Below are 144,179 nucleotides of genomic sequence, written 5' to 3' on the forward strand. Positions count from 1 at the left end.
GCACGCACAGAGCAGCTATTTCCGCTATTTCGTCGCTGAAATCACCTTAATAATCTGGTCGGCAGTAAGGACGCTTTCGACTTCCACGATACGCCTCGATTCGACGCCACAAAACAGAAATGTGACCACAGCACCAAGCGAAAGAGAACCTGGATGCCGTAGCCATCTTTGTTTATTTGTACAGTGTTAACAGCACAAGTAGTGGATTCTGGAGTTGCCAATAAAGCAGAATTTCCAGCGCCTGTAGGCGGCCGCCATGCTTTTGTCATGATGATGGTGAGGGGACTGCCGAAACGGCGTGTGCGGCAGTGGGCCACAGAACGCTAGTGGTTGTCAGTCGCCTGTGATGGCTTGTTCCGAAAGTGATACAGGCGTCTTGAAGCCTCTGAACGATGCTAACTGTGTCTTCAACGCGACCACATTTCAGATGACAGAAATATACCACGGAGATAATTTAGTGAGAGCACCCTGAGGCACCATCTGCTTCAATGGAGCTGCAGCGTCGTTTGCTTCACTGCTGTTGCAGCATCGTACAGTTGGCCCAAGTTTTTTTCTGCAAGACCTGTGTAACTATACACGTATTTCTGGGGGGCTTGAGGCACTGTGTGAAAGCTCTTAGACGATATCTAGTACCCGATACACTTATTTTTGAAAGACGAGTATCGCATTTCGCGCCCTACCACCATACATTCTGCTGCATTTTTACCTTGCTTTATAATCTTGATCGTCGTGTGCTTTTAGCATACGACGATTGAGATGAGTACAATAATGTTATTTTCTATGTTGGGCACGCAGTCGCAGGGAAAGCTCTAGCTCATACGTGTTTACGTAAGACTTTCACACGAAGCAACTATGAGGAGCATTTCACACCGACAACGCGACACACTCGGTAACCTAACGAATTAGTGGGCATCTGCAGTGCGCGCGAGATGGAAGCATTATATTTTATAACGCGTGTGCAGCCTGTTACAGGTGCTTTATTATGTTCTAAAGCACGGTAGCTAACTGCGCGAGTCGGTATAACTACATTTTTACTTACAGCACGAACGAGCCGACAGAGACAAAGAAGAAAGACGTAACACGGGCGCTCGTGTTACGTTTTTCTTCTTTGTCCCTGTTGGTTTGTTCGCGCTGTAAGTTATTATGTTCTTCTTCGCTGTCAATAAAACAACAGACAATAATTTGCGTATACATGTAAGACATCGCTGAAGGGGGCATCGACTCTGTTAGGAATCACTGAAGATGCTTCTCGTGTAGCTGAGTGTGAGCATCGCACAAGTATAGCAATTCAGGCACACACGCATTGCACGAAAGAAAGAAATGCGGTGAGGCATCCACGCGTGCACAGCTGTTTTTGTGCACGCTAGTCATATGCTGCTTTCTATATTCGTGGTCACGAGAACTCGAATGCGGCACATTCACGAGAATGAAAAAAAAAAGAAAAAAAAGCATGGGACATGAATACTGCCAAGTTCCGTGCAGTCATGCTTACTTGCTGTAACGAAACAATCGCTGCGCAAGTTACGAAGTCGACACGCGCACCTGAACACTTTCCGCTTACCTTTCTCTCATATCCAAAACACAGTATGGGTACGGGTTGACCTCCGTGGGCTTTCCGTTCGGAAAGTGAACCGAGAAGACCCACAATAATGACACCGAAAAGTCTTAAAAAGCACTGTTGTACTTTTATCACATGCCCAGAGCGTGGGAAAGCAAGACGCACAATATCGCGCAGTTCACGACAACAAAACGAATACCTACTAGCGCAAGCTTGCTGGACAGCAAGTTTTTTCTATTTAAAGCCACTATTCTACAGCAGTGTCGTTACTCAGGCGCCGCAGGAACCTTGTGTGTACAGCGAATGCACTGCGCACAAACATAAACGTCTTGTGTCTCCGTGAACGTCGATCGCAGGACTCTTGCATGAACAGCTTCCTCGTTCGCTGGTGGTTGGTGCAGCCAACGGCGGCACAGTGCCTCCTGGACGAATAACCTTTGTACATCCTGCTCAGCAGACGTGGTAAGAACATGTCTAAAGAAAACAAGTCAGAATATGCAACAAGAACACGTCTGAAAATACAACATGTGAACAATCACCGCAAGTACAGCCATTTTCTCTCACCTCCGCAGTCCTCGCAGCCCTCACCAGAAGGCAGCATTTGGTCTCGAGGGTAGCAGCGCTGCTGACACTCGCGCTATGAGGCTATAAAGATTTCGTCTACATACAGTGGAATCTCGTTGAAACGAGCGTCACGGGAACCGGATCATAAAACCGAAATTGTATAATCCAAAGTAAGCTCCAAATGCTATCAAAATAGATGTATCTGTGGCAAACTCAATAACAAGTGATACTGTTCCGCATTACACGTTATGCGGAACAGCATCACTTGATGCCATACGAACCGCAGTCAACGCACTTTTATTCAGCAACGTTGAAATAGCTTGTGAGTTTGCGCTGAACATTCTTCTTTTCAATGTCTATAAAAAGGTTTTCTGATAGTTAAAAAGAAAATGAAGAACCCACCGTTTCCTCACTCAACTGAGCAGCGGCGCATCGCCAGTCGGTGTGGCCGCACTGCCGCAACTGTGTTTTACCGCCGGCGTTGCGCCGCATGAGTTTATCCTCCAGTGTGGCTGGGGCTGAACACATTGTTCTTGGGTCGTTGGAATGTTATTTCAGCTAGTGCACTCGAATATAATGCTATGAATTTTAGAAATACCAGTAAAAGCCCACTTCTTCCAGTCGTATTATCCGATTTCAGGTGAAAACGCGATCGCAATAACCACATGAAAATACATTGCACCTATGAGATGTTGGCCAAGAAAAGAAAAAAGAAACGTATCACACCTGAAAAACGTATTATGCAGAATAGTATCAACGAGATTCCACTGTACCCGTAAACTCTTCCGAATTTTTCGTTTAGTCTGCACATTATTGCGTCAAGCTTTATGAAAAAAAAGTTGCACTTTCGCCGCAAGCACTGATAAAATTAAAACATTAAATTATGAGGTTTTACGTGCCAAAAACGATCTGATTACGAGGCACGCCGTAGTGGGAGACTCGGGAAATTTGGACCACCTGGGGTTCTTTAACGTGCACTTAAATATAAGCACACGGGTGTTTTCCCATTTCGCCCGCATCGAAATGCGGCCGCCATTACCGGGATTCGATCCCGCGACCTCGTGCTTAGCAGCCCAACACCATAGCCACTAAGCAACCACGGCGGGTGAGAAAGTTAACAAGAAACCACGAATTTGCGAATACATACACAATTCTTCACAGGTCTGCTCCGTTCATTGTCATTGTACACTAGGGCAGGAACATGGTCAGAACGTGTACAACGATCAAGTGGATCGAAATGCAGACGCTAAAATTCTGCACCAGAAACCCCACCTGATACCCTCTCTTCAAGCACCAACTCTATCATTTTAGCCCAAAAATCACTTCTTCATCGGGACACACGCGCCTTTGTCTCTCCGCTTGTCTTCGGCTGCCTTTCCCGCAATTTTTCTCAGGTGAAAGAAGAGTTCACGGACTGCAGACTCGGGCAGCCCTAACACCTTCCGTCACCTGAGCCTGGGGTCGAACATCTGGAGACCCCGCGAATTGTCCAAAATGTGGTGCACCAGCATCAATAGCGGACATTAACCAACTCTTTTAGAGCTACTCAAGAACGAGAGCTACTCGAGAAAGGATATTCGTAGCTGCCAAGCTACGAACAGATCAGGCAGACAGTTATAGGCGTTGGCTCATGGACGACACTCTCGCCAATCCACCACTGCAATGTCTACGTGAGGAAGGCCTCCACGCCATTATATAAATACACATCTACGCTGCAGGGCAAGGTTGAAAAAAAAGCTTTCTCAAGCAACAAAGCTCTGCAACTAGATAACCTGTCGCTGCCAATTACTGCATTTTAGCGCGTATTTGCACCATCCAATGCAATTATTGGGGATAAAATGTGTATAATCCTGCTAAATAACCGCCCACAACGTTCACTTTCATAAAAGCAGTCCATCATGACCGCAGGCCGCTTGTTTGTTCAGTGACTAGGCACTACTGCTGTCACTGTTGCTCTTTGTCGAAATGCAGTGCGGCCTCATGGAAATTTGATGCGCATCCGTACGCGTTTGCCTGCTCTTACGGTTCATTTTGTGCGGAAGTGAATGCAACGGATACAAAACGCCTGAGACACGACGTGCCTAATCGGCACGCTCGTCAACGTGAAAATACTTGTCCTTCGGGTGTGTGCGAACGGGATTATGCAGCAGTGCAAATCCTACTCTCCTCTGTCCTACGTTCAACGTTTCTGCACCAAAGAGTGGTTTCTCTCCCTTTTCCTTTGTGTGGGTTGACCTGACGTGCCCTGACAAGGCCCTCTACCAGGGAGCAAGAGAGAATGAGGTTTCCCGGATGGTGGAAGGTATCGTAAAACCGGCGAGCCGCCGCGTAAAAACTTTTCTCTAACCTTGAGTGCATGTGCAGGCACGCTGAACGTTTCTGTATTTTTTTGTCTTGGAGCGCATCGCTAACTCGTAGTGATGTATTAAACTCATGTTCTTTGTTTTCACATCACCTCGTCTTCCCTGCCGAACATTCTCCGATGGTCAACCTGGTTCGAGCTCCAAGCAAACGCTCTTGAAGGTCGCAAAACCCCGTCCCCGTAACACTGCCTTCAAATGCGACTTCAATGCAAAGCGGAAGACACTATACCGTGAAGTATTTACCTGCAAAGCATAGCTTGACTGCAGGCAAATGTTGCCTTTAGGTTCAGCTTCATGGCAATAAGTTTGTTTGTGTGTAACCGCACCTCACGGCAATGTAAATCACTATGCAGCTGCCGTAAAGCGTCGGACGACATAGATACGACGTCTTCTGCTGAGGTATTATTTATTATTTATTTATTTGTTATTACTGTTAGGGCATTTAAACATTAAAAAATGGGTCGTCCGCGCCTGGGGTTTGCTTCTGAAAGAGGAATCTGCTAGGAAAGACCTTTTAATTGCGAGAATGGCACTCTCCGTCCCCGTTATTTTTAATTTCAGTGGTGGCAACATGGGCCGTGATGGAAGGAAGGATGTGTGTAATCGAACAACTATATACATTCTTACTACTCTAAGGATTGGGGGCTCAATCCCACCGTTCGTAACCAGTTGTCAAGATTGGAGTCGGGCATGAATTAGATGGTAGCTGGCCCATGCCGTCGTCCAAATTATCCACGCTGAGGACGTTGATGAAGGGAAGGACTGCTTCTCATCGAGAACGAGGAATATGGGTTTATTTATAGTATCTACATAAGGAAGTTGCAGTTCATCAGTCTAGCATGACTGCGAGAGAAAAGTACACTCGAGCAGCCGCACAACAGCGGTTTATAAACACTCGGTCCTCCTTCGATCCCAAGGTGAGGGAAACGTTCAAACAGTCATCGTAAACGAGTTGCCTCTCTGCACGAGGGATTACACACACACACACTTCCACACAGGTTCACGGTCCTCAACCGAGGTCAGGCGGTCTTCGCCGAACTCGGGGCTTACGTCACGAAAGGTGCCTTTTATTCCCCGAGCTGACCCCCGCAGCGCGGCCGGTTGCCCACTGTCTTGCGTCTCGAACGGCGCGTGGGAAGGGGCCTTGGACTACACTCCCTCGGGGACTCCCTCGTTCACAGCAGACCAGGTTGGCCGTGGCGGGTTCAGGCACAAAGCCTGCTTCGTCGCACTCATCTTGGCTCCAGCGACGGAGAGTCGAGGACGCGCGTATTGTTGTCCACACACAGTCGACTTAGTCACGCCGTGGCTAGAGGTTTGCGGTGGCGTTTTAGGAAAAGTTGACGCCCGCTGTCGCAACTGGCTGGCAAAACTTGCACGTCAGCGGGCCGTTCTTAACACTACCAGGAGGCGTGCCCTAAATCACTTTTTAAAAAAAGTACACGGGCTATATGAGAGACGTTGTAGTGGGGGGCTGCGGATTAATTTTGACCAGCAGGGGTTCTTTATCGTGCACAATAGTTTTTTTGTTTTTTTTGCAGGAATGCGGCCGCTGCTACAGGGAAACGAACTCGCGACCTCGTACTCAGTAGCACCACGCTACAGTCACTCTGCCATCGCGGCGGTTATGGGAAACAAGCGCTGGTCGGAAGGCGCTATACAGCAGTGAGTTTTTCGTGAATACACGAAAAATTACCGCGCGACTGGCTGCTCGAGGCACTTTGGGTGTATTCGCGGGCTTTTCTCATGCTTGGAAAAACACCTTTATGTATAGCACGTATTGAGCAACAGAAAGCTGTGTCTGGAGTTCTTCGTGTTTCTCTGCAGTATTCTCATTGACATTTTTCATCTGATTGTGATCTGTGAGAGGTGCATAATTAATTAATACTAATTGTGTAATTAGACGGAATGCAAAACTAATCTGAGTATCTTCAAGCGACGGCAAACAACATTACCTTGGTTCGGTCCAGCTACGTGGCATTTGCATATTTTTAAAGTTTGGCTCAAGTTACGCTGCGACGCCGCGGCTCATCAGATGAGCTCGAAAGGGAAATGGCGTCTTTTTCACACTCTCATCGACCCGCCTCTAACTAGACACAAAAGGAGCTGCGGCGGGCTCTACGTGGGTACCAGGGTACGACGGCGCAGCTTGCGGACACCCTGTGCGATCGATATCTCGGTCGTACAGAGGACCCGACTGGGCCCGAGTACACGTACTCTGGCAAGCCTAATAAACAACTCGATATGTCCCTTTTGAATTTCATGACCTTAAGGCAGACTTAGCTAAAATGCGCCAGGGTACGGCTCCGGGACGGGACTGCATAGCAGTGAAACTGTTGGCGAACATCTCGGACTCAGCCTACCTCCATTTGTTACAATACATGAACCAGATCTGGTACGGGCGTCCATTCCCTCCCGAATTGAAAACATCAGTTGTGACGTTCATCCCCAAAGCAGGTAAGGCCGTGAATACGGACAATCTGAGGCCCATATCACTGACCTCGTGTGTGGGTATGCTTATGGAGACGATGGTACGGGATCGCCTCTCCCCATGCCTGGAAGGCAATGGCTTCTTTGCAGCCAGCATGTTCCGGTTTCGCCCGCACATGTCTGCACAGGACGTCCTCCGCCAGCTGCGCAGGGTCGTAATACGGCCCACATCTATGCAACACAATGACAAAGCCATCCTCGCCCTTTATCTGAAGGGGCATTTCGACAATGTTAAGCACGGTAGCATCCTGACGAACTTGAGTTCCACCGATTGCGGGGCTTGGGCCTGCGCGTATGTAAGACATTTCTCTACAGTTCTCTAAGCGCCAGGCCCTTCTTCGGATCTAGGACGAAGAATATGCCGTTTACACGATGGGAACACGAGGTACCCCTCAGGCTGCGGTGCTATTACCGCTCCTGTTCAACATAGCTGTGATGCGCCCCCCAAGTCAATTGGCCCGGGTGTACGGCATCCAACGCGCGTTATATGCAGATGACATTACAATCTGGACCACCGAGGGGAGCCTTGGGAAAATGGAGGACCGCCTTCAGCGGGCCACTTCCATAGCCGAGGCGTATGCTATCGACTGTGAGCTCCAATGTGCTCCAGCCAAATCAGAGCTTCTGTATGTCAGAACGAACCCAAAGGATAAGTCGGCAATACACACCTCTCTGCCGGGAGGTCCTATCAGAGAGGTGGAGGAGCTCCAGATTCTGGGCCTGTTCGTTCACCACAGACTCAAACCGAACTCTTCTATTGCCAAACTCAAGAGAGTAGGTGAACAGATAGGGCGAATGATCCACCGCGTTTCCAACAAACGGGGCGGTCTGCGGGGCAGGGATGCGCTTCGGCTCGCCCATGCCTTTGTTACTAGCCGGATCCTCTACGTCGTGCCATACCTTCGCACTATTAAGCAAGAAGGCGAGCGAATAGACGCCGTCATCTGCAAGGCAACTAAGCGAGCCCTGGATGTCCCAGTGCAGCAGAACTGATAGTGGGGCGAGTTGGTAAGTATTTATGGCGAAATTAGTAGCGCGCACAATAGACAAGGACGCAGAGAAGGTGAACACACGAGCGCTTACTCACAATTGTTTATTATTGGAAAGAGACAGAACATGTAAACACCGGCTATCTGCACTGAGCATGTGCTAAACGAGTCATCAATCTTTATAAAAGCAGATTACAAAGGTTCAAGCAGTATTTAAGAATACAAATTATTTGTCAGTGATAGCAACCGATTGTTGACTGATGCATTTTTCAGCACATTTTCTTATATGAAACGCTTCTGTAATTTGTCGTGTTTGTCTATTTTTATCTGAAAACAAAATATAAGTGCAAAAAAATACCCGTTCACAATGACATAGGTTACAATGGTTGGACAAGTGCGAATGATTTTCTTTTCCGGGAGAACGTTGATGTTCTTTTAGATGAGTGTTTGTGCACCAACCGGTTTGTCCTATGTACATGTTGCCACGTGTTAACGCAATGTGGCACACAACACTTATTCTGCATTTTGTGATTTTTTGATCTTCTTAAAAACCGCAGCTGGATTTTTTTTATAATGTCCAAACTATTTTGAAACAACCTTGTGCAGTTTTTGCACCTTGTTAGGAGCTCTGAAAACCACTTCAACGCCATACCGGCTGGCAACATTCATTAGCCTATGCGAAAAATAATGGACATGGGGTACGACCGCAAGGCGTTTTCTCTGTTCCTTGAATCTATTGTTTGTACATCCTTTACTATCGTAATTACAGAGAATTGACACTATATCGTGCTACCTATGCCGATCCCGCAGAGGGCGGGATCGCCATCGCCAAATCGCCAGATCGCCAGATCCCGCAGAGGGCGGACAAATCAGCGGATCTCTTAGGCATGTAGGGCCCTCTGGGCTGTACTTTTCGGCGATAAGGTAGCCTCGCCGCCTGCGGGATTATCTGACTGAGCTATGTCGAATGCTCGGTTGCGATAGTCGGAAGTTCGAATCCCCCCCTCCTCCCTGTGTTTTCTTTTTAATCTGACGATGGTGTGTCTGAATTTGACATCCTCCAATGCACTACATCTGCAGCGCAGTCTTGGAGTGACGCTTGACACCGGCAAAAGATGCCGACAGCGAGTGGGGCTATACTAATCCAGGTACAACCAACTTAGGAAGGCCCACTAAGCTTGAACAAAGACACTCCCTCACTAGAACAGAAAATGGCCTCCCTGGTGTAGTATTAGGCCACTACCTCCTTGATGATTCCTACAATTAATCTATGGCCCTCAGTCCCCAGCAGCTGCGGAGCACCTGAACAAGGCGGCGGTCAGACCTGTAACGCAGCAGAGGGTGCTAAAAATCTCTGGCTCCGGACAGGCCGCCAATGGAAACTGACCCTATCAACCTCAACAGCCGAACTTTGTCGAGTGAGGCTAGCTTAACAGGACTGTTTGAGGAACTATCAGACATTGTTTGGGATATCATCGGCCTTAGTGAGATCAGAACTGGTGAGGCTTATACATTGCTGAATAACGGCCATGTCCTCTGCTATAGAGGTCTCCGAGATAAAAAGCAATACGGGGTAGGATTTCTAATCCATAAAGACATAGCGGGCAACATTGACGAATTCCACAGCATCAACGAGAGGGTAGCAGTAGTCGTAATCAAACTTAATAAGAGGTATAGATTAAAGGTAGTACAAGCCTACGCTCCAACATCCAGTCACGATGATGCGGAAGTAGATCAGTTTTATGAAGATGTTGAATTAGCGATGAGTAAAGTGCAAACTCAGTATACTGTAGTAACTGGTGACTTCAATGCAAAAGTGGGGAAAAAGCAGGCGGGTGAACAAGCAATTGGCAACTACGGCGTCGATTCTAGAAACGCTAGAGGAGAGATGCTGGTAGAATTCGCAGAAAGGAATAAGCTGAGAATAATAGACACCTTTTTCAGGAAGCGTAGCAACAGAAAGTGGACCAGGAAAAGCCCTAATGGTGAAACAAGAAAATAAACTTATTTCATACTTTCTGCCGATCCCAGCATAGTGCAAGATGTAGAAGTGATAGGGTAGGGTAAAGTGTAGTGATCATAGGTTAGTGGGGGCTAGGATTCACCTCAATTTGAACAGATAAAGAGTAAAATTGGTCAAGAAGAAACAGGTCAACTTAGAGACAGTAAGGGCAAAAGCAGACAAATTTAGGCTGGTACTTGCAAAGAAATACACAGCCGTAGAACAGAGAGATGATGACATAGAGGTAATGAATGAAACCGTAACGAGGCAGGCTTCAGAGGCAGCAATTGAAGTGGAAGGGAAGGCACCAAGGCAACCAGTAGGCAAGCTTTCCCAAATAACAAATGACCTATTAAAGAAACGACGAATTATGAAAGTGTCCAACTCAAGAGTTAAAATAGAATTCGCGAAACTGTCAAAACTGATCAACAAGGCGAAAATAAGGGATATTCGAAATTATAACGTGAGAAAGATTGAAGTAGCCGTAAAAAATGGACGCAGCCTGAAATCAGTGAGAAGGAAACTTCGCATAGGACAAACCAAGATGTATGCACTGAAAGATAAGCCGGGTAATATCATCAGCAATGTCGAAGGTATAGTAAAAGCAGCGGAAGAATTCTATACTGACCTGTACAGTACCCAGAGGACTCAGGACTGCCTGTTCCCTTGGTTGACTTTAGTCAACCAAGGGAACAGGCAGGTTTCAGAAAGGGATGCTCTACAGTGGATCACATCCATGTCGTCAATCAGGTAATCGAGAAATCCGCAGAGTGCAATCAGCCTCTCTATATGGTTTTCATTGATTACGAAAAGGCATTTGATTCAGTAGAGATACCAGCAGTCATAGAGGCAATGCGTAATCAAGGAATACAGACCGCTTACGTAAATACCTTGGAAAATATCTACAGAGTTTCCACAGCCACCTTATTTCTACACAAAAAAAGTAGGAAGCTACCTATAAAGAAAGGGGTCAGACAAGGAGACACGGTCTCTCCAATGCTATTGACTGTGTGCTTGCAAGAAGTGTTGAAGCTATTAAACTGTGAAGGCTTAGGAGTAAGGATCGACGGCGAATACCTAAGCAACCTTCGGTTTGCCGATTACATTGTTCTATTCAGCAACACTGCAGACGAGTTACAACAAATGATTGAGGACCTTAACAGAGAGAGTGTAAGGGTGGGGTTGGAGATTAATATGCAGAAGACAAAGATAATGATGAATAACCGGGCAAGTGAACAAGAGTTGAGGATCGCCAATCAGCCTCTAGAGTCTGTGAAGGGGTACGTTTACCTAGGTCAAGTAATCACAGGGAACCCTGATCATCAGAAGTAAATTCATAGAAGAATAAAAATGGGTTGAATCGCATACGGCAGACATTGTCAGCTCCTGACTGGAAGCTTACCGTTATCATTGGAAAGGAAGGTATACAATCAGTGCATTTTGCCGGTGCTGATATATGGGGCGGAGACTTGAAGACTGACAAAGAAGCTTGAGAACAAGTTAAGGACCGCGCAAAGAGCGATGGAACGAAGAATGTTAGGCATGACATTAAGGGATGGAAAGAGAGCGGTTTGGATCAGAGAACAAACGGGCATAGACGATATTCTAATTGACATTAAGAGAAAAAAATGGCGCTGGGCAGGTCATGTAATGCGCAGATTAGATAACTGTTGGACCATTAGAGTGACAGAATGGGTACCAAGAGAAGGGAAGCGCAGTAGAGGACGGCAAAAAACTAGGTGGTGCGACGAAATTAGGAAATTTGCGGGTGCTAGTTGGAATCGGTTGGCGCAGGACAGGGGTAATTGGAGATCGCAGGGAGAGGCCTGCGTCCTGCAATGGACATAAAATAGGATGATGATGATGATAATGATAATGATGATGTAGTAAAATGAATCGGTCAACCATCGGTTGCTATCACTGACAAAGAATTTCTATGCCTAAATACTGCTTAAACCTGTGTAATCTATTTTTATAAATATTGATGACTCGTTTAGCACATGCTCAGTGCAGATAGGTGATGCTTTTATGTTCTGTGTCTTAAAAAAACAGTTGTGAGTAAGCACTCGTGTCTCTACCTTCTTTGCGTCCTTGTCTATAGTGCGCGCTGCACTACAAATTTTGCCATGAATCTCCCGGTGGTTACCTCTAACGCCAAACTACGCGTTGGGAGTGCTCAACTGCTACCAGGAGTTGCCTCGTGAGCCAATACACGCGGCTCATGCAGGTGGCCCCGGGCGCCGCCTGTTCAACCGCTTACACATCCAACACGCTTGCACTCCAAAGGAGGCGGAGCGTATCGCAGAACTGTGGCGCCATATACTCTGTGTCTCTCCGCTCCCCCTTAACATGGACACCGACACACAGGAAAGCAGACAAGCGCGGACTCGGGCGCTTGAGACAGCACGGCTGCCGACCCGGTGTATAATATGAAGGTAGCAGGGCCGTCGCCCACGGGATATTACACGGTCGCTGTTTTTCACCGGGAAACACACGTTGATGGGCTCTCCTTCCGAGCCCGAAATTCAGCGCGAGCTGAGGAAGTAGTGATGGCGCTTGCTGCCACGGACCCCAATTCGACGATGATTATCACCGATTCCCGTAAAGAATGTGATCATTATCTGGGAGGAGAAGTCACCCCCTTAGCCAGTCAAATTCTAAGACGGGCAGCCACTGATCCAACACCGATACGTATCGTTTGGGCTCTTGTCCACCACATTCAAATAGAACCAATAAAGTTTTATCCATCCATCCATCCATCCACCAGGGCTTATGAGATAATCAGGCTGCTGACACGGCTGCCCGAGCGCTTATCCACCGCGCTCCTCACCCCATGCTCTTCTGGCTCGGAGGCAAACCAACCGCTGCAGCGGTTCAGGGAAATCGTAACACATTATAGCGACAACCACCACCTATTCCTAGCTCCTGCAAAGGGGCTGAGTAAGGCAGAGAAGCGTACTTTAAGGCGCCTTCATATCGGTACTCTACTCTGTCCTGCAATCATTAAACATTTGGATCTTAACACGGATGGGCGATGCCCGCACTGTGGGGAGACCCGTGATATCTTCCACAGGGTGTGGGCGTGTACTAAAAATCCCCACCTCTTTCCTCCCCTACCCCTTCCCGAGAAGCATGGGAGACTGCCTTCCTCAACTGCTCCTCGCTGGAGTCCCAACGGGCTCTGGTGAAGCGGGCGCGAGACGGGGCCTCATCATACAATGTCTCGGACTGGGAACGGTGACCATGCAGCAGGGCCACTTTGGCCCCCAAAATCTCTTTATTTGACCAATAAAAGTTTTCACCACCGCCGCAGACCTTCGCAATGTGGTGAATGTGGTTTAAATGCTGGATGCGAGACCTCTAAGAGGTGCGACGTAATTTTAACGCATTTCTCTCAGATTTACCACATGCTGCTGCTGCTTCTGTTGCTGATGATGGTGTTTTGCTGGCATCCCCTTTAAAACAGGGCAGTGACAAGTCGTCACCTTGCCTGCTTGAGTTAATCAGGTATGCTAGACATGCTTTTCATTCTAGCATTTTTGTATACATCTCCTTAATCTTTTTCTCTTCCTCAAAACTTCTTTATCTACCTTGTACCGTTACTTATGCCTGTAGAGGATCCGGTCGTATCAATCTCATCCCTGTTTTTTTTACATTAATACTCACCATAAACCTTTCATGCGTGCCACCTGGCGGGCTACAGAAACATGTCAGAAAGAAACTAAAAGAAAACTAAACAACGCACATGTAAAGCAAAAGAAGCACGTTCACATAGTCACATGCCTTGAAGATAGGGCGCCGCATGAATGAGGAAGGTATTCTATTTCTTCATTTGGTAGTGCAGTGGACGATTGACTTATGCAGCCATCTGGCAGGCGATATATGTGAAACGCTTCAATAATCTCACAGTTGATTATGATTTCAGGCGAGAATGCTATAGCGCGTTCCATTGGCAGAACAAGAGCGAAGACAAAGAGCAGAGAGGAGCAGAGCTGTAGCGCAGCGAAAGTGCAACTGCTTGTTCCCCCATTGAAACGTTCCATGAACTCCACGAGCAGGTGCGAGGGCGAAGGTGTATCACGTGACCAGATTGTTTACTTTCCCGCGGTGATTATCACGTGAACTTCACTTCTCAGCCGCCATTGCTGCCGCACACTGAACCAAAACGACGGAAACACAAACAAAATAAAAGGATACGACGCGTTTGGGTCATGTGACTTCCTTCGAACTCCGCCTTTCGCGCGGGAGCAGTTCTAACAGCTCTCGACTTCTCTCCGCGTCGCCATAATACTCCTGTCCTGACATTGGATCACAGTGCCCCTGTTCGCCCATTGGAAGGCAGCTACTCTTGGGAGAGAACTTTGGGGACGCTTTTGAGTGTACCTATTCGCCCGATCGAATGTGTCATTAGTGTAACAGAAAAGAGTACAACCACACTTTATGCAGTGCTCCGCTAAGTGGGAGAACGGTGAGCTGTACAGGGCATACTTATTAGCACAATTCTCAAGGGAGAGAATCGATACTAGTGAGGGTTGTTCAGAATGAATCCGTTGAAGGAGAACCGCGGTTTCTGCGCATAGGCATCGCATATTGTCATGGTGCACCAGATAACTGAAAGCAGTCATTTCTAATTTACAAGCTTCCCCAGCTAAATAGCCGTCTTATTTTAGCCAACGGACTTCACGCAACGTTTTCTTTTAATGAGAAATCATTATATGCCCCATTACACGAAGATCTGGCGTCGTCAACGTCGCCACCGAGCGATGGTATAAAAAATGGCCGACGGCGCAAAGATTAAAAACACGTCAAAAATGCTCGGATTGACGTCAAATTTATCAGGGTGGTTCCTGTAAACAAAGTAAATCAACGTCTTTCTATAGAAATTTTGGTACATTTTGATTTAGGCAGAAATTGAACCTGGGCCTCCGGGATGCGAGACGAGCACGCTTTGCCGACGCCACGGTGGCACCACAGTTCTGGTTGAATGAAGGTGTGCCTAGTGCGTGCGTCATTGCACACGTCACGTCAAAAGGTGTGGCCTAGTGCGGGCGTCATGGCCACGGGACGGCGCAGCCAATGGAGAGCAGGTGGCACCACGTCATGAGTGTGTAAAATGAATGTATAAAATAAAAAGCAATAATGTCCGATTGAACGCCGCTGAGCGGTCCTTCGAGATATCAACTCCCCGCGGGCAAGCGAGCTCGCTGAGACGCCTGGCGCGTTTTCATTTGGCCTAACCGAGGCGCTTTTAGAACGCAGGCGATAGCTTGCGCGGACAAGGAACGCATGAAAAAAAAAAACATTTCCCCAAAGCGACCATAATCATTTAGCATTCCCATACGTAAGCAGTCTTAAGTGCATCTGTTGATTTTTTTTCTTTTTTTCAAGAAAAGCTTTTGGCTGAATTCAAGCGGTTTTGGCGTATCCTGGATTTGAGTATCTTGTGCCCACTTGCAGAAATAAACGGCTCTTTCTCAACTCCAGAGCGTCGTTGTGAGTACCAAGATGCATGAAAATGCAGGCCTCAACGAGAGGCAGTAAGCCAGAATTCATTTCAGAGTAGGTGAAATCAACGGTATGGGCATAATTAGCGCCAATATAGTCGAAAAATAACCAAATTGCACTATACCCTTGTAAAGGGTGCACCACTTTAGATATAGACGTGTTGAGACAAAGCCGCCGTACGGCACACTTTTAGGAAATGGAGTGAGTTCGTTTGGACTAAGGAGGGCTCACGTGAGACAATTATGTCTGGAAGGCGGCTTCGGTGGAGCTCACAAGAAAAAAGATATCAGAAAAGAGATATGATAAACACTTCTTTGGCCACACCTAACTCTTGTGCCATTAGACATTAGATATCATTACCATAATCAACATTAAAACATCGAATCATTTGAACCCCCATGTACGCCGACCTTGTCTTCTTTACCGCCAGTACATGGGGACCATTTCTTTCTTTCTTTCTTTCTTTCTTCACTACGTGAGAAAATATTCGGCATTCGATTTGATCCAGAAATTTCACTACCCGCCGGGGGTAGCGTAGTGGCCTTGGCGTTGAACTGCTAAGTCTGAGGGCGCGGGATGGAATTCCGGCCGCGGCGGCCGCGTTTAGGTGGTGGCAAAACGCAAAATCGACCGCGTACCGTGCATTGGGTGCACCGTAAAGGGACACTAAAGGCAAATATTAAGTTAAGCTAAATTGATAGATTAGTGTTCAAGAATCTCTAAGGCGTCAATATTATCGCGAACAGAGCCTTAATAACCGAGAAATTGATATATATGCAGAACGTGGTTAGAGACTTCCCTGGGACATTCAAGTACTTGCCCGATGACGAAAGCCCTCCTCAGTTTAATTCTGGCACTAGTACTCAACCACACATTGCAAAAAACATCCTTGTATTGTATTTTAACATGAAATAAAATGCTACTTGTCCAGTTCTATTTCATTTTTAGAAAACAGAACTAATTGCAATTACCGTTGACAACGACGCGGGCGGTCGAAAGGTTTCGTTTTCACTCGACTATGCGCCGCCCACGCTTTCACGTTTCAGTGTTTTCGTTATCGCGTAGTGCTGCGCTGGTTTTGCTGCCTCGTGAAACTAGCACAAACTGCAAGTAGCATAGAATTCAACGTCCAGGTGACGTCGCGAGATGCCCAAACGGTCTAAGCCACTTGACCAAAAAGCAGCTGCAGCGGCTAATCCACCGCTCAGTCTTGGCTCGGTATCGCTCTCTGTCGGACGCCGTTTTACTCACCGACGGCAGCAAAGAGCGGTGATGGCGTATGCAAGTTACCACTCCCCGGTTGGATGGCGCGCGATTTGAATTTGGAAAAGGTATTCGCACCCTTCACATGCAATTTTCTCGGAAACTAAGTCTTTTCTTGGCACGAAACAAGCGTTGCGAGTTTTCTGGAATGGTATTTAAACAGTCCACACCGACTTAGTATTCACCTTTAGTGTCCCTTTAAAGAATCCCAGGTGGTCAAAATAAATTCGGAGCCCCCACTACGTCGTGCCTCATAATCAGATGGTGGTTTTTGGCACGTAAAACCCCAGAATTTAATTTTAAATTTTGCAAGGTTTTACGGATGCTGAATACATACCAGTTAGCGTGTGGGCGCCCTCTGAGATGCTGGTTGGAGATGTTTGGCGTAAGTATGCCTACATCCTCTCTTTCTTCGGCAGAACGAAGTGCCTTTCCTGGTTTCTTGACACCACACCCTCCTTACAAAGTCTGGCCATTTCTAAGACATGGTATAGAGAGCGCGATTTCTTTTTCCTCTTTCCTTCTTTCTCTCGATAATACTTTGACCATGTGTAAAGAGCTGTAATGGTCACCTGTAGTTACTATCATACCAGGTGTTCTTTTATTAGGTGCACCCAATTTTCAAACATTCCCTGAGGCAGATAGCACAATTTTCACCTTCAGCTATATTACTTGGATAATTTACGAATTGTAGCGGGTCAGTTCCCAAGGCATATCCACTTGGAATGAATTCTCAGGACTTCATCATTTTCGAGAGATTAATTTTCAATTTGTGCTTCAATGCATAAAACATGGCAAATCAGTCCGGTGGAAGCCCGCAATATGCAGGCAAGTACATGAAAGGAACAAATGGTTATCCACCTGAATTGTAGCACAAAGCTTCTAAGGAAACCCATGCGGGTTTCTCAGAAAGAAAACCTCGAAGCCGAAAAAAATTCGCCCTTCCCGGACCAGGACGAATTTTTCTTCAGCTTCGAGGTTTTCTTTCTGAGAAACCCGCATGGGTTTCCTTTGAAGCTTTGTGCTACGATTCAGGTGGACGAGAATTTTTCCCGTTTAAATGCATAAAAAAAGCGCTGTCTTAAAAGAGTGAGCATAGCAACAGCAAATTTTTACCGCCGTAGAGTAATTGATTAAATATTAGTTAGTCTACTTGTAATAATTACCCAATTAAGCATTTTGATTTCTCGTAGAAGTAATGGCCGGCTCATCGAATAAACTAGTTCAAGGGTTAAAATTGTCTTAATCTACCACAGGCAATTTTATTTAAAATTTGGTGTAGCTAAAAAAATAAAACCCTTTATACTGCCGTCAAGGACCCTGAGGCACTCTAATGTGCTCAGTGCTCCGTGTTGTCTAAAATATCTTCTTTCTATGTAGGCAGTGTGGCACCAAAGCAATATTTATCTTGCTCAACGGCACCTTCTCGTTTTTTTTTTTTATTCTTTCTTTTCTTTCTTTAACGCCATGAACGAAAATCCATTCAAATATTTAGTTCATAAGTATCTTTATTCGATTGGTCAGTCGGTACAAAATCCTGGAGTAGTGGGATAGTGAAAGCGTTCACTAGGAAAACAAATATAATAATATTACGATGAACAGAGATCAAATTTTTATGCATACATGTGCTTCTATTATACAAGCGAAGAGATGACATAGTTGTAATGCATGGCCCTGTTAGCGCTCTCGACGTGGTATTCGCTTAAGAGAACTACTGATATCAAGAATTGTCCATGTGACAGAGCAACAATTAGTCGTTTTCCTGCCAAGAAGTGTTGAGACACAGCATCTTGTTACCCTTGTCTTAGTGCAAAAAAATGCATCGCCTCGATCAATCTGTTATTATGTGCATGACGTCTGCGACAAAAGAAAAAAAAGTTATTGCTCCGCGCGAAAGCACTTGCACGTGCGCTCCGTGGTACCGGCCTCTAAACGCAGTGAGATATCGCCTGAAGTATTTGGAGGTGGTGTCCTCGCAAAACCCGGTCGTTTAATCACAGGACGCTACTGTAACGGACGTGATACTTCACAGTTTACAATAAATGCGTGCAGTGAAGTTTCGGTACTAGTTTTCTCGTAGCGCTCTTCCCCAGAGAAGTATTAAACAGAGCGCTTTCAGGGGGCTGTTGTAGAATGCAATCGCGCATGTACTGCATGCAATAAGGAGTTATAATGAGTGACCGTGCGTGGGCGATGCCGCCACACAAACAAAAGCACAATAATGCTACTGGGTTTTCACTCCAGAGGAGCCGGAATGGAGCGCAGCGTTATGTTTACTTTTGTCCCGGACGATCATGTTAAGAAAAAATTGAACATTATAATTTTTTACGTAATAACAACAAAGAAAATTATATTAAGAGTACATAATGTGTGATTCGGTGCCTGTAATGCAGTGGTCGCAGTACGGAAGGGAAGGCTAACATGCTTCGAACGCAGAACACGTGGACTTGGCAGTAAACTTCAGTAACCCGTTGGTCTACATTCCCGGAACAATATGCTTAGCTCTGACGGTATTGTAGACCCTTAACCTGTACCACCAAGCTGCTGCACTTTCACTACACTTGCACATGAAACGACAGGATGAGATGGGGAGGAGTGGAACACAGATTCCGCTAATAAGGAGCGGACGCTATAGTAGCACGGCAACGATCTGCGACTTCCTATAACATGCATGGCGGTGGGCGAATGCTCTCGCACAACTTCAAAAGGCGTCCGGCAGATGCATCGCGAGATGCCTTTGGGAGCCTCGTGGATGCCGGATGGCCAGCGAATGCCTTCCCGTCCCCGCATGTAAGCCTTCTCGGGGTAAAGCAGAAAGGCGGAGAGTGGCGTTTCTGAAACTCCTTTTTTTTTTTTTTTGCAGGCAAATGATTAGAGATTGGGAAAACCATACACTTGGTCCTTTGTGTAGCTGTTATACTTGGCACAAAATCGCAAAACGCCCTTTTGTGCGCGTTGTTTCTCACATGCAGTTTTTTGCCTGGATTATCCTGCGATAGCTTGTTTCGCTGTCTAAGTACTGTAGCACAGTAAGGGCGCTAGAATTTTAAAAATAAATCTGACCGTTCTAGAAAAAAAAGATTGTAAGGCTGAATGCGTCAAAACTAGAAGAAATGTGGTCCCTCTGGGGCACTTCTTTTATTTTCTTCCTTTTCTTCTATTTCTTTCTCATTTACTTCGAGGCAGTAATGTTAGTTAATATCGGTCTCCCAGGCGCATAAACATTCAACCTCTGCTCGGTGAACATTTACACGTGACGAACGCTCCACCTTTCAAGCAACGTGATCACAAATCAAACAAAATTAGTATTTGTACAGATGGGTGAAATTGCTGAGACATTTGTCAATATTGATGTCGCATTAAGCACAAGCGTCACTGTAGCCTTTGAACGCAGTAAAGTGTAGTGGTACTCACGATGGGATGTGGTCATTTACAATTAGACCCATTCCTAACACACTGTCGTCGGAACAATTGCCGATTAGCAAGCCAGGCTAACCAGGCCTGCTGCCACACCACCACCATCGCCGTAGTGAGTCCAATTCTTCATGTTTATTTCACATTGATCAGAACATCATAACAGTGGAAATTAAGTGAAAACCTTCAAGGCAGGAACAGTGCTTGATACACGGACACAGATGAAGTCACAATGATGCAAGCGCATTCGCCAAGCCTACGCACCAATGTGTAAAGATGACCATCCCATACTTTTCCTTCATTTATGTTTTCCTCCTCTTTTGTGGCTTTGACGATGCGCTCAGGTGCATTGAAATGTTCGTCCATTGTGTAAATAAATAAGTTAGTCGGCGCAACGTGTCGGTTGCCATGAGCCTTCACTTTGTCCGTGTATCCATCGCTTATCCTTCATTGAAGATGAACAAAAAAGAACGTACGTGTTTCAATGTAAGAAAGAAATAACGGCCATGTCGTAAAAACAACATTTAGGACAAGGTATGTGAAATATTGCACTCAACCGTTTGCGCAACGAGACGACAAACATTCTTTTTTATTAGTTGAAAGCGTACTTGAAAAAAACAAGACACCAGAAAATCGGCATTTATGTGAACGCCTGCTCGTTTGGTATGTCTGCTGACCCAACACACATTGATGGTTGACGCAGATTCGAAAAGCTTTTTCTAGATCGGAAACAAGTTTAATATGTTGACTCATTTGTGACAGAAGACCTTGCATCGCACAGATACTACATAATATCAGCCATTTAGACGACCTTAGAAAGTCCGATACCTTCTCGCCCGCAACGATCGACCTTTCTTTGAAAGCACAACATTCATTAGAGGTTTTGAGGCTACTTACTGCGACTAAATTTCCTATCAAGCCATTTATTAGCTTAGCCAAATTTGTTTCTCTCTCACACACGAACACACACGCACAGACGGACGGATGCACGCACACACGCTTTGTCTAGTCAGTCAAGTGCTTCTGCGAACATGTACCAGTTCATGCATACATTACGTATAGTGAAAGTCATCAAGTGCTCGTTGTAAAGAAAATAACTGCATTCAAACAAAGTAGTTCGATATACATTTCAGCACTGTCAGAGAAGACGCCCTCCAGCGAGTGCTGTATTAGGCTCCTTTTCAGAAATGTTTTCTTACACTATAGATAGAAGGCCACTGTGGTACTGAATCATCTACCGTCGGAGAGCAGGCGGGTGAAAAAGGCGTTTCTTTACTTTCCTTTTCTTTCTTCCCTTTGCATTGACGTGGTGCTAGAGCCCGCAGGCTGGCAGTGATAAAAAAGGGTAAAAGTATTTTTATTAAGTGGATCCGGCAACAAACCTAGTTTCAATGAAATAATCTGAAACGCAATTTCGCTAATAAAGAAAGAAAAGTCGAGCGGCGAATAGAACGGTGAGATTATGTTTCGACATTATGGGACAGTGAAAACGTGCATCGTTGCAAAATGCATAGCGTAGCCTTTCGATTAGAAAGTCTTAAATTAGCAATTATCTCGATTTTTCGGTCAAGTGGTTTTGGTTTTTGGTTGAAACGTGCGAGTTCAAGAATTTAACGACCTGAAATTTTCTGCCTAATTTCTTCAATACACTGAGGACTACCACAGCGATGCTCCGTGGCTGCTGCTGCTTTAAAAAGTAGTTCCAATCTGCAAACATACATTTTTTTTTTCACTATCAAGATCAAAAGCAATCAAACGTTAGGCAAGATGATGCATTCATTTCAAACGCATGCGAATGTACTAAAAATTTACTCTGAGTAATTTTCACTCATTACCATATGTAAATCCCAGGTATCCTAGTGCGCGGTGCATTTGAAACACTGTAGGCGTAGGCACACGGGGCGTCATATTTCTTAAGTTCTGGGAAGCTCTGTCTGATTGATAAAAAAATTAATGCCCATTGCACAGTGCTAAGACTGACACTGAGGTTAATGCTGTGTATTGAAACGCAAAGCTGTGGTCAACAAATTTAAGTGTTGCATATTGCTTGTCAGGTGATGTTATTTTTAACATTTAAATAGCGATTAAGGTCAATATTAGCAATCAAGGCCAATAACCTGGTTTTAACGTGTCATTTTGTGCCTCCGGTAGAGATAAGTAATGTTTGTACTTTTCAGTGATTTCAAGTGAATTGAATGTTCGAGAGGTATGTTCTTGAAGGATGCATTAGCAGATATGGGGAAAAAACAGTCTTTCGCGTGATAACCACGAAAGCTGTGGCTAACAGTGAACGTAGGGTCAGCTATTGCCATGATTTGCAGAAAACAGGTTCTTGTGCCTTCGAAACTTTTGCAGTCACAAGCGCGCAGGCAGAGCTTCGGTGCTTCTTTTAACCAGCACTCTGGTGCGTAGGGATATGCATCTTGCATTCTCCAGTTTTGCACGGCGAGAACTTCACGTGCACCGTAGGTATCAATGCAATAGCACCAAATTACCATATTCGAGTTCTTATAACTAAGCAACAAGCTTCCAATATACCTGCTCGCGTGCCGGAACTGCTCAGACACATCTTTAGCTTAACTGCGCCCTGTTAGCAAATGGTACTTTAAGCAATAACTTGAACTTATGTTCAGAGCGTTAGCCTAATGGCAGAGCTATCTACTCAGAAGAATCAATCTTCTATACACTTAATAACTTGAACAGATACACTTGATAAGCTCCTGCCCTGATGACCAGTTAAGAAACTAGATTCGCACTCCAGGAGGGCTCACGTCACCAGACATGGGATGTCCCGTATGCGCAGAAGCGTTATTTTTTTTCTTCAACAATAGCTCGTTCACCTTTCATAACCTAGTTATTTTGACTGCTCAGTAAATGGAGGAGAAAATGGTTAGGGGCAGGTCTAAGTTCAAATAAACCCTGCACAAATACTGTACGAAGTAACATCAATGCTTAGTAAGCACAATTTCTTTCCTGGAAGTGCCATGTCGATTTGTGTTTGGCACACGTACGTATGGCGCATACGGACTTCTTTTCCATCGTGTCAGTAGTGATCTTGCGCCGTGCAAGATTCACGCGATGTTTTCACCAAATTCGCGCGCCCAGAGCGTGAATTTGGTAAAAACCTCGAACGCATTATTTCAGAATTGTGATATTCCAACCCACGATGACGAAGCACTTACGTCAGTTAAATAAACGTGTTATAGTTGTATGTCGTACACCCGCGACCAAAATATTGAGAAACCAGACATCGACGGAAGAGTTAAATTTTCCACCGCCTTTGCCGCGCAGCCTGAAATTGAAAAGCGTAGCCTGTACTCGAGTAGTACAAAGCTTTCAGCTACACTCACTGTGATTCTAGGCTATTCGTGTAACTTGTGAATATAATTTTTTCGCCGCTTTCACATTCCAGAACATCTTGACCAACAATACACATTCTCCATCGTATATCGAAGAAAGGGCCCCCGACTCCGACTATATTGTGCGCTTCCTGGTTATATCGAATCACGAATTTACTCGACACGGTTCTGACGCAAGTCTCTGACGTGAATACAGCACAGGAAAAACAATCTTACAATTTCCACTTACTTTTGACGGTCAGTTCCGTAGCATGGCGTTTGTCTATCGCGAACAACTGTCATTCCATCGCAAAGTGTGTTCGGCCCTTTCGCTAAATTGACCGCGCGAGGATGATTCCCAAACCCCTGATTGGGCTAAAAATGCGAAGAGAATGTCGCTTGCCCTTATCCTTATCATTGTTTTTTTTTTATCTTTTATCTTGCTCGCTATACCGCAGGTATTTACGAATTCCCCCTGCAAGGTTCTATGCTAGAAAGGCGCCGGGGCACGTCGCCACGCGTGAATTACGTTACGCGATGTGGTGCGCAGACAAAGCTTGTTTTGTCAAAAGCCGGGGCGGTGTAGTGCAGTCACCGGTAGTCAGCTCACTCGCTCACAATTGCCCCGTCATCGCATATATCTTCCGTTGGGGTCACGTGCAATCCGCATACCTGACAAGCGCACCTCAAAACAATGGCAGCAGCTACAGGTCTCCCCGACGCAATTGTTTCCTGCCGTTTCTCCGAGCCTTGGCTGCCAGTCAAGCGCGAAAACTGTATTCTTTTTCTCCGAGCGCGCTAGCGCGTAGGGAGTTTTGTGCGCTTGATATCGCGTCTGCGCCCGGTAGTGTTGTGTGTTGTTCGAGAATGCGAAGCCTGCTACATGGCGAATCGCGAGCACGGCCGTCAAGTCTAGAGGCTTTCGAAGATTGGTTGCGCACAATGGCGACTCTCATGGCCTTATCTGACCCGCAGGACTGCAATTTGACCATGTGACCACATTTAATGTCGTTTCACGTAACTATCACTGCACGTAACACCTTCCGTTCTTCAACACAGCGAGTCGGCTTTGGAAAACAACCTAGGGGGATATTTTCATGACACGTATAATTCAAGAAAGGTGGTCATTTGAGTTTAGCACGTATACGTGCGACTGTGGCGATTTTCGAGCGCAGATCGCTTACTCATAGCCACTTGAAAACAAAGACAGGCTTCTTCCATCGGTATCCAGCCAGAACTGTACGTAGAAATAGCTATCGAAAAAAGAAAGTCTATGAAATGCGCACATTGGACGCACTTTGAGAAAAAAAAAGAAAGAAAAGGAAAGGAAGAAAACAATCTACGCTTGATCAACATTTCGCTACAATATGCAAATAAACATACGTCAATAATTCGAACCTGAACTAGTTTTGGTCTTATAGTTCAACCAACATTTTCAAGGCATGTTGTCACAGGCCTTTTTTTTTCGCAGTTCAGCAGCGCTAGTTGTCTGCTACTAGGTTTCATCTTCAAGTTATGTTCACGCGCTGCCGGCAACAAAATGTCAGCACTTTCTATAACAGGGGCGAGGGCTTCCCAGCTCTCCGCCGCTCATACTCTCGTCATTCAGCACCCATTGACTCAAGGATACCAGCTGGTGGTTCGAGTCCATACGCTCGAGTTCGAGTGAAAATGGGTCAGATGGGAGATAGGAAACGCAAACAAAATTGAATACGCGCAACAACTTCTTATGGACGTGTGTTGTGTAACAAAGGTCATGTGCCTTGGTACCATGGTGCTTGTGGCTTCTCCTCCACCGACGTCCCTTCGATGTCCCAAGATGCAGCTTCACTTACTGCCAGGCTTTCATCTCAGAGATCTTGACTAGGTGCTCGGTCTACAAATGAAATCCAAGCAAGAACATGCACATCTCATGCATATTTCAAATTGAGGCACAGAGAAGGGAAGCGAGTCTTTGAACTCAAGAGGAAAAGAAAATTGATTGAGCGTTGTGGCAGCACTAGCGTGAGGTGGTAACACGATGTGCGTACAACGACTATCGATTCCGCACCCGAAGTCGCCTTCTGATACCTTCCCAATTTGTTCATTCTTTCTACTACCCGTCTGTATAAGTAATATCGTAGTCCTCGCTAACAAAGAAGATCAAGAAAAAAAAAGAAGAACGACGCCGTAGTGGCGGGCGTCAAGGAAATTTTGACTACCTGTGTTCGTTGGCATGCAATCGTACAACGAACACGAGCGTTTCTGAATCCCGCCCTCATCGGAATGCGGGTGCTGGGGCTAGGAATGGAACCTGAGACATTGAAGAACGCAGTAGTCGCCGATCCACCGCTGCAGGCTCGATAGTACTGAGGTGCTCACGAAATTTTTGGGTAGCTTCCTTCCACGCACTCGTGCTCTCTAACTGACATCCCGCAATAGCGGACACGCTCAGCACCGTGTTGCAAGTCGGCGGAGCTGGACTTGAAGGGCATCTCCACGTCTCCGCTCTGTTTGTGTGCTTGTGCTATGTACTTGCTGACGTCATAAATTCAAACGCCAAGGATTAGAAAACAACCGGAATGTTTTGTTACGTTTTGCGGTTCGACAGTGTTTTCGATCGTGGCTTAATTTAGGCCCCAAAGCATACGTCTGCGACTACACCATGTTTAAAAACCGTCTACAGAGTTATTGCTCATCGCACTACATGCGTTCTGATTACCTTTTATTTTTGTTCGGGTTTTCAATTTATGCCGATGGCTTTAAGCTCTGCTAATACTGTATACTTCCAAATGATGCACATAAAGCGGGAAAAGACAGTATAAAAAGCAGAGGGATGGAAAATGGTGCTGTATAAAAGACAGCATAGAAAGTGCAGGGAAGTATACAAAGCACATATCACGAGCGGGATGCTGTGAAAAAAAGCAACAAGCGAGGTCGACTTTGCTTCCGACGATGACAATCTTATTTTAGGTGCGATTACGAACACGCTGCTTGCGCCAGCGAGCCGCGTGTTTGTGACACCCGGAACATGCTGTATACCGCTAATGAGACTCGTCATTACAAAAATAACTTTTATTGCACACTGACACACCAAAGGCGATCGTTATCCACTTATGCCAAATGCATTTATGGATGGTTAGTACATATTGTCGAGTTACATGCTATGCGGCGACAACATCCCTTGTGGCATTGGCCCATAGTCGAAAAAAATCACGTGTCGAAGAATAATAAGGGACGCTCTGAGGATGGGCATGGGTCGACCAGCACTCTAACTTACGCTATACGCCATGTCTAGATTGCTAGAAGTTTCCGCCTTACAGGGTCAGATCGTAATAGTTGAACCGGGGTCGCAAATGATAGCTTGCTAATGTCGAACATTTTGTAGTGTTAAGAGTTATGACCTTTATTTCTTTTCACCTCAATAAAAAATGACTAAGATGTGGCGCTAGGCTATTTGTGAGATCGCTGATTAAAGACCTAAGAAGGGTTTGTGTCGTGTCGTATTTCCTACAATGCACCGCAACACGATACGCTGTTACGTCCAATGACATCACAATATTTTTTTCTCGCTCTCTTCCTTTGCTAAAGTATTTGTCCCGGCTTGGTGCGTGTGATGTCGCAGTATCTCTATTGCCCCTGCAGTTTCGTCTCACGCTTTATTTTTATAACGTTTCAATTATCGCTCTCCGCGACGCTGTCCATGCAGACATGTGCAAGATTGTGCATCTCTTCCCATCGCTGTTTCTGGAAATCAGGCGAACTGTGCATAGTCACAATGAAAACGAACTGATAGGTTAAAAAAGCACCGTGTGTTAACAAAAACAGGGTTGTTCAACTGCTACAAGGTATAAAAGTGAAATATACAACGTCTGTACAAAAGTGCCAGATAAAGCAGCTTTGGGCTTGTTCACCGAAGATATAAAAAAAAATGAAGAAGAAGAAAGAAGGAGGACGGGGGGTCCGGGGTTATCTAGGCATAATCGCCTACCCAGTCGATCCATGAGTATGCATCCAAAGCGGAGCACCCCATCCGAAGAAGCACAAGAATTAGCATGAGCGATCGTTTCTGCACGCCCGGGGGTCGATATAAGTATACAAACTAGCAAAGGCGTATTTTATATCTATCTATCTATATATATATATATATGCAACAGAGCATTATATGTTATAGGAAAAATGCCACAACAAAATGTCATCGGCCAACTGTCATCAAATAAATTTTCATTCATCCTGCTACGTGACAATTCACCCGATATACTATGCTAAACTATTAAAGTTGCCGGATTTCCGGCGTTTATGTATAGTAGAAAGAAACGCACAAGACAGGCCACTTTCCGATGCAACGAAATAAACTCAACATGACTGCAACAAATGCGTCCACAATTTGAAAAATGGACATAGGACACTTATATGCGGATACGCATTATATGGCACGGCTCAAATATAAAAAAACAGGTCAAGTTTGTAGAGTCTTACACACAGAAGGGGTAAAGCTGTCGTCTTGGTAGGCACCGCTTTGTCTTGAACAGCTCTCTCGCTGACGGCACGGACAGGAGCAATATAAAACTATTTTTGTCTCTTTGCATCGCTCCTGATTACGATAATCAGAAGGACACGCGTTTGTAACGCATAGCTGCAAACGAACTGAACGATCATAATTTCGGCAACTTTTTCATAATATCCTCGTAAATAGTTCATTCGCGAATATAGCAACTACCTTCTTAGCTGTCAGCTTATTTACTTCCACTTCTCTTCCGCCGTTAACTTATATGCCTTCGTCTTCTTCATCTCTTTTTTATTGCGTTTGACAAATATCTATTTTGATTTAATATTTAGATACGTTTTCAAAGTTCAATGTTCTCCGAATGACACCGTTACCTCTGCATGGGCGTAAGACTATAAACAGCAAGGAACAAAGCCATCTACTGAGTGGCAACAAGCAACAAGAAAAGTCGCAGTGATTCGAGCGCAGGCTACCTATGTGCTCACAACAGCGTGTATGCGGTGACCATAAACGATGTCGCTACCTCAAACCCTCCACATCACGGAACGCAGAGTAAAACTTCAGAGCGCAGTCGTCTTTTACCATTAAATTTGACAACGATGGGCAGACAGTGAAATGCGCTGCGTCAGCGAAGACAGCTGCTTCCGAAAGAACGAGTCATCGAGAAACATATGCGATAATGCAGCATAGTTCGAGAAAACACATGACCTTGGCGATACTGCTCCATGAAAAGAACCTGAGCTACCAAATTCACATAGAAAATTAGTAAGGTGAACATTAAAGGGATTGTCCTTACAGAATGGGCAGTGAATGGAGAAAGGTAATTAGGCTGCACGTCTAGTAAAAGAAATTCCAGGTCCGCATTTATAATATTTAAAAGATTCATAGCTGTGCAGTAAAGCTTCCGAAGAACGATAGTTTCTTCAGAGCAGGCAGCTGTTCAGACGACTCTGTTTCACATAACAGAGGTCATCTATGTGAAAGCCAATCACACGCACACACAGAAAACACAGGCACATAGACACACACACACACACAAACGTGCTAGCATGTGCATACACAGAAACTAAACTAATTAACACTAATCGACACTCAGGAACGCGCGTCCATGGCTCACACTTTTACTCTCGAGTCTTTCGCGCAGTTTTACTGACCACGCGATTCTTGTATATAGGCAGTGTTTATCATTTCAGTTTCGCAGGTAAATTTTATTCGAAAGGATTTTCATAGAGGTGTTTCGCTTACACGACCTGCCAGCAGCAAAACGGTTAATCCTGCTAAATACGACAGACGAGCTCATTAAATCCGGCTAATTAAAGAGGACTCGAAAGTATCATGACTGCCAATGTGCTGGCATTATTCCCAACTATTTTGCCATAAATATTGTAGAACAAAAAAGCGGACTTCTCAGTCCAGTTCAAACGTTCCCACTGGAGCACTTGTATCACTCAAGGCCAAGCAACGGTCATCATTGACAGTGTTTAAAAAGGCTCCTCTGCCCAAAGTGGACGCTGAAAAGGCATTATCTAAACATTGTACTGATTGGTTTGGGATCTTCCATATTAATTTCGAGGTAATGTAACGGAACGAAATAAATCAAAGCCGGATTCTTAAGTTCTCTTCAGAACTGCGATGCTTATTTCTTCACCAGGGCTTGGACAAAGACCTGTCCGCGCGTGGAGATCGACATACTCCTCGTCGACCTCGTGTCCTGTTCTAAACTTATACACCTCGTATGGAATGATTATCTCCAGCCGTTTTCTACTGTGTCCCTCACAGAGCAGTAAAGAGCGTTAGCTATGGACGACTTAACACCTCTAGTCGGTGTTAACTCTCTCACAAACACAGCAGCAATGCTGCCAGGGAATATCCAGGCCGCGCGAGAGGCGGCGGCCAAGGCACGTGCAGGCAGACAGGTAGGCAGGCGGGTAGTGAGACATCAAAGCTGTGCTCCCAGGTTCTCAGGATGGGCGGTTGGCTGTGCAGGTAGGGCGAGATAGAAGAGCGGATTAAAGAAAAATAAAAGCAAATTTGCCTTTTTATCTACTGCTGGGTTAAGAGTCCCTTTCTCGCATGCTCTCGATACAATAAAACCCCATGTCAGAAATATTCACATCACAATACATAGGAGTAGCGGCTCGTAGTGAGGAAATCATTGGAACGGTAAATTTTGTAGCATTTATAAACTCAGCCGGACCTCACTATTCCTGCAGTACGCTTGGCGAAGCAATTCATCGACATCCGTCACTCTATAGCGACTATAGTGATGCGAAGAGAATAGAATTTTGCGCTGTAGGACTCCCGTTCGTGCTGCCTGACGCACCCCTTTCGAAAGACTTCAGGGTATCTTGTGCTTAAGGTACGATTGTACAATGACATTGCGGATATATTTAAACCGGCATCTCTACGGCGCACTGTCCAAAGAACGAGCTTACAGAAAATTGTGAGAGAAACTTGTTTACAGAAAGAGCTTTCAGTTCCTGAGTGCAGTTCTTGATTGCAATTCACTGGAGTAGAGTACGCATTATGCACCTATACTTTTTTTCCGCTATGAAACCAGTTGCTGTAGTACAGTCCACGTTACATGAAACAGCTCACCAATTGTGAGAGGTCCGGTCCGGCTGTTTCCAACATGAAGGTCAATGAGTACTGTACTACGCACGCACTTTCATGTGAACGATGGGCACTGGTGGGTCTGTGCACCATGTGTGCCTAAATATCCACCTATATCGCTTTCTGATAGGTGGCATTTACTTTTGTGAAGTTTTACGGTATCGGGGTTGCAGGATCGAACCTTCATATCTATATATATATAGATATATATATATGACGTCGAGGTATAGGTATCTATGGTTGCCACACGGTTATAACTGAAAAGTTGATGCACTTCTTAAACAATTGTTTATTGTGTTGACATTTCAGCCGGAGACCGACCTGTTTGAGATTGGTATGTTGCAGTTCGTTATAAACGTACTTGACCTTACGTTACACGCAGTTATCAGCATTTTGCAGACTTCAGAGTAGCATGTCGCTTTTTGCGCGGTGTTAGCAAAACTGGGCCAGTGATCTTGAAGTGCCGGCCATGCATGGGTAAAGCTTCCGACGTTTTTGGACGTCGTTTACTTACGTAATTAAACATGAGAAAAATTGCGATAAGCATCGTATGTGGCACTCGAAGGTTGCCAGGAATACTTCGTAACGATTTTCAAATGCTCAGCTGGAGTTTAACACTGCATATGCCACGGGCACCTTCGTCCTATTTTTTCACAGCCAGGCTTTTCAGAAAAAGCTGAATTGTCTTTTAGTGCCGCAACAACGCTCTGGGAAAGCCTATAATGTATAACGGCAGCCATTTTATACAGTTATCACTTTCTGCTCTAGTCGCAGCTACCGCTCACATGCGAGTTCTGTGGTTTCATTGTAGCAAAAAAGTGTACAATTAGGAATGCATTAACATGTTTTTACATCAAACCTATGGCTGCTAGTTGTATTATCCTTCTCATTAGCGGTAGATAATGCCAGATGTTAACATTGGTGCTTCAAGAGAAGCCACTTCTGAGGAGGAGGCTCGCGCAAGTCAGCCATCTTCTTCAACTCCTTGACTCACGAGTTCCTCGTCAGATGGTATACATTTGACCTGCAGCATGTCCACTGCGTTATGTACATCGGATGAAGCCGCGCTACACTGGCTTCCCAAAGCAATATAGCTATCGTGACATTGACAACAGAAATTCAACTATAGTGGCAGTATAGCGACACAGCAATGCAAGGACAGCAATGCAACGATAGCGACATCTACGCAACCACTATGTAACCACCGTTACAGTGATTTTGGAAACGTCACTACGCCACACTCGCTCTTTGAATAGAATGGTACGCGCTTGGCTTACAGATTAGTCCCCTTAGGAGTTCCATGGGCAGCGGGAAGACGATGGTGGAGTTCTTCTCGGCCGCGATAGAGGTGAGCGTCTGCAGATAACGCAGCTGCAGCGCCGGCCCAGACTCTGAGATGACGTCGGCCGCCTCCTTGAGAGAGCGCGCCGCGCGCTGCTCGCCCTCGGCCGCGATCACCTGTGGAGGCACGTTGACGAGAATCGGTTTGGCTCGAACCCCGCAAGAGCCGGGTCAAAGCTTGTGAGCATGAGCAAACTACGGTGGACAGCCAGTCGAGTGTTTCGCATTTCACAACTGACGCAGTTCAGAGCGGTTGTTACGCCACATTCTTGGTGATTTCGTTGGGGTCCTTTTGCCTACTTTTCCTTTGAATCTGCTTGAGCTGACATTAGGGGCGAATTTAGCTACGGTTGTGTTATTCCCCGGAGAAGCATGTTGAGAAAGCGTCGCCGCCGCGCGGCATTTCGGCAAATTGTGATCGCGCAGGGTGAACAAGGTTACAGGCAGCTGCTCTCTGCTTCTACAGCGATTAAGTCAGCAATCACTAATTTCTAGCAGTTTTATGTGCAGTCGCTAAACCAAGAGTGCTGCGACGGACAGAATCGCGGACGAGCGTCACGTTGCTCAGTGGCACGGAACCATGCCGCGCGTAAAGGCGTAGTAGCTTATACTGCTCGCGGCACGATTCGGTGCAGCTTATGTACGCCACGCTTGTTCGCAGCCAATTAGCGAATTTTCACGTCGTGCGCATCCATATTAAGAAACAGCTCGCCTTAAACGTCGGGTAAAAGACTATAAATAGACTAGGGGGAATTTCGGAACGGAAATATGGCGCTTGTCCTCGATTGCACTCCTCGATTGCATAGTTGGGAACACCGCACGTGACGACGCGCGAAGGGCGTGGGCATACTGGTAGATATATCTGAACCTTTCTCACTCTCTGACTCGCCTTTACTTTTCTCAATCTCGCTCCAAGGACTCGGAGTTATAACGTATTACACGGCGTCACTTGCAGCAAACCAAAGCTGTATATCATCGGAATAAATATGCTGTTCCAACTACGTACAATTTCGGTTGAGTGAGAAGCTTCAATCCGGGCCACGGATAGCTGACTGATATACGCTGGTACAGGAATGAAAGGTAAAGGTATTTATAATATGCTTGTATGATACCGTGCCGTGTTCAAGTTATTTTCGTTAAGCGCAGGAAAAAGAACACCTTTGACTGTATGTAGTCAGGGCAAGACAATCTCCATTACATGTCGCATAACAAATCCCTGCAGATCATACGCATGCACATGAGCACATTCATTGCAACCCACCGTGGTTGCTTACTGGCTATGGTGTTGAGCTGCTAAGCACGGGGTGGCGGGGTCGAATCCCGGCCACGGCGGCCGCATTTCGATGGAGGCGAAATGCGAAAACACCAGTGTGCTTAGGTTAAGGTGCACGTTAAAGAATCCCAGGAGGTCCAAATTTCCGGAGCCCCCCCCCCCCCCCTACGGCGTGCCTCATAATCAAATCGTGGTTTTGGCACGTAAAACCCTGGAACTTGAGCACATACATTCCAAGTTGCGATGCAGTACGTCTGGATTGATGTCATCTCGACATGAATACTAATAGTAATACTGCACGGGAATAGATTCTGAAATTTTTAAGTTTTCCGGAATTTCAAAAAATTGCCTGTTGCAGGTAACATAATCTAGCCCTTGAGCTGGATTATTCAAAGAGGCGGACATTACTCGCACGAAAAATCGAAACACATATTCTACTAACGTACTTATCAATTACTTCACAGCACATACTACAATTTACTAATCGTAGCCGGCGAGTTTGGAATAATTTTAAAGAATGATACCATCTGAAGATATGTGCCATTGAAATTGCTGAAAATTACACTGTTTATCCACTTAATATTTCGTAAGAACGCTCTTTTATGCAGTGAAGCAGTAAAGTAACTGGAATTCTCATATATTTCGTCCCACAATTTGGGAAATGATACATCGAAACTGTTGTCGTCCTGGAGATTCCATTGGATACGTATTGGAAGCTCACGGGCCACAATTCGTAAATTGCCATATGTGCGGTAATGTAACTACTTAAAAAGTTATTTAGTGAAGTTTGGTTAATTAGTTGAATATGCGTTCCAATTTCTCGTGCTAGTAAAGTCCGCCTCTTCAAGTAATCCAGCTCAAGGACAAGAATTAAGTCATCTGCCACAGGCCTATTTCTAAAAATTCCAGAAAACTTAAAAATATCGATCGCATATCAGTGGAACTGTATTTATTGTGTTTTACGCCCAGGAGCTTCCTCTGGGATACGATGAATGCCGTATTGGACTGTATTGTATTGTATTGTATTGTATTGTATTGTATTGCATTGTATTGTATTGTATTGTATTGTATTGTATTGTATTGTATTGTATTGTATTGTATTGTATTGTATTGTATTGAGTTTAGTGGCGCATAAGCAACTCAGGCTATTATGCGCCAAACACAGGGTATGATACTTTTAAAAACGCTGGGTCCCCTGGGCGAGTCCTTCTCTGTGCAAGGCTTCCAAGGATCCCAACAAATTAAGTAAAGACCTCAGCCTTCTTCTCAGTCATGAGAAGTTGGCTGAGGTGTTCCACTATGTAGCAAGGCCCAGCGTAAGAATTTAAAGTTTTTCTAAGATACCTGCTTCCCTTAAAAAGCTAAAAACACGACTTATATACAAATGAATATTCACCCAAAAGCGATGTCGGATGCAAGGGAATGTTTTTATTGTAAAAAGGGGTCAAATATTTTTTTCGCAGTTGAAGTTTTGTGCGCGAGAATTAAATGTGATTTACTGTGAGCTTACTTCCACATGTTTCACACAAAGATTTATCTTGTTTTGTCAACAAGAAGATATGTGTAAGATGTGTGTGTCCGATGCGTAGACGACGTAAAATTACTTCACTGAAACATTGCTGGTGTCTGCATGACTCCCATTCTCCTAAGATGGGCTTTACCAAGTGTAGCTTGCTGTTCAGTTCACTTTCCCCTGTCTTCTGTCCTTCAATTTACTGTATATTAACTTCATGCAGTCTTTATGAGTAATGTTCACTATCTTTATTTGACTACTCTGAGCTTGTGCGGCACATGTGTCTGGTCTCTCATTGCCACTTATCCCTGTGTGACTCGGTACCAAGCAGAATATTAGTGTGTGTCCTTGCGTAGTGACTTTTTCTATGTTGTGTATGATTCTTCCAACTAAGGGCGCAGTGGCATTTTTGGAATGCAGTGCCGTGAGTAGACTGAGAGAATCAGTATAGACTATCTTGTTCTTGATATTCTGAGTTATTATTTTCCTTACAGCTACACATACAGCATAGCATTCTGCAGTAAAAATAGACGCGCTAGTCGGCAGCCTTACTATTTTTTTCCCAATTACCCTGTACTGCACCACTTCCTACGTGGCTTTCTGTTTTTGAGCCGTCTGTGTAGAATTCCGTGTAGTTTGCGTATTTTTCTTTTAGTGAAAGGTATTCTTGTATTATGTGTTCGTGTGGTGTTTGCGTTTTCCGAAAGTGTGTTAATGTCAAGTCACAAACAACAGGAAGACTGTACCACGGTGGCAATGGATCATGTTGTGGAGCAATTTCAGGTAGGGCGCCCAGTATTCCTAATTCTTGACATATGTCCTCAAAGTGTAGTATAGCAACGGTCTGATTGATTGAGGTTTATTGCTAAACAGTGTTCTGGATGTGCACTTGGTAACTATGGAGTAACAGAAGTGTTTGGTAGAGAGAGAGAGAGAGCGAAGGGAAGAAGGAAAGGCAGGGAGGTTAATTAGACTGAGTCCAATTTACGTGCTTTTCAACGCGTAAGAACACATAAGCATTGTTCGTCTGTCTGCGAGGGACTGTTCATTTGCTTCTGCATAAAGACTGCTTACAGGGGATGTTCTGTACGCGCCAATTGAGAGATGCAGGCCTATGTTTTGTATTGGATCCAGTTTTTTAACCTACGATGGTCTCACGGATCCATACACTGTGCAACCATAATCTAAGTAAGAGCGTACAACGGAGAGGCAAATATGTAATTAAGCAGGAGCGTACAGCGGAGCGGTAAATATGTAATAGACATGTCCTATCAGACCCCCAATGTTTTCGTGAGAGCACTTTGAGCATATTTAACGATTGGGAAGCTTTTTTCTTGAGTGCGTTTATGTGAGGTAGGAAAGTGAGCTTTCGATCAAAACGTTATGCCTGAAAATTTATGTTCCTGTTTTACTTGAAGTGCTGTTTCCTTTAAGTGCAGGGTGGAATCAACCTGTAAACCTCTTTTTTGAGAGAAAAGGAGAGCAACTGTTTTCTGCGGTGAAAACTTGAACCCATTTCTGTCCGCCCAAACCGCTAGTTTGTTTGATGTTAGTTGTGTCTGATGTTAGTTTGGAGAAAATGAGTTTAAAATATCTTTTATGTCCCTGTAGTCTTTTGTTAGTCCTCGGCAGTTCCAATGTATTAGAAATGCCATGTCTCATTATTCTGGGGGATGTGTTTAAAAGTTAGTCTGCTCGACTTTGAGGAACCGTGATTGGGGTATGTTATTATTTTTTTTTTTTTCAAAGGAGTTGTGCCTCCGCGGCAGCGGGGGCGAACTTGAAGTTGTGTCCATCGCCTCCCTTGAGGCGCTGGAAATCCGCGAAGCCGCGGGTGTGCGTGTTTCGGGCCTTTCGTGTTGGGGAGATGTATTGTGGGCTGCGGACTGCTGCGCCGGGGGGCCCTGTTTCTGGCATGACAGGGCAGCTTTCGCTGCGTCTGCCGGGGAGGCGCATGGCCTTGCTTCAGGTGTTGCCTAGGCAGTGGCGGGATTCCGGTGTGGTGGGCCGCCCCCGCGCACCACATCGGCAAAGTTTGTTTCAGCAGAGAAAGAGGAAGTGTGCCTATCCGCGTGAAATCACTTCCGTGCTTCTTTGAAGCTGATGTTTTCTTAGTTTGTATGCTTATGATTTCTTTTTCGTTTTTCCAGGCCTGACATGACCTGGAATATGCTGCATGGCCCCCTTCGCAGTTCGCGCAATGGGGTGCAGCTTCACAGCCATCGGATGGGTGGTCGGCCGAGGCACACCTTGCACATGATTGACGGCCAAGGCAACTCTGCGAGTCATGACCGTATCGTTGGCATTTAAAGCATTTAAAACAGTTACCTTAATATAGCCTACTTCGATGCTGTCGGGGAGCTTGTGGGAAGTCAATGTCAGAACCAGATGTATAGTGGGCACTCCTTTGTCTTTCTTTCTGATTTTTATCCTCTATAGATTTCTCACATTTTGTTCTTTTAACCCTTCAAGTATTTCTGTCAAGTTCAGGAAGTTGTTTTTGGATATTACTCCGCGTACAGTGTTGAGGGAGCGATGTGCTGAGACTGTAACGGGGATGTCCCCAAATGACACAAGCTTTGGAATTCTGAGGTCTTGTGCCTTGTCTCGGACTTCTAGAAGAAGGTTTCCGCTCGACAGCTTTGATACTTTGTACCCTGGCCCTAGGGCTTCTGTGAGGGATTTATTTATTTAAGGGGTTTATTGTACGTGCAGGGTTTTCCGTTTGTTCGCTATGAACAACGTGAAATTTTGGGAACACTTCTTGGATTTTTGCGAAAAATTCAACTGCTACATCGGTCTGCCCTCGTTTCCGAGTGTGATCACGTATTGAAAGAGGGGGAGCCATAAAAAAAAATTGTATTTCTGCCACGGTGGCAGCAGCCCACCACGGAGCCCAACAAGGGGACGGGGCAGAAGATTGCAAACAATTCCTGCCCACGCCAGCTGTACACCATAACTATAAACGAATATGACAGAATTCAGGGCGGTTCGCCAAACAAGGTTAACCCTAACCGGCAGGAAGGGGGGGGGGGGAAGCAAAGAAGATAGGAGGAGACAGGAGAGTGGTGGCAAAGAGGATAGGAAAGTAAAAGGTGGAGGGGAGGACAGGAAAAGGCGACTGCCGATTCCTGCCGGTCGGGTCAGTCCGAGGGTGCCGTCTACGTGAAGCGGAGGCCAAAGAGGTGTGTTGCCTCTGCCGAGGGGCCGTAAAGGTCCAAACACTCGGCACTGCCTCAACCCCCAGGATCCCCTTTTTTCCCTTACACAGCTAAGCCACGCACGCTTAAACGCGGGAGAGTCTAACCCTCGTTCGCACGGGTGCGTGGTATCGCAACACACCAAACACCTGTAGGGACAGACGCCCCTGCGGGGTAATGCCGTACTGAAAGACCATGGATGAAGTTTAGTATTTTTTGGGGCGTCACGATGTTAGCACGTGGATTTTTGTGCGTTCCGCCCTCATCGGAATGCGGCAGCCGCGGCTGGTAATCGAACCCACTATATACCCCTTGTTCAGCGGCACAACAACGTCTTCAGGTCACGGGATAATGTCCGCACTCACACACGTGCGTGCTCCACACGACTGGCGGTTTCATGAACTCTGTAAGTTATACCTTTTTATCCTGAGTGCTAATAATTTCTTCTTGCACTTTTCACATTGGTGATGTCTTTCACGTACACAAGAGCATAAAAGCCTGTTTTCGGAGCTGTACCTTTGTACACCTCTGGTTACAAAGTCCATGGCAATAAGGTCCGGTTAAGCGTGCTATTTTAGTTTATATGGGCACGGCGTGCAATATTTCGACTCGCATGGCTGAAATCGCCGCCTCTGGGTGGTACGTACACCGCGCGAGTAGCCGCGTGTGTAGACTGCTTGTGTCGTCCCTCGTCTTTCGGTGCTGCTACATGTTCACCGTGAACCGGAAACTCATATTTGGCGGGAAAACGACCGATGTTTATAACAAAGAGCGCGCCGGCCACCGCTTCCTCTTCATCTTAAGGTCTATTTGGATTCTGTGTCTTCACGGTCGCACAAACCTGTTGTTTTCTTTTCTTTTCTCTTTTTGTTTTTTGCCCGCTTAAACAGGAACGCTATGCCACCTAGTGCGCGGAAACGCGTCACGTTCGCGCGTGTATGTGTGCATGCGTTAATTCAGTCCAACTTGCTTGATATGACTTTTACAGTTGCGATATACTGCACTTACCTTGGCGCGAGCCTCTCTGGATGCTTCAGCTTCCGCTGCCATGGCCCTCTGCATCTGTACTGGAAGCCGAACGTCTTTTCTGTGGTGTAGTAGAAGAAATAAAAAAAGTTGAGAGGGCGGGTTAGGAGATGACGCCGAGACATCTTGCGCTCCTGCTTTCACTTGTATAAGCCTCCTTCGTACCCTTTTATGTGTATATATTGATACATCCTTTATGTAACTATCCCTTTTTCCGTGAAAAGTGCGAAGGCGATTTTCTTCAGTTCGTTTGCTGCGAACCATCAAAGTTTGCACATTGTACCGTTAATAACCTGTACATGGTGCTATGTGTATCGCATGATAAAGCTGTCCACGTGTATGCATGCACTATCTGTCGCAAAAGTGCCAAGGCCGCAGCGGTCGCTGCCTCACCAGACATAAAGTCGCGTGGTCGCGCTGCGATCGCTGGCTCTGGGGTTACCTAACCGTAAATACAGGATTCTAGCAACAACGCGCAGAAAAAGGAGATTAGTGACGGCGAGCATAGAGCGTCACACCAATTCATGTAGAAGTTCGACTGTGAGTGCTTTGTCCTGAAAGTTTTTTTGCGACACACAGTACGTGTGCGCCTGCGGGAACAGCTCCCTCCAGTTAGAACCGTAGTTGTGAAAACTCGTCAGAACTGGCTTTCTTTTTATTTATTGATATGTAACTAAATGAGAAGTTGGCGCCTTTATTGGCGCCGGCTATTCCACCTTCGCAGGGCAAGGAAAATTAAAGCACGAAAACATTGAGACAGTCAAATATCACAAAAATTTGCAAAGTTTCACGCAAGAGTAGAGGACTGGTCAAAGAAAAAAAGCAAAAGGACACAAAGAGACACACAGTTCCGTAAAAAGTTGACATTTTTTTGCTGATGATTTTTTTGCTGATGATTTTTTTGCTGACGAATCTACACATATCTGCATAAAAGGACTCAAGCAACAGATGACAAAATCAGACGTGCCTTACAGCTGTACAGACGTGAGATACACATATACGATCTATGGTATTAAAAAATAATAGTGGCTTCATTCACGAACATTTAGCGTGAACCTAATATTTTTGTATTTTCTACGACGATTTCAAAAGCCATAAGTGCTATTTTTTGTAGCTCCATTGTTTGCCATTGACCAAGTACATTTTTCAAAGTGAATAGTCAACGGCCTAGTAACATTAAATCAGCTTTTTAATCTTCACCTTGCAAAATCATGTCATGGGCACTCAAGAAGGAGATGCTGTACGTCTTTGTCATCGTGACCACGATGACAGTGCGGACTAACAACGCAATGAATTCTGTGCAAAAAGTGACGCGTGTAGCAGCGCCAAGCCGCAGGCGGTGTAATAAAGTTAAAAAAAAAACTTGGATCCTCGCTCAACTTTCAGGGAATGGATCATTTAATGTTGGCGGCTAGGAGAATAACTCTGAGCACTTTGATGTCTGATCAAACCAGGTGTTTGTGCTAAGTCGCCAGGACATCTGTCTCAGTAAGAGGCGGATATCATTACTGGTAAGAGCGAGATTTGATGTATTGTCATTTTCGCGCGCGTGTTTCAGAGGAGTCCGCTGCAGTGTTTCCAGGAATATTGCAGTATCCCAGTATCCACTGATATGCTATAATGTGGTTTCTAGAGCTGAATCTTGTATGTTCATTAAGGCTTTCCTTTACTAAATGTGTATTCAACGCATTTCCGTCGGTGCTCTTTAGTTACGTGAGGGCGGCTCGTGAATCTCTAAAAATAACCACTTTCTGTGAGATCTATACTGATGCTGTGAAGCGCAAAGCTGGCTTCTTTACATCAAAATTACGTGTAGGGAGAATCGCTCCTCCGTGATTCTCCTTCGTTTTGCAGGCCTGTTTATTATAAGTGTTGTGCGACAGACAACATTAGCTCGGTACAAAAAAGTGCTTGTGAAATCAAGAGTTCGACGAAAACTCGTCTGGTCGGGATTGCTCACAGTCAAGGGTATTCACTTTCATTGTGAACAAGGCTCCCGTATGGGAGCGGAAACGTCTTTGTTTCTTTTCTTTTAATGTTCTTGGCCGGCGTCCGTTTTACCCTAGACTAAAAGTGCCTGCATAAATAAATTAACGCTCACTGCGTCTAGGTTATTTAAGTAGTGCTCAACCGACTGCACTATTAGACACTTGCATGCACTGAGAGTATAGAACGCCTCGTGACGTGGCATGCACTGCACGCGCCCAATGGTGAGCGCTGATGTTTATCGCAGCGTTCTCTAGCATCTTAGCCAGTGGCCTACCGAGTAGTGAACACTGGAGTTGGTGAACGAGTCGACACGCGAAAGCACACGCAGCTCTCGTCCGTAACACTTCAGTTGGATGACTATAAAATTAATCCCGTAATATTGGTGTCGAAAGACTTCAAGTGTCACTTGCACTCATGACAGTCGTGGCAACATGTTATTCTGTTGAACTCGCAGCTTGGATTTCGCGCGTATATTAAAGCTGAATTTTTTTTTACCTGAAAAGGCGCTTTTTCGTCAGAAATTGAGTTCCTCGGTCGAAGCACGAGTGATTTTCTAGTTGCTGTTTACAGAGTCATTATGCTGGAAATTAAAGTTTGTAGCAAAAGAAAAAAGAAACTACGAGAAACTAAAAAAAAAAATTGTTAAAAAAACGAGGCCTAAATGAGCTCGGAATTGGCGCAAATGTCGCGGTGTAGTCATAATCGAAACGTTTTATCTCTCTATCTCTTGAACGACGGCGGATTCATGGTGCTGCCAGCAAGACGAACACCGCCACGTTCCGGCACAACCGACTTTAAGGCGCCTACGCTATTTATTGACTTGGGCTTGGGTCTGAGCCAGAAAAGAAGCACTACGGTTTGTGTACTGAGAATGGTGACCCGCTATTCCTACCCGCTATTTATGTACATCTCCTGGGCGATTATCTTCTAAATCGCTTCATTCCTGTGGGTTCCTTGAGCGATTGTTCGAAAGCTGGCTAATTCGTGATTTTACTCCTGTTTAGTATCGGAGGCGAAAATAGTGATCTTGATAAGATGGGTAAAGTGTGGGGGATAGTATATGTGATGATGGCGATAAGGGTATGGAATAGTTCATCGAAGACAGTTTTATTATAGTTGCCCTTTAATCGCAGACCGCTTCTTTGGAGGTTATTGGACAGTGATCGAACATTGCTCTTCGGACAACTTTAAGGCAATTAAATTACAAGCCTTTACAGAAAAGATCCTGAAATTGTGTATACTTTGTGTACTCTATGTCTCTGATAGTTGATTGAAATAATTAATTTCTTTCACTTTCTAATTTTGTTTGTTCGCTACACGAACGTGTTTCTACAGTCCAAATATATTAATTAAGGAAAAATGAGACATTCACCCAATCGTAACAAATTGTTACAAAGGAAACCCATACGGGTTCCTCGAAAGAAAAGCCTCGCAGTTGAAGAAAAATTCGTCCTGGTCCGGGACTCGAACCTGGGACCACCGCCTTTCCGGGGCACCCACTCTACCATCTGAGCTAACCAGGCGGCTAGCAGATAGCAGGGCGAAGTCGAATTTGTCCAGAACTCGAAGCAAAGTTAAGGTTTTCACGTAATAGTAGTGGAGTGGTAGTGGAGTAATAGTGGCAATAGCAAGGTGGAGAGAAGTAATTCATTAAGGGAAAACGAGACATCCCTTAATTAATTACTTCTCTCCACCTTGCGGGTTTCCGCAGAACTATTACGTCAGTTGAAATATATATATATATATATATATATATATATATATATATATATATATATATATATATATATATATATACATATGAGGCTGTTCACGTTTGCAATCAACCATTCAAATATTAAGAAAAAAAGGGGGGAGCAGTTTCTATCGGCCCGTTCGGCTGAAAAATAGGTACTATACATAATAATACTAATACTACTACTACTACTACTACTACTACTACTACTACTACTACTACTACTACTAATAATAATAATAATAATAATAATAATAATAATAATAGTAATAATAATAATCCTATTCATGTCCACTGCAGGACGAAGGCCTCTCCCTGCGATCTCCAATCCCCCCTGTCCTGCGCCAACCGATTCCAAATAGCACCCGCAAATTTCCTAATTTCGTAGTCTTCTGCCGTCCTCTACTGCGCTTCCCCTCTCTTGGCACCCATTCTGTTACCCTAATGGTCCAACGGTTATCTAGTCTGCGCATTACATGACCTGCCCAGCGCCATTTTTTCTCTTAATGTCTATTAGAATATCGTCTATGCCCGTTTGCTCTCTGATCCAAACTGATCTCTTTCTGTCTCTTAAAGCTATTGATTGATTGATGTTTGATGTTTAATGGCGCAAGGGCCAGGTGTGGCCAAAGAGCGCCATGCTAATGTTAATGAGTTCGCAGTGGGCTGATGGGTTCTGTAGTCTTAATGTGCCGTGGCTGTAAAGGGGCCTAAAATTGTTGATGCAAATTCAATAAAATGTGCGAGTAAAAAAATTATGGGAATGACTATTGACGTGTACTATGAACATTAGAATGCATTGAGAAAGAATGATGCAATATATAAGATACGTGAGATGCTAAAATTGTCTAGAGCACTTCTGCCTCACCAGAGCCCTTGAAAGCCAAGGACCTAGAGGCATGTGCTATGCAAAGAAAACTGTCGTAGAGGTATCCTCTTGAAAGAGGATGCACTACGTAATTAATGGGCTTGTCACGAGTAGCACAACATCTTTCAAGTAAGCGAGGACTGCTTTGGTCTTAAAAAACGGTTCTACACCAAGAAACATGGCCGGATGCAGAGGGACGTGATGGCTGTATGCAAAAGGAAAATGTTTGCTCCTGTCTCTTTCGGCTTCCCGGCCCTCCAGGAAGACGTGGAGGACGGAAAGCCTGTCGCCGAATCTACCACAGGTTGGAGGCTCGTTACCGGTCATGAGAAAGTTATGAGTGCCGAATGTGTGTCCTATTCTTAGTCTAGTGAACTGGACGTCTGTTCTTCGTGTTTTCGTTGTTGGGTGCCAGAAACCTAACTTAGGCTTAATTACGTGAAGCTTATTATTCGTTTCTGCGTCCCACAAGCGTTGCCAGTGGCTTCGCAGTTTGTTTCTGAGGAAAGGCTTCATGTCTGTGGCAGGGACTGCAGCAGAACGAATACCCTGCGATGCTATTGATTTGGCCATCTCGTCAGCAAGCACATTTCCCTCGATTCCTCTATGGCCAGGAACCCAGCATATTACTACATGTCTATGTGATAAGTAGATGTTACATAAGTGTGTGTAGAGTTCATTGAAGACAGGATTTGTATGCTTTTGTAAAGAAATGAGTGCTTTTACAAGACTTAACGAGTCTGTGAATATGATTGCTCTGTCAAGTTTCAGTGTCTTTATATGTTTTACTGCAGACAGTACTGCATAGGCTTCTGCAGTGAAGGTACTTGTTACGGGGTACAACACGTCAGATTCAGAAAGAGAGGGACCAACAGCAGCGTAGGATACGCCAGCATGGGATTTGGACGCGTCTGTGTAAAATTCGTAGCAGGAGTACTTCGATTGAAGCTCACGGAAATGCATAGCAATTTCAAGCTCAGAAGCGTGCTTCGAGACCTCTACAAAGGATATGTCACATTCTATCACCTGCCACTGCCAGGGCTGTAATAGATTAGCTGGAGCCATTAGGCGATGTTCGAGTATCAGGACATCCATTTCTTCACTAAGTTAAACGCAGTGACAAAGGAAGTCTCATAGATCTCTTAAAGTTATGCCTAGAATTCTTCGTTCCATCGCTCTTTGCGCGGTCCTTAACTTGTTCTCAAGCTTCTTTGTCAGCCGCCAAATCTCTGCGCCGTATGTCAGCACCGTTAAAATGCACTGATTGTATACTTTCCTTTTCAATAATAACGGTAAGCTCCCATTCAGGAGCTCACGATGTCTGCCGTACGCGATCCAACCCATTTTTATTCTTTTGTGAATTTTCTTCTCATGGTCCGGGTTCCCTGTGATTAGTTGACCTAGGTAAACGTACTCCTCCACAGACTCTAGAGGCTGACTTGCGATCTTAAACTCTTGTTCCCTTGCCGGGTTATTTATCATTATCTTTGTCTTCTGCATATTAATCTTCAGTCCCACTCTTACACTCTCCCTGTTAAGGTCCTGAACCATTTGTTGTAACTCGTCTGCATTGTTGCTGAATAGAACAATGTCATCGGCAAACCAAAGGTTGTTGAGGTATTCGCCGTCGATCTTTACTCCTAAGCCTTCCCAGTTTAATAGCTTGAATACTTCTTCTAAGCACGCATTGGAGAGATTGTGACTCCTTGTCTAACCCCTTTCTTTATAGTTATCTTTCTACTTTTCTTGTGTAGAATTAAGATGGCTGTGGAATCTCTGTAGATATTTTCTAGGGTATTTAACGTAAGCGGTCTGTACTCCTTGATTACGCAATGCCTCTATGACTGCTGGTATCTCTACTGAATCAAATGCTTTTTCGTAATCTACGAAAGCCATATAGAGAGGTTTATTGTACTCTGCGGATTTCTCGATAACCTGGTTAATGACATGGATGTGATCCATTGTAGAGTGACCTTTCCTGAAGCCATCCTGCTCCCTTGATTGGCTAAAGTCCAGTGTTGTCCTTATTCTATTGGAGATTATTTTGGTAAATATTTTATATAGTACTGGGAGTAAGCTAAAGGGCCTATAATTTTTTAGTTCTTTAACGTCGCCCTTTTTGTGGATTAGTATAATGTTTGCATTCTTCCAGTTTTCTGGGACCCTTGTAGTCGATAGACACTTCGTATAGAGAGCCGCCAGTTTTCCTAGCCTTATGTCTCCTCCATCTTTGATTAAATTGACTGTTATTCCATCCTCTCCTGCCGCTTTTCCCCGTTTCATGCCTTACAAGGCCTTTCTGACCTCATCTTTAGTTATAAGAGGAGTTTCTGTATACTGTTCATTATTGTTTTGAATAGAGCGCTCCTGAGTCATCTGGGTACTGTAAAGGTCAGTATAGAATTCTTCCGCTGCATTTACTATATCTTCGAGATTGCTGATGATATTACCCTGCTTATCTTTTAGTGCATACATCTTGGTTTGTCCGATGCCAAGTTTCCTTCTCACTGATTTCAGGCTGCGTCCATTTTTTGCGGCTTCTTCAGTCTTTCTCACGTTATAGTTTCGAATATCACTTATTTTCGCCTTGTTGACCAGTTTTGACAGTTCCGCGAATTCTATCTGATCTCTTAAGTTGGACACTTTCATTCTTTGTCGTTTCTTTATTAGGTCCTTTGTTACTTGGGAGAGCTTGCCTAGTGGTTGCCTTGGTGCCTTGCCTCTCACTTCAATTGCTGCCTCTAAAGACAGCCTTGTTACGGTTTCATTCATTACCTCTATGTCATCATCATCATCTCTCTGTTGTAAGGCTGCATATTTGTTTGCAAGTACCAGCCTAAATTTGTCTGCTTTTACCCTTACTGTCTCTAAGTTGACCTGTTCTTTCTTGAACAATTTTACTCTTTCTCTGTTTATAATTGAGGTGGATCCTGGCCCTCACTAACCTATGATCACTACATTTTACCCTACCTATTACTTGAACATCTTGCACTATGCTGAGATCGGCAGAAAGTATGAAATAAGAAAGTATACATAAGAATCCTGTCACACCGAGAAACATGTTGGACAACGTTATCGGGGGCCCTTTTATGTCCCGCATGAAGCGGCGTTCTTTTATCGTTGCTGTCATATATTTTAATATATTTCGAGATGAAAACGTAGGCGCCCTCAGAGCAATCACAAATGCAGCGGCACAGCTCACCACCTTAGCATAAGCTGTGCTATGTGCTCTCTCTCTCCCTTCCCCATCTTTCATCGCCCCATCCCTCTCCCATGTGTAGGGTAGCAAACCGGTTAAGCTAAACTGTTTAACCTCCCTGCCTTTCCTTCTCAACTTTTTCCTTCCTTCCTTCGAATGCGACGCGATTCAGCAGGCGCCCGCGTACTCAACGGCATTTGTGACTTCACATCACGCAGAACAAGTAGCAGAGTCGAAGAAATTAAAACAAATAATGCTGCGTACACATTACGCATTTTACAGCGAGCATTTTTAGCCCACTATACAGCCAAGTTACATCTATACCATTTGTCATTGACCGCACAATCGACTACCTCCTACCATTTCTTGGCAATCCTTGGCCATTATTGCCCCTTGCGCCATAAAACCCCATACATCATCAAAGCAAATAATGCAATTGCGTCTATATGGTTTGCGGCACGAAGGACCCACACAAACTAAAGCAAGAAATTATATTTTACCAAGGCATCATCACGCCGCAAGGTGTGCGATGGAAAATATACGTATACTAAAAATGAGGCCACACGCCTTGGCCAAAGCTGTCCCTCGTTTTTGTCGCCGATACTGTCACACTGGGCAACGCAATTCTCGTTGCCAATGCTGTTGCGTAGCCGTGAAAGGACTTTTGGCGAAACATCAGATAACCAACACGTTGTCCACCTGTTCGGAATATGTTGGCTGGCCTTTGTATTTTAGTTTAGCCATACGACATCTAACTATGGTAAAGCTTTATCAATGTTCGTGGGAATGAGCTGAACAAGCCGCACTTTCTCTGCTTACGTGTGCGCACATGTTTCAATCAAACAAATACATTTTCTCTAGGACACTAAATAGAAGCGGAAGCGCTCTTTTCATGTATTTTTATTTATTCAGCAATACTCCTAAAGGCCCACAGATGAGGGTATTACATAGAGAGACAGAGAGAACAGGGGGGGGGGGGGGGGGGGGGGGGGGACTGATACAACTTATTACTTAACGACACTTACACAATTAGTTGCATTATATTGACTACAAAAGTTTGAACAGGACACGTGAGCATAAAATTAAAACAAGAACAAATTAGAAAAAGATAACGTTAACAAAAAATTTACAAAGTGTCAGGAGCACTTCGCAATTATATAGCAATATAGTTACACTGCAACATACATTTACGCACTGGTTCTGATACGAATGAAACCCTGGTTGCGAAAACACTAGTGCATAAAAAGGCACTGATTGTCATGTAATGAGACATGCAAAACTATAATAACAAAGCATGTCAGCAATACGTCATGCCATATCAAGGGCATTTCCGTCGTTTGTACGAATACTCACATTTCGACTCGCTCGACTTTTACTCCCCAGGCATCGGTGGCTTCGTCCAGGTTCGCCTGCGCAGGTCATGATCGTGCCCGTAGGCAGATATTACAACTGCAAACATATTCAATATTTGCGCTTTTGAATTTTGTAAAGCTGATCGGCTTGCAACCGTTCACTCGCTCTTGGCCTGTTATAGCGCGCGCTCGCGCGCGCGCGCGCGCGCGCACGCACGCACGCACGCACGCACGCACGCACGCACGCACGCACGCACGCACGCACGCACGCACGCACGCACGCACGCACGCACGCACGCACGCACGCACGCACGCACGCACGCACGCACGCACGCACACGCACGCACGCACGCACGCACGCACGCACGAACGCACGCACGCACACACACACACACACACACACAGCAGTAGTGTAAGGCGGCTTAGCTGCTGAGCAGTATAGAAAGCCGTTTCCCGGGGTTCTATTCTTGACACTGTCAAATTTTGCCAAATTGTTGAATTCGACGTATTGTCATCCCTGATTGGCCCAGACGGCTGCTACGACTTCTCTGAGTGGGTGATAACGTCAACATGGCGGAATTTAAAGGTGTCCAAAATAGCACTCCTGTTGATCCAGCTAAACAAAGATGTCCTCCTAGATGGCGGTGCACAAGTTTTCCGCCACGAGCGACCTGGAACGACAGGAAGAGTCCGCATCAGTTGACTGGAGCGGCGAATTTAGCGGAAACGCCGCCAATGGTCCGGCCGCGGCTTTCTGTCGAATTCGAGCCCGTCGGGCCTGAATGGCTCACCGTTTGTTTTGAAGGATCCCACTCCCCCAACTCTTAAACGCCCGCCGTCTCTGCTCGAGAAATAGACAAGCAAAAGGAAAAGAAATAATAGAGAATGCAATTCGATAGAGAGAGAGAGGGAGAGAGAAACACGCGGTAGGAGGACGAATAAAAAGAAGTCACGTGAAAGAAAATATCGCCGACCAAAACAAACAGGGAGAACGGTGTGAGCGCTCGCACACTGGTCAATAAACAAACAGCGCAAGACGCGAGCAAGAATAACAAAGCCTCGCCGGCGCCTCGTATTTTCGAGCTCTCCCAGCAGTTGTGCGCAGCGCCAGCTGAATCTGTTCCAGTCCGTTTCAACCTAAGGACTTGAGGTATAGGAGTGTGTGTATACAAGCGCTCGCGGCTTAACGCACCAACACTTTTCGCGAGCCGTGGAAGGCCGCACTCGAAGCGCCGTGGCCCGCACGCTGGTTGTACATTCAAGATCTGCGTTAGGCGCCATGTGTGGTGCGAGGCGATACATTTAGCAGTGCAAAAGGTGGAATGCTAAAACCTCCCTTCAAGTTTCAGAGATGACCCCGCGTGACGTCTGGAACGTCTCATGCATTGCTCGATCTAAATTAGGCCTGAAAAGCGCTGCCAGCAAAACGAAACAATGGAAAGCAACGAGAACGAAATAAAAGAAAGGAAGGGGAGAGGGTGATGGTGTTGTAATAATACATTTACTATGATCGTATGCCTCTAAACAAGTATGCAGATCCCCTGCGCTGAGGGAATCGGTTTAGGCGAAGCTGTCATTGATGTCTGCGAGGAATGCTGCTCTTCTTTAGTGACTATCCGCAAATACAAAGTGTTCGACCAAATTGAACGCATTTTCACCGGGAAACGCCTAACTCAACGTATACTTCTGGCGCTCCAACATACCGATCCCATGCATGACCACGAAATGATGAGGATGGCATGAAGATGACGGTATGATGAGGATGGCGTGACGACGACGGCATGACACCTGTAGGACGACGATAAGATAGCAATTACTGCATGGCGACGTCCTCACTAACGACGACGAAATAATGTAGACTGCATGACCACGACGCCATGATGTCTACGATGATGGGTTTCCTTTGTAGCAATTGCTACGAACGGGTGGATGTCTGATTTTCCCTTTATTCATGTCTACGACATGATGACGACAGGATTAAGTCGATTGCACAATGATGACGGCGGGACTACGGCGGCATGGAGGCGACGGAATGAGGATCGCTGCTTGGCAAAGAAAGACAAAGAAAGCTTCGCTTTAAAATGTATAGTACCTGTATGCATATGGCATGCTGACGTGTAGTCCTGGTCGCACCGCAGACAACCGATCGTAACTGCACCCGGTCGCACAAGCTTTCACACGCCGTCGAACGAGTATGTATAAGTTGAAGTTTTAGTCAATCGCTGCCGCCGTACCATGCAATCGCAAACGGAATTCTGCTTGTTCTCCGCCTTGGTAGCTTCGATGGACTCCGCAGTGCCCTTCCCAGTGCCGAGGAGCTGGCCAGAAGTTCAATTCAGGCCGACCGCTCAGCTTTTCCCTCGTCACATAGATCTTTCTCTCTCCTGCACTAAGGTGACTCACAACATCCTGACCATTTATTGATAGCACATAGCGAGCAAGTGACCAAACGTGTGCGCTCGGACACGCTGCAGCACGCACCAGCCACTCTGCCATCTTTTTCTTTCTTTCGAGAAAGATATTTGAAAAATCATACGGAACATTATAGCGCCATTCACCCTGTTCAGGTAGAGGGGCATACATTAATCGCACTACAAATCGCTACAGTGTCGAGATTACAATTTTAAGATTCTGACTAATTAACCTATCCTTATTCTTGAAGACACAGGTCGCAATTGTGAAACTGAAGCCGAACAGTATAGGGAAGTCATGCCTGCTACTAAAGGTTGTGGCACGTTGCACCTCGTTGATCACCTGTTAATCCCTTTCCTTAAACGGAAGGTTTGTGGCGCAAAGTAAATGGCGGGAAACACAGGAGGGTCAGGATCGATAAGACGCCAGACTATTAACTACTTTATTTTCAGCAGACCCCCCCACATACATATATTTTTCAGAGATGCGCAGCACGTGCAAACGACCTATGTTGCAGCACTATCTAAGTATAGTTGAAAGTCTGGCGTCGTATCCTTTTCCACTTTTGTTTCCTGTCGCGTACTTTGCGCCACAGATATTTCGTTAAAGCTATGCACCAACTTGCCCAACATTATACTCTGCTATTCTCTTGCCCCCTTTCACCAAGACAGGGTAGCCAGCCGGCATATACACTGGCTAACCTCCCTGTCTTTCCCTCTCTTCTTGCTCCCCCTTCTGCTTGGTAGAAATTCCAAGACTAGCACCATTTTAAAGATAACCGGCTTTATTAAACTGACCGCTTATCCAAAGCCTCCCTCTGGCAGTTCGGAACGATATCAATTGCAACGCCACTGTATTCTTGTAGCGGAATTTGGAGACAGATGCATCTCGAAAGTAGTACTATATAGTCTTAGGGTGCTTCCTAAGCAGACAATCACTTCACTACTGCTCGGCTTCAGTCTCGCAATTTTGATGCATGTCCTCAAGTAAATAAGTTAGAAGCTGATTAGCGAACTTTTTAACTATCTACCAGAACATAGCGATTTGTCATGTCTCTTCCAGAAATGCACCTGAAAAGACGCAACAGTGCTACCTTTGACACGGGATTTCTTTAATGTATTCTAACGTAAAGAAAGAAAGAAAGAAAGAAAATATCGGAGGCCGTGATCGGACACTACGCAGCGCCAAAAGCCTACGGCTTGCTCGGGCGCGACAACGCGGGGCGGACCCCACTCGTCTATAGTGTTACGGCGCAACCATGAGTTACGCTAGTCAGAAGGAGACGATTTGACGTGTGGAGGTGGAATCGGTCTCGATAGTCATCTTGTTTATGCATCGTTGTCTCTCTTGTAAACATTGTAAATACATCTTTATATGTGACTTCTGCAACGTGACGAGTTGGTGAGAGGTGCGGAGTACTCACGAGAAACAACAACAGAGCTGCGCAGTGGTCTGGACAACATGGATACCTTGGACTGGACAACATGACGGACGAAACAGGACCCGACATGGCGCGGCCCACATCGACGCCTACAATCATGACGGTTGTGCACCGGCTCAGCCGCGGGCTCCAGGAACGTTCTGCGGCACCGACCGCCTCGACGTGGAATACTGGATCGCCTAGTATGAGCGTGTAAGTGCCCACAACAAATGGGATCCGGCGATTATGTTGGCTAACTTGGTCTTCAACCTACAAGGCACGGCGAAGGTGTGGTATGACAATCACGAGGAAGAGCTTAACGACAGGGATACGTGCAAACAGAAGCTGAAGGACTTGTTCGGCCCTCCCGCCGGGCGGAAAAGCACCACTAAAAAAGAACTAGCGGGTCGCGCCCAAACATCCACAGCATCATACATCTCTTACTTCCAGGACGTGCTGGCTCTGTGCCGTGAAGCCGACAGCAATATGGCTGAGTCAGACAAGTTTGGGCGTATACTGAAGGGGATCGCTGACGATGGTTTCAACCTGCTCATGCGCAAAAACTGTGAAACAGTACAATACATCAAAAGAGCGCGTCAACATTTTGAGCAGGCAAAGAGCCGCCGCATTGCAACGCCGCTCGCACGTCTGCCGAACACAGCTGCTACCGAAACCCAGCCGAGTGGCGAACCGCAGACGATCGACCAATCTTTTTGCCTGCCGGTGTATCGGTCACGTTGCTCGCCATTGTAACAACCCTACTGTCTCCTCCCCTCTGGGACCGCCGTTCATCAATTATTGCCCCGGACAGAGCGAGCGTCGTTACCAGCCTCCATTGGCACCGCAACAGCCAAACAATGACGCTCGAGCTCCTTGGAACAGTCTCTCGTCGTCATTCCGACGTCATCAGTCCGGTTCACCACCTGCTCGTCGCCCACCGTCCCCGACGCAGCCCCGACGCCCGTCTCCGGAAAACTAAGCGATGCAGGTCCCCGAGGTGACGCTGCATTGACGACTCGATCGCAAAACCCTCTGATCACTTTGCCGACCAAACAGAACTTGATGGACATTTTAGTCGATCGCGTCAGTGTCCCAGTACTCATTGACACTGACGCGCACATATCCGTGACCAGTGCCCAATTGCGCCGACGCCTGAACAAAGTTCTCACACCTGTTGCATCACGCACCCTCCGGATGGCCGACGGAGGAACGCCTACCGTGCTTGGTATGTGCACCGCTCGCATTGCCATCGTGTGACACCTAACGACTGTTCTGTTTACCGTTACAGTCCTGTTGTATGTGTTCCTTCGATTTCGTCTTCGTCTTTAGCGCTTTTTTATGAAAACTGTCAGGAACAATGCCCTTACGACGTTATATATACTCGGCTTAGACTTTTTATCGTCCCATTCAGCCCTCTTTTATTGCGCGTCTAGTGTCATTCAGCTTGAACTGCCCCACGCCTGCCATAGTTCACCAGTAATACAACCACGGTTATGCTCTCCCGAAGACACCCGCCTGTCGCCTCAAGCCACTAGGTACGTCACTCTACGGTCGTTCCCATCTGTTCCTGACGGCGTCTATGTACAATGTCCCACCGCTGACATACTGCTTGAAAGAAATTTGGCCGTTCCCCATATCGTGCTCACTGTTACAGGCAATCAGACTTCGCACCCTCTCCTTAATTTTAACTGCTCAACTCAAATTGTTCCCAGAGGCATGCCATTGAGCGACATTTCGCCTGTGAAAGATTGCGAGATATCGGCTCTTGACGCTGAAATTCCGTCGCCCTCTGCAGGAACCTCCGATTCATCGACTCTCACAGACGAACTTGGCAAGATGATTGCACCTGATCTTCTTCAGACACAAGCTGCTGACCTCCGCCGTCTCTTGGAAACTTACCGCGACATTTTTTGACATTGACGCCCGCCCTTTAGCCTATACATCGGTGGTCACCCATCGTATTTACACCAGAGACGCTAATCCGATACGCCGCCGGCCGTACCGTGTTTCACGTGCTGAACGGCAAGTGATACAACGAGAAGCGATAAGATGTTGACTAAAGGCGTTATCGAGCCATCTTGCAGTCCGTGGTCGTCCCCTGTTGTCCGTCACAAGAAGAAGGACGGCAGTTTGCGCTTTTGTTCGGATTAGACACCTCAACAAAATCACGCGCAAGGATGTCTACCCCTTGCCGCGTACACTGTAAAAATGTTTGCACCCTTAAGAGTGTTTTCTTGTCGCACTGGTAACACCCTTACCATTAGGGGCTTACAAAAAATTATAGAGGCCGACAACGGATCTCTAACTAGACGGGCGATGACAAAATACTTAGTTGAAAACTATGTAACCATTCTGACAGCCTTGGGCGCACAGAAATGCCCGACAAGAGACTTTCATAGGGAGAGATACGAAACTGTCCTAACGTGACATAAACCTCGCCTGTAATGGCGCCGAGACGGCGCCTTTACAGGCGCGGGTTATGTTACGCCGCAACCAAGAGTGGCGCCAGTCAGAAGAAGACGATTTGACGTGTAGAGGTGGAATCGGTCTCGACAGCCATCTTGTTTATGCATCGTTGTCTCTCTTGTAAATGTTGTAAATACATCTTTATATGTGACTTCCGCAAGGTAACAATATCTTCACCCGTCTACAGGACGCGTGAGATATAGGGTACATTCGATTGACCCAGCACTTCGTTAATTAGTTCCCACCAGTTCAGTGCGAGTTCTTACTCATCCGGAACAGGCACGGCACCTGCTCCACGAATGCTGCGCTAGTAGATCTCTGACGAGTGCAGAGAATGCTGTGAACTAGTCCTACGCGAAGCCTGCACTGAGTGAAACGAATAGCGAAGTGCAGTCGCCGCCACGCTGAACTGCTAAAACGAATAGTGAAGTGCAGCTCCTCGAGAACTAGTTCAGAAAGTGCAGGAGATTCGAATGGACATATGGATGAGTGTCACGAGTGGAACATAAAAACGAGTGAACCTACGCCTGCTTCCTTTATAAGCCGCCTGAAAATTTACCTTTCTCAATGACGCATTTTAGTTCATTTAAAATCTATTAACAAGAGCAGAGAGAGCTAACAAAAATACTAATTAATGTTTCTTTAACAACCATTGATTTACTCGTGTATTTTAATGAGAAAGGTGTATTTGCTTTCTATAGATACAACCATATCTGCTGAACCAAGTTTTGGTGAGAAAAACTGGCTGCGGTTGGGAGGCCGTGTTTGGTAAAGTCTTCTCTGTGGCGGCCGAAGGTTTAGATCGCCGTTTGTCTTGCCGTTTCACCGCACATGTTGTTGGCAAAACTAATATTACACTATGCATAATAAACATTTCAAGGACGATATATGTGGGCGCGTTCGTGCGTGCGTGCGTATATAACTCCTAAAGGAAACGGCGTCAAGAGAATATGGGCGCCGAGACTGAACGTTCATCTCTCTTCCGGCGAGCAGAATGTAAATATATTTGGAAGCTCTGTGACCGCCAGAAAAAGGCTCATGACTCCCGAAATAAAGCCAAATACGGTGTAATGAAACCCAGCCATAATTAAAACGATTAAGTTGAACCAGCCTGCGGCAACAAAATTGATTGCCTATAATTTATACAAGTAGCAAGCTTGCGTTGTATTGCTTAATCATCATTAGTATGCACTGATGAACTGTTTTTATGTAAGACGATGAGCAAAGCGAGAACAAGGTGAAAGCAGGCGCCAACGACAAGCCCACTTGTCGAAACGTTGGCTCCAGCTTTCACCTTGTTCTCGTTTTGCTCATCGTCTTGAGTTTCCATCTCCCGCATTCCCCGTGTTTTCCCTGTTTTTATGTAAGTAACACGCGCACGCAAGCACCTATGATTCGATTATCTGCTTGTGTGCGCGGCGTTTATTCGCCCTTTCGATGGTGTCGTCAAGGGGTCGCTCGAAATGGGCAACATTTTGCGAATTTTTAAATAAGTAATTCATTTGCGGTGTTCCTCGTCGCCAAAAAGGATGCGAGCTGCACGCGAGCTGCACGCGACTGTTAGTCTGTCAGAAGTGCAAGGTCCGGTTTGCGGCGGGTATCGCTTTGAGGTGCCGTCAACGTAACCCTGAGTAACCCTGAAAGATACCCAGGTAATCCGTCACCTGAATTCTTCAGTGTTCCGTCTTCCCTGCTGTCCTATAGCTAGTACATGTGAAAGTCACTACGAGGCGATTGTGCAGCCTTTCTCGTTGCTTTGTCTTCTTTTTTTTCTTCGTTTCTTCAGCCTTTTCCTCACGTTCAGCGCGTCCGACATACCTTTGTTTGCTGCTTAGTGGAAATCCAGCCAGTATTTCTATAGCAAGGCAAGCCGCGGGTGAGGTTCTAACAGAGATGGGGAAGTTTAAAGGCTGTGTGAAATCGCTTGACGGTTGTTGTAGAAGTTTTTACCGAGCGCAAGTAATAATATGCCGGCGATCGTTAATGATACGATAGAAAATGAAATGAGACAAAACAAATCACGATCCAGCATTATGTAGGGTATGACATGCCAGCGCAAGATCGTAACAACGACGTAGCGACCGATTCTGGGGCTGTAACTCCGCTTTCTTAAAAGGAAAAGGAAGCACGCCTGCTTAGAAGCGGTGCTATCAAATAAATAAATAAATAAATAAATAAATAAATAAATAACATAACGCGGAAACATATTCAGCTTCATTAACTCATTCGTTGAATGTACAGCGTTGTTTCTCTTGTATACGCTTAGTTCGAATTTCCCGCGTTATCGCGATACTACATACGTTGCTGCCTTTCGTCGCAGTCAACCGCTTATTGTTACCCTCTTGCTCTTAATGGGTGCATTTTGCCTTATTTTGACCAAAAGTGAGCATTGCGAATACCATCAGCCTTATTAGATATTCTCTATCAAAATATAACGTATAATGAAGGGACTTCGGCTCGTGTCGCAGGTCATCGCAGCTCGACTAGTAGTGCACGCAATTTGGGCGCGCATTCAGACGTTCAAGAAGACGTGACGCGCGGTGTTTACCAAACGACAGGAGCAAGAGTTAGGAACCAGAACGAAAGGCGAAGGAGGCCGCGCAGAGTGCAGGCGGCGGATATCCCCGTGGAGCGTCTGCGGGCTCGCGTCGCGTGGAGCTGTATTACGATGTTAAGAGGGCGCCGAGTGATTTACACAGGCCGAGCGAGACGCCTGCAGTCTGCGGGCTCTCCGCCGACGCCGGAATCACGGAGGTGTGGAAAGCACGCCCGCTGTACGCTGTCAGCGAGCTCGTTTATTCTTCGCGTGGGCAATGCTTCCCGCCTCGGCGAACGCCGCGAGCCTCTGTCAATATACCATGCGCTACACACGCCGGCGAGTTTGACGGATTGCGCTCGCATTTGCTTCGTTGGACGGTCTGTCTATTCATCGACGCTTGAATGCAAACGAACGAAAACGCTCTCTCTCTCTATTTCACCACACACACACACACACACACACACACACACACACACACACACACACACACACACACACACACACACACACACACACACACACACACACACACACACACACACACACACACACACACACACACACACACACACACACACACACACACACACACACACACACACACACACACACACACACACACACGCACGCACGCACGCACACACACACACACACACACACACACACGCACGCACGCACGCACGCACGCACGCACGCACACGCGCGCACACACACACACGCACACACGCACACGCACACGCGCACACGCGCACACGCGCACACACGCACGGCGCACACGCACGCACACGCACACACACACACACACACACACGCACACACGGACCAGCGCCGTTCCGGGGCGCGCGCGCCCCGGAACGGCGGTGGTCCCTGGTTCGAGTCCCGGACAAGGACGAATTTTTCTTCAACTCTGAGGCTTTTCTTTCGAGGAACCCGGTGGGTTTCCTTTGTAGCAATTGCTACGAACGGGTGGATCTCTGATTTCCCCTTTATTAATTAGTTCTCTCCACCTTGCGGGTTTCCGCAGAACTACTACGTCAAAGGTTAAAAGTGTTACGCGAGATGTACAGGCAGCGTTAGTCCGTGAGTGACGTTAGAGAAATGGGGGAAGATGAAGGAGGGGCGGAGGGTTATAGGAGAAGGTTTGTCGCAGAATCTCTGCGCATGACACGGGGCCCCATCTGAAACATTCATCACAGCCCGTAAACCCCTTCAGAACTGATTTTTAAGGTTGAAGGCATTCTATACGAATTGAATAAAAAAAGAAAGAAAATGGAAAAAGGAGAAAGAACAGAGAAAAATGAAAACTCTGCCTCATCGGAATAGTGATCGAGCTATAAAAATACGTAATTCACCAGTGGCACCAAAACAGAATGGCAGAACAAGATTCGTAGTCTGTGTTGTCTGCGTTCCCAAGATGCACGGAGTCGCAAAATAACAAGCGACTTTCGCACTAGAACAATCGAGGAATGTTTTCCTCGTCGTTGAACGATAAGCGACTGTGCCCCTTATCATGGAGGCCAAAAGGACACTCTCGCTTATCAGTACCCACGCTTAGTAGCACAGTCTATCCCCCCCCCTCCCCCCTCCTTTCGGTCCGTGAACCTGACTGTGTCAACAACTGAATCAGCCGCGCCAACTCTCCACAATTAGATACTAGCTTCCTGCTAGAGTGCAGCTGACGCAGCAGCAAGAGATAATAAGACAACCGCATTCCTTATGACTAGATCTGAAATGCGTTGCATCTTTAAGAGGCACATATTCCCGTAACAGTTGAAGAAAATGGTTTTATCGAATTTTAATTACTTCTAATCTTTATTCGATATACTGATAGAGCTCAGCAGGAGCCTAGAAACGCTTATCCACACCGCCTGCGATTGGGTGAGAACCAAGAACGTCTCTCTCTGTTCTAATACCGCGAATACTTGAAACCATGAAGGTGAGTGGTGTACAACTTGACATTGCATGATTGGAGACAAATGAGTCTAAATAAGCTGTTGTGATCGCGGCCAACAGCTACTCTCCAAAAACGTGCACTTGTCGCTCTTTGAGTTTTTTGAAGTCAGTGGTATAGTGTCGTAAGAAGTGCGTGCACATTTTCACCCGGTGAAAGTTACATTGTACGAAGGTTGTTCAATAAAGACTGGGACTGATCCTCTGAAATTTTTATTTCAGAAAATTATTCATCGGCACTTTCATTCCTTTCTACAGGGTTTCCCAGCAAACTTTAGCTAGAGTTTAAAAATATACGAATGCCCCGTAGCTGGACAGAACCAAGGAAATGTTTACCGTCACTTGGAGATACTTAAATTATTTTTTTTTAATTCCGCCTAACTATAGAATGTATTAATGAATAATCAACTTCTCAAGTATTATGATTGGTTGAAAAGTGTCAATAAGAAAATTGCAGAGCGACATGAATAACTCCCAATGCAGCTGTCTGTTACTCAATACGCACTACGTAAAAGTGTTATTCCGAGCGTGAGAGGAGCCCGCAAATGCACGCAAAATTGCCGCGCGCCTGGCCGCTCGAGGCACTTTGCATGTATTTGGGGGCTTCTTTCACGCTCGGAAAAAACACTTTTATGTAGCGCGTATTGAGCAACAGAAAGCTGTGTAGGGAGTTTTTCATGTCGCACTGCAATTTTATCATTAGCACTTTTCATCTAATTATAATAATTAGGAAGTTGATGCTAAGAAGTTAAGAAGTCGCCGATGCTGAGCGGAACCGAACCCGCGTCACAAGAATCCCTCAAGGACAGAGATGAGGACAGATATGATACACATTTGAGGCTGCGCCACAAATGCACTAAGTGCCGCTTTTCAATGAACGTCTTTCAGGTCAACGCTTTAGCGAGCTGCGCCATGAATGCACTGGGTATGTGCCGCCCTTGAATCAGTTTCTCGCCAACTTGGGTAACAGAGTGTATGCCACTGGGCGTGCCGCAAGCGGGGGAACAATTCTCAGCGTTCGCAGGCGCCGGAGCGCCACGCTTCTCGTCTCGGAGGCCACGCGCAGACTTCTCGCCAGCGCCGCTAGATCGCGCAGCGTGTCCGGAAGAAGCACGCGAGAGGAGCCTGGTTGCCGCATGGCGCGTCTCTCAGCCTTCGCACGCACCGGCACGCCATGCATTTCAGCAGCCACGCACAGACTTCGCGGCAGCGGCGCTAGATGGCGCCGAGTGTCCTTGCGAACGGCTGAGGAGTATGGAAGAAAGTAAATGGGCTGGGAGAGTGTACAGGTATATGTACAGGAAAAACATTGATTCACAGTGGAGGAAAAGAACTAGGAAGCTTACCAGCAAGCATGCGGCCTGTAGGGTGGGCAACACAGCAACAAAGAAGGTCAAGCGGAAAGTCAGAGAGGCTGAAATAATCTCATGGGTAGCGGCAACGGAAAAGAAACCTGCCATGAGTAACTACGTAAGAGGAAAAAACGAAATCAGGAAAGAAACCATTTATGATAACTCAAAGGGAAGCTCATTACTTTTCGAAGCGAGATCGGCATGCCTCAGAAGGCGCACCTATAAGCGAGATATAACACGGAAGAAGCATGTGCTTGCTGCGGTAAAGCTAGGGAGACTATGGAGCATGTTTTATTAGAATGTGAAGACGTCTACCCAGCGGTCGATTTAGGCACCACTGGCCTCCTTGAAGCCCTTGGGTTCAGCGAGAGCAGTGGAAAAGTAAACATGTCCGCAATATGGATTAGTAAGAGGCGATTGGAGGATTGGTGGAAGAAAAGTAGGGAAACGACAAAAAACGGAGACGTACAAAAGCACAGTTCGCAATAGGGGATCAGAAAATTTGGTTGTGGGATTTCGTAGTGTGTTCTTTTTCTTTTTTTATTGTTTAACCTAGGTAGGACATTAGGCAGTATAATAGCAAGAGCTTGGTGGCGCAACCCACCGCCCCGTTCCAAAGGGGACGCTCATAACATCCATCCATCCAAGCGCGAAAGAGGAGTCTCGCCGCAGTACACGCCTCATACATGACTCGTTTCGACGGTGGGAATACGTTGTGTCGCTATATTGATTCGATGCCAACACATTACCGTCGACAGTCGAGAGTAGAGGGGTTACGCCAGAATATTTTTTTCTCTCTTGTTATATTTTGGACATATTTAATGTATCTATAGCGTTCGCGGCATTTTAACCTGTATTTCTCTGCTGTGATATTTTGTGATCTGAGTATGTGTCATGTTTATGTAATTTTATAAAGTGTTTCTCTTGCTTTCTGAATACTGTGCAATATCTGATATATTTCTATGCTTCGCATGTGAAAAGAATCTCCATCTCATTCTTCACGTTAAAAAAGTACAGTAGCCACCTGCAGCACAAGACTATACCTTAGCCAGGTTTTAGTGATATGCACATTTTAGTTTTGTTGCTCATCATGGAAAAAGAAGGAAATGGGGCGTTAAACAAAATCAGTAACATTACGTGTTCATCGTTTACGTACGGCAGTCAGACTTTGGTGCGGACGAAGCGATTAACGTATAAACATGTTTTTTTTATAATTGAACTGAAAATAACGAAAACCTTGCAGCTCTTATTACACCAGTTTGAATCCTGTGACAGACCATAGGCTGTGGCTACAGTAGGGCGGCTAGAACTGGGAGGTGTGAAAACCGGCCGCACCAAGCTTGCCGGGATGTGCGATCCCGCCGCAGTGACGCTGTCGTCCGGGGGTGCGGGGCGCGGCAGCTGCTCGCGGCGTCTGAGGCATCGGATTCGCGCCGCGTGTTGCTTGCTTTTTGCAGGTACAAGTTATGCTGCCATTCAACAACACTATCGCCCTTTCACGATATATGCTTATAGCACTGGACAACCTCCAACCGCGGAGAGCTGACGCAGCCGCTCTCCATCTTCACAGAACAGTGGCGATTACGTCGCTATCCCAATGCCAAGAACAGACACAGCGGGAAAGCTCCGTTCCCCCTCTCGCGAGCTCACGCTGGCCCAACGGAATTCGGCAGACTCTAAAGACCAGCGTCCTTGTTCCCTGGACCCTCATATGAAGCTCCGTCTTCCACATGGTTTACCAAGGCGGGAGGTAACTCTCATTTGCTGTCTGTGGCTTAGAGTAGCCTTTACTAACGCGTACTCCTACCTTATCGGAATGGCCACTAGTCCAGAATGTGAAGCTTGCGGGTGCAAAGAGACGATAGCACACCTTCTGTGTGAATGTCGTCATTTCAATGCAGAAAGAAAAGTCCTCAGCACCACGCTCGACTAGACTGACAACCGTCCCTTTACGGAAGCCAGGATTATTGGACTCTGGTCCCAGCCGACGTCGGCCCGAACTACTTTAAAAGCGCTAATGTGCTTTTTAAAAGAAACTGGACTCATTGAAAAGCTATCGAAAGTGCGAACTGTTGCATTCCTTTTCTTTTTAATCTTGTCTTCTTTCCTTATCTTTTCTGGGCCTTACCCCATCCCCATGCGCAGAGTAGCGAACCAGAGACTTAATCTGGTTAACCTCTCGGCCTTTCACCTCTTGTTTTCCCTCCTCCAACCGCGGCATCAATACCAACCTTACGCAAGCAAAATAATCCAGCCATAATGCAACCATTCTTCGATAAATCAAATTTTGAAGGTACTGTATTTTTATTACAATTGTTGCGAATGCAAAATGATGTCTACAAATTTTTATATGAATTATCGACATACTTAAGGAGAGTAGCCCGAGGTTATTCCAGTGGGAGGCTGGTATCTTTAGCCAATATTTCATTGTTTCATTGCTCTGAAATTAGCACGCGCTAGCGTGCGAGACATTATAATGACTCTTACTGCGGAAGTCCCTGATATTTATTGCGAATCATCGTGTCCATTTATGTATTCTGTCTTTCTCAATGCACCCTTTGAGTGGCGCCTAAGGTCGTGCAATCGCTGAGCCAGTATACTATATACTTAATGCTGTAGAGAAATTGACGTTGAACCTTGTTTATGTACTTATAACACATATCTTTATCAGTAACAGTATCCGTGGCTCTGTGGTGGGTGGTGCCTTAAGCTGCGAAAGACTTCAGCATCTTTATTTTATATTTCTTTCACTTGCTGCTTGGTTGAGCCCCTTTAAAAGGAAATTAATCCTTGTGATAAAAAAAATTTCAACAACTAATCAGGTTAGTTCTGTGCAATGCTTGGTAGCCAGTTTGTGGAGCGCTGGTGCCTCGCGTAGTACGTAAGCTGCTTACAATCTCTGAACGCATGTACACTGTGCTAAACATACGTTAGCCTGCTTAATTCGACAGCATGAAACAAGTTGTACGGTGACTCTCACGGCTACAGAAAATAGAAACCCTCCAAAATACCATTCCTGAATTGGATACGTCAATAGGCGTTCCCGCTATAGTACTGTCTGTCCCTTGGTACATCGCAGGTATATCTGCATATGGGAGAACCCGCTTTCTTGTCACGTTGCCTGCAATATAGTACACAAAGCGAGCATCGCTGCGCTACTCTGTGTAGTCAACACACGTTCCACGGCCACTTCTGCTGCCTCCTTGAACACTGCAGCATTATATACCTCTTTGTTGAGCCTCACTTTGCTATAGAAACTCCTCTATGGTGCACACATAGCGGAATTCTCCTGTAGAGCTCTGTAAGCCCAGGATAGCCCGCTCGCAACTCCCAAAGTGTCCTTTGCATGCCGCCGCACAGAAAAAGAAGGCGGAAGAGCAAAGGCCACAGGGGCACCTGCTGTAGCAACAACTGGAAGTTTAGTAAATAAGGCAAACACGCAAAAATACTTCTTAACCATCCGCACGCGTGAGCAAGATATACGAAAGGCACGTGAGAGGTCACACGCCAGTTGCTGTTATGCCCCGTCTGGGCTCACGGAAATGTCTTATCACACTCTATTCAGCGCTCCTGTGGCGGCGTCTGTGACCTGAAATCTTGGTAATGAGGCCCCTGCAGCGCTGGAAAGTAGTTGCTTCGCCTCAGTTATACACACAGAGGTAAGAAAAAAAAGCAGCTATGCAAAACGCAAAGTGAGTACCACATGAAATCCATTTCAAGCTTACTTTCGGCGTCTGGCGCCGCCTGGTGCCGCCTGGTGCCGCCTGGTGCCGGCGCGTCCGTTGTAAGCTTCGCGACGACTGTGGTTATACCCCAGCCGAAATGCGCTCTGTGGTTACCAGTAAGAACGGCTGCTTCATGATACGCATTTTGACCGTGAAAATTATTGATTATAATTATTTCACCGACCGACCGAACGACAGACCGAGTCATTCACTTCTACGGTCCAGCGCAACACATGGGTTACGAGAGGCGTCGTTGTGGATGTTATTTTCCTGGGTTAATTTTGACGACAAGGGGTGCTTTAACGACCGCTTTTACATTCCGCCCGCATCAGCATACGGCCGAGGATCGAAACCGTTATCTTGTACTCAGCAGCAGCAGGGTGGCCATAGCCACTGAGAGCCACCGCATTCCGTGTTGACCTTGTTGCCGCTTAGCGGAATTCCGCTGTGTTAATCTACACCACAAGTGTGGGCTTCGTTATACACTTGGCACACTGGCATTTGTGTAATGCCTCCAAATGCACACAGAGTGCAGAGATGGTTCTCTCTAGACTGATATCAGTGACAGTGTGCGTTGCTTTCTAGCGATTACAGCAGGCCGAGTTTCCCAAAAGAGAAGCACACGCCACAATGACTCGGTGACTTACGACGTTTTCCTGCTCAGCGGGTTCAATACCCGGCCGGGGTGGACGCATTGCGATTGGGGGGAGGCGGCATGCAAGAATGCTCGTGTGCTGAGATTTTCGTGTACGTTAAAGAACCGCAGGAAGACGAAATTGATCCGGAGCTCCCCCTCCAACTACACATCGTTCCTTACAGCCAAACTCTGGCTTTGGCACGTAAAACCCGCAAATTATTATCAGAAATTCGCACGAGTCGGGATTTACCTGCATGGTGTGGCTGATGGTCTCGCGCTCGGACAGGATCTCCGAGAGGCTCTTCGTACCGAGCACGTTGCGCAGAGTAGTGGCCGCCAAGAGGCGCGTCGAGCGCCCGTAGTCCTCCACGTTGGTCACGGCCACCGTGGCATTTTGAATGCGGTAATACACCACAGCGTCCACCGCGACGGTCACCGAGTCCTTGGTCAGGATCTGTACGAGCCAGCGTGAAACGCCCTTGTGTACGTGGGCTTGGGTGAGACGCGCCATGGGTACACTAAATGGCCGTCGCGGTCATTTTGCCGGTTAGACTGGACGAAGAAACGTTTCAGCAATAGAACCATGGCTTGATGACAAAAAAGAAAGAAAGGTGAAGCTGCTAGAATCCAAATGTAATTTCATACAAGCTTGGCAGTCGGCACAAGCTAACAGTGTGTCCGTGCAGTTTATATGCACGATGGTTTTTTTTTTTTTACGAATCCTTTTAAGCGGATGAAACCAATGGTATCTTGTTAGGAACTTCCCAGAGAAACCTCCGGTATTTTTATGCTTTCATTAATGGAGTAATTAGTGCTGATTAATTAACAAACTATTTAATCACTACGCTAATGGCCACAATGCTTGTAGAGCACATTTGAATATATACCTTTCATTTGTTTGCGATGTGTTAGCGTTTGCGCAGGTCTTCTTTCTGTACGTAAAGTAATTAAGCCGCTGTGACACGCAAGCCGCGGCGCGCGACGGTGAAGGTTTCGTGGGCTTTCTTGTAAACGGCAACGCGTCGAAAAGAAATGAAAAAGTTGCTTTCACAACACTTACAGAGAAGAGACGTGATTATTTTAGGCGTGTAGTGAGAGCCCGTTAAAAAAGCTTGCTGTAGTGTTCAGCCTAAATTTACTAACAGGACAACGACGAGGCACCACGACAAACAGGTGTCGTGTTGCCTCCTTTATGCGATGTCTATAAGTTTAGGCCGAACTCTACAGCAATCATGAACCAAATATAGCTCAGACAAAGCCTTTTTTGCGCTTAAAGCTTCTCTAACACGAATGCCGTCCGTGACAGACCATCCCCGTTGTGGTCGTGCCATTCTCTCGCCATTTTCACCGTCATGATTGACGGGCACCCAAGCGGCCTTTGAAGAAACGCTCTGACGTATAAGTTGCGACAGTACGAGGCGAGGTATACGCATGGCTTGATAGATAGATTGAGCTGGGGGATCAGATAGATAGGTTGGAAGCACGTGCCTCCTGCTACTCCATTTCGCTCATATCTGGGGTATGAGTGATCAAAATGACTCGAAAATATCCTGAGTAACGCAGAAAAATGATAAAGAAACAAATGGAAGGTGGTGTGAGTTCACACTTAAGCGCGAAATTTAAAAAGAACGAACAATGTAATCAAATTAACGTTTAACGCATGCACACTCAATACAAAGTAAAAAGAACTAAATACTTCCTGTTCAAGCGCATATACACTATTAGTACTTAGAACCAATATTGCACTTAACAAAAGAAATCCGCACAGCGCATAATGACCTCATCTCAACAACGTTACTGGAGTTCTAGCAGCGTTGCTTTGGAATGCTTGGAGAAGGCCACGGTACTTGAAAAGTCTCTAAAGAGAGCGCAGGACTCCCCATTGTTCTGAAGGGTATGGGAAGCGCTGTCTTGAGGTTACAATGTAATTAACGGACTTAAAGGATAGCCTCGTACGCTGCAAGAACGATACATCTCTCCTCGGCTTAAATACCTATAAAATTTGGGGTCACCCTTACGATAAATGACACAGAATCGTAACACTGTTTTTCTTTTTTTTTTTTTTTTTTTTTTTTTTTTTTTGCTGGAGGCTGCAGAATTGTGCAGAAAGTGAAACAAAAACACTGCCGAGCGCTAATGGGCACTGATTTTTGGCTCTTTGCCTTCGCAGGACTCCGCTTACGCGCTTCACAGGTGGATGCCGAGTCCGAGGAGTTCACAACTCAACGTCTTTGCCAACAATGCGTGCCTTATAGAATTAGTGTCGGTTGAGTTACGTTATGTATTTTTAAACGAGCCATTGAACATACAAGAACTAATGAGCCGCCTTCGCAGCATCAAACCTTGAAATGGCAAGCTGCGCTATCATCACCAGTATCATTTTTCGTGAAAAGGATTAAGAGACGAACATTGCCAATTTTAGAGAAAAAATAATGGTGTCCTTCCCGATTATTTAAGGGGTCTCAAATGCTATAACGTACCCTCTGTTATCGTGCAGGTGGCACAGTGACTGTAAAGTGTTGTTTAGCGCCACTCCCGTATCATACGTTGTTAGAGAACAGTCTATACAGTGTACTTACCTCTTGGGGTGGAACATCGAAGGACACCGTTCTCAAGTCGACTTTGGTATAGTTGTCAATGCAGGGAATGATGAAGAAAAGACCTGCAGGAAACCACGTTCATACAAAATTGGCGCTCTCAATTCATCCGCTTATTCAATGGGAACATCCTGTATATCTGCCAAATTGAGCAGTCAGTCCTTTTAGATCACGCACCTTCAAGCTAAACAAGGTGTCAGGATTTAAGCATGCCTGTGTTCGTGTTTTTATTTTTTACTGAAAGGGACAAAAAAAGGAGCGAGGAAAAAATAGTAGTTTCAGAAGACGAGGGCTGCAAGTGTCTGGATGCTCATAAGCATGGACATCTTCCTAATTAATGCAGTATAGGCTCTCTATTAGTTTTAGCAAGACGACTCGTGGTTTTGTGAACGCTGCAAAGAAAGAAAAAAGGGGGGGGGGGGAAATCCGCAAGTGTTCGTCGCAGGAAACCCTCACCTGGTCCCCTTGCTCCTCCTTTGACAAGGCGACCGAGTCTGAAGATGACGGCTCTCTCATATTCCTGCACGATCTGGAAACGCAGCGGTAATTTAAGCAAGCATTACTTGACGAGTCCTATCACTTTCAGCAGCTCGGCGTCGCTCCTACGACGCCGTTACATTAAACAAGAAAGCCGGGCTAATTGGTTACAAGTATTATAATCATGACTTACCGGCGCCCAATTCCCACGGGACAGACGAAGACACACGCATGCAGTACGAACGTCGAGGCAGTGTTTGTGCATCACTTATCTGTACAGGGTGTCCTAGCTAACTTGGACCAAGATTATGAAGAAACCTATGCGTTCTTCAGAACAGAAATCGCGTGGATGTTAGCGTTTATTTAAACTTACAGTACCATTTTACAGCTCGTCATTTTTGAGTAATTAGCCGAGATAAATTAACTTTTTAAATATAGCTTGAAACGTTCAGGCGTCGATAGGAAAGTTGTGGATCTTCACAAATATTGTCCAACCCAAGTACTTCCAACGAGATAGACAGCGTGGCCGTTTTTATTCGGGAGAAACGAATGCCCACGAAGTTTAAAAAACACCACCTGACAGCGCGCTCTGTGCGCCCGAATGCGCCGCGATTACAGCGCTCTTATGAGTGATTTGTAAAAACATAGCGCCGCGCTTTCCCTTCACCTACGAGAAAGGGCTTCAACCTTTGCCCGGCTCTGACATTACCGGCAGCGGCTGCCGACGGCGCTCCGAAAAAGCGCTTCGCCAGCAGCCGCTCGCGCCTGTCGCCGAAGAAGGCGCCGTCATCAGCCGTTTACTTCGATATGACGAGAAGAGCAATTTTTTTCCAGCGTTCGTGTCGATGCGGAATAGAAAAAAATACACACAAAACATGCATCATACACCTGGAACATATGCGAGAGAGAGCATCATTTGTTACAACGCCGCTTTTCTTCCAAGCTGTGCCAGCGGCTAGATGCATGTGAGCTCGACTATCGATTATTATCGTGCGGCGCAACCGTCTCGAAGAATTCGTTCGCAGTGCCTAAAGCATGCCGTACTCAAGCGAGCAGAAGGTGAACATGGTCTTAGCCTTGGGAGCGGCACGGGGCGACAAGAGGAAAGCTGCCAAGGTATATCGAAATTGGCAATGTGGGGGAAGACCTAGCTCGAACACAATTATGAGGAGTTACTTGACGCTGAAAGAAACAGGTATACATAGCTTCTTGAAGACGCGGCACAGAAAGGGGACCATCAGTAAAGAGGCTGAAGGAGACATTTTGGTTTTCAGTGTCAAGAATTCTTAGGAAGGCTGAAATGCAACCGTATCACCTCCAACTGCATCAAATGCTGCAAGAAAGATACTTTCAATGGCGGCTTGATTTCTCAAACTGGATCCTTGTGAACAGTGACGAAATACCGGATTTTGTTGACAATGTGCTCTGGAAAGATGAGGCAACCTTCTCCAGAAATTCTCAAGTCAACATCCATAATGCGCATTACTAGAGCGATACAAACCCGGATTAGGTGGCGCAGACCAGACACCAGTACCAATGGTCATTCAGTGTGTGGTGCGGTATCTTTGACTGAAGAATAATTGGCCTCATATTTTTGACCACATGCTCACTGCTCAGCGGTACGTGAACGACATCGTGGAAGGCCCAGTCGAATATTTTCGCTGTGATCTTCCTCTTGCGTTTTTAAAGCGAGCTTGGTATCAGCACGACGGTGCACCAGCTCACAGCAGCAGGCTTGCCCGAGCCTGGCTTGACGAAGCCTTCAAACGCCAGTGGGTCGGGCGGCATGGACCAGTGGCATGGCCATGCAAGGTCACCGGACTTTACACCTGTTGACTTCTTCTTGTGGGGACATCTGAAAGATCCAGTGTACCGCAAACCTGCAACTACACCATAAGCGCTAAAGGCAGAGATTGCTGAGGCCTGCGGCGAGATACCGTCTTGTGTCATCAAAAAAGCTACATCGGACGTGCTGAAAAGGTGCCAATACTGCATTATGGCAGAGGGCGACTTGTTTGAACACATTCTTTAGACAGACATCACAGCGAATAAATCTCTACAACCGTTATTCATGAAAAGAGTCATTTGTGTAGAACTTTTGTACGACGTGGGAAAGGCACCTAAGTAATATGAAATTACAAATTCTCTGCCGACAAAGAATGGACAGGAAGCTAAAAAGCAACCTTCCATGTCAGTTTACAATTCTTCATTTGTGACAACTTGCGTAATTCACACGACGTTATCAAGCTTGTTATCAAGCGTGTTTGCTTGTTGTGGTCTTGCTCCCAAATTCGAAATCATGAGCTTGTCACTTTTCCTCCGCATGCATTCTGCTAGCCTGAGAGTGCAATTATCTGTATTTCAACTGCCGCCCGAACCCACTGACGTTTATCTCGGAACCAAGCACAAGGCGAAGCGCTGTTGTGGGCAGCACTAAAGGCGCGAAGCGAGCGATGTTTTTTACAAAGCACGGTTAAGAGCGCTGTAATCGTGGAGCATTCGGGTGCACAGAGCGCGTTGTCACGTGATATTTTTTAAACTCCACGGGCTTTCGTTTTTCCCGAAAAAAAAAAAAAAACGGCCACGCTAAGTCTATCTCGTTGGAAGTGCCTGGGTTGGGCAATATTTGTGGAGCTCCACAACTTTCCCATTGACGCATGAACGTTTCAAGTTATATTTAAAAAGTTAATTAATTTATCTCGGCTAATTGCTCAAAAAACGCGAGAAAAAATGGTACTGTAAGTTTAGATAAACGCTAAGAACATCCACGCGATTTCTGTTCTGAAGAACACATAGGTTTTTTTCAAAATATTGGACCAAGTTAGCTGGGACACCCTGTATAGTTCTTCGTCATTTGAATTTGACACTGGTAAGTCATGTCTCACAATGTTGTTACCTTAGCGCAGCTGAAGCAAATTATATTCACGGGATTTCCGTTCAACAGGCCGACGTAAACATCGCCTCGTAACATTGACAATTCATTCCGCAACCATGCACTGCTAAAGGAACAGCTGCACATATACGTGGCGCTCACTTAAAATTTGCAGCAGGTGCTCTAAACAAACAAAGTGCACAGTTCAAACAGGTCGCCTTTAGGCGCCTTTAATTAGCAGCGTCTGTTCGTCTTAGTGAAACAACTACGTGCACACTTATCTCGCCGACAGACGCCAAATTGACCTCAAGTTTGGCCTGCGTTTCGCGCAATCTGTGAAGATGTTGCATGCGGTGACGAGGAAACGATACATCGTGTTCTGTGCCAGTATACCCGCGGTATACAGTGCACATAGACAATCGCTCTCCGTCGTTCTCCACCACTTGGACGACCGGCCTCTGCCGGAATATCAACGGGACTTATCATCGCATCAGAAGGCCGTGCAAGCGCTATACTGCGCTTACGATCCACGGGTCTATGTGAACGCCATTAATGGAAACGCCCTTCTTGTTCTTTTCTCTCTGCCCTCTTTCCAATCCCTGTTTCTCCCACATTAATGCAGCGTGGCAAACCTGAAACTCGCATCGGGTTACCCTCCCGGCCTTTCCTATCTTTTTATATCTGGCATTGGCATGTAGCGTAATTTTATTGTATTTCCTCTTTAGTCTGATAAACTGGTAAGCGGCCATTTTTGCGACAGGTCAATTAGGGTGGGTCATTGTTGACCGTAATTTATTACATTTAACATCAAAGCTTTCTTTTACAGCGGAGCCGTCTTGGGCTAGTTTCCAGCGTTTCGTGATGTGCTTAGGCAAAAACGATGGCGGCGTCTATAGAGCTAAAACAGCTTAAGCATAAGGCAAAATCACATCAGCGGATGTGTCCCAGCTGCGTTTGAGGACACGTGTCTCAAAACAGGTGATGGATGATGGCTTGATGCGTTGCGATCTACGCAAAGAACGACAGCGCGGCCGTTGCCTCCTATGCCTTACCGACGGCGGGCGAGAGCCTCGCCGTGAAACGTGCCGACGCGTGCGCCGTTCAGAATGGGGGACGGAATCATCCCCACCGTATACGTTCATCCCGGAACGTCAAAGAGGGACCTTGAATACTTAATGATCGACACATATGGGTGGGTCCGCCCGGTGGATCCAATCCCATCGTCATTGTGGGTGACTTTAACGTCGATGTGTCTCGTCCAGACGGAAAGTGGTTCTTGTCGTTTGTCTTGGAAAAGTTCGGCCTTCAATGTTACACCTGAACCAATGTCTCCACGACGCGCCATCGAATGTGCATAGACCTAACGTTTGCTAAGAACATCTTCAGTGTCGCCAAACAGCCCATGGCCGTCTATCATAGCGACCACAAAGCCATAATTACTGTGGCCACGAGATAAACGCAAATACAAATAAACATAACAACGTGCATATTTGTGTTATATTGTTTTGTTCTTTTATTTTTTTAATTTATATACGGCTCCGCTGGCCATCCACCTTCGTAGAGTGGAATGGCTCTGATTTTTTTTCTAATATTACCTACATTTTATTTGCACGAGCCAGTTTTCTTGGAGCGCCACGCTGGAGTCAACACGTAATGTTTGCGGTTTTGTGAATGAAATGGAAATAAATTAAATTCTTCGGTTTTGAGTGCCAAAACCACGATACGATTATGAGACACGCCGTAGTGGGGGGCTCCGGATTAATTTCGACCCCCTGGGTTTCTTTCAACCTTCAACCAATGCGCGGTGCACGGAGGTTTTCGCATTTCGCCCTCATCGAAATGTGGGCGGCCGCCGCGGGATTCGCTCCCGCACCCTCGGGCTTAGCAGCGCTACGCCAAAGCCACTACGCCACCACGGCGGGTACCTTGGTGAATTAAATTTATGCAGATGTTATGACACTATAGTACACGAACTTTCGTGCGGCGGATATTATTAGCAGCCGGCTACAGCTCAGTAAGTTGCGCAGTACAAGAGGCTCTGTTGATCATTTATGTTGCGAACACACATAATAAAGAACGTCACACATCTGTTGCTTGCACATTTCGATTGACGATTAAGCGACACTCATCAATGTATATGAACTACTGCTTGCCCCGGAGATGCAAGGAATGTGTTGAGGGCAATTTATTACCGTCGCGTTATATATTTCTCAATCACTAGAAAATAGGGAGTTAAATTTGGCAGGCGAGAAATAGCCCTTTATTTTGGTCCTACTCAATCGAGAAAAAAAAAAAAATCTCCCTTTAGCCGATGTAGCTGAGGCACGTCGTACACCGCTATAATTTGCAGCACGCATTATAGAAGGCTTAGCTAAACGAAAAAAAAAAAACAAAAAAACTCTAGCGTGGAAGCCACCGCTCTTAGAACTGCGCCCGCATTAGCAAAAAAAGTTTACTACGTCACCGGTTAAAGCGCACTGCACTACATCAGCGAGCAAGACAGCCTCTTCAACAACCTATCTTTCCGTTACTTGAACGCCTCACGATGTTAAAGGCTTGCACAATGAGCTTCTAGCGAAAATCTGCTCAGCGAAACTTTTGCTGCCCTCATACTATATCTCAAAGCAACTTTGTAAGCGATTGCCTCCGCAGTAAGTTATCACAAGCAGGGTAAACTCTAAAATCACGCGGCAGCAGTTACTATCGACTTCGTTCGTCGTTCTGAAGGCGTGTTCCTCGCATGCGCTTGGAAAACGCCCGTCCTGCTCGTAACAAGCACAGCGCTCGCATATACAGTCGCTGAGTGCGAAATGCCGCATCTATAGAGTCGAAATCGTCTCTGCCCACTTCTAAGCGTGAAGAAACGATAGGACGGCACCTACCTTGATGCACATGAACAGCGACAGGGGAAACGTCAAGATGATAAAAAATATGGATATGGCTGTGAGGAGGAATGTGCAGACGCCATTGCTGCCTGTTTCCGTGTAGGCTGCGTGACAAGAGATAACAAGAACGGTTTGAGCAATAGCATTTTTATTTGCGTCGTAAAACTTGGAAAACACACTTGCATATCCGCGACTGACCTTGACATATCGGCCAGTTCGCAACACATACATAAGGTTTCACTTATGTAGGGGCAAACATTAAATAAATACGTGCTTTCAGAAAGCACGAAAGTAACATAGCACTTATAAATGACGCCTTATGTGCACAAGATCACTTTTATATAATAGTCGTATAACTGATACCTTAGTCAAGGTGAGAAGAAAGTTAAATTATGAAGTTGTACCGCGCAAAAGAATATGTGACTGAGTTCTGATTTGCAAAGTGAATTGCAGTTGTTGTGCTGTTTGGAATTTCTGTGAATTATGCGTGGTCGGGTTGCGAGTTTACTTTCTTTTATTTTATGAATGAGTCTTGCAATCCTTTACAGCAGACCCAGGTTACTATATTATTGTATTGGCTAAGCGAAAGGAGCATCGGGCATCATCCCCGAAGGCAACATCGTCTACACAAAGATTTATAATAATAATAATAATAATAATAATAATAATAATAATAATAATAATAATAATAATAATAATAATAATAAAGCTCCCCGTGGCAGGCCTTTAAAAGGGCCGCTTTCTTCTGGCCGTTTATTTCGAAACTCTTCAAAAAAAGAAAGGTAAATGAAGTACCCCATTTTCGTTGAATAATTTTATACAAATGGGAGGGCAGGCTACGCCTGAGCCGGCTATTGCAAAATACAGTTAAGCGTTCAAACGCTATTCATTTGCCTATATAACACACACGCCCACACACGCACACAAGCAAACAAAAATACAAAACAGGAAATAAAAAATAAAACGCACCGGAGAGGCGCCCTAGATGCACAAGTGTGAATTAATAAAGTTCATAAAACTGTGCAATAAATATAGTAGTATACATACAAATATCGAATATCATATTGTTGAAGTAATTCTGTAGCTTAAGCTATCGTCACGTCATAAAGAAACCGCAATCCTCCTTTGGTCGAAAGTTCTACGCGTTTTGTTCTGTACCTGAAAAAACAGTTCAGAAAAACACTTTTAACAACACTCCTTTTGCTTAACAGCTTGATATCACCAACTAAAGAGATACTGAAAAATGCATGCAAGTTGAAGTAAAGAAGCATGGAAATATGCGTCGTGTTAGATTAGCTCGTGTGTCTCAGCCTCTTCTTCGTCCTCGTCTTGTGCGCAAACAAAAAGCTGCATTCATGTCCTACCAACATGCCCAGTCACCTTAGTAGATTAGCTTGCTCTTTCTTTTTCTTCACATTCTTTACCTACTACCACATTCGGTGCATGTGCAGCTATAGCTTTGGAAATACAGTTAAACCTCGATATAACGAAGTAGGTAAAATTGGCAATTTGCTTCGTTACATCAAAATTTTGTTGTATTGAAACGCACATTTTATGCAAATAAGTACAGTTACCGATGGATTTTTCTTACAGGGAAAAGGGCCGCAGAATTTTCCCAATTATAGGGCAATTGACAAAAGCAAATTTGAATTAGAAAACAATTAATTTTGATGAATTTGGGAGTCGGCGACGAATGATACGGTTTCCCGCCGCGTCGACGATATCTTCACATCGGCAGTGCAAATTCAACGAAGCCAGCCACGCTTTCGCGTGCACTCCGCCCCGGCGCCTGATAGCGTTACCCGCACTGGGACGACGCTATCGTGAAAAGCGCCAGAAGCGGGGAGCGAATGCTTCGTCTGCCTCTCGCTCCAACGAGTCACCGAAACTCAAGGTTACGCGACCTCCAATACTAAACGCGCGGTAAGGCAGCTTACATAGTGCCACGCCGTCTCGGCATGCCCACTCTTTGCACACGCGGCAGGTTAGCTCTAAAGCAGGGTGCGCGGTTGCGTATGTGCTCAGAGAGAGAGAGAATCAACTTTTATACTGAGCCCTTAGTAAAGGTTGGTGCACGCTGGCACCAGATGGGGTGGAACCTTCTTCTCAGGTCCCATATGCGTGCAGCAGTTCCTGGCCCCTAGCCGCTAGCGCGAGCTACAGGGGTCGGTAGGTCGGCGATGGACAACAAGGTCTCCCATCGCTCGGGGGGGTTGGGGCTGGGGAGGGTGGGGGGTAGGGATGGTGGGGGGTTCTTGAGCTTAGTGCACTCTGCAAGGATGCGTGCTAGAGTGCCTTTTGATCGTCTGCAAAACGGGCATGAAGTGTCGTGCTCTGTTGGGAACATCTTGTTCAGCCGTGCCTACAGCCATGCGCAGCCACGGCGGAGATGCGTGCCGGAAATCGCGTCGGGAGGCGGTGGCTTGTAGACTTCGATGTAGTGCCACATCACTACTGAGACTGTGCATGGATGTGTAAGCGAATGAAAGCGGTGCTATTTGCGTTACTTTTAATCGACTTCATCACGAAAACGCATGTAGCGCACCAACAAAGCTTCATTTCGCATGGATTGCAAAGGCTTCTGTACCTCGAACCAGTTTCATCTAGGGTAGTACCGATTTAACTGGTAATTATTTACTTCAAGGCTAAAATGCCCCTATCCTATTCCGAAGTCATTTAGTCATAAAAAGGACTAGTTGGACTAGTCCTTGTTAGTTGTAGTGATACCACTGTTAGTTGTAGCTAGTTGTTATCGCTAGAGGACCGAATTCCTTGCCTTCTTATGGCGCGGCTGAATTTAACTACTTTTAGCGAGCGGTCCACAAACGCGCCTGGGTCGTCGCGATGTTTTACAGCTTTGCTGGCTTAGTACGTCGTTTCATCTGGAGTGGCCGAGAAATGCTCTGAAACTTGAAAGTAGCTGCTGTGTCGAACAACGGGGCACACAGAATATCTCAATGCTACGAAAATACCCATATCGAGGTGGTGCACATTAACACTGAAAAGAATATAATAACATACATAGTCACTATTTGAGCTTTAAAAGTAAATTATTGGTTACAAACTGTAGAGGTACACGTGCTGCGATGTCTCTGATACATATAGCAGAGCTGATAGTTGTGGGAATTGTCGAATATTCATCGTGGCAATCACAGCTATATTAAGGCAGCCCCTCTGTCTCTGCTTTTGAATACCTTTGCCTAAGCGTTGTGCTAGCTGCGATGGTCGCCTGACGAGCATCAAGAGGTGCGATCTGACGCGCAGCTGGTCGGAACGTACTCAAATTCCGCCTATTCTGCCGTGGGAGGTCGTGAGCGGAGTAGAATGCGTTTGGACATTGAAACTTCAAAACTGTCAGAATTCGAACAACTGTAAACCGCAGCGAATGATTAGAGAAAAGCTTCGATCTCATTAGAGCCGACCATTTTGAAAAATTGCACTGAATGTCTTATTGTAATTTCGAGTTTGAACTCGAGCTGTTAAACTGCAGCTAAACGACCGTCTGCTTAGCAGTGTCTCCGAGAACCACAAGTGCATCTTTCCATCCCAGTTGTTGTAAAGGAGAATGTTTTGCCCGGGGGTGCCATTAAACAAGCTGCACTGCATCTATTGTACGACGCGTACCCAGGATGAATGCAAATTTACACAGACAACTCTTCTAATCTGACCAGCTCCACTGGGGCGGTGGTCATTCCGTTTAGATATGCATGAAGTACATCATATCTCACGTCACTACACCGACAAGGTCTGGACTTGCCGTCCTCCATAGCGCAGTTGAATAAGTTAATTAAGTCAGCCGATCAGCGGGCTATATTCTGCGATAAAAAGGCGCCTCTACAATCTTTCTCGTCAGTTCTTTGTCACGCCCCCTAATTCATATGGGATATTATAGATTGTACATACCATCATGCATGCGGTGGGCAGAGCGGCCACAACATATTTCAGTGGTTACCGGGACAATCCGTTGTCATAGGAAATGAAAGCGTGACCGCGGTTCCCCGGACAGTGCGAACAATGCCGGTACAGATAGAAGAAACTTTTGAGCCCCTGCTGTGTGAATGCCCTTCACACAATGATAACAAGCTTGCCCTTTGCACTGCTTTGAGGCAATGAGACGACATGCCTTTCACATGAAGCAAAGATTCTGAGACTAGCCTATATGTGACTTCTTGTGACTTACTCATGACGAACGCTTGAACCTTAAATTCGCTTTCAACCCTTCCTCATTGCGGGGCAGCCAACCTGTCTGCCTTTCCCTTATCACTTCCTTAGTTTTTCTGTGTGTTTGTGTGTTTTCATTGTATACCTCTCCTTTGACTATAGACACCGCTTTGCAATAACGATTCCAAGTCAAGATGGAAGCTGACAGGTGGAAGCACACTGTGGGATAGAAGTATAAACAGGGATAAAGTGCCTCAGACAATCTGGCCTACGTTTCGATAGATAGATGTATCTCTGTGAAAGTCCCTGTTTATGCAACTTATATCTGGCTTTGCAGTAAAGGTCAGCTGAAAATAAGCACTGTGCGTCCTCCATCCTTGCCTTGTATTCGCGCTCTCTGCTGTTACGACAAACGCTTGTCATAAAAGCCAAGTCAGCGCAGTTTTTGTGAAGCACCGCAGCGCGTGATCTTATGGGGGAGCTAACCCGACAGACGCTGAGATAAAAACGCTGTATTTAGCCATTCCTCTATCCTGCGTTCCAAATGACTCTCCTGCCTGAGACATTCCCGCTGCACAGGGGTACCGGTTGCTGGGCAAGGCGCGTGTGGCAGCGAATATTTCGCACGATTGCTCCCAGTGAAGATTTATCTTAATTTATGGTTCAAACTCTGGAAGACCAGCGCTCAGACGAACTACACAGAGAAACACTCACACATTGCACTGTCGTTCTTTGTTTATTTCGTCTGAGCGATGGTCTTCCAGAATTTGAAGCATGCTCAACCAACCGGCCCAAGTTACTACCCTACTCAATATATGTTTCGCTTCTTTGGGTGAGCTTGCATTATAAAGTGATGAATTGTGTTGCATGTAGTAATACTGATCCCTTTTCTCATTGATATCGACAGTCACTTTTAGTGACGCATAAATACAGCACGACGAGTCGAACTATCTGCTCACATCCGCAGTATTATGTTCCGTTGTTTGATTACTCTCGTCATGATCGCACAACATGTGATCAAATGTAGCCAAGAGTTCGACGAACATTCGTCTGGTCAGGTAACATGTTGATGAAGAAATTGCGGTCACTGACCAAGTCAAGGTGAAAATAACACAGAGACGTTTCGGGACCCGTACGGGTTCCTTGATCACACTTGAGTGTGAGTGTGAGTGTGATCCTTGAGTGCGATCAAGGAACCCGTACGGGTCCCGAAACGTCTCTGTGTTATTTTCACCTTGACTTGGTCAGTGACCGCAATTTCTTCATCAACATGTGATCAACTTCATAGCTTTCTCATTTAAACGCTACCCAGTTGGCGGTCGCATTACATGTATCAAAGGGTATCAAAGCACTCGAGCCAGGGGCTTATGATACGCTATCGCACAGCAATTGAATCGATGGAGTGCTGACATAGGAGACGCCACGCTTTTGGATTGCCAACGCCTCAATGTATTTCGCACATTCGCTCACCATCACCTTGGTTCTTAATGACTCCGGTATGATTTAGTGACTGCACCAGCTGCCACTGCATTAGTTAGTTCACAGGCTTCATGCAGCCTCCTTATGATAATTTTATTAGAAGCAAGGCCTAAAGTCTTAGGGGTTCGAAGGCTGCTATTCCCCCCTCCCCCTTCACACACACACAAACACCGAAATTTCCGGCCCTTCCTCGCTTACCAAAATTAGCTGTTTCTAGAGAGCGAAATGAACATACGTCAAAAAAGAAAAGGAAACAAACGATAGACTAAGAATGATGGCCTGTACTGTTAACGCCCACTTAATTGGCAAATTCTTCAATTAGACGAGTTTTTATTTCCTTTGCAATCCACGTATGCGCGAGCAGGCCATGTATGCGTGCGAGTCTACTCACCCCACCCTCCTCCCTCGTGCACAGAGGGAGAGTTGAAGCACTCTTAGGAATGAGCTCAGTGTTCGGTGTTCAGAGTTCAGTGTTCCATTTCACTCTTTAATTAAGCCACATGTTTCGAATGAGTCGATTTTTACGTGTTCGATTCGAAAAACTTATATCTATAAATTTAGTTCGAAAGGGGTAATGAAAGGGCGCCCGAGGGCGAAGTCTGGATACGGCTCATTTAACACGAACGATTCCCATGCTATTTTAGTAGAAACTAGCGCCATATTTTCCTATATTTTGTTTGAAGTGCTACGCCACTGTTTTATTTCGCCTCCGAAGACGGACGCAAAGTAATGGGCACCATGGCCTGAACGCCCGCAGAAGATGAGAATTGGAACTGGAGTTGGAGGCTCCTATGCCCGACGCAGTTCTGTACTTCTGCAGTCAGCCACAACGCCATATAAGCTGTATATGCACGGCGCAGTCATATTTCCACTCTGCAAAACCCTCGAGGTCCTTGCGCTGCGTCCTCGCAACGATAATATATCTCGAGGGCAGGAAGAGTAAAAAATAGTCTTGCGGAGCGAGCCCATATCATCACGGACCGATAAGAGACGGGTCAGTGTTACTCAGGCTGCCCGCTTTCGTGTGTGAAAACACTCTGAATAATGGGATCTTCATCTATGCAGTGCATGGCGGAGTATCACGACTTTTACAAAATGTGGTCAGCGCATTTTCTGGCCTATTCACGGACACCATCAAAGTTGGCTATGTCGAAGGGCGTATTTCCATACGACTTCAATGCCGTCGCCTCGCTCGCCGTCCGCGGCGTATTGCTGCCCTCTTGCACAGCATGCGCGCTTCCCTTGCAGAAACAACCCCTCTGGAATCTCCAATCCTCGGAATTGTGTAACTGCGGACTTTATCGTTTTGGAGCCCCGCTATTAGTACACTGTTCGCAGCGCCATGTTACTGTGTGAATGGGTGTACAGTGGGGAGGGAGTTGTGCCTGGGATAAGGTACGTGGCAGACCCTTGGAGGCGAGATTCGGGTTATGTCTGTAATTGGGTCATGGTTAGAACATCTGCTTCCATTATTCGGACATTATTCGAAGACGAATCTCTCCTTGACGTAATAAAATACCACGAATAACACTAATTTTATAAAATGCAATAAATTGCCTCTTCGGCAGAAGAGGTAATATTGAGCGCCATAACACTCGGTAATTCAGGCTGGATGTTGTACTAGCTTTTTTTTTTTTTTGCCATTTGCGAGCGCTCTAAAGAATGGGCAGCACTTAGAAGAAGCCGACGGGACAGACGCTGGAAGAATGACTCCTGAATTTTACTCGTGAATAACTTCGCAAAAGAGGAGAGAGGCAGCGATTAGTTACACCTTCCTAAATGCCACCTTTAGCGCCGGTAAATATATCTTCCAACAGCCCGATCTTCGTTCAATATTATTATTATTATTATTATTATTATTATTATTATTATTATTATTATTATTATTATTATTATTATTATTATTATTATTATTATTATATTGTGCTTAGGAGATGTCGCCTTCGATTGGCACCGGCTACTCTTTTTCACATAGAGATATACAGGGTGTCCCAGCTAACTTTAGCCAGATATTTAAAATATGCAAATGACACGTAGCTGGACGGAACGAAGGTAATGTTGTTTGTCGTCGCTTGGAGATACTCACACTATGTTTTTTTTCATTCCGCCTGATTAAATTATTAGTCTTAATTAATTAATTAAGTTCTCAAATATTATAGTTAGATGAAAAGCGTCAATGAGAAAATTGTAGAGTGACATGAAAAACTCCCAATACCCCTTTCTGTTGCTGAACACATGGTAAATAAAAGTGTTTTTCCGAGCGTGAAAAATATCCCGCAAATGCACTCAAAATTGCCGCGCGACTGGCCGCTCGAGGCACTTTGCACATATTCGCGGGCATCTTTCACACTCGGAAAAAGACTTTTATGTAGCACGTATTGAGCAGCGGAAAGCTTTATTGGGAGTTTTTCATGTCGCTCTACAATTTGCTCATTGACACTTTTCATCTAATGATAATATTTTATAAGTTGATTAATTAATTAATTTAGACTAATTATTTTATCAGGCGGAATGAAAAAATAGTTTGAGTATCTCCAAGCGACGGCAAACAACATTACCTTGTTCTGTCCAGCTACGCGGCGTTCACATATTTTTAAACTCTGGCTAGACCTACCTGGGACAGCCTGTATACAAAAAAAAAAAAAAAATGAATTAAACGCATTAACGCTGAAAGTCAATTCCAAACAACAATAACACAAATTACAGTCACATAAACACACTAATGCCACACTAAAACTGAAAGTCAACTCAGAAACACACCAGCACAAAGTCCAGTCACATAAGTGCACTAAAGTAAACGGAAATTCCGGTTACATAACCGCACTAAAATCAGGGCACATCAGAAAAGACGGATTAGATTCAAACGAATTTTACATGAATCCAGGCATTAAATGGGCCAAAGTCGGTTCAAATTAATCACATAGAATGAGTTTATTACAGATGAACGCTCTACTCAATAGTTTCCGAGAATATTTCTCGCTTCTAGAAATCTTTGGAGGGCCAGCAATGCTTGTCTTCGCAATGAATGTGTTGGCCAAGGACCTAAGATGTTCCTGAGGCTGAAGGACCTGCGGTTCAATGCCATTAAATTACGTGCTAAACATTGTCTCTCTCTGTTATGTCGCGGACATTCTAGCAGAAGATGCTGTATATATATCCTCATCCGGTTGGCTACAAGATCATTCCGGACTATATGCTCTTAATTTTTTTTTCAAAGTATTTTATAATATACGCGGTACGGAACCACAGACGGTGAATGAGCGTTTCAAAGGCTCTGGTTGTATCCAATGTGGATGGGATTTTAAAATGAAGCGCAGGGTCAAAGTGAAATAAATCTGAAGGTTTCGAATTCTGATCGAACCATGTCGTTGCGGCATGGTTCGATTAGTGACTCGTAAACTAATGCCATGTTTTGCGAATTGCTAACGTCACCGTGAAGTGACGACAAAGATGTGTACGAGTCACAAAGGATAACCCATTGTTTCCCTTTTGCATTGAGTTTATGCATCGTAACAAAGACAGTATTGCGGAAATATCTGCTGTAGTTGATGTAGTGTGAGACCGTTGAAAGATCGGTATTCGTTTCCATTCTGACATGAAAAAGGCAGCTGTATATTATAGAATAATTTGTTTGACAAGAACCATCTGTGTACACTTAAATGTAACCAGGGTATCGAAAGTATATCTGGTATAGCGCTAGTTCTTGTGCTGCTAGCATAAACATGTTTCGTTTTCTAATAATTCCTTCAGCCAAAAGTTCAATTTTTGGGGCGACGAGTCGCCATGGAGGGTAGGAGATGTCCGAGATCCAAAATTCGTGATTGTGCTAGTAGATGTTTGTGCGCCTGAACCACCCTATTGATGGAAACCCTGTTCCTCTCAATAAGTGCAAATGATAGTGGGTGCCTTTCGGGCTTTTTTGGGCTGTCAATGTACTACAGTGTGTTGGCACTTCAGGCCTGGCTCAGACACATAACAAATCTAAGTCACATACAACTGTCGTACATAGGATATCATAGATCATTTCAGAAGTCGAAGCATTTACATCAGCAGTTCATGCGACGGTTGCTGCAGGCTCTTCAGTGTCGCATGTAGAGCCCATCTCCAAAAGTCACGGAACTAGAGCGCGCAGGTGTATTTATTGCCAGGCATATATGCATCGGCGCTCCTCGATGCGACGGTAGTACCTGGGGCATCATTGCAACATATGTTGTATAGCATCAATAGTACCAGAAAAGAGGCGGTTGCTTACAGCATCCAAAGGTGCCCCGGACAGTTTTGCTGCTAAGTGCGGATACCATGAAAAGATGTCCTATACTCAGGAAGCGCCTTAAGAGCGATACCAAATAAGTTTAGCTTGGTGAAGTATTTCTTCAAAACTCGATCCCCATGCTGTTGCCTCAAGAACCTTGGTTATCAGTAAAGAAAATGAAGAGCAATGCTTAGATTCCCGAATTTTGCTTGCCCCGTTAGTACGTTAGTATGACTGTGAACGTTGGTATGACTGTTATTAACAACTAACACGTGTCACTGCTTTTGGAACTTGTACAATAGTTAAAGCTTTTCTGAAGACAACCACTGTTTCCGTCAGGGGACATTCCCTTCGGACCCGTGCGTATCTGACGTGACTGCAACATGTATTTACAAGCGGCTCAGGGTTTCTTTTTATGGTGAGTAGTTTCGGTTTCACTTTCCTAAACGCAGAAGTTCGATATACGCCACACATACACCATTATAGCTGGTGTACGTCACATAATACCAGTATAGCTGCCAGTTCTGGGTTGATTATTGCGCCTTAAATTTTGCACTATGCCCTCTTCGGCGTTCAATGGTTGTCAAGGTGGAAATTTTTAGCTCCTCATAAGATCTATCCAACTTTCTTCTGATGTCACACTTCCATCGATTGCGCTCATTTCGGTAGCTTATCGAATCTTGTGCGTTGAGAAATTCAGTATTGTAATTCATCATGCGGAATGCGTGCGAATCATTCCACGAAAAAAGTATACCATGAAAACCTTCCTGTGTTTGTACTTACTCCCCTTTAACAGCTGATCTCTCTGCACTGCGCACAGGTCGCGAGCGGAATTCTCAGTGTTGAGCGGCTTGACTACAACACCGCTACTACACAGGGCACCTTTTACTGGTGACAAACGAGGAACTGTCTCCTCTCTTTGTCAATCCATCATCCGTCGTTCAACCGGTGTTGACGCATACCAGACGACCAAAGAAGCAGCGCTAAAATAAGCCCGCAAAAGATGCAGACTGCAAAAGTGGCCGAATAAGGACCTTGAGTAGTTCAATATGTCTTCGTTCACTAAAGGGACCTTTAATGAACGAAGAAGCCTTCGATATCACGGTTCAAGTAAGTTTATTCCGCAACTGAAAGTATCTGCGTTTCACTTTTGTTATAGGGACAAGTTACGAAGGGGTATATTAGGTTGATTTATACGCCGTTTTCGTTCAAAGACCTTGCAACTTTGCCTCATAGCAAGCAGGCGGTTCTTATATCAATGTGGGCTCAATGAGAGAAGTTGTCCAGACACGCCATTAAATATTGGTAAGCTTGTCTATTCCCAAAATTCGGATATTCTCCTCTTTATAAACATCCTTTCTTGTTCACCGTGACTAGTAACATCCAATAAATTGACAGTTCTCCTTTCCCAGGAATTGTTGATTGTTTCCAGGATTGGTCGTCGTAGTTCTTTCCCCAGAATTGTTCATTGGTCCCAAATCTGCCAGTAGGCTTTTGCACGGCATGCTCACAGTAATTATTGTTTCCTGCGGGCCACCGTTCGTTGCCGCATTCTTTCGACCTAGCGGACACAACACGACGAGAGAACCCCCGACTGCGCCACCGGTGTTGTCCTCAGAGATTAAAACATGTGGCTTTCCACAGCGTCTTTGGCAGTAGGCACGTGCACCTGATATATTCACTACTGTAAACAGTTGAGGTGAAAAGAGGGCTAATTTCTTCGGTCTCGGCCCTTCGACATCCTAACGTAAACGGTTCCTCGTGGAGGCGGCGAGGACCGCACCGCCCCCTCGCAAACACCATCGTTTCTCATCGGCCAGGGTCGCTCTACCCTTGCCACGCAGAAGGAATGCACACGGACTTACGGTGCGTTTCGAGTTGTTTGGCTGTTCATGCGCTGGCATGATGAACGACAGACTCTTGTTGCAGCAAATGCTGCAGAACTAAATGCTGAAAGAATAGTGGGCGGCAAATGCAGAGCCGCCGACTCTCCCGTCGCGCCGGCGCTACGGCGTGTGCGCACTTCACCTGAGCCCTCATCGTCGTGTACGCTTTCTCTAGTCTGCCGAACCTATTCGCGCCAGCTCGGTCGACATTCCAAACTGCGCGAACATAAACATCCGAAGGCCTGTTTTCCGGACCATGAGCTGGGCTTTGACAGACACTCCACTGGAATATTACGTTAAACTTTATTTAACGCTTCTACAATGGCAAAACGTCCACCGTTACCATGACAGGAGACTCGGTAAGCCTGAAGTAAGAGTAATTTGTTGCTTATTAAAATAACTAAAGTTAAGGAAAAGGAAGAGAATGGAAGGAAATTACTGCTGACTGCACTGTAACGGCCTCGCGCAGTGTGCTGACACAAAATGTCGCGAGCGCCTTTTCTGTTCATGTTCTCTGCTGCTTCTTTCTGTACAGCTCTAGCGCTCACCTTTGCACAAAACCTGAACGGCATTCAGTAAGCATGGTGTTGAGGGTAAGGGCGGGGAGGGAGAACAGAGTAAAGAAAGAACGACAGATGGGTGGTGACGCCGCCCTCAAGTTCCCACACCAGTTCGACGTAGCGCCATAGATTTTGACAGACATGTCCAGTTAACTGTCAATGGGTAAAAAGGAAGGAGTGCATATAAAGGAGCCAGAGACTCTACCTAGCGGGTGTCCGGAAGCTTGCCTGCACTCCAGCAACCCGAGAAATTTTTTCTAAATTCGTAAGTGCAAACTGACGCATCGACGCCGAGGTTTTGGCGTGAAATTTGAAAAGGGGAGGCTTAGCCTACCTTTCGTCCAGTAATAATAAAGCTGCTCCAACACGCGCGCGCGCGCACACACACACACGCACACACACACACACACACACACACACACACACACACACACACACACACACACACACACACACACACACACACACACACACACGCACACGCACACGCACACGCACACACACACGCACACACACACACACACACACACACACACACACGCGCGCACGCACGCACGCACGCACGCACGCACAGGTTATGATCGAATACTTCGCCAGTCCCAAGTGATTTAGTCTTGCTCTTCAGCTTGGATAACCTGGTCGTGCGAAATGCGAGGGGGGGGGGGGGCATTCTTCGTTCAAAAAGTTTTATGCAGAATTTTTTTATAGTTTCTTAATTACTGAACTCAACTCATTCAAATCGCTCATTCAATCACATAATCACGACGAACACGGCGCGATCATAACCTTCCGATAGCACTCTATTTTACTCGCCCTGAGCTTATTAAACACTTCTTCTACCCCCGCACTATCACACAGTGGAACGTCTTACCAGAAAATGTTCTGATTGTTGATATGAAGGTGTTTGAAAGTGTTCTATTGAACTATCTTCCTATATGTTGATGTTGTATATAAGTTCATCCCAATATTTCCTTGTTTTGGTTGGGTCATCACTGTTTTGGATGTTGTTTTGCTTATTTTCCTTTTATTGTTTTCTTTTCTTTTAGATATCTTTAGTTTGCGTGTTACACTATGTTCCTTTGAACTTTGTTGTACGCCCATCTGCTGGGTCTTCGGACCGCTGTATATCTTAAATAAGTAAATAAATAACTTGCGCTGCTGTGCTGCTGTATGCATGGGAATGCCGGGATGCGGGAGCTTCAGACTGGCATCTTTGTCGGACAGCCGAGCCACACTGAATAAGCATCTGGCTAACGGCCAGCGTCTGCTCTGTCGCAATGGTTCATTCATTAATAAACCGCGAGTCAAACGCTGATTTGTCTTTATTTTCATTAAAGCCATTAGTTATTAAACTGTGAGAATGAGCGCTGGGTTTCGCAGTTATATCAAATCGAAGAATACTGGCGTCCAATGAAGTTGGAATAAAAAACGAGGCTTGCATGCGCTCACTGTGCATCAGTTTCAATCGTCTGTTTCTGTTTCGTTCACGTATACTCGTTATATTAAATTTAAGTAAACAACAACGGAGATATATATTACGGGCAAACAAAGACTTCATATGATGATTTCATTCTAAGAAAACACTTATGTGTGCGTGCGTGTGCGCGTGCGGAAATGACTACGTTTAAAGCCGAGCCACGCCTCGGCATCCTGGCATTCCAGTGGTGGCACAGCGCTCGTTAAGAAACACGCATAGACGGTGGTACCAGACTTCCCCTTAGTGCTATAGTGAAAAAAAAAAGAAAAAAGAAGAGAAAAGATAATAAGAAACTTGCTTTTACGAATACGGGTTATGTTCATGAATTGCAAAAGTGCATGGTCGATTCCGCTGTCCACCAAGCGGACGGATAGATGCTGCGTGCGGGCATATAGCAACGTAAATCTGCCGGCAGTTGTCCCCCGACTGATCGACCTAGACAACATTACGGAGCCCCTAAACACGTTTCGCAACGGTTAGAAGTATAGAGGCAAGCATAAGGCAATACGCAACCAGAGGGGTTACGCGCTAGCGTGTTCCAACCGAGAGGTCGAGTCGCGCGGGGGGTCGCTTTCGCTTCGGCCGCCAGTACGCAGAGATCGCGCGGACAGCAACGGCAATGAGATTGGGGGGGATACGGTCGCTCGCAGCGAGACAAAACGGGCCGGCGTCACGGGGGCTGGGCGGAATCCTCGGCTCGGCAGTCAGGCGCAGCGCGTACGCACGGAAGACCGCGCGGCAGCGCAGCACACGAGGCCGCTCGACGGAGAAGACGGCCGAGATAAAGCCAAGCGGCAGGCTCTATGTTTAGGCCCTCGGCGCCCGAGCTAGAAGGGAAGACTCGAGCCGCGATCCAAATCGAGAGACAAATGAGTCCCTTCTTTCTCCTTTTGCTGCTCGAGCGTTGGGACCAGGAGTCAGGGACCTCGGGGCGTCCTTTGGCGTTCTCGAGAATGGTGCTTCGCCACTCGCGTGTACCTCGGTCGCGCGCCGACGCAACAAAAGCGAGGCAGAGAGTCCGCACGTCGGACAGCAGATTGTAGCAGAACGTTTCTCTGATAATGAAGCGGTTGCTTGGCGCCTTTCGTGCCACAGAATCGACGATTCGCACCAAGCCCCATGGTGCATGCAGCAAAACCAGGCAGCGAGGCAAAGACGACACTTGTAACTGTTAGCGCCTTGTGCTTTTCTGAAGTTCCTGGTTTTGTGCTGGGATTACCAAGAAGGCAGATTTGTCACCACTAGCGTTGAGGTGGCTGGCTCTTGTTCTCATAAATGAGACCTATTTTGACCGCTACACGGACGGTTCTAGCAGTTCCAACGGCTCCAGCGGAGCTCTGATTTTCCCATAGGAATCTCTAACAACAGACACTTCTCAGAAGCAGCAAATAGCCTGGGACCTTGACCGTAAACCTTCAGTATGCACAACGACACCAAAGTGATAATGCGCTACTTTAGGCCAACCGGACTAGTTAGCCAATGATGAAAGAAAGGAAATGCAAGGAGGATATATATATATATATACATATATATATATATTGCATTCCGTCTAATCACATAATTAGCATTAATAGTTAAGCAACTTGTCAAACATTATAATTAGATGAAAGTATCAATGAGAAAACTGTACAGCAACGTGGAAAACTCCCGATACACCTTTCTGTTCCTCAATACGCGTTTTTCCGAGCATGAAAGAATCCCGTGAATACATAGAAAGTGCCTCGAGCGGTCAGTCATGCTGCAATTTTGCGTGTATTCGCGGGCTTGTATGATGCTTGAAAAACAATTTTATACAGCACGTATTGAGCAACAGAAAGCTGTATAGAAAGTTTTCCATGTTGCTCTATAGTTTTCTCCTTCACACATTTTATCTCATTATAATACTTGAGACGTTGATTAATTAATTAAGGCTAATTATGTAATTAGACGGAATGCAAAAATAATCTGAGCATCTCCAAGCGATGGCAAACAACATTACCTGGGTTCTGTCCAGCTGCGTGGCATTTGCATATATCTCAAAGTTTGGCTCAAGTTACGTGGGACACCCAGTAAATGGCTTTGCGCTTTGTGTTCAATGTTTACGCTTGGTAACTACTGCTGAGCTATAGGAACGCGCGTGTACTGGCTCCCAGTGACGACACCGTTGGTACTGCTTTGCTGCCCCTAGTTTTTTGTTTCAGTTAGCATATGAGAGCTTAGAGCATTTATGTGGCACCGACTGCTCCTCTTCGCGTGGAAAACAAAATGAAATCCGCAAAAGCACGAAAGAACGCTGAATAGAGTTAAACAGCACGAACAGGCACAAAGTTGTGCTTACTAGTACGGCTTCGTGGTTCCTGAGGACAGCTGGTGCACTGGGCAAGTTCATTTCGCTTGGGTCCGCTTCAATTTGAAATGTGGTGCCTCATGAAGAAACCCGAAAAACACCTTTTTTTAATTGTTATTTTTGTTTTTTAACCGTGGCTGTTACCACGACCATAGGTGTGGTGGAGAACGTCCACGCAAAATGTCGGTGGGCATTTATTCTGAGCGAACATTTGCAACTAGCGCAAGTAAACATGGTGTTGGTAACGTCGAGGGTGATGTGTAGGCAAAGTTAGGCGTGTGTGGGGTCATTAGGGGCGTTGCGGAAAAGTACCGAAGTTCTGTCAATTGTACTTTGTAGGCTGAGGCTTTCAACAGCATGTTGTTTCAGAAGTATAAAGCGTATCATGATAGAACTTCGTAGGAATGAGTTGCGCATTATAGGAAGGGAGAAGGGGGAGGGGGGGGGGATTGTTGCTTGGTCTAGAAGCCTCAAAGTTGTAGGTATACTTTAGGCGCGCCGTAGCAAGTGATCATGTTTGTGCCACTTGAATTCCTTCTTGTTGCTTGCCGGATGATTAATCTGTTCAATGTCGCTCAATGGGCAGTTCACTGTTGCTGTGCCGGAAGTCGGAACACAGCATAGGCGCCGCAGTTCACTCGCCCACCGTCCATCGGAAGTGTAGTTAATTACATTCGTTCGACAGTGTTTCCCTCAGAAGTACCTCATATACAGCAGTGTCGCTTAAGAGTGGCAAGAATGCTCGATAGGCGTAACTATCTACGTCCCAAGGCATGAGACGGTTGATGGCGTGAGTGCGTATAGAAACTAGTGCACAAAGGCATGTGCACTATTCTTAGGACCAGCGCGAAAGAAGGAGACACGAGGAAAAAACAAACAATCAAAGCGGGTGGGTGATTTTCATCCTCCTTTCTTGTTCCTTCGCGCTGTCCATGCTCTATTGGGTGCAGGTTAAATAACTTCAGGTGGTCAAAATTAATCCGGAGCCCCCCGCTACGGCGTGCGTCATAATCAGATCGTGATTTTTGGACATAAAATCCCAGAATTTATTTTCGAATTAAACCCATACACCAGCCCAGTTCTCTATTGCGCATTGAGAACACTGAAAATGTCAGGCAATGAGCATGACCAGAAGTTGTATTAAATTCTTCGATTACAAGTTTACGGCCGAGCGGACCAGAGTATTTCCTATTTGCTTGAATAGCAGCTTGGGCTTGTTGGTTTTCCATCCTGGTGTTACCAGCGCAAAAGGCAAATCTGTGCACAAGCACAGATTTGCTGTCTTGGCTCGTAGTCATGAGCGATAATTATTCGCCAGAAGGAAAAAAGGAACCGTACTTGAACGGCACAATGTCAACTATTGCTATAGCTGCAATATCCGCTGAGAGCTGTCCTTCAGTGAGTGCAATATTATATACGATATGTATAAGTTAGAGATGGCCCAAGACGATGCATACGTTACAGACCAGTTTTGAACGCTGAATGCGTTGAGGCATATATAGAGGTTGTCCCACATAATTTGAGCCAAAGCTATAAAAATGAAATGCACTCCGGACGCAAGTTGAACCAAATGCATAGTGTTCGCACTGGCCTAGAGTTACTCAGGCTTTTGTTTTTTTTTCCTTAACTAGCGGATTAGTTATGTTTAATTATTCAACTTTCTAAGTATTGCCTGCAGACCCCAAGTGTGATACGCATAGTTGTAGAGCACCTTGACAAACCTCTCAATAAATTGTTTCCAGCATGATATATCTCATATGGCCTTTTTTTCCCGCGTTCCAAAGTAAGCCCGCGAAATATGAAAAAATACCACGTGACGATACCTACACCAGGCATAACGCCCTGTCGCGGGCCAGCCTAGCTGCCGCCGACCTTGTTCGTCCATCGTACGCTTGAGAGCAGCACAATAACAGTGCGCAGGCGCCTTACTTTGGAACGCGGGAAAAAAGACAACGTGAGATATATCGTACTGGAAACAATTTATTGAGCGGTTTGTCAAGGTGCTCTACAACTATACGTGTCACACTTGGGGTCTGCAGCCAAAAGTATATATATATATATATATATATATATATATATATATATATATATATATATATATATATATATATATATATATATATATATATATATATATATATATATATATATATATATACATATATATATATATATATATATATATATATATATATATATATATATATATATATATATATATATATATATATATATATATATAGAGTAAAATTTTCCATAAGCAGCTGTAATCTACAGCAATAATCGGAGACATTAAATTCGTCTCCTATTGATCGGACGCGTCGAATTTTCTTCATCCCTTATGTTTTGCCTTGAAAGAACCTGATTTAGCCATGTCGAAGAATGCAAATATGCTACGAGGACACTCATAAGCCGCGCTTGTGAAACTGTACGCACAGCTGGGCTGGTATGCTGTAAGGGTTCCTTTCGCTTGATTCTGTTCCTTTCTTTGCATCCAATGTTCACGGCCTGCCGTTTCGAGTGATAACGCGGGTGGAGCGCTGCACGTATACCACTGACAAAACATGAAAAATAGGCTAGTAGCATTGTAATCGAATCTTTACACTATACGGGCCTTGGCTACGAAAGTTCCCAGAATGCGGAATCCGCGAAAAATATGAATTCACCTGCACACCGAGCGCGTATAGCCAGAAATCAACGGTGCGAGAACTGCGGAGAACACATCTCAGTACTATAGTTTCAAGTAGCAAGAGTCATTGTATGCCAAATGCGTGCTGCATAAGCATCTGCGAGCTGCTGTACACAGGACACAAGCCTAGCCGCTGTGTCAATCATCTACGCTCTGTTACTTCGCGGACCGCCAGGCAGGACTGCTTATACACTTTTCGGCGTGCCGAGCTAGGCGGCGAGATAAACGCGCAACGCGCACGCGCAATTTCTCTTACCTGTAATAGATTATTTTGGCCACTAATATGTTTAATTTAGACACCGCGGAAGTAACTCGCGAAGCAACATCAACTCGCCCTGATGTGCTAAGTAAGGCTTCCTTCGATCCATACACCATCACGCGCTTACGATCACACGACGCGTTTGAAACGGGCCACTGGCAAGCTATAGTGATTTTGCGACCTTTCCCCTCATTGCTTTCTCCCTCGAGAATAGCTGGGGCGTTGATATAAGGCTCGTACCGCGTAAACAACACAGGGCTCTGCCCTTTCTAGCTTTCCGTTCGGCTTTCCGGCGCGTGCAGACGTAGCAGATGGCGGATTCTGCTGATGTTGCAGCAGGTGGCAGAGAAACTTTCAGCGCAACGATAAAATGTCACCTTTTTGTTGTCAATAAACTTGCCTCAATGAAAGGTTTATTTTATTTTCTTTCATGTCAAAGAACGTATAATAACGACTCAGAGGCTGCTGCGGTAATAACGGGTGGGGACAAGCCATACGCTATATATATATATATAAGGGGCTCCACGGGCATATACCTAAACAAACGTCGAGCGGACCTAAACAATGTTGGCGGCGTCAGCATTAAACAACGAAGATACCTATATTTGGAGCGAATCATCGCGTGCACAAGCGCATAGGACGCCGCTGGCAACGAATTTAGTCAAGCAGGCAACTGAGCATGTTCGGATTTTCATCGAAGCTGAACATTCTGTCGCATATTTCCTGCTGTTCGCGGCCGGAAAGGACACACGCACGGTTGAAGTACAGCCGGCACGTGGCAATGTATTCACAAACAACACTATCTATACTGAAAGCCCCGCGAGTTCGTGCTAACTGTCCTTGCCTTGGGCACGCTGCCTTACGTTGTACAGACGGAAGAAAATCTTGGTGGAACTGCAACTTACCACTTCACATGAGGCTATATAGTTGTGACGTTAAAGAAACGAAATCGTGTGCTGAACTCTTGTGCGGAGGAAAATTTCAAGGAAGCTACGACTATAATGTATGCAGCAATTGCCGAAATTACGTACGTAAATTGTAACGTATGTGCACGCCTATTTTCGAAGGTCCCCGGATATTATAGAGCGCGACCAAAAGCTGAGTCGAGGCAGCGCTGGTGGTGTTTAAACTGTGCCCTGATCATTGCAAGATATTAATATATATATATATATATATATAGAGAGAGAGAGAGAGAGAGAAGGCAGGGAGGTTAACCAGAGGCGCGCTTCCGGTTTGCTACCCTAGACTGGGGGAACGGAAAAGGGGAGGGAAAGATAAGGAGAATGAAAAAAACTCCAAAGTAGGTTCGCCGAAGAGGTAACTGTTTTCTGCTCTATATCACTGACGGTTCCAAAGTGTTTACTATAGTAAGAGGGTCTTGCACTCCATGCATGCAAGAACCACATGACGCGAGCTCCACAGAATGTGTTAGTAGTAGCGCGAGCTGTGACCCCAGGACTTCGTGAGTGTATGCACACTGGAGTAGTATAGACCGTTTTTTTTTTTTTTTTTCATGGGCGCCGCCATATTGCGTACAAGTGGCGTTATCTATAAGCAGCTGGCATGCTGGCTTGGGCGAGCGCTCCCTGTTGTATACCAGGTATACGCTTGGCGGTAGTTTCTGGTGGCTGGTGACACTATTCAGTATGACGTGCCTTGAAATGCTATCTGGAGCAAGAGCGCTTATCAGGATATATGACTTTAGCTCTTGCTTTATTTTTATTATTTTGTATTTTGAAAGAAAGCATAAACAACAACTTCTTTTTCTTCTTCTTCTTCTTCTTCTTCTTCTTCTTCTTCTTCTTCTTCTTCGTGGGAAACGGTTCTGCGATTAAAACACGTTGGCGGGCTAGTTGGTTAGAATCCATGATAGAGTGTATAAGCGCGACTGAACGAGGACGTAGAAAGAAACAGATACACAGAGACAGCGCTGTCTCTGTGTATCTGTTTCTTTCTACGTCCTCGTTCAGTCGCGCTTATACACTCTATCGCGGTTCTGTGAGGCGTACTAAAGCGGTGTGTGAGCATGGCCGGAGTTTCTGCGTTGTTTAGGCAGACGGAGCACCCTGCGCGATGTGTGCGTGCATGTTTGAGCCTACAATCAGCCTCAGAGATCAGTTTTGTATTTCTGAAAATTCTTTTTACTATTGTGACCTTACTGCAGCATTGTCACTGTACTTTTAATCTGCGGTTCAGCAGCAATGAGTAGTGCCAAAAGATATGACGACTCCAACTGCGTGGATACTGCTCTGCCACAGAATATGTAGTGCTGTTTGACAGGCGTTCAAATTGTTATTTGTAGATACATTGCGCGACTACCTCGTTTGTTTTACGAGGTTTCCACCCGCGAATAAAATAGTTTTGGTAAGTAATAACAGCATACCGTACAGTGTGAATTACACTTGTCGAGTGGTCTACTGACCATCTGCGGACTGCGGGAGCTCCGAAGCAGTGGTAGATGCTTATAGATATGTTTGTTCTATATAGCGCATTGTCCAAGCATGCGGCATGCCTATGCGAGGTCTTATTACGTTGGTAGCACATGTTCTTTCTTTTTTTAGTCTCGCGAAGGAAAATGATGTGAACCCATATTTTTTTTATGTCTTGTTCGTCCCGTCCTCCACGACGCACTAGGAAATTACGGAAATTGCATCTTCACAAATAGCTGCCGGATTTTTTTTTATGCGATCCCCTGCGGATGTTACTGCTTTACAGGGAAAAAAGGCAATGCCGAAACACAAAGCTTATATGTATCATGCTGGTCCATAGCACGTGGATAATCATATCTTGAGAGTGCAGTATGATAGACATACACTTAAACATACGTTTTGTCACGTACCCTCTGTGTGAAAAGCTTCGAGACGCCACCTGTCATGAACGCAACCCTTAAAAGGGTCGGGCAGTCGTTTTCAATTAGCAATATAACGCCGGTACTTTGAAGTTTACTCCCTGTCGGTCCCTGCGTGGGAGACGCCCGCTGCGCGCTGACACCCATCCTTCAGGACCTTTAATGAAGTTTATCCAATCCAATCTGAAGTTTAACATACGAGTAAGGACAGCTCTTGGCACCTTTAGCTTTGCAACACCATCATTGCTTACCGATGGTTCAAGGGCATTTCCGGTCAAATGCTGAGTAGTCAAAGTAAACAACGCAACTGGAAATAGCTATTTGGCTGTACTTTACATTGAGGCACGGCGCCGTGAAAGGGAGAAAGAAAACCGAAGTTGATAGTTCCCGCTCATTGCGTCCTGCATCTTGTTTTTATCCTGCGGCTACGTTCAAGTTTTTCTCTAAAGGTAGTTCCTCAAAATAACATGCTGAATGACCTTTGAACTGTCAACCAGAGACTACTTAAATAATACAAGCCTCATATGCGCACTTTCAGGCAAGCTCCCGCTAGCTCCGGCGAGACAAATCGTTGACGGAATCAACGGTGTTCTCGGGTTTCAACTGTCGTTCGCTCAAATGATCGTTGAAGGCGTACGTGTACCATATGTAGGGCACAAATGCTTCCATGGCTGATATTCGTCCACACAGCTCATTTTGATACCAAGGACATATCATCACGAGGTAGTGACGGTCAAGAGCACAGTTGCAAAACTGTAAATAGCAAAACTAACTCTTTATTGGGTGAACCTGTGCCCAGAAAAACAGGCTACAGTCAAATCGCAACGATAGCGGCGAACACAGTCGGCGATCATCGAAAATCTGATCAGCGGGTCAAGCGCGTCGGCTTTTATACACGAGTGATCGAACGTTCTAGAGCAATCGCTGGCGCCCGCGTGTCTTCCAGAAAGTACTGCACAATTCGCGTCGCGCATACAGTAAGATTACACAAGGTTCGGTGATATTTGCTTTTTTAGTGCATGTGATCATCATGTAAGCCGAACGCACTTAGGAGCAAGAGCCCCTGTCAGGCCAAATGGCCTTTAGCTCTTGCTTCCTCTTTCTGTAGTGAAGAAAGGAAATAAACTTCAAACAAACAAATAAACAAACAAACAAACATACAGCGGATAGAACCATGGATAACATTCGAGAAACTTCCGTTACATGCGGGCGCGTCCTGCACTGAGCGATAACATTTGATAGACGGTGAAAAGCGGTCAGCCGAGAAAAGTAAACAAGTACACGTGCCATTATTGTGAGCGTAACAGCTGTTGACAAGTTGAGGCCCGATGGGCCCACACAGACGAATGCAACGAGTCCTATTGTGTTGCTGCTGTTTTGCTTTCGCTTCTTTTCCGGTCCCGTATCTGCGTGCCGACGCACAATCTAACCCAGCACCATTAAACCGGTCGCGCGCTCTAGCGTGCACGGAATTATACGCTCGGTTAGACATTCCGGATTGCCGGCGTCGGGCGCAACACAGGAAGAGGCGCAGCGTGCTTTGATGGCAGCGAGGGCTGTGACAGGAAGATGTACGGCCGTATCACACTTGAATCCGCCTCTGAGTGTGCAGTGCTCGAAACAAAGTTAACATGCGATCGAAAAGTAGAAATCACATGCTTCACGACGCATGTGCCCTATATATTCTGCAACTGTCACGCAATCTTTCGAACACCCGTCGTGGTTGCTCAGTGGCTATGGTGTTGGGCTGCTGAGCACGAGGTCGCGGGATTGAATCCCGGCCACGGCGGCCGCATTTCGATGGGGGCGAAATGCGAAAACACCCGTGTACTTAGATTTAGGTGCACGTTAAAGACCCCAGGTAGTCAAAATCTCCGGAATCCCCCACTACGGCGTGCCTCATAATCAGAAAGTGGTTTTGGCACGTAAAACCCCATAATTAAATTAATTATTATTATCAATCTTTCGAACGACGTCTCGTCGGCGCATACCAGGCACGTGTCCGAAACAATTTCTTGTGACATCTGCCCCCGAACCTGACGCAGGGCGTCCGCATGTATAGGTAGCTCCACGATGCTGTAGAATGAATAATAGTTTTGAGGCGTTGTTTTCATGTCATCCGTTTAAGAATATAAAATTACTCTAGTAAGCTTGCAGATGTTTCACGAGAGTCATAAGATTTCCTGCTGCTGCTAGCAGTCTCGCAGAATTACGGGCGGTATAACGCCAGGAAAGTCAATCCGGACGCCACTCATATTCCTAGTTCGAAAAGATATCACATAAATAATATATTTAACATTCGAGTGAAACGTTCTTTGTAGCTTAAAAAAAAGGTTTTTGCAATAAAGTTTTCGCTGACTCTGTTATCGTTGACTCTCTGCAGCGTCACTTTTTTTATTATTCTTCCAGCAGCATAATACGCCGCAGAAAGCTCATAAGGGCCAAATAAAATGTTTCTCTGGCTCAAATGCAATTCTACCGACACATTACATTGGAGTGCCATCAAGAAAGTAAACCCGGAAAGAAAGAAGTGACTAGTTGATAAGATCGTCTACAGACTGCAATTTCATCCATATTTGGCGGTTGTTTTCTGTCCGGGTGCTGATCCTGCCATCATTTTAATAGTGCTCCTATACTGTACTGTGGTGTGACAAGGAGCTAAACAACGTCACGGTGAATGCACTCGTACTATAAACCACGCGAATTACTACTGCCTTCGGCGCACGCATCTGAGTTGTGACACACGAAATATATTGGTTTAAAAAAAAAAAAGTTATAGAATGTTTAAAGAAGCCAGCGCGCATTGGCGACATGGAAGAAAGCAGGTAACTTTGGCCTTTTATGACCAATTCCTGATCATCGAGGTAGCACTGTTTAGTGGCGGCTAAGCTCAATATTATCGTGTGCGCATTTTGCTGGAAGGAAAAACAAACAGAAAGAGAGAGAACTAAGTCCTGAGCGGGCACGTGACCAACATTTACACCTGTATGAGGAAAGCCTGGCGATGAATGCATCTCCGAACACATGTCCCATTAAAACAACGACACGTAGGAGAATCCCGGAATCAAGGGGAATCAGATCTTCTTCCAGCAGCGCGCATATATATATAGGACGTTTAAGCATAATGCGGGTCGTGACAGTGTTTTTTAAATATCCGGCATTTCAGTCGATATTGTTGTTTTCGCTGGCCTATACTTATACGAAGCGGAAGTGCCGAGCAACTGTCACAAATTTAACTTATTCGAGGGGATTCACATTGCGAGGCCTTTCATAAAAATTTCTCTGTCTCATGAACGACAATGGCTGATGGTGTTTAGCTCCTGGCTGCAGCGTCAGTGCGATCGAATCCGCAATTCACGCAATTTAAATTCTCATTATGATCCTTATAGTGCTGAAAGCGCTTTCTGAGCCACGATTGCAGTTCAACGATCATCAACTCTCGGCATTACTCCATGTCCGATCAGTGTTGGTTCGTTGCTCTGCAGCCCACGGATGGAGTGAACGTAGTATAGTACTCGGGAGATATATTCTATATTCTAAGTTATGGCTGTATACAGTCAGCCTATACTTGAACCTGTTGACCACGCCTATAGTGAGCTAGTAGCGTTTGTTCACTAAATGAACAGAGTTTATCGTATTTCTCTCGAACCTATAGCTTCATGCGCTTCTGTGCAGCAAACAAAAAATAGGAAAATTCAGGAACTGCGCCCTTCAGCACACTCACAAGCTCTCTCAACGGTCTCACCACTGAGTCTGTGCGGCTTCGCCGGGGCGCGGGAACGCGTAGCGGTGCAAAGGAAATTCCAGAAGACCGCCACGAAGCACACCAGGAGCAGCAACGCCAGCATGCAGCGCTGCGCTCTGTATTTTCGAATGGCCGTCGTGCACTGTTACCCTGCCAAGACACTCGCCTAAGCTGAACATCGATGAAATATGCGTGCTCGCCGTGTTTACACTATGTTTAGCAACGCTGCAGCACGCAGTCCCACCCCAGAACGCTTTCGGGTTTTTTCTCGTGTTGTTCCAGAGAACGCAGTCGTATGCGCCAGCCCAAGGCCGACCTTATACGCCCAGATTGGCCCAGGCACACGCCGCCGCAGGGCAACACGCAATCATGTTTGCTCAGCAGCAACCATCGGAGAGCGCCATGGCGGATCGATCACCACGACCCTTTACAAAGCAGACACGGCCTAGCGCCGCCTCTAAGAGAGGGCAACACGCCCGACTGACCTATGTATATGCTGATCATTTCATTCTTATTTCTCCCCGCTGAGCACACCAGTCCGCGTGGTACAGACAAGACCAAAGTCGACCAAAAACCGTGAAGCGGAAATGCAGTGTACTTTTCCTGCCACGTGATTGATTGATTGATTGATTGATTGATTGATTGATTGATTGATTGATTGATTGATTGATTGATTGATTGATTGATTGATTGATTGATTGATTGATTGATTGATTGATTTTAAGGATTTGACGTCCCAAAACAACATTGAGGCTATGATAAAGCCGTATAGTAGAGGGCTATGGATTAATTTCGACCGCCTGGGGTCCTTTAACGTACACACAAATCTTGGAATTTAGCGCCCCTCTATATGTGGCCGCCGCAGCCGAGAATCGAGCCCGCGTCCTCTTGCTCAGCAGAACACCCGAGCCACTAAACCACCATGGCGGGCTCTGTCGCGTGAGTGCTGCAAAACTAGAAAGGCAACGAGAGAAGCAAGGAACGGAACGCAGGTTCGTCCGGTTTGCTACTATAACTGCACTGGGGGAAGAGAGAATAGTAAATTCTTCAGTGATGCTGCAAATTAGGAGCTCTAAGTCTAAACGATACTGTAAGCAATTTACACTGAATTGACTACACACAGTGTCCCACGATAGAGCACAATTAAAGCGCCCGCAACAGGAGTCGCGGGCTACCCCTTTGGTGGCCAAATAAGTGTAAAGGATGTTGTCGCTCAGCAGGGGGGTGGGGCATGAGAGCAGCTTCGCCCCAAAAGCATGGAAGGCTGCCGTTTCGCAACGCCCTCCCTCCTGCTGAAAACGGACCACTTACAAGCCATCATTAGTGTGTCGATGGGCGCGCTTCGGTGGGGATTCCATTCACTACAGAAACGCCGGTAGAGGTTAACGGGTCGCGGAAACGGAACGGTTTGTGCGTTTACTTGTTTGTTTTCTTCTCTCTATCGGTACTCTAAGAAATATAGATAGAAAGTGAGAAATGTGGTCGTCTTTATGTGACAAACCAATTGACCCAATCAGGTCGCTGGTGTGTTGTGATTTGCCGTGAGGAGGTTTGGGGTAAGCAGCCAAGGCGCTAAAACCCAAGCTCCCGGCCCCTCAAAAGCGTTCCGGATGCACGAGCAGTGCATTGCACTATCTGTTCTGCCGAGTTATTACGTCAGACCCAAGGTAAGTAGCTGCCTTTGTATATACTATGTACATAAGTCTAATTGACAAGTACAAATGTCTGTCGTATCCATTTCTGATGGAACAAGAGAAACGACGACATCGACTGCAGCTGAAGATAAATTTCCATACCAAGTGAGCTGGCCACGCAAGCTTGAGCATTCAGTGCTACAAGGGGGAAAGAAACTTTAGTATAAGGACTTAGTCAGTAGTTGTAAGGTCGTTGTGAATGTTCGCCTTGGTTAACTCATGTATGCCATTTTTTTTTATTTTTTATTTTTTTTTTGGGCTGGAGGGCTTTTGCTAGTCTTCTCTTGGGTTCTTTCTGTGTTTGTGTATCTGTTGTCTTGCAATGTTGTGCTGTTGGCTCGCACCCTAGCCACTTCCTGAGAACGCCTGCATAGGGAAGGCGGTGGCCGGACGCTGTTCGGCGAAAAAGGGAGCGGCAGGGGTTCTCGCGCACTGATTCTGGCGAGCGCCATAAATCGCGCAACGCACCTCTATACCGGCATCTGGAGAAGGGAGTCTTTGGGGAGTGTTTTGGTACGGCCGAGGCGGCGCGGGCGGCTCAGGTGGTTCGAGCAGCGGCCGCCGCCGGTGTGGGTTACGCAGCCTGGACACGTGGTCCCGCGGCTTGGGGGTGAGAATGTGCGCGGCTGAGCTGGCAGTGTGGTCTGACTTCAGAAACAACGGACCGATCTCGTCAAGTGCCCGATCGGAGCATAAATAATTTCAGTTCAAATTATTGACATCCAGCATCTTTAGTCCTGGAATACCGAAGCAGGGAACAGTGCAGCGGCTTTGGAAAAGCCGAGAACGAACGAAAACACCAAGAAAGAAGAACCTATAGTGGGAGCTGCGCCTGCGTTATCGCCAGGATCTGCCAGTCCAGAGCAGTGGGTGATAAGAAAGGAACACAACAGATCGAAAGGAATCATTATAACGGCCTAGTAGCGCAATTATATTTTTAATTGGTTTCTATCTGCTTTGTTTGCCTCAAATAAACATAAAATTAAGATGTATAAAGTCTGACAGCAATCTGGAAATAAAAACGCGATTTCTTGCACAGACAACGCAACTCAACTAGCGTTAGTTAAGGAGTGACAGCGCTGGGCGTTCAGTGTGACAACATTTGACAAGAACTGCGAATCCTGGACTCGTGTAATGAAGCGATTCCTTTAGCTCGATTCTATTCCTGTCTTATCACCCATCGCCGATTCCTGTCTTATCAAAACCGGCCGACTCTGGTGGTAACGTATATGAGCGAAGCGTCGGTCAGATCACTGACGAAGCGCGAGAAGGAAGAAGAATTGGTGTAGAACCGTTACATTATACAAGTGCTGGGGCACTATAGCGTAAAACTATTCCAATATGTTTTTATTCCCATCTCCTGACGTCAGATTCGCGTAACCGCCGACGCAAGCATCAGCCGGTGACCCGCAGGGTTGTATGAACAGACCAACCAAATGCTCTCCTCGTTTGCAGGCGGTCATTTTTGTTTGCTTTAAAAACGAATAACACGGCCTACAGTGAGCGGCTTGTCTTATCTAATTGGTTGACAAGAGGTGAGGAGCACACTCAAGTGGAGAGGGATTCGATAGGGCCGAGCGAGTGCGCTGAAAATCGATAACCGGATGAAGAGGGTGTGCCGGCGTCTGCTATTTGGTGCGCTTTCCCTTACTTAACTTGAGGTAGCTGGTCGAGAATTGCGGCGGCATGCAACGGAAGGTTAAGAATGCCGCTAAAACGGATCCTCAGAAAAGAAGTGTTGGCAGAGCGAGGTCGTCAACGTGCCGAAAGTGCTCGAAAACGTTACACGGCCACGCAAAAGGTTTTGTTATACGCAAATAAACCCATGCCCTCCGGCATGTGCGAGTAGCCAGTGCCTGAGCCATCGGTGGCAGTCATCTTTTATTCCTTTCAGAACGGGGCAGCCAGCAGCTATTCAGAGAAAATTTCAGTTTTGTTCGGCATATTAATGCATCTTTAATGCGTACGCGTCACTTTGACGCGGTGAGCTTTCGCGATTTTGTAGCGTCGCGTGACAAGCAGGTGAATCGGGTGCAGCCCAAAACTCTTGAACAATAGCCGAGGGCTAATGGGGAAAAGGCGTCGATCCAGAAATAACTACTTTTCTTTTGTTCGGTCAAATAATGCATAATCAGTGTGTACACGTCATAACAGATGGAGTGCTATCGCGGTTTTCGTGACGTCGCGTGACAGACAGGCGAAGTGGGGGTGGCCCAAAAAAGTTTTTGACCAATCGCGGAGGGCTGATTGCAGAATTGGAATAGAAAAGTTCGAAATAGCTTTACGTTATAGCGCCCCTGCATAATTTAGTAGATACAGGGCCGGTATAATGTAGCGATTCATTTCGCTCGATTCTATTACTTTGTTATCATTCACCGCTCACGGCCGGCCGAAACCGGTGATAACGTGGGCAGAGTGGCGCTCGTACAACCCATTAAGCGCGGAAAGCAATAGCATGGGAACATGTTTGCCACATTATCCCAGTCCAAGTCTTGTCTATTGCGAGTGAGCCATGATACACGCTCCATGTATGAGACGATTCAACTGCGTGCATTGAATCCGTGCGTGCATTGCTGGCGATTGAGAGGCTAATGTGTTTCATATATTTTTTTCTATTAGACGATGTATAACTTCGTGCATTTGCTTTAGATGTACAATATTCAATGACGGCAAAAAATTCGCCCGAATAATTTTACTACATTTATCACCGTGTAGAAATGTGTCTTTTATTGGGTGTGCTCATCCAGCAACGCGTAGCAAATAATCCTTAATGAGACGCTACCGCAGGCGGTACAACGGGTCAATTCCGAAAGGTGGCGTAATCGTTTCATGATAATTTGTTTCATTTCATTGTTCGATCACATAGAGAGACATCGAAGCAGCGACAAGGCCGAGAGCTCCCACCAACTGGTTAACGCTACTACTAGGGAAATTGCTGAATGGCAAACATTTCGCTGATCTGATAGTTTAAAGAGGCGAAAGTTATAAAGTCCCCATAACTGCTACCTTCGCTAACTTAGTCTTATACATTGCGAAAGAACTCAAGAAACACACATGTCACTCGAAAAGAAATTCCCGAACATTCTTGTCCATGATTTCTGACACTCCCACAAAAAAAAATATAAAAAAAAAGAACGAGCATATTTCTGTTTCACCGAAATGATGCTGCGCCGCCTGAAGTGTCCAGACCTCGGACGGCACGGACGAAAAGCCGTTTCAAATAAAGTTTTATTCATTCATTAATTCCTATGCTATGTTACTAATGCGCTTGGGAGAAGTTAGAGGAAGATGCACAGCGTTTAACAATGAGGCGTTGCTTTTTTTTAATATAGCGTTCACAATTCTCTTGAGATGCACGCTGAACTGCAGCTCATGTATTCGGCACGGATTAATCTTCCGTATAAGTAGGCTAGTGACACACTGCGGTGCTAAGAACGCAAAGAATCCCACCAACGTTACTCGGTCCAAGGCACCGCGCGCGCTCTTCTATGTGCCTTCCGTGCATAAGCATGCGGCTGCGTTCCCGCAAGACTATACACCGCCTCTCGTGACATGTGACTACGCCCCCCCCCCCCCCCCCCATCATACAGCTTTACATACCCTGCAACTGAAAATTACAGCACTCCAAGCAGGACTGACGCACAATTTACGTTCCCGCACTTCTTCCAAGCCACGCTTTCGACGTGGGCAGACGCTCGTTAACAGATATATGTCTTGTAACGGGTACATGTAACGGATGCTGGTCTCTAATGCCCGTGCTCACTCGCTCAAGGAAAACGTTTGGGCTGCCGCAGGCGAATTCTTCATCCTCGATACACGTTAGAGGAAAGCTAAAAGGAAGCAGAAGAGAAGCAAGGCGATACGAAGGGAGACAAAGCGTTGCGAGAAAAAGACGCATTGATCACTGCAGCGTCACCCGCGGCAGCGTCGGAACGTCGTCTGCAAGGCGACATGCACACAAGTACGGACAAGCGGCGAGAAGAAAGGGCAACCGCAAGACCAAGAAGACGGAGACGAAGAAGCGAACTGACAGCGAGCGGTATGTATGTACATACGTACAAGTGCGCTGCGCACATGGGAGAAACCGTGAAAGACGAGCAAGGGTAGAAAGTATGATTCAGAGAGAGGGTGTGGAGAATGATGATGTTTGGCGAGCAGAGCGCGCCTTCGTCGCAAGTTTCAGTGGGGCGGATGGCCGTGTAAACAAGTTCTAGCAGACGACAATCGCGCGACGCCGCGCCTCGCCCGCACGTGAGGTCCCACGCATAGGCCACCCGCCCGACAGCACGCACGTAGCCAGCGGAGGTGGGTCCTCAGTGCGATATATATATATATATATATCATAAGAAGAGAGAGATGGAGGAATATAGGAAGGCAGGGATGTTAACCAGTCAAGGGTCTGGTTTGCTACCCTACGCTTGGGGCAGGGAGAAGGGAAGAGAAATAAGGGAGAGAGAAGGTGTAGATACATGTGCGCACAGTACTTGAGTTAAAGCCGCTCGCACAAACCGGAAGTTCTGAGAAAGCACAAAAGTGCCTTCACTGCCTTCTGAGCCGATGATCGGTGCGGACGGTGCTCCAGTACTGTCTGCTCACTCAGAGGACGATTATCTAATTTCCTCAATGTGTTGGACAAAGATTGTCTTTGTGCTTGAAATTGAGGACAATGGCACAATAAGTGGTCAATGTTCTCCTCGCATCCGCAAACATCACATGCAGGACTATCAGCCATTCAAATTAGTGCTGAGTAAGCATTTGTGAAGGCAACTCCAAGCCACAACCGACACAGAAGAGACGCGTCACGTCGGTGCAGACCGGCTGGAGGTCTGAGTTGAAGTGACGGGTTTAGTCTGTGCAGTCTTGTGCAGTCTTGTATGTGCGGTATTCCACTCTGCTAAGGAGATCGTGCGTGCTAGAATGCGAAGTTGTCTCGCGGCGTCGGTCCTTGAGAGAGGAATGGGCACGCAGCGGTCTTCTTGGTTTGACGTCCGAGCTGCCTTATCGGCGTCATCATTTCCTATGATACCGCAATGACCTGGTATCCACTGAAAAGAGATATCATGGCCTTTTTCTCTCAAGTGATGGACAAATTCCACGATTTCGCACGTGAGCTGATCGTGAGTTCCATGATCGTGAGTTCCACTGCACACATTGCAAGGCCGGCCTTGAATCGCAGATGACTGCCGACTTGCGTATATATATATATATATATATATCCACCGATCGAAACTGTCGACATTAAATACTTGTTCTGTTTACCTTGTAGCACCACTCAAGTTCTTTATATATATATATATATATATATATATATATATATATATATATAACATTCGTGTGTTTCTCTCCTCTTTCAGTTTACCCTGCACCAACACAGTGGGCCCTGGCTAGTTCAACGGGTTCCTTCGTCGCCGGCACGCTAGATTTCGGCGCTAGGAGGCTTCCTTAAAAACGGCGAAATCGCGCGTGCCGGCGTGTGCCGTTCGTATCTACCGCGTCGACACAACAGCGTGTTTCGTGCTCTATGGCGAAAGAGCAGCATGTGGGAAGGGAAACCGGGTAGCCACACATTTGCCGCTTTCGCATCTGTCGCGCGAAAATTGGCCGTTATCGTCGCTAACATGTTCCACCAGCACGATGCTTGTTGCAGTATGTCTCTCTGTGAAAATAAATTACAAGTGGCAACGTACGTTTTTTTATTGCACGACGGTGCAGTGGTCACATGAAAGGGCACAGGCGCGCTGGTGGTCGCCCAATATGACGCAGCGCGATGCGATCCAGACTGCACAGACGCTCAATAACGGTGCAACAAGTGCAAGGAGCAGACGGCAGCACAAGTGCATGCACCCGAACGCCTCACCCCTGACAAGTGCAAAACGTACGCTTTTATTGCTTTTCCTTCATCTTTCTGCGGGAAGCAGGAACACACTGGGGCCAACCGAGGGCGTATAGCTGTTATATATATATATATATATATAAATGCCATGGGACAGCTTCCAAGCTCTACGTCGGCAGAGCGTCGTCATAGCTGTCGTCGACGGCGTCGTCTATGAATAGTCACCGCAGATGAGGTCGCGAGGGGTTTCCTTGCCAGACGCGTGGGCCCTGACAAGCTGGGCACTGGCGGTAATAGAAAGAGAGAGTCGGCAAATAGCTCGAGAAAGAATATTCGGCAGTCAGGCGACGCCGCCGACCGCTCACCTTCGGTGCGGTATCCCGTGTGATCCTCCTTATCCATGTCGCCGGCCTCCAGCATGCCCTCGCTCGACGACGCACGATGGCCTGATGGCAGAAGCGAAGCGCCTTCGCGGGAACTCGGTTTGCCCCCTCTGACGCCGACTCCGGTGCCCTCTTGTGACATGAAGACCGCTGATTCGCTACCTATTTTCTCTTTGTGCCTTTTCCACTCTCCAGTAGTGGTGCGACGAGGGAGGCGGGGTTAACGAGGCTTTTGTTTTACTGCACGCACGCCAGCGCTCCTCTATCTTGGCGTCATGCGGTGCAAGCTCGCGTCTGTTTTTGCACAAGTGCCAACAACTCCGCAGCCGCCGCCCGCCGCTTGCCGGAGAGTCCTCAGTGGAGAGGGCGAGAGAGCGAGCATGTGGGGATAGGCCGAGCGACGCAGGATTCATTGGACGCGATGTTGGGGGAGAAGCGGGGGAGAGAAATCTACTACGCGCCGGCAGCGGCCACGACCGAGGCTTCAGAAGACCTACAGAGCCCCTCTTTCTTACCCTCTCATGCGGTCTACGTCACTTCCTTCGATGTACCAAGACACGACTGTTTTAGCTGTTTTGCGCTCGCCGACCTACTCCCGCTTTTTTTCTCCGACAAGCCCGCTCTTGCTTCTCCTCGCTGCCGTGGAGTCGCCTATTGAAGGTCCGGCCCCGAGTGGCTTCGTTGCCGCCTCCATCCTCTTCTTCGTCCTTTATATAACGATTATGACCTGCCACCAGCGGGACTGCTCTGGATCACTTTTCAGCGTTTCTTTTCTGAGCTGTATTTTTGTTGAGTCCTTTGGTTGGTTGACCTCGCGTTGTTTTCATTCTCTCCCCCGCCTCAATAAGCGCGCGCGGAGGCGCCGGTGGTGGTTGGACGGCCGCTGCCGGCTCCGAAAGGAGGAAAGCACGTGCGCTCCGGGGCGAGGCACTTGTTGCTCGCTCGCTGGCCTCCTCCCTGGGGGAGAGAGAGGAGGAGGAAACGGATGAAGGAACGATGCAGCGAGAAAAAAAAGCATCGACGGGCAAGGCCTATCGCTTGGTCGCGCAAACGTCCGCTTGCGGCGATGCGGCACGTTCAGTGGGTGAGCGCTCTCGAAGATTGTGATGTTGAGACGATGAGCGATCCCTAGCTCGAGGGCTCTGTTGCTTAATTGATAGGCAGGGGCAACGGGTGGCGGTGCACAGTCGCGCTGTGAGTTTGGAAGTTATATCATATATGCTAAGAGAGATAAAATGATAAATGAAAGGCAGGGAGGTTAAGGACAGATGCTAATAAAGCGGGAAACTAAAGGTGGCAGTTGATCCCCGCGACGTTGGCGAGGGAGGACTGAAGGTTTAGTGGATATGGCGAGAGACCAGACAGTGATAGCGATTACAAGGGGTTAAGTATTCATAAAATATATTGAATATGCAAGCGATAGAGTAAAACATTTTACAAGGAATCTGATCTGAAGACTAAGAGTGAAAGTTCCAAACATGTCGCAATTTTGCATATCTTCCGAATCTTAAGTGAACTTCCCCTAGAAGGGCCCGCCAAGTGCTTATTTTATTTATTTATGACACGTGGTCCAAGCAGGGAGGGCGACATATGGTACATACAATAAAAATATGATTGACAAAACAAACAAAACCATAGAAATACAATATCTGGATGTGGATATCTGGTTGCGCATTAGCTTGCCCGCTTGCGCGCTTTACAATAACCCTTCGCTGCCGGTCTTGGCGTTGGGTAGCGCCTCCTTTGGCTGGCATTGATCCCCCGCACAAGCAACGTGCAGACTTCACTAAGAGGGTGCTAGGGTGCTGGAAGTGTTAGCCTGAGAGTTCCGGCACTTTCACCCGGCTGAGCACCGCTGCCCAGAACAAAAAAAAAAGATGAGTGTGCGAGCATGCCCTCTTCATGCACTGAAGCACCGGTGAAGTTCTCCGCGCCGTCAACCTTGTTGCATACTGTGCAAATGGCAAAGTGAGAGAGCGCAGTCTTGAACGCCCAAGCTGGGATAAATACCGATGCTTGCACTCAGTGATGCTTGCAGAATTCGAGTCGTAACAGATGGATATGGTAGCTTTAACGTTTCAAGGATGATTCGCTCGCGCCTGTCTTTGTACAAAGGATATGTCGTTCTGGTAGACTATGTCCAAGTGGCCTACACCAAAGAACAGGGGCCGAATTCACAAAGATTTTCTTTAGTGAGGGATCTTTCCTGTTGGCCAGCGGCCTTCCCTAATGATATGTCCTGCATCAGGATTGGATAAAATTATTCCTTACGAACAATTCTAGCGTAACAGCTCTTTGTAAAATCAAGAACGCTCCCACCGCGGCTCGAGGCAGCCGCGAAGAGCTACGACCGAGACGAACAGCTCTGGGCCGTCCAGCAGGTCTTCGAGGCACTCGAAAGGCAGGGACCCAGCGAGCCGGCAACAGCGAGCGGAGACCCACGCCGAGTAACTTCGTAGATGACGTAGGCCCTCGTCGGGGCGCGCGAGCGCCCAACTGCAGGCATAAAGTTCACTCCAATCCAATCCATTTGTGAATTCGAGCCCAGCTCCGTATGAAGCAACCAATCTGCCTTTTCTCTACTTCTTTTTTTGTTTGCCTACCATTTACAGAACACTCTAACTTCGGTGTCTCAAAATGAAAGGTAGTCAACTCATTATTCTTAACTCGTGCAAGCCGTTGGCAGATGACGCTGGTATGAGATGTAAAATTGGGCGGGAATATTGAGCTAAAACGTTCCAAAGCGAACGTGAAACATTCGTAGCGCTTATGCTGTAACGCTATACCGTTACCACCCCAACGAGGTAGGGGTGTGCGAATATTCTAAACTTCCGAATATGGAATTGAATAGTGTCCGATGCGATTCGGTCTTCTAATTGAATAGTCACTATTTGTAAATGCGACTATTTTTTTCGAATACTTTTCGAATATTTCGAAACGTCAACTGCGCCCAATTAAACATGAGGTTTGAGCAAATGTACCGTGAATTGTCACTCACGCGGGCGTAGCATAGACATACAACATGAGAACTTACGTTGTGGCGCAGGCTACGCTATTTAGGTAGCCATTCTTTACAGGTTGTACAGTAATAAGTAGCACACTCTGAAGAGCCTTGTGTATGCGAAGAAATTACTTGTTCTCTCCTAATGCTCCATTTGTACTTTCAATAAACAGCGCTTCTATGCAATGACAGAAACGTCCAAACTTGAAGAGTACTGGGATGTGAACATCGTTTTACTATATTTGTGTTAACGGCTATTCATTATTCAATAACTATTCGTTATTCGAGCCCATCCGATTCTCTGCGTGCATTATTCGATTCGTATTCGATTTGGTCTCACAAATCACTATTCGCACACCCCTACAATGTGGTGCACGCGGTAAGCGCGTGCACCACATTGTATGGTTCTCGATCTTTGCCCTTTTTTCGTGCTCGGCTGGTGGTTTCTTCTGGTGCTGCAGTTTTTCTCTGTTTATGTGCTTTTCGTGAATCAGTAACAGGCAACGACGGTTGTGGTGAACCCCGAGGACTAGTACTCTTCTGGGAGATCCTCCCCGCGGAGCTTTCCATGGAAGAGATGGTCTTGGACTTGTCTGGCGGCTAGCACAAACCTCCCGTGGCTCGAAAGGGGCTCAGTTCTTCAGTAGGATCAGACACTGCTGATTCTGGGCTTTCTGACCCAAGATCAGAAGATTCGGATGCTTTCATACTTGCCAAGCACCGCCGTCCGATGCGGACGTCTCCAGCGTCGTCCTCAAGCGAAGCGACTATCATATACAGCAGCGTCGTGACTACGACAATATCTTTCATGCCCGTCGACGCGATGGTAAGCCTAAATGCTATATCCCCACAGAAACTTAATGATTTCTTTTTCGAACTTGCCTCTGGACTAATCCAAGAGGTTCGTGTGAACCACTGGAAAAATCTCGTTGCCGTTGACAAAACAGATGATAAGATGGTGCAAGCGTTGCTTGGTTTGTCTGAAATCTGTGGTGTCCACACAGGGCTGTTGTGATCGGCCGTTCACCCCGCGACAACCTCCGGTCACGGATAACGCGATTCTGGGAAACTGGCCGACGACCTCGTCAAGGTCGTTCTCAAATGGGATGTTGTATGGCCGCCACTGTGGTACCTAGGTCAGCAGAGGTTTGGACAATTAGCAAGGATACGGTCCTTCACCTGTCAGCCTTCCAAATTGGCACGTCCACGCCGAAGACGGAGTCAGTGTACGATTACCCCATCCCCTGTTTGTGCCCAGTGATGTGCGTGTGTTTCCAACAAAGCTCACTTCGGAGGGAAAAGGCAACAAACCTCCGGATTGGTGGGACCTGAGGTCATTGGTCTCCTGACGCCTGATTGGGAGAGGAGACTGAACAATGACCCCGCAGGGGATAAAAGAGTGACGGACGGCGGGAGTGATCGGCTGCTACAACTTCTTCATAAAATCATTCTGTGCTACTTTGAATTTTCTTGTAAATATGTAATATAAGCTTGTTTGTAAAATGTCCTGGATGTCGGGCCCAGCCCCTCGTTCCCTTACACCTCCACGAGTAAAATACATTCCACATCTTCGGACCCCCAATCGCAACATGGCCTTAGATACCACAGGGTGCGTATATAGCAGCTGCGGTCGTATCTGATGTCGACTTGTATATCAAAAACGACTTTTTAAGAGCATGATTGTTTGCGCACCACCATGCAGAATAATTAACGTTCGAAGGCTAGGATCGTCAAACTGCATAAACATACTGTTTGCCTGTGGAGAGCTGCCTAGTACCACGGCCCTTACAATACCATAAGTGTTTTAAGATTGGTCTGTGAAGGTTAGGTATATCGGTGCCCTAACTGTAATGGTGAACATTTGGCGACGGATAAAGGATGTCCTTCATTGAAGAAAGAACTAAAGGCACTGCAAGAGAAAACCAAAGAGAAGGCAGCAGGCGATGAAAGCTGGCGTCGCCGTAGTGCTAGTCCAGCAACTGGAAAAGCAGCGCGTTCAAAGGATGACAAAGACAACGCATCGAAAAGTACGGGGGCGGACCTTCTATCTCTAAAACTCATAGTGCCCAGCGCAGCCATCGAAATCGTCGGAACAAGTCTCTACAAAGCCTGTGACTACAGTGGAAAGCACTGCAAACACAGTACTAAACCGGCCTCAGCCAACTATGATGTGCAACTTGTAAATCTTATGAAGATGCTTGTCAACATCATGAGATCTGTAATCGCCGGTCGTTAGACACTAACAGCGTCAGCAGCAGAGCAAGTTTTGGAGGCCCTCGTTCCATTTCTCGGCGACCCTCACTAGGCGTTTTACCGAAACAATTTTAACAGTTGTCAGCAGCGTCGCCCCTTTGTGCTATACAATGGACTGTCAAGTCGATGCGACCGCGGTACGCTGATCTAGTTCTTCGACTCATCGCTATGAAGACTCCACCAGATGTAATAGCGTTTCAGGAAACTAACGTGAGGAAAGATGAATATCAACTGCCAGGCTTAGTGCGTGTCCACAGTAACACTCGATGCGTGGAACCAGCCTGTGGCTCTTTCCAGTGTGTGGACGCGGCGCATACGCGCAATACTCCAAAAGCATCAGTGTACGTGCTGACTTGGATTTGACGGTTCTTAGCACAGACGACATGTGTGACGATGAGTTTGAGTGTGCAGCTGTTACTGTGAGCCTTCAGATACCTCACTTCTTGAGGGCTTACTGTCTCGGCGTTGTTCATTGTTTGTATTATGCGCACATTTTAATGCCCGCCATCCGCGATGGTGTAGCCAAGATAATCAAGATAATCATGGGGCAGAGATTAACGAGATCATTATCAAGTATGATCTGCAAATACTGAATGACGGTTCACCTACATTTATAGGTAGAGGAAAGGAGCATTTCACTATAGACCTTGCGATATCAACAAGAGATGTGTGCTTAGCCTGGTCATGCGAAGTTGACCCGTGGCGCTCAGATCACCTACCCATTTGGTTAACACCGACACATACTGCGGGCCGCCAGACTGCCGTGCATACAGTGACAAACCGAGACAAGTTTCGTCAGCTGATCTCAGAGGCATAATCTCAAGCCAGGCTGTTCAAACTGATGAGTGAGTGTTTATGAAAAGCTACAGTACAACGACGACGGAGTATCGGCAAATCAAACCCCAATCGAAAGCTTTTGCGGCTCTGCGCATGTCGACGCCGCGCTTTTAGGCGGGCACAGCGCTCTAAACGACGCACCGACTGGGCTATGTATAGTCGCATTGATGCAGCCATACGGCGGCATACAAAACAGCTTCGTCGCAAGAGCTGGGTAGCCTTGTGTAGTTCGCTGCATAGTGGAAGTGGCTTTGGTAGTGTATGGCGCATACTGAAGTCTCTCTGCACTCCCGAAGTCTGCAAGAATCCTACGGCTGCATTGTGCATAGCGACTTGCCAGTCACCAAAAGTTCTAGCAGAGGCATTTGCAGACCTTTTAGTCTCTCCTATATCATGTGACACCACAAATGATGACTTCCTCCTTTGACAAGTTAGAGTACCGTGACCTCTTCCTATAGTCCAGCCTGCGAGATGGACAGAGGTAGACATCGCTCTTGAGGAGCTGCGACACGCACTCAGCCTCTCCAAACGCCGCAGTGCTCCAGGTAAAGACGGTGTGACGTATCAAGCATTGCAAAACTTTGATAAGAGTTTTTGTGACCGTATATTGCACGAATATAACGAAGTATGGAGAACCGGTGTAATTCCTGCTGAATAGAAATCGTCCGTGGTGATACCAGTTTTAAAGCCCGGGTGCCCTGCAAGACACCTCAAGTCCCACCGGCCAATACCCCTAACCTCAAATGTCATCAAGTTAATGGAGCGAATCCCGACTGTTCTCGTTCGATACTCTCGTTGGTGCAGCAGAGATCTAACAATTATCTTTAGAAGATCTCTCTCAACCGCCACCCTTCCTCCCTCGTGGAAACTTGCTTCAATTCTCCCCTTATTTAAGTCAGGTAACGTTTTATTATCTAACTATAGGCCCATCTCCTTAAAATACATTCATGTAAATTACTCGAACATCTATTTAAACATATTATGGAATTTCCTGAAACAAACAAAATCTTATGCACTTTCCAGCGTGGTTTTAGACGTGGCCTCATCACTATAACGCAACTGACAGAATTAATTATGGGGTTTTACGTGCCAAAACCATTTCCTGATTATGAGGCACGCCGTAGTGGAGGACTCCGGAAATTAGGACCACCTGGGGTTCTTTAACGTGCACCTAAATCTAAGTACACGGGTGTTTTCGCATTTCGCCCCCATCGAAATTGCGGCCGCCGTGGCCGGGATTCGATCCCGCGACCTCGTGCTCAGCAACCTAACGCCATAGCCACTGAGCAACCACGGCGGGTAACTGACAGAATTCGTTCACGACATCAGCAGCTCTTTAGACATAGGCGACCAGATTGGTGCTATATTTATAAACTTTGAAAACGCCTTCGACACTGTCTCACACCCTAAACTTATGCACAAGCTATTAGCTATACTAAAAAATGCATCCTTGGTTGGCTGGATATCGGACTACCTTACCCAGCGCTCATAAAATGTACGTTTCAACTCTACTAACCCTTGATGCATGTTTTCATCAGGGGTTCCTCAAGGCTCAGTACTGAGTCCTCTTTTATTCCTGCTTTATATTTATGACCTCCCCCTACACACCTCAGTTAAAACACGCCTTTTTGGAGACGATTGCGTTTGATATCATACAATTAAATCTCCAACTGATCATGTTGTCCTTAAGAATTATTTCGCTGACTTCTGTAACTGGTCGAAAGCATGGAAAATGAATATAAACTTTTCCAGAACTGTCCCCATGACTTTTATATGATGCTCATGCCCTTCCTTCTTTGCCTATGCCTTCAATAATATTACTTTAAATTTAATGTTTGAATTCAAATATTTGGGTATCCTATTAACACACAATTTATCATGGTCAAAACACATTGATGTCACCTGTAAGAAGGGCCTTAAAAGACTAGGTTACTTGCATCGTACGCTGTCTTGCTCCTCAAGAAACTAAACTAACATATAAAACCCTCATTCGCCCATCCTCGAATATAGCTGCGTTATATGGAATGCATACAGACACTGTGACGTCAAAAAACTAGAATCAGTGAAAAAAAAAAGCAGTGCATTCTGTTTGTAAGAGATATGACAAGGACTTTTCGCCGTCTAACTCTCTTCCCCTATTCGGTCTCAATCCTCTTGCTGAGCGTCGCAAACTTGAATGCCTAAAATTTCTTCACACGTTAATCAATTCTCCTCGTCTCTGCTCTCTAGATAACTATTTAACTTCTTCCAAACCCTCATCTACAAGGAGTCGCCATGCTCTAAATAGTTCAAACTTTTGTGCCCGCACTGATTCCTTTAAATACAGCTTTTTTCCATCACCAATTGAAGTCTGGAATTCATTACCGGGCAACATCTGTTCACTACCACTGAAAGAATTCACGCAAGCTTGTTTATAAATGTTTGTACGTTTATTGTTCATCCCACTCCAGCAATAGCCTCATTGAGACTACAGTATGTATAAATAAATAAAATAAAACTAAAAGATAAATAGTGTCACGGTAGGGAGTCGCGCCAACAACTTTGTACTCAAACGCAAAATGTCACTGCCCCTAAACCACAACGGCGGGTAACGCATACGAATGCAAACTAGGCTGAACACGGTGCTGTGTTTGTGCGTTTCAGACTGATTGCGGCGAATAAAAAAAATTGGAGGACGTTAAAGCTTCTCCTTTAAGAATGGAACGCGATAGCATTCAAAGATCCCCGACCGATTCTCACGCTCCCCGGCAACTGCAGCGTATGTAACCCTGATGTTTACCGGGAAACTAGAGTGACTAGTACACCCTACTGGAAACGCTCGCGGCGAACGCTATGCACGAAGGCGGGCTTTCTGGTCGAAACGCGGCCTCTTGCATGGGCCGCGATGCGGCAGAGGCGAGCATCATATTGAAGTGTTTCAAGGAAGCGGGCGCGCCGCTCCCTGGACGCTGAGATATTTACGCGCCGGCGTGCGCAAATGGCGGACGCCGTCTCCGGTCTGTACATTGTAAAAACGCTGGAAAAGGGGTTTGCTTCAGTTTTCGCGCAACAGAACTATATGTTTTCTCGTATATTCAAGTTACAATCCGAGAGCTGTCATGTCTGTAGGTTATGTGTAAGTCATAGTTTGCGATTTTTCCACGTATTCTAGCTTGAGAAATTTAATTAGGTCAGTTAATTTCTTGCGTCACATAAACGGCCTGGGTGTATGTGGTTCGAAAATCTTTTACCGATGCGACGTCCGACGTCGGCCGATAGACGGCGACGCGGGACGCGGACTCCTTAACGATGTGGCGTTGATATGGAGCGTAGCTCAGACATACAACTATACGAAGTATTCGGCCGATAGATAGGCGACGAAGGACGCGGACTCCTTAACGCTCTGGCGTTGATATGGGGCGTAGCTCAGACATACAACTATACGAAGTAATCGACCGATAGACGCCGACGCGGGACGCGGACTCCTTAACGCTGTGGCGTTGGTAAGGGGCGTAGCTCAGACATACAACTACACGAAGTAGTCGGCTGATAGATAGGCGACGAAAGACGCGGACTCCTTAACGCTGTGGCGTTGATATGGGGCGTAGCTCAGACATACAACTATACGAAGTATTCGGCCGATAGATAGGCGACGAAGGACGCGGACTCCTTAACGCTGTGGCGTTGATATGGGGCGTAGCTCAGACATACAACTATACGAAGTAATCGACCGATAGATGCCGACGCGGGACGCGGACTCCTTAACGCTGTGGCGTTGATATGGAGCGTAGCTCAGACATACAACTTGTGGGGATGCGCGACTCTCGCGCGTCCCCTGATGTTTTTCCCGCATAGCGCATCCCCTGATATGCTGTTTCCCGCACGGCTCGCGTGGCCTGGCGGTCGGAGTGGTACAAGCGCGGTGCGAGAGATGGCGCGACTGTCGCGCTGCTGCGGGGTTACTTGGGCGCCGAAAGGGAGGGCGCTTGGTCTCTTTGGGTTCGGGAAGCGAGCAGGACGGACGTGCCGCCCGCGCGTGCGCCGACCATGCTTCTGCGAGACCGTCTCGCGTGGCCGCCTGGGACACCGTTGGCGTGACTGTACACGCGAACGACCAGGCGTTGGGATCCAGCATGGGGCGAACATATTCGCTCGCAATGCGGTCGCGGTAAATCGGACTTCTAGATTTGTCGCGCGCCCATCGGCATGTTTTGGGGATAGCAACTCGGCTAGCTGGCATTGATCTATGAAAGGTGCAATAAATGCCCTTGTGATTGTTTGCACTGCTGTGTTGTCGTTCCTTTGTCCCAAGAGTACGGAGGAGACCCCCGTATCTCCCACAAACTATACGAAGTATTCGGCCGATAGATAGGCGACGAAGGACGCGGACTCCTTAACGCTGTGGCGTTGATATGGGGCGTAGCTCAGACATACAACTATACGAAGTGATCGACCGATAGATGCCGACGCGGGACGCGGTCTCCTTAACGCTGTGGCGTTGATATGGGGCGTAGCTCAGACATACAACTATACGAAGTAGTCGGCCGATAGACGGCGACGCGGGTCGCCGACTCCTTAACGCTGTGGCGTTGACGTGGGGCGTAGCTCAGACTTAGAACTATACGAAGTAGTCGGCCGATAGACGGCGACGCGGGACGCGGACTCCTCAACGCTCTGGCGTTGACGTGGGGCGTAGCTCAGACATACAACTATACGAAGTGATCGACCGATAGACGCCGACGCGGGACGCCGACTCCTTAACGCTGTGGCGTTGATATGGGGCGTAGCTCAGACATACAACTATACGAAGTAATCGGCCGATAGACGCCGATGCGGGACGCGGACTCCTCAACGCTGTGGCGTTGACGTGGGGCGTAGCTCAGACATACAACTATACGAAGTAGTCGGCCGATAGGCGGCGACGCGGGACGCGGACTCCTCAACGCTGTGGCGTTGACGTAGGGCGTAGCTCAGACATACAACTATACGAAGTAATCGACCGATAGACGCCGACGCGGGACGCGGACTCCTTAACGCTGTGGCGTTGGTAAGGGGCGTAGCTCAGACATACAACTACACGAAGTAGTCGGCTGATAGATAGGCGACGAAGGACGCGGACTCCTTAACGCTGTGGCGTTGATATGGGGCGTAGCTCAGACATACAACTATACGAAGTATTCGGCCGATAGATAGGCGACGAAGGACGCGGACTCCTTAACGCTGTGGCGTTGATATGGGGCGTAGCTCAGACATACAACTATACGAAGTAATCGACCGATAGATGCCGACGCGGGACGCGGACTCCTTAACGCTGTGGCGTTGATATGGAGCGTAGCTCAGACATACAACTTGTGGGGATGCGCGACTCTCGCGCGTCCCCTGATGTTTTTCCCGCATAGCGCATCCCCTGATATGCTGTTTCCCGCACGGCTCGCGTGGCCTGGCGGTCGGAGTGGTACAAGCGCGGTGCGAGAGATGGCGCGACTGTCGCGCTGCTGCGGGGTTACTTGGGCGCCGAAAGGGAGGGCGCTTGGTCTCTTTGGGTTCGGGAAGCGAGCAGGACGGACGTGCCGCCCGCGCGTGCGCCGACCATGCTTCTGCGAGACCGTCTCGCGTGGCCGCCTGGGACACCGTTGGCGTGACTGTACACGCGAACGACCAGGCGTTGGGATCCAGCATGGGGCGAACATATTCGCTCGCAATGCGGTCACGGTAAGTCGGACTTCTAGATTTGTCGCGCGCCCATCGGCATGTTTTGGGGATAGCAACTCGGCTAGCTGGCATTGATCTATGAAAGGTGCAATAAATGCCCTTGTGATTGTTTGCACTGCTGTGTTGTCGTTCCTTTGTCCCAAGAGTACGGAGGAGACCCCCGTATCTCCCACAAACTATACGAAGTATTCGGCCGATAGATAGGCGACGAAGGACGCGGACTCCTTAACGCTGTGGCGTTGATATGGGGCGTAGCTCAGACATACAACTATACGAAGTGATCGACCGATAGACGCCGACGCGGGACGCGGTCTCCTTAACGCTGTGGCGTTGATATGGGGCGTAGCTCAGACATACAACTATACGAAGTAGTCGGCCGATAGACGGCGACGCGGGTCGCCGACTCCTTAACGCTGTGGCGTTGACGTGGGGCGTAGCTCAGACTTAGAACTATACGAAGTAGTCGGCCGATAGACGGTGACGCGGGACGCGGACTCCTCAACGCTCTGGCGTTGACGTGGGGCGTAGCTCAGACATACAACTATACGAAGTGATCGACCGATAGACGCCGACGCGGGACGCCGACTCCTTAACGCTGTGGCGTTGATATGGGGCGTAGCTCAGACATACAACTATACGAAGTAATCGGCCGATAGACGCCGATGCGGGACGCGGACTCCTCAACGCTGTGGCGTTGACGTGGGGCGTAGCTCAGACATACAACTATACGAAGTAGTCGGCCGATAGGCGGCGACGCGGGACGCGGACTCCTCAACGATGTGGCGTTGACGTAGGGCGTAGCTCAGACATACAACTATACGAAGTAATCGACCGATAGACGCCGACGCGGGACGCGGACTCCTTAACGCTGTGGCGTTGATATGGGGCGTAGCTCAGACATACAACTATACGAAGTAATCGACCGATAGACGCCGACGCGGGACGCGGACTCCTTAACGCTATGGCGTTGATATGGGGCGTAGCTCAGACATACAACTATACGAAGTAATCGACCGATAGACGCCGACGCGGGACGCGGACTCCTTAACGCTGTGGCGTTGATATGGGGCGTAGCTCAGACATACAACTATACGAAGTAATCGACCGATAGGCGCCGACGCGGGACGCGGACTCCTTAACGCTGTGGCGTTGATATGGGGCGTAGATCAGACATACAACTATACGAAGTAATCGACCGATAGACGCCGACGCGGGACGCGGACTCCTTAACGCTGTGGCGTTGATATGGGGCGTAGCTCAGACATACAACTATACGAAGTAATCGACCGATACACGCCGACGCGGGACGCGGACTCCTTAACGCTGTGGCGTTGATATGGGGCGTAGCTCAGACATACAACTATACGAAGTAATCGACCGATAGACGCCGACGCGGGACGCGGGCTCCTTAACGCTGTGGCGTTGATATGGGGCGTAGCTCAGACATACAACTATACGAAGTAGTCGGCCGATAGACGGCGACGCGGGTCGCCGACTCCTTAACGCTGTGGCGTTGACGTGGGGCGTAGCTCACACTTCGAACTATACGAAGTAGTCGGCCGATAGACGGTGACGCGGGACGCGGACTCCTCAGCGCTCTGGCGTTGACGTGGGGCGTAGCTCAGACATACAACTATACGAAGTGATCGACCGATAGACGCCGACGCGGGACGCGGACTCCTTAACGCTGTGGCGTTGATATGGGGCGTAGCTCAGACATACAACTATACGAAGTAATCGACCGATAGACGCCGACGCGGGACGCGGACTCCTTAACGCTGTGGCGTTGATATGGGGCGTAGCTCAGACATACAACTATACGAAGTAATCGACCGATACACGCCGACGCGGGACGCGGACTCCTTAACGCTGTGGCGTTGATATGGGGCGTAGCTCAGACATACAACTATACGAAGTAATCGACCGATAGACGCCGACGCGGGACGCGGACTCCTTAACGCTGTGGCGTTGATATGGGGCGTAGCTCAGACATACAACTATACGAAGTAATCGACCGATAGACGCCGACGCGGGACGCGGACTCCTTAACGCTGTGGCGTTGATATGGGGCGTAGCTCAGACATACAACTATACGAAGTAATCGACCGATAGACGCCGACGCGGGACGCGGACTCCTTAACGCTGTGGCGTTGATATGGGGCGTAGCTCAGACATACAACTATACGAAGTAATCTACCGATAGACGCCGACGCGGGACGCGGACTCCTTAACGCTGTGGCGTTGATATGGGGCGTAGCTCAGACATACAACTATACGAAGTAGTCGGCCGATAGACGGCGACGCGGGTCGCCGACTCCTTAACGCTGTGGCGTTGACGTGGGGCGTAGCTCAGACATACAACTATACGAAGTAATCGGCCGATAGACGCCGACGCGGGACGCGGACTCCTTAACGCTGTGGCGTCGATATGGGGCGTAGCTCAGACATAAAACTATACGAAGTAATTAAAGTTGCCTTCGCCTTCTTGTAGCAACACAATTTGAGGTCTAGCGCAAGCACAGCACGAGACGTGGGAAGGCTCTGCCGACCATAAGAACAACGCAGTAAACAACAATTTTCCGCTTGAATTCGCTCCCGAGTCATGGTCCGAAACAGCGACGAGGCCACTGCCCGTGCCTACGCAATACTTCAGCTCCCATCTCGCCACGCCTGATGGCAGCAGCGAACCGTGACACGTTTGTTTAAGCTTACTTGCTGCACTTAATGTATAATTTTATGCGTCAGCTTGTGCAGCGAATGGCTCATCGTAAGTGCGCTGATAAATTGACGCATTTGTTTCGACTCACACAGTAGCCTTACTAGGGTACAGATGTCACTATATGGTCTTGGCCGCGTTCGGCCGATGAAAAGGCATAAATATGCCATGTACATGTTGTAAAGCTTCTTGATTATCGTGGTAAAGCCCGCATCTTGCAAAACAAATCTAAGTTGACCGAGTAAGATTTCCGAACAAGTGAAGACTCCCGGCTCATGTTCGTTCTGCCCGGAAAAAGATTTGGGGACGCTACAACCTCTATTCGCTCAAACGGTCACGCTGTACGTTTAAGATTTGATCATGCTTTTATCGATAATGTCCGGTAAAACTGGTATAACGATACTAATTCGCTTGTCGAAGTATCTCGCAGATGGAATGGTTTGTCGCGTAGCATCACTACGAGTGCTCGGTGACGGCCACATTGCCCATGCTTTTTAAATGTTAATTCAAGAAGCCTAGCAAATAAGTATCCCGAATTTATTTCTTTAATTTCATCATACTCTCCCGAAATTGTTGCTGTAAGTGAAACTTGGCTAAGTGATGATATACGCGATGTCGAAATAACACGACCAGGTTTTACCGTTCTTAGATCTGACCGTAGCAAGGGTTGAGGAAGAGGTGTAGCTATATTTATTCGCTCTGACTTTCACTTGTCTGTTATTAAAAGCCCCGCTGACATAGAATCGGTATGGTGTAAAGCGTACTTGGGAAATGACTCGGTATACATTGGCGCTGTTTACAGTCCTCGTGGGTCGCCACTTAATCAATTGCACATTTCAAGCACTATCATTCGCGAACAGGGTCCCTGTTCCTCCAATTTAATAATACTTGGTGATTTCAACTTGCCAGGAATTAGGTGATCATCCCTCACAGTTTCTGTGAGGGATGAACCTTCCATATGTAGGGAACTCGTAAACTTATTGTTATCCTGCAATCTAAAGCAAATTGTCGATAGCAATACTAGAGGCACGTCATTGTTAGATTTGGTTTTCCTCAGTGAGCATTTATCTGAAACTGGCTACGCGTCTGAAATTATCGGGGGTATATAGGATCATAAAGCAGTATATGTTTCTGTTCATATAAACGTCCCTAAAAGAAGCTTTATTTACTCCACATTTAATGATTTTGCCCAGGCTGATGATGCCTCCATCGATGACTGGTTAGCTCATTCGTTTTCTACTTTTGAAGAACTTAACGTTGCGTCTGGTGTTAATGGCTTACTTACTTTTTTTGATAATGCTGTTGAGACCTGTATTGAGCGCTTCGTACCTCGTAAAACAAGAAAGAAAAAACTAAATTGCCCTGGATAACTCGCGAAATTCTGCATCTATCTCACCATGTTGCCCGATTTCGACGTGCTAAGAGAAGTAATGATCGTAATACTTTGCGAAAATTTCACTCAAACCGGGACTTCGAGTTAAAACGGTGGCTGCCCGGGCTTTTACTACATACACACCTTACCGAATTTACTTAAAACTAACCCGCGTAAGTTTCGGCTTTCCATTTTACCTCCAGGTTTTTAGTCCAATTCATTTACATTTAATGGCCAAAATATTAGTGATCCACTTGAAATTTCAAAAACGTTTAACAGTTATTTCAAATCAACTTTTACTGCAGATAATTTTGAGGTTCCCCTTTTGATCGCGTTGCAGATACTTCTATAGATGACATCGAAATGAGCAAGGAAGGTGTTTTGAATCTTATTCTAAATCTTGATTCAAAAAAGAACACAGGCCCTGATGACTTTACAAACTCATTTCTTTTGCGTTACTCCTTATGGACTTCCAAGTTCCTTAGCATTTTCTTTTAAAAAATTCTTGCCCACTTGTGTAGTCCAAGATTCATGGAACGTTGCTAAGATTCTCCCATTATACAAATCTGGTGATAAGCACACTTTAACAAATTATAGACCAATTTCATTAACGTCCCAATGTGGCAAGTTACTGGAGCATATCGTCTCTAAACATATAACTGGGTTTCTTGAGTCCAACAACATCCTGTCTGCTTCTCAACATGGTTTTATAAAAGGCCTCAGCACAGTCTTTCACACCAAAATCTTGCGTAAACTTCAAAGTATTTTAAATAACTCTAATGTTGTAAACTGGTTATCTAGCTTTCTCTCCCAACGGTCACAATATGTACTTTTTAACTCTAGTAAATCCCCGACAGCAGATGTACCCTCAGGTGTACCACAAGGCTCCGTGCTCGGCCCTCTCCTGTTCTTACTTCATGTAAATGATCTCCCTTCTATTATTTCCCCAAAAATCCGCTTATATGCCGATCATTGTGTCATATACCGTGTCATCAAATGTCCATCAGATCACGTCGCTCTTAACACTTGTTACGAAAGGTTTTGTAGCTGGTGAAAATAGTGGCAGATGAACATCAACTTCAGAAAAACTGTCCTTTTATCATTTTCAAGGCGTCATTCTATATCCCGTTTTGTATACTCCTTTAACAACCAAACCTTAAACAGAGTTAAAAAATATTAAAATTTTGGAGTTCTTTTTTCGCATGATATGTCTTGGTTTTCGCACATTGAACTAATATGCTAGAAAGCTGTTCGACGCCTCGGTTATTTGCAGCGCACGCTCCGATCCGCACAAAAACACACTAGACTGCTAACCTATAGAGCTCTAATACGTCCAATATTGGAGTACACCTGTATCACATGGAATCACCATCGTGAAGAAGACGTCAAATTGTTGGAATCAGTACAGAAAAAAGCTGTTAGGTTTACCTGTCGTCGTTATGATAGATATTTTTCACCCTCTTCCAACCTTTCCAACCTCAACTTAATCACACTCAAGAAACGTCGCCACTTTGATTGTTTCAAGTTCTGCACAATTATGGAAATTCACTACGTTTTTCTTCTAAGGGTTATATTTCATTTTCAGCACCCTCACATACTCGTCAATATCATGCTCTAAATATTCTTCCGTACAGTTCTCGTTCAGACTTGTTTTTGTACAGTTTTTTCCCTCGTACCGTTCAATGATGGAATGCGCTGCCCGGGAATGTACGCGAATGCCATTTAAATGAATGTCTTAGAGCTATTTAATAGTTGTAATGTATCTGTGAAATTCAGTGTTATTTTCCTACTGCTGTTATAGCCAAATGTTTGACTGCAGTATGTACCAATAAATAAATAAATAAATAAATAAATAAATAAATAAATAAATAAAATTGGCGTTGAGCTCGAGACCAGACATACTTAGTACACCTAAGAGCAGCGAACACACACATATAAAAGAAAAAGAAAGAAAAGAAAGGGTAGGGACATTAACATCCAGTTTGGCCACACCACCAATAGGCAGATTGCCGAGTTACTTTGTGTTTGACATGACCACGATGGCGCAAGCAGTAACGTTGGCACCGTGCATACGTGGTCAATCGTGGTGGAAAAAACAATGCGCCACGTGCCGGTAGCAAACTATCGCACTCGCGTTCACCTTATTAGTGTTGGACCTAAACATATTAACTAAATTTTGAAGTATTGCATGCCAAAACCACGATCGGATTATGAGGGACGCCGTATAGGAGGGGGCTACGGATTAATTTTGACCACGTGGGGTTCTTTAATGTGTAGCCAATCCACGGAGTTCGACCTCCGATCATCGAAACCGCTCAACCACGGCTAGAACGGACGCCTAGGTTTCCGAACGGGCTTACATGCATAGTTTTCCGTTTGGTATTGTGACTATATGTGTAATGAAGACGGCGAATTTCAATCAGCTTTTTATCATTTAAGAACGCGCTGCTGCAACGAGCTGCGAGCGCAGTCCTTGAACTTTATACAGGATGTCCCAGCTAACGTTAGCCGAGCTCTAAAGCTTAAGATACAGAATCTACGAGGACGCAACCAATGGTGCTCTGGCAGCCGTGGCGTACCGCACCAGGAGGACTTTTGTTTCATAATTGGACTATCGATAATTAGATGAGAATAATTAGCGAACTTTTTAATTACTGAATTGAGGACGTAAACTTCGATAAAAAAGCAAAAAATGTGTTTTAGAACACCTGATTCAGTTGTTCTCAGTGGGCTATGTCTCACGTAATTATATTTAACGCGCGATAAGGAAAACGCGCGAAGTATTAGAATAGCCGCATGATCACGAGTCCGCGTGCCGCGACACGAGCGGTGCCAGGCGTTGCTCGGAAGACGCTGTAATTAAAAAGTTCGTTAATTATGCTAATCTAATTACCGATAGTTCAATTATCAAAAGGAATCCTCCTAGTGCGGTACGTCACTGCTGACAGAATACCATTAGTCGCATCCTCGTATATTTACTATCTTATCTTTCAGAGCTTGGCTAACGTTAGCTGGGACACCGTGTATAACATCTGGAACAGTCGCGTAAACATTGTAGATTCTTAGCAAATAAATTTTCTCTAACGAAAGGTGCCTCAAAATTTTGTCAGTTTACATAGTCTCTTGTACTTCAAGGACTGCGAGCAATTTAGTTAAAGAAAAATAAATAGCTTGCTCTTTTCAATTTCGTGCGTAAAGTTGGCACAAATCGGCATCTTGCTAGTAAGGTTCAGCTTCTCCTTAAACTTACAAAGTACGACTTTAATAGCTTTTAAGAAGCAGCACAACCAAATATTTTCTTTCAATTGCGTTTTTTTCTTTCATCAATGGATTCCTTAGTATAAATTAGGATCTCTTAAAAAGATAAAAATATAATCAAAGCGCGACTCTTGATGTAAGACGTATATCTTCATCTGACACCGCGGTGGACACCGGTGGGCATCAAGATGACCAGAAGAGTGAGCCCATAACAGCCATCACTGTAAAGGTACAATGTAAACAATTAAACCTACTAAAAACTTCAAAGCATATCCCAAACCGCCACTCTGGCCGCTGTGGCACTGCAAGAGAGTTTCGCAATCTCGCGAGTACCATCACGTTGAGTTATTGGCATACACTGCATAACTCTAACTGTCGATTATACGGCCTCAACCCATCACTGAAACTGAAATTATCAGCAAACCTCCCACGACGTGACGCAACACTGTCGACTGTGGATAGGGGTAGCCTTCACTAACTCCTAGAACTATCGCATTGGAATGGCGGAGTTGCCGATGTGCGCTAAGTGCAAGTGTAAAGGGACCACCAATCATCTTCTGTGCTGCTGTTCTCGCTTCGCTATTCAATGTCAGACTTCAGTGTGCCGTGAATAGACTGGACGATAGGCCATTTACAGAAGCTGAGGTCTTGTGAGCCTGGCCTCACAGTTCATGAACCCAGAAAGCCATTCAATCGCTTCAGTACCTGAAGGCTACAGCCATCAGTGCCCGACTGTAGATATGCTGCACCTAGCTTAGTGCATGTGAGAGTGCGCTATAGACTCATATCGTCCTCTCTCTCTCTCTCTCTCTCTCTCTCTCTCTCTCTCTCTCTCTCTCTCTCTCTCTCTCTCTCTCTCTCTCTCTCTCTCTCTCTCCCCACTTGTAGGGTAGCAAACTGAACTCAGTCTGGTTAACCTCCCTGCCTTTCCTTCCTCCCTTCTCTCTATCTCTTCTACGAAGACTTTAACTAATATTTAAAAATGGCTGTTTTTAAATAAAAGGACGGTTCCTTCGGAGACATGCCGTCAGTGGTGGCGACCATGGGGTGACGGGTGATACGGGATAATTAGTCACTAATTATCAAAAAAAGAACAATTAACTTTTAAACATTTAGTTTCAGCGGGCTTGTCTTAATTGGGAAATTGAAGCAAGCTCTCCGTACAAGGAAGGAAGGAAGAAGTGGAGAAGGAAAGGCATGGAGGTTAACCAGTTTAGCTTAACCGGTTTGCTACACTACACCTGGGAGGGGGGATTAAAGATGGGGAAGGGAGAGAGACAGCTATACCAAATTTCCCGCATGGAAAATGCGATTACCCGCGGAAATTTGGCACCGCATATTCCGGCTATCAGAGCGTGCGGAAACAAAACTGGGAGGCTACAGTGAGCGCAAAGCCGCGCCCCTCGAGGCGACGTTCTGGTTACGTCACCCAGCAGCGGGCAGCCAGCCCGCTGCGCCTCCGGGCTCCTCGCTGTCGCAATGCGCTGGAACACACGGTATACGTGGGTCAGGAGTCATGTCGATGGGCACTTGCATGTAGCGAACAAGACGGCATGTCTGTTTTCTCATAGTTCAGTATGTGAGGGGCACTAGCCAACACTTCCAGGGCTAATCTTGAGCACAAACTCACAAACATCGAAGAAAGTGGTCGGGGCGAGGGCCTCTGGGGTAGCTTACGTAAAGTAAAGCACTGCATGCCTAATGTGGAATATGCGAGTTCGGTCCGCACCTGAGGCAAGTAATTTTTTCGTCCGCTTTCATTTCACTTTACCTTATTATTTGTAGGAAGGACCCTATGAAGCACGATGGTTTGTTCATTTCAATTAGGCATAATTCTTCCTATGCGTTCTTTGGCTTAAATGTGTTTTTTTTTCACATCCGTAGTTGTGACTAACAAAATATCGAGCGTCCCTCGGATCCCCTTATTCTTCTCGCTCATTGTGTACATTCCTGTATCGTGAAGAAGGGGTGGGGGGGTGGCGTAATCAACTATTGCGAAACACGGGAAATCTTTGTGGGCTTTCGGGTGTTTCCCCAGACTGGAAGCAATATTTCACTTGAGAATAAAAAGAAAAGAAAAGAAGAGAAAACGTAATAAATTGTCAACTCAATTTTATAGGTATACGACTGGTCAATTGCACGATGTAATATCGACAATTCTGGGAGGGGTACCATAGCTGGAGTTTGCTAGTGTAGTTGTCCCGAGATATTGCAGAGCTGCGAATGTTACACCGAGGAATGTAAAACTGGAGTGAATGGCGTTCCGCAATGAGCGCGCAACGTGATTCAGGACTGAAAGCGCGGCTCGCCGTTTGTACCGCAATATCCTCTCGGCAGTGAGTCGCACGAGCGCGCCGTGGGTGCAGACAACAGCTGCTGTGGTGGCGCTTACGTGCAATCAGCGGCGCGTGCGCCTGACTCGCAGCGGGCGGCCGTGGGGAAAACCTGTCGCCGTTCCGCCGTCCCGATCCCGCGGTGGGCGTCACCGCGGTGCCCTATCGTTATCGGTCGCGCGGGCGACGCGCGTCCCTGCAAGGTTGCGTGCCATCTGTGCCAGTAGCGGGACTCGCCAAATTAGGCGATCTTTACTCGATGAAAGAGTCCATTCCGATTTGACATTTCTAAATCGGCACATCAAGCAACGAGACGTCAATTATGAAGGCCGAGAGTATTCCAGTTTTCTCCGTGTTCCCAGGACCTGTTCATGCTTGCGTTGTTCTTGCACAGTTCTAATTTTCTTTCCTTTTTTATATTTTCTCCGTCATCTATGAACTTGCTCTGTTAATGTTTTGTTAGTTTGTTTTGAGCTTTCTACAGCCTACTGTAATTTCATATAATTTTTCGTTGTATAGCTTTTCTAGCGAAGATTTTGGAATAGCTGGCCCTTTCTGTCGTAAAACTTCTCATGTTTCACATCTAATAAAGAAGGAAACGAAAGTCCACGCATTTCTTCTTCTTTCTTTCTTTTTCCCGGCGCGGTTGGCAATAGGAGCGTCGGCCTTCGCAGAGAAGGCGCCGTGGTGTCACGTGGCGAGAAGGAAGACAGCATTATCTACAGTCGGTGACAACCTCATAATAAAGTAGTAAATCGCCCATTTTTTGAACTCAAGAGAACTTGTATAGATCCGCCAATCAATCCTCTTTTGTTTATTCGCTTGTGTTGCCCAGCGGCATAACTTCAGAAGTAAATCATATAAGCATGTACGTCTGTTTCACGCAGATACTGCAAAGTCGACCTGTATAATGTATTGTCTGTGATCCATCGTCCATCTTCAGGTTGGTCACTTCACAACTTCACACCCCTAAGTAAACTTTCGCACGCTGTCTTTGTCCCAGGGCACGTCGAAAATATAGATGGGGTGTGATGGGGTGGATACGCTACCCAAGAGGGTATATAGCGTATCCCATGGCTGTCGTGCAGTTCTGATTCTGCGCCTGGTCGGCTATTACGGTTCCGTGGCTAATGATGTGTCAGGTGCCGGGCGATCGAGAGGTCCGGGGTGACGTGAAAGAGATGAGAAAACGGTTTTTTCTTTTTACAAGTTTACAAGGTGAGAGAGACAGAGAAAAGACACAAGGGAAAGGCAGGGAGGCTGAGCCCGGTAGGCTACCCTGCTCTGGGGAAGGGGGAAAGGGGATTGAAAGAGGAGAAGGAAGAAAGAAGTTCACAGTTTGCACTGTTACACAAACGAGCGTTCATCGCTGAGTAACTCACAGGCGGTCAACAAGCTGGTGCATTCCAAGAAACGCACCAGTGCTTTTGTGGCCTTACGCGTAGCAGACGCACGAGGCCACTGGCCCAAGATCTTCTTCTCTGTGAAGGGCCTGTCGTCTAAGTGCCCCAAAGCTGTCCGAAGAGCACTCCTCTCATATTCGTATATGGGGCAGTGACACAGCAGATGTTCGATCGTTTCTTCGACACCACATGTGCTGCAGTTGGGACTGTCCGCCATTCCAATTAAGAATGAGTAGGCGTTTGTGAAAGAAACTCCCACTCCCAGGCGACACAGTAATGTTTCTTCCCATCGGTTACGTGATAAGAGTTTACATCTACGAGTACAAGCACTAGTACGAGCATGGGCACGAATAGGATCACGCCTGCAAGTCGGAGCACTCCCCACAACACTCAAGATCCTCTTTTTATTAACTTCCCTTTCCCCTTTCTCTAGTCGAGAAAATGCACTGTTCTCCTTCGCGGCCAACCACAATCATTGAACCGTTCGCGAAATGCCACCCATGACGTCGCATCATTCCGCCGGGCTCCGCCTCCAATGTTGCACGAATGCCTCCGCACACGAGGCAACGACGTGGCAAGCTGAGAACTTCATGTTGAGGTCGTTCCCACGAAAGTCCTCGACGTTGGCCTTTTTTATTAATTAGTGGACCATTCGTGACGCTCCGCTTGTCAGGGTCAGGTTCCGGTAGAGTAGTATTAACGGTAGCTGTTGCTTCCACGATGGGCGGCGGCCATTGTCGCATCTGGCGAGTTCTTTTGTTTGCGTGTCGCGGTCTATGTCAGGTCCCGTCTAGTCCAGGTGGGCGCTTGTCTCGCCTGTCAGCTTTGGTTACGCTGAATTAGTTGCCAGCTTCCTGGTCCTGAGAAGGCGACAATGCAGCATGAAGGGCCTTTCATAGTTGCGGGATGGCCGGTGAAGCATGAATCGCCGAGAAGTGATGCCAGGTACAACAATGCTAAACGCCAATCGTAGCAAGATGCAGGAGTGGAGCACGTGAGGCACTGATCATCATCTTCCCATGGTTGACCCCAAGAGCAAGTGAAGGCGAATGTAAGGGCCTCCCCGGCCAAAGGCCCCGGCGAGAGGCTTCCCCTACCCGAGAAAGATTGTGGGAGAGGGAGCAGATGCGCCTTGGATATAGGGCACGTGCGTCTCGCCAGAGGATAGATTTTCGGGCAGTGAGAACATAGCGGGGATCGGAGGGAAGGAAAAGAGACGGGTTTAACAGGTGTTGAGAAAGAGTGAGCATTGCGGTCGGAAAGGTCATTGTTGTGGTCGTGATCATGTTTTCTGAATTTTGTAAATCTGCTCACACATACTCAACGTTCTTTTTACGTGTTTGAATCGCTTAACCGCGCTGAGGCTGTCCGTATGTAGATGTGGGTTTCATTCACGTTAGGCAAGTTGTCAAGGCTTTCCATCGCATCGAGTATAACCTGCAGTTCAAATAATACAGGTTCTGAGAAGTCTGTCGCGCAGCTGCGGGTAGCTTGGATCTCTGGATATGTCGGACTTAAGAAATCTATTTGTCCTCCTCTTGGGCTTACCGCCGCGTCCGTGTAGATCACGCAGCATCCCATAGTTACGGTTGTTTCAATTGTTGGAATCGGCTGAACCAGTCGGCAGAGCGTTGTAATCTTTTTGGTGGTTACTATAGTGTGTAATGTCATGGTGGAAGATTGCCCAAGGTCGTAGTCATAGGAAAATGTTCATAGAAATGGAATAGAGTACAAAAACTGTCAGTACGTGGTATTCTTTAAGCTTTCTTTCTTGCTGCCGCTGATCAACACGCTTAGAAATAGTCTTAAATTGCACGTGCTCTTGTATCGTTGGTATAGGTTGGCACCTATAAATTACGTTCACTCATTTCCGTGACGTTACAGCATCCTAACATCTTTCGTCTAGGGATATATTGGAGCACGATTGCACAGACAGGTGCAGTGACGTATTGTGGGTGGAGGTTGTACTGAACTCTCAGGTTGTCAGCGATTATGGGAGCTGTTGCCCTAATACGGGTGCGGCAACGCCATAGTTCATCAGTGTTTACCGGTTAAAATTAGGGGCTGAATTAATAGAGCTTTCTGTGTGTTCTCTTTGCCATTGACCGGCTACCTTCGCTAACGATGTGCTGCATCCGGAAACAAGTATATTTACGGCCGAGGCCTACTCACTATTAGCGTCTTTGAAGCATATAAAGAAATCAAAACTCCAAAAGGCAGTTATATATACAGACTCCCTAAGTGTCGTGAAGGCCTTGTAGTCATTCTGTAAGCACAAAAATCCAGTACTCAATGAACTCCATTCCGTCCTGTGTAACGCTTATATATCCAACCAGCATATCATTATATGCTGGATCCCTGGCCATGGGGGCATCGAGGGTAATGTTCTGGCGGACGAGATGGCCGCGTCAATTAATTGCATCGGAAGCTATTAAACCTACCGTTGCTGTCCCTGCCACAGATATGAGGCCTTTCTTACGAAGGAAATTGCGAAACCACTGGCAACGCTTCTGGAACACGGAAACAAATAATAAGCTGCACGGGATAAAGCCACAGTTAGGTATTTGGCCCTCCGTAACAAAATCGCGGCGAACAGATGTCCTATTCTGTCGTCTCAGAATAGGACACACATTTGGGACCCATAATTTTCTACTTTCTGGAAATGAACCTCCAACCTGTGGTAGATGCAGGGAGAGGCTGACCGTCCTCCACATCCTACTGGAGTGTCGGGAAGCCGAAGCTGAAAGAAAGAAACGTTTTCCTCTGGCATACCGCTATTGTAACCCACTTCACCCGGCTATGTTTCTTGGAAAAGAACCGCTTTTTAACGCTAAAGCAGTCCTCGGTTTCTTGAACGATGTTGTCCTACATGCTATTAGTCCCATACATTCGTAGCGCTTCCTCTTTTCAGAGGATGCCGCTGCGATAGCATTATTGTATAGCACATGCCTCCAGGCCCTTGTGTCTCAAGGGTGCTGGTGAGGCCGTAGTGCTGTGGCCAATATTTGCATCTGACATGTTTTGTATATCATATTTTTCGCAATGTACTTTAAGGCTCATAGTACACGTGATTAGGCATCGCCATAATCTTGTTACACGTAGATTTTACGCACTTTACAGCGACTATTTTTTCGTCCCCTTTACAGCCACGTCACATCAACTTCATAAAATCCATTACTCCATTGCGAAGTCACTCACACTGGCATGGCGCTCTTTGGCTCATACCTGGCCCTTACTCCAATAAAAACCACATATTCATTCATTCACTAACGATATGTCTAGCACCCCGATTGGCAGACATCTGCCGTATAACTTAAGAACTTTTCACAGCGATAGCTGTTATAGGCGTAATCGCAGTGTCCTGTCGTTGTCGGCCCCGTGGGCGATGTGCGTCCGGGCAAGGAACGCCCCTCCCCCCGCCCCCCTCCCTGGCCATTCTGATTGCTGCCGGGGTCATCGCTAGAATCCCAAAATCCTTTGCGAGCAATCCGTATTCCATGTGTACGCTATCCGCAAGCGCACTTATTACCCTTTGTCCTCATCTGTTGACTATATATAGGTACTGGGCACAGCTAGTTTTGTTCAGGCAAAACTAATTTTATCTCATCTCGCATGGGGCGCTAACGAATATGACAATGAAGAGCCTTTTTTCATTGTGCTGCGCTGCAATCTTGAATTCATCCTGTTCCTATGTAACCTGCAAATTCGGGAAAACTTGCGCAGCTTTCTTACATCTTTCCAGCTCTCTGTCTCACTTGCTATAAACAGGTCCTTTCGAATTTCGGGGCATATATACTCCGACTTCCCTATTCAAGTAGAAGTCGAATACAGAAATGCTCACATGAGATAACTGCTTGACCGGTTTGAATGAAATTTGTTGCATTTGAGAGAGAGAAAAGCGTAATTTTGATTTAGGACCTCATATGTTTTACAAATATTGCCAAAAATCGGTAGGTTTTGAAATAAACTGCAGCATGAAGTTTACAATTTCGCAACTCTCCACCATAGACAAATATAGCAGTTTGGTGAACTGCATCTATAAGTGCATCTAAAGGGCAAGTTTAATGCCAGGTGTTTTAGGAAATACGCCCGAAATTTCTTAAAAATGGGTGAAGTGCGATAATTAAGCGATTTCCTCGGGGTTACATTTATCATATAGGCGTATATTACAATATGATTCCAGGTGTATATTAGGCAAATAATTATGCAAATTAGGCTAATTAGCATTTTAACCAGAAATGTCATGCGATTGAGCGCAATTAAGACATGAAGTCCAACATCCGGGGTGCTCATAACCGCTTCCAGGCATGCATAAATTAGACGTTGGTAATTTTTATAGCGTTATGAATTCCGACTAATTTCACACAGACAAGTGACACTGAACTGCCGAAAAGCGCAACTGTCACACCTTTGGTAGACACTCATGAGTACTACTAACGCGTCATCGTCGAGCGAGCCTGACGCGAGCAAGATCACGGCTTGCTAAGGACGCTCGCTTAAATGCACGCCCGATGGTGACGCCGTGAACTCCTCCTCCCCCCTTTTCTCTTCTTATTTTTTTTGCACGGAGTTGCACAGTGCTGCATGGTCAGATTTTAATTTGAGAGAATCGGTGAGCTGGAACATTACATTTGCTTTATGAACTGGGATTGCTGGTATTTGTCAATCGCAAGTCCGCGAACACACATCACTATACATCGCACAGAACAAAGAGAGTGCTGCGAGAAGGAAGAACAAGGCGAACACGAGGCGAATGAGGGGGCCGTTTGTAAGGTATCGAGAACGGAGGAGGAAGAGGAGGAAAGAAAGAGAGAAGGCAGGGATGTTAACCAGAAATTCGTCTGGTTGGCTACCCTACTCTGGGGGGACGGGAAAGATGGATTATAAATATAAGGTAGGAAAAGGAAGGGGGGAGGGGGAAGACGCGGTGAGCTCGCGTACGCACGCGGAGGACCTGAGCAAGTGAAAGGCGTTCCCATAGGCCAGTCGCCCTCAAGAAAGACAAAAGTGCCTTCACATGGGCCGACGAGCGATAGGGACATTCTTCAAGTAGCACCTGTACAGACAACCGCCGATCGTCCAGTCGTCGCAATGAGATAGATAATGCTTGTCTTTCCGTCTGAAATCAATGACAATGGCACAATAAATGTTCGATGTTCTCTTCTGCGCCGCCGACGTCGCATGCAGCACTGTCGGTCATTCCAATCAAAGTAGTGTACGCCTTCGTGAAAGCCCCTCCCAACCCCAGCCGGTATAGAAGCGATGCCTCACGTCGGTGAAGCCCGGGTGGAGGTCGGAGTTGGAGCGAAGGGTTCAGTTCGTGCAACTTACCAGTCTTATATTTGGGGTGTTCCACTCTGTGAAAGAGAGCTTGCGTGCCAGGTGACGAAGCTGACTTGCAGCGTCTGTCATGGAAAGAGGAATGGGAACGCTGTGTTGTTCTTGATGTGACTCTCGGGCAGCTTTGTCTGCTTGATCCTTTCCATTGATTCCGCAATGGCCAGGTAGCCATTGGAAAATAATTTCGCGGCCTTTCTGTTTGACGGCGTGGTGAAAGTTGACAATTTCGTACGTTAGCTGTTCGTGAGCTCCATGTCGGAGAACTGACTGCATGCTGCGTAAAGCCTGTTTCGAGTCGGGAAACACGGCCCATCTATCCGGACTCTCTGTGTCAATAAATTGAAGCGCACTGCGCAGAGCCGTCAGTTCTGCCGCCGTGGACGTCGGGACACGTGACGTTTTGAATAGAAGTGCACGTCCTCTCGTCGATACAAGCACAGCACCGCCAAAACTGGTCTATGTAGTCGATCCGTCAGTATCGACGCGTACGTGGCTACTGTAGCTCTTGTACAACAGGAGTAAGCTCAGTTGTTTTAGTGCAGGCGGTGGTAGATCTGACTTTTTCTGAAGTCCTGGAATTCTGAGGTACACTTCAGTATGGCGTAAACACATGAAGGAGACGCCGGCCTGGCCGCAGGTGTGCATCCCGATGTAAGCGAGGCACGATATACCGTGACAGTTGTGGTAAATGACGTGCGGAGTCTTTCCACGGTGAGTGCGGCGAGGTGGTGGGCAGTGCGCTTCCGGGCAGTGTGCTTTACCTGTGCAGGCATTGTCTCGACGGCGATGTGCGTTGTGATTGAATAATTCTTGAGCAATGGGAATAGCTTCAGCCGTTGATGCACTGAGTGGTAATCCAAGGCATATCCTCAGAGCTTGGGCCTGAGTGCTCTGAATTGTGCGCAGATTAGTTTTGCAGGTGTTCGATATAGCATGTAAGCTGTACCAGAGGAACCCAACAACAACACTCTGTACAGCTGTAACATGGATTGCGTGTACACCCCCAGTTCTTTTCTGCAAGGAACCTGAGCAGATCACAGATAGTAATAAGTGGCTTTTTCACGTGTTTCACGGGAGGTGTCCAGGACAGGTCTCTGTCAATCACAACCCCAAGAACCTGTGACTTCTGCTGGATCGTATCACTTGTCCGTTGATTGATATGCCGTATGCAGACATTGGCTTCCTGGTAAATTCCACTACTGCGCACTTTTCCCACGTCACCTCCAGTCCTTTTTTCCGAAGGTAACATGATGTCGATGAGGTCGCCTTCTGAAGCCCAGCGCGAAGCTGAAACCGTGTCCAGATACAGATGTCGCCGCAGTAGACAGAGAGTGGAACGGTGCTCGATAGGCTCTCAAGTAGTCCAATAAGGGCTAGATTAAAAAGCGTTGGGCTTAATACTCCGCCCTGAGGGACTCCGCGGCTACTGTAATACTGGGGCATCGGGTCATACCCGGTGAGCACGTAGAATGATCACACCTATAGGTAGCTACGAACGCCAAGATATATTTTACCAAGTCCTATTGTTTCTAACCCTTTAAAGATGGCTTCATCGGTAACGTTATCGTAAGCCCCTTTAACGTCCAGAAACAAGGCAGCAGACAAGTGTTTACAGGCCTTCTGTAATTCGAAGTTACCAAGTTGACAACGTTGTCTATAGATGAACGGCCCCGCCTGAATACTGTCAGCGTGTCTGAGTAAATTTCATAGAGATCTAGGTACCACTCCAGACGCTTTAAAACCATGCGTTTCATTTCATTACTTTGCCTATACAACTAGCATGCGCGATCGGGCGGTATGACGCAATTTCCAAAGGCGACTTGCCAGCTTTGAGGAGCGGAACCAGGCGACTTGACTCCGATTCCTGGGAAATCGTGCCAGCCTGCCACGAGTCAATGTACAGGAGCAGGAGTGCCTTCCGTGCTCGTTCACCGAGGTTACACAGAGCCCGGTATGTAATGCCATCTGGCCCTGGCGCTGAGGAACGCCTGCATAGAGCCAGCGCCGCCTCTAGTTCATCCATAGAAAAATGGTACTCCATACGGGGATCCCGTGAGCATGGTGATTGGTCGCGAGTCTGCTTTCCAGTGGAACTTGTTTCACCGGTAATTCTCCTACAGAAGGATTCTGCGACTTCAATCTCTCTGCATTGTAGATAAAGAACCAGGGAATTAAATGGGTAGAGTTGTCCAGGGGTTGCACGGAGGCCACGAACACTTCTCCACATAAAAGACAAAGGCTTTCGGAGATCCAGAGAATCACAGAAAGACATATATCGTTGTGGAGCCAGCTTATTCTTCTGTGTGCGTCAGGCCAATACCAAGTCATGAATTGACTTTGTGCGTCTATATCTTCGTTCCGTACGGCGGCAAATTGCTCGAAGTTTCTCCAGCTCGATGTCGGATTCGGTGTGTGCGGACTTTTTCAAAATCGAATGTGTGACAACCTCTAAGGCACCTTTTATTGCGCCCCTAGGCTGGATGGTATGTCGTCTCGATAGCAGACTTCCAGGATCGATATAAATTTCGGCCAGTCGATGCATTGCACGGCTCCGAAGAACTTGGAGCTAGTCAGCACCCTCGATCTCGAGATAAGTTCGGATGTGGTAACTTCTCCGCGTTTCGAAGTCCGAAAACCATTGAACCCTTCTGTTAAAGGAGTGCGAAACAAAGCTAAGGACGAGACAGCTACTGTACGCTGTTCTTCGCAAATAGGTGGGGCTTCCATCGTTTATCAAACAAAGTTCTCGTTCAGAGGCAATGTAGACCAATCTTCTGCCCCTCGAGTAAATCTCGGAGTTTCCCCAGATATAGTGATGGGCAATGAAATCTCCAGTGATCACCCGCGGTTGTGGAGTCGTCCAAATTTCCCGTAAGCGCTCGCAGTTTAGAGGAGTTGATGGTGATAAGTAGGCTCCTAAAATTATGAAAGTGACTTTGCTCTTCTTCGCAGTCAAACACACGTACTGGTTTTAATTGTCAGGTGACACTGGGAGAAGAACATATCTCAAGTTACGGCGTATGAAAACAGTAATCTTGCTGCATTGCTCGTGGGTGGAGGACAAAATGCACTCATACCCGGACAGTCTGATGGGAGATGGCAGGTTTGGCTCACAAATGACAATAATGAGAAACTGATTCACGAATACAAACTGTAGAAAGTCGGACTTACGCGTCTTAAATTTTTTGGCTTTCCATCGAGAGACAGATGCATTCTTGACCTCCTCTCGAAACAATATTATCTAGCGGGCCATTGCTTTACCCTAGAGCCGCAAATGCTGGACCCAGGGTGTACAGCACCTGCAGCGTGCTCTGCGCCGACGGCGTTTTCATGTGGCTGAGTAGAACACGTATATCATCCATTAGCGATCACAACATTACTATAACCTGACGATCATCAGGCGTTGTTGAGGGTGTCGATGGCGGTGGTGTTCGAGGTGTCTCCGTGGCAAGTTCTGCGCTTGGAAGTGCGGTCCACTCTGTAGGATGATATAGTTTTGCCACTTTCTTCGTTTTCGCGGTATCTTTCATAGTGGCGCTCCGCGTTGATGCAGCAGCCGCTTTGGCGGGAGACAGCGTGCTGCTTGGTGCGGCTTTTCGTTGCGCCCTTGGGTGGCGACACCGTTGCCGCCTAAGAGGCAGCGTCGCTGTGTGTTGAAATTATCCCGAGCCACGCGCTTGAGAACCGCGAATTCCTTCCGGACCCGCGGACAGTCCTTCGATGCGGCTTCGTGGAAACGACGGCAATTGGGGCACTTCAGGACGGTCGCGCAGCAGGCGTCTTCTGAATGGGATTCAGCGCACCGAGGGCACACTGCGTTGTTCACACAGATGCTTTTGCATTGCCAAACTTGAAGCACTTGTGGCATTGCAGGGGCTTTGGTATGTAAGGTCGAACTTGGAGGCGGACATGGCCAACTTTGACGTGAGAGAGAAGGCAGACTCCCCCAAACGCAAGCTTCACGCAGCGTGTTGTCCCGAGTCTGGTGAGATGCGTGATGAGAGGACCTTCTCTTGTTGTCTTTATTACTATCGGCAAGTCGTCGGTCTAAATGGAAACATCCACGTCTTAATTGATGCAAACAGTGCCGTTACCGCCTGTAGAGATCATTGATCGCGCTTTTACTTTGTCGATTTCCGTGACATTCCGGAGGCTTTGTAGTGCGCTGCGATGTACAACGTCTACAGCCAGATCATTCTTCCGTGAGTTCATTCTCACGTCTTTAATCTCATTCGGTGGGATACCCTCGAGTAAGAAAGAAATAACCTGCGTGTTCACGAGCTGCAAATTGGTCATGCGGTCCTCGGGCAAGAACAGAACAGTGTGTGGCTAACGCTCTGGTATATCCTTCACGTCTGAGTCACTTGCGATGACGCCCACAGCAGTCTGATTTTTGCCGTTCGCCTCATGACAACATCGTCCGAAGAGTAGTAGCTGTCCGAGTACAACTCGGTGGCCTCGCTGTTTGTGTCGCTTGACTCGCTCCCGCGTTTCCTGTGTGTAAGCCGACCGGACGGCTGCGCGCCAGGAAGGTCCTCGGAAGTATCTTCGTCATTGCCGCACCGAGGGAGCGGCAGCTCCCAGAGTTTGCAAAGCAACAGAGCGAAAACGCAGAGACAACAGTGCCGTCGTTCAACTAAAAAAATCCCATCGTTCCCGAAAATAACTTCACGGTAACGGTCGCGCGAAAGTTTCTTTGAGACAAAACAGAACATTTTGCGCTCCGTGAAAGAGTGCTATATTTGGCCGGATCCACCAAGCTTTTTTTGTTTTTGTTTGTTGTTTGCTTGTTGGCCATTAGCATCGGCCAATGTTCAGCCCCCTACTCTATGCTCCTCTTGGGCCAGTAGACTAATAGGAACGAGTAAAATCATTTTGGGTCGCTGAATATTGGTGTTTCTGCCTTTTTTGAAGTTAGCCAGGCAGTAGTTCCTCATCGTATTCAGTAATACTCGTGCGAAAGAGTTATTGCTTTTTTTCCCTCTCATATTTCATCCCGGAGTGACAGCACAATAGAGATAACGCAAGAGGAAAGGTATTAGGAGGTCAACCAGACTATGAATAAAAGGAAAATAAGACATCCACCCGTTCGTAGCAATTGCTACAAAGGAAACCCAACGGGTTCCTAGAAAGAAAAGCCTCATAGTTGAAGAAAAATTCGTCCTGGTCCGGGACTCGAACCCGCGACAACCGCCTTTCCGGGGCAGCCGCTCTACCATCTGAGCTAACCAGGCGGCTAGCAGATCGCAAGGCGAAGTCCAATTTGCCGACAACACGAAGCAAAGGCAAGCGTTTGATATTTGCCTTTACAAAGTCTGATATGATGTGTACTTATATGATTATATGATGTGTGCACATTGGTTATGCGTGATTACACCGAAGAAAAGGTAAATAATTATTCCCGATTCTACACTTTTTTCACCATTAGTCCTCTCGTACTGGTCAAAAGCTTCAGGGCTGCGCCCTCCTCGCCTGTCTGTCATGCGACGTGACAAAGCTGCGAAAACCCAGCACGTCAAAGCGATGTGTACGCTTAAAGATGCATGAATATGCTGAACAAAGCAATTTTTACAGAATAGCCGGGAACTGCCCCTTTCCGAAAGGAATAGAAGATTGCTGCCTGCCGATCGCTCTTGCACTGGCTTCTTGGATCTGCCGGGAGAACGGATTTATTTACTTAAGATTTAAAAAATGCAGTGGCAGTATAACGTTGTAGAGCCCTTTCGGCACGTATACGACATCTCTCTGCCAACTATTTTTCGGTGAGGATCCATTTTAGCGGCATTTTAAACCTCCGGTTACAAGACGCCGCGAGTTTCGACCAGCTACGGCAAACAAAGCAAGGGGAAGGGGGCCGATTGCAGACGCCGGCACCATCCTCCTCATATGGTTATCAAATTTCACTCGGTTAGCTTGGCCCTTCGGGACTCTCTCCATTTCTGCGTGGTCTTCGCCTGTTGTCGGTCAATTGGATAAGAAAAACCTGTCAAGATAAGCAACACTATTCGCTTTGAAAAAAAACCAAGTAACTTACTATAAATGAGAAGAGCGTTTCATTGGGCTGCTCAAACAACGCTGTGGGTCACCGTCCACTGCTTGCGTCGGCGGTTACGTAAATTTTACGTTAGGAGTTGAATAAATCACTGTCGAGTGACTGTCGGCAGTAGTTATCACCCTGGCCGCAAAGGTTGCTGCGCAGGTGACAATGGCTGATATTGATGTCGTACACCGCGTTCCAACAAAAAACTACAATCAATCGAACGTTATCAAATTCAAGGCCTGCGCACCCCGTGACAACTTGCTTCAATCTGCAAACAAATCCCGTCTTACTACAGCCGATTTTGGCCTGACAGAACGTACACCAGTGCTCATAACTGAGCACTTGTACACTGAGCACAAACTTTTGCTTGCAAAGGGGATTGCCGCAAAGAAGCAACACAACTAGAAATATGCTTGGGTATCGAGAGTACGAATATTAATGAGGAAAGCGGAGAATTCCGATGTCTTTCGCATCTTCACGGAGGCTGACCTAGACCGTGTGGCATAATATCCCCGATATGCTCACGACTTCTTCTGTTGATAACTTTCATAGATTACATGTACCACACTCACTGCTTCAATGCAATGTAAGAAACTTAGGGAAAAATATTTATTCTCTTCTTACGTTGTTGGCACAGCACAATAACATGTAAGACGTTACAGCCGTCACGGAAACTTGGCTAAAGCCTGGTGAACGTTTTAACATTCCAAACTACGTTTTCTCTCGTATCCTAGCGTTGCTGAAAACAGAGAAGGAGGGGTAGGATACTATATTAGAAACTTACTCGGTTATAGGCTTTATTCGTTTTTGAATAGAACTACTAGCGGACACTCGGCAATTATTTTTGTAGAGGTGTAAAATGTCATAATTGGTGTCGTATACCGTACCCCGCATACTGATTGTAGCTTGTTTTTAAAGGACCTAAAATATGTTCTCATTCACCTGACCGAAAATAATAAGAAAACCGTTATAGTCGGCGGCATGAATGTTGACACTCTTACCCCCGTATTCAGAAATGCATCTTAACTTGAAGCTCATGCTTGACTTGATATAAATGACGCCTGGTGCGAACGCGCCCAAGACTCTCATTGTGTTTCGTTTAGTGCGTTCACGACAGGTGTCATTTAAATAAAGTCAAGCGTGGGCTTCAAGTTAAGGTGTTCTGAATACGGGGCTTAGTAACAGACACGCTGAATATTCAAACTTACTCTCCTCGCATGAGTTCAGTAACCTTGTCATTGGTCCCACGCGAATTACAACTCATACCTCAACTTGCCTTGATCACATCTTATGCACCTTTGATGCCACTGAAAGCCTTTATGGAGCCTACGATACAGATGCTGCTCACCACTTGCCGATTGCGTTCCTTATTGTCTGGAAGATACATATTTTAACCGGACAAAATTTTTCGGAACTACAAAGTGAATTGATCATGAAAAACTCTCTCTGTCACTTTCCAGCCTGTCGTTCGCGTATTTAGACGACTTCATAAAAATCTAACATGCAGTGTTCTATGCTAATAGAAAGACTTAAAGGTGCAATTATAGAGTGCATGCAGCATGAGTATGAGCATGCATGAGTGCATGCTCTAACATGCACAGTTCTATGCTAATAAAAATACTTAAAGGTGCAATTATAGAGTGCACTCAAATAAAAGTAAAAACACGATACACGCAACCAATATCTCCATGGATGACACAGAACGTACTGACCCTAATTAAAGCGCGAGATTATTGGTATACTAAATTGAAACAATATCGAGGCAACACGTACTACGTTAATCAATATAAGGAGCACAGGAACAAAGCCTTGGCAGCAATGCGAATACAGAAGAAGCTTTATTACAAAAACCAAATCAACGCGTAATCTCATAATCCGAAAAGATTATGGGCTACGACAATAATTTATTATTATACCTACAGTTTCAAAGCGAATTCTCGCATCGATAGCTACACGATGTGGTGCTTCATCAGCAAGTCAAAAATTTAACCATCACTTTTGTGCGGTTGGAACTGAGCTTCTTTTGGGCATTCAAAGTAGGTTCGAGCCATCTTTGCCTGCTTGGAATTAATGTTCCTTTGACTATACAGATATTTCACACTAGGAAGTTTTGCAACTACAAATCTATTAGACAGAGGAAAGCACCTGGTTTCGATGGTATTGCAAAGTCCGTACTGAAAAATAATATAAAAATATTGGCACATACTCTCGATACATTGTTTAACAAAGCATTTTACACGGGCACATACTCGGAAGTATTAAAAGTAGCAAGAGTAATGCCTATTTATAAAAGTGGGGTCCCAAATGATTTAGGTAATTACCGACCTATATCGGTACTCAACTGCATAAACATAATTTTTGAGAAACCACTGGCTAGTAGAATAACGAAATTTATATATAAAAATAGCATCCTGTCCCCGCATCAACACGGCTTTCAAGTCTCGATCGACAAATACGGCTATTTTGTCCTTAACAGATGTAATCAATGAAGCCATGAAAAAGAACGAAATATCAATAGGAGTATTTTTACATATAAGAACGGCATTTGACACTGTCGACTAACACTCACGAAATTTGAAAGACTCGGATTTCGAGACATTTGCTTAGACTTCTTAAAGAGCTATCTCGATAGCTGTAAACAAGCAGTGGTCATCGATGAGCACATCTCAAGTTTCTTTGATATTACCACGGGCGTACCACAAGGATCGGTACTTGGGCCAATATTATTTACAATATACATCATCGACCTTCCGGACTGCGTAAATGAAGCACATACCTTCATCTGACACAGCTCTTGGGGTAAGTAGCAAATCTTTAAATACTGCAGTTAAAGTAATCAACAACGAGCTTCGATATATTAGTAAATGGTTTGAAAGTAATCGGATATTCTTAAACTAAATAAAAATAAATAAAAATAAAAAAACAAGCAA

General features: G+C 46.3%; 1 protein-coding gene across 2 annotated transcripts; it reads right to left on the reverse strand.

Annotated features, from left to right (window-relative positions):
* Positions 1-18,224: 18,224 nt before the first annotated feature.
* Positions 18,225-107,363, reverse strand: LOC126546981 (stomatin-like). 2 transcript variants are annotated; one of them, XM_050194746.3, is made up of 9 exons: positions 106,988-107,363; positions 73,411-73,517; positions 67,636-67,708; positions 67,162-67,244; positions 64,833-65,036; positions 48,083-48,138; positions 38,921-38,999; positions 31,863-32,043; positions 18,225-25,362 (listed from the first exon to the last, which is right to left on the reverse strand). In XM_050194746.3, the coding sequence occupies exons 1-9, from the start codon at positions 107,145-107,147 to the stop codon at positions 25,337-25,339; spliced, it is 969 nt and encodes a 322-aa protein (XP_050050703.1). In that variant the 5' UTR covers positions 107,148-107,363; the 3' UTR covers positions 18,225-25,336. The 2 variants fall into 2 exon arrangements, with proteins under 2 accessions (XP_050050703.1, XP_050050704.1); XM_050194747.3 differs by lacking the exon at positions 18,225-25,362 and adding an exon at positions 26,526-29,950.
* Between the last annotated feature and the right edge of the window lie 36,816 nt (positions 107,364-144,179).

Source organism: Dermacentor andersoni, chromosome 1 (assembly GCF_023375885.2).
Source record: "Dermacentor andersoni chromosome 1, qqDerAnde1_hic_scaffold, whole genome shotgun sequence".
Lineage (NCBI taxonomy): Eukaryota > Metazoa > Arthropoda > Arachnida > Ixodida > Ixodidae > Dermacentor > Dermacentor andersoni.

Bases quoted from the DNA above. Each gene is read 5' to 3' on its own strand.
- LOC126546981 (XM_050194746.3), bottom strand. From the start codon at position 107,147: ATGTCACAAGAGGGCACCGGAGTCGGCGTCAGAGGGGGCAAACCGAGT. The intron at 39,000-48,082 runs GTGAGTATTCGT...ACTACACCACAG, and splicing joins AAAGTCGAGCGAGTCGAAAT to AAAAGACGTTCGGCTTCCAG. The intron at 32,044-38,920 runs GTAAGTGCAGTA...GTGCCTCCACAG, and splicing joins CCAGAGAGGCTCGCGCCAAG to GTGATCGCGGCCGAGGGCGA.